This window comes from Hesperophylax consimilis, chromosome 20, assembly GCF_061612785.1.
Source record: "Hesperophylax consimilis isolate HC1 chromosome 20, BYU_Hcon_1.0, whole genome shotgun sequence".
Taxonomy (NCBI): Eukaryota; Metazoa; Arthropoda; class Insecta; order Trichoptera; family Limnephilidae; genus Hesperophylax; species Hesperophylax consimilis.
The window spans coordinates 9,870,032-10,002,500 of record NC_142855.1 but is presented as its reverse complement, the minus strand read 5'-3'; the positions used below and the strand labels follow the sequence as shown (position 1 = coordinate 10,002,500).

At 33.7% G+C, this 132,469-nt stretch overlaps 4 protein-coding genes and 1 long non-coding RNA gene across 16 annotated transcripts; 1 reads left to right on the top strand and 4 right to left on the bottom strand.

Annotated features, from left to right (window-relative positions):
- Positions 1 to 8,493: 8,493 nt before the first annotated feature.
- LOC149414047 (uncharacterized) lies at positions 8,494 to 16,546 on the bottom strand. The gene is made up of 4 exons (XM_089643991.1): positions 16,205 to 16,546; positions 15,017 to 15,154; positions 13,407 to 13,559; positions 8,494 to 9,928 (listed from the first exon to the last, which is right to left on the bottom strand). The coding sequence occupies exons 1-4, from the start codon at positions 16,338 to 16,340 to the stop codon at positions 8,883 to 8,885; spliced, it is 1,473 nt and encodes a 490-aa protein (XP_089500117.1). The 5' UTR covers positions 16,341 to 16,546; the 3' UTR covers positions 8,494 to 8,882.
- A 3,301-nt stretch (positions 16,547 to 19,847) lies between these two features.
- LOC149414046 (uncharacterized) lies at positions 19,848 to 24,060 on the bottom strand. 2 transcript variants are annotated; one of them, XR_016304049.1, is made up of 4 exons: positions 24,004 to 24,060; positions 23,509 to 23,661; positions 21,164 to 21,316; positions 19,848 to 21,060 (listed from the first exon to the last, which is right to left on the bottom strand). It is a non-coding gene; the product is annotated as an uncharacterized LOC149414046 (long non-coding RNA). The 2 variants fall into 2 exon arrangements; XR_016304048.1 differs by having other exon boundaries at positions 23,963 to 24,031.
- Positions 24,061 to 58,576: 34,516 nt separating this feature from the next.
- Positions 58,577 to 63,161, bottom strand: LOC149414045 (uncharacterized). Of its 3 annotated transcripts, XM_089644253.1 has the most exons (4): positions 63,103 to 63,161; positions 62,650 to 62,802; positions 60,148 to 60,300; positions 58,577 to 60,044 (listed from the first exon to the last, which is right to left on the bottom strand). In XM_089644253.1, exons 2-4 carry the CDS (start codon positions 62,753 to 62,755, stop codon positions 58,750 to 58,752), a joined length of 1,554 nt encoding a protein of 517 aa, XP_089500379.1. In that variant the 5' UTR covers positions 62,756 to 62,802; positions 63,103 to 63,161; the 3' UTR covers positions 58,577 to 58,749. The 3 variants fall into 3 exon arrangements, with proteins under 3 accessions (XP_089500379.1, XP_089500378.1, XP_089500380.1); XM_089644252.1 differs by lacking the exon at positions 63,103 to 63,161 and having other exon boundaries at positions 62,650 to 63,011; XM_089644254.1 differs by lacking the exon at positions 63,103 to 63,161 and having other exon boundaries at positions 62,689 to 63,011.
- A 3,423-nt stretch (positions 63,162 to 66,584) lies between these two features.
- On the bottom strand, positions 66,585 to 68,920 carry LOC149414044 (uncharacterized). Its single transcript, XM_089644100.1, has 3 exons — positions 68,720 to 68,920; positions 67,009 to 67,435; positions 66,585 to 66,762 (listed from the first exon to the last, which is right to left on the bottom strand). Exons 1-3 carry the CDS (start codon positions 68,859 to 68,861, stop codon positions 66,585 to 66,587), a joined length of 747 nt encoding a protein of 248 aa, XP_089500226.1. The 5' UTR covers positions 68,862 to 68,920.
- Positions 68,921 to 90,155: 21,235 nt separating this feature from the next.
- LOC149414043 (uncharacterized) lies at positions 90,156 to 128,742 on the top strand. Of its 9 annotated transcripts, none has more exons than XM_089644357.1 (5): positions 90,156 to 90,253; positions 93,816 to 94,005; positions 101,042 to 102,760; positions 103,561 to 103,779; positions 104,215 to 106,175. In XM_089644357.1, the coding sequence occupies exons 2-5, from the start codon at positions 93,918 to 93,920 to the stop codon at positions 104,760 to 104,762; spliced, it is 2,574 nt and encodes an 857-aa protein (XP_089500483.1). In that variant the 5' UTR covers positions 90,156 to 90,253; positions 93,816 to 93,917; the 3' UTR covers positions 104,763 to 106,175. The 9 variants fall into 9 exon arrangements, with proteins under 9 accessions (XP_089500483.1, XP_089500486.1, XP_089500488.1 ...); XM_089644360.1 differs by having other exon boundaries at positions 90,158 to 90,253; positions 93,884 to 94,005; XM_089644362.1 differs by lacking the exons at positions 101,042 to 102,760; positions 103,561 to 103,779; positions 104,215 to 106,175 and adding exons at positions 118,903 to 120,643; positions 122,427 to 122,876; positions 127,309 to 128,742 and having other exon boundaries at positions 90,161 to 90,253; positions 93,732 to 94,005.
- The last annotated feature ends 3,727 nt before the right edge of the window (positions 128,743 to 132,469 follow it).

Genomic DNA, 132,469 nt, shown 5'->3' with positions numbered 1-132,469 from the left:
TTCTCCTTCTCCGTAACGTCCCTCACAGCGCCAGTATTTTGTAGCTAAAAATAAAAAAAACATATTTTTGTATTATTTTTACAGTTGCCGTCAACAGAAGAACATTGGAATAATGTTGCAGACAGATTCGCACAAAAATGGCACTTCCCTCATTGTATCGGAGCACTGGACGGAAAACATGTAGTCATTAAATGTCCAGAAAACAGTGGGAGCATGTACTTTAATTATAAAGGAACATATAGTATCGTTCTAATGATTGTCGTGGACGCAGAATATAAAATTATTTACATGAATTGTGGCTGCATTGGCCGTGTTTCTGATGGGGGTGTGTTCCGTAATACAGCATTATTTAATGGTTTAGAGCAAGGATCACTCAGACTTCCTCCTCCCATACCTCTAGCGGGGAGGCAGAAACCGATGCCTTATGTATTGGTGGCCGATGATGCCTTTGCGTTATCAAATTATTTAATGAAACCATACCCATACAAAAGCCAACCCATTGCTAAAAGAGTCTTCAATTATCGTCTTTCAAGGACCAGGGCTATGGTTGAGAGTATATTTGGTGTAATGGCTAGCAGGCAGAATTTTACGAAACCGCATTGAATTACCCCCTAAAAAGGTAGAACTAATAGTTTCTACGATCTGTGTGCTACACAATTTTATGATGTCTGGCAATAGTGCTCCACGTTATACTGATAGAGGAAGAGAGGAGGAAATGCCTCGTGAAAACCCTTTTCCTTTAGAACAAAGGCATGGAAATAATAATCCACTGCAAGTGGACAATTAATTCGAGATGAATTTAGCGAATATTTCGTTTCTCTTGAGGGAGAATTGGCATGGCAATATCAACGTGTCTAACCTTCGCTACATAACTAACAGTTGCTAATCACACCGTTTCCCCGCATTCTACTTTCATCATTAATGATTAATAATTAACCGTCAACATGAATATGTATACTACACTTTATAAATAAAAATGTCCATACAATGTGTTAGTTGTTTCTGTACCGATATCCCTGTCCAAGAACTTTAACATATCATAATTATTATACCATCTACCCACAAGTGGACGACGAATTCAGAGAATATTTCCCAATGTAGAGTTCTGGGGCTTTACTATAAGTGCCTGTGTCAACTTTCTTAATCGCCCAGGGATGAAGATTATTTATCGATATTTGGCGTAAAAACAGAGCACCTGACATATTCATAGCATTCAAATTAAGGGAGGTTTATATTAGACTACTTTCTGGTACCTAAATCCAAAACTGACATGGGCACTTCTAGTATTAACCCCCAGAATTAAACATGAACATAAATATGTATACACTTTTAAATAAAAATGTTCTTACCAATGTGTCTGTTGCCTGTGTACCGGAGCTTATGTCCAGGAACTTCAACATTTCGAAGTAAATCCAAGGGGAAGTGTACAGATCATCTAACCGGCTGCCACTCTTCTTACATTTTATCTTCTTCAGTTCCTGCAGAAATTGTCCCTTTAAATTATGTAATTTTCTATTTACTTCTTTTCGGCGTTGTTGAAAACACTTCTGCAACTGACGCAAAAGAATTGCTTCGTGCATTCCTATCTTTATAGTCTGCCCTTTGGTAATCCCATAACAGAGGAAGACTTTCAAAAATGTCTATCAGCTGCTTTGTTTCGTCCTTACTCCAATTCTTCGCGTCGGCTCGTTTATTGGGCATTTTTACCAATTACCAACTATGATACGTGAACTGAATTAGAAATGGGTGAAACAGCGAAATACCAAATGACAACAAGTAAACAAGTCCCGAGGAGCAACGGGATCTTACTGTCGATGTTGCAGATTTACAGGAAAAAACTTCCAAGTGCAAAGGCAGCCTAAAAAGTGAACCAATGACGGTACCTACCTTCAAAATAATAAAAAACAAAAAATCAACAAAATTATTATTAATATATTATTATTATTATTAAAATAGTTATTCGCCAATGTTATGTTCATGATTAAAAATGTTTTATGTAACAATTTTTTTAAATTATTTCGATTACTTAAAAAAAAATTTTCAATCCTTCGAGAATTTTTTTTTTCTTTTTCGTATTCGATTTTTCTCCACTTAACAACCCAGGTGCAATCATCTTGTTCACACCTGATTTTTACTTTGTGTATTTTGCGTTTAGTACCCACCCTGCAACTATTTACCTTCGTTCCTAGACTAAATTATAGCGACAGTATTGTCATTTCTGAAAAAGTGATCGGAAGCATGCAATTTTTTAATTAAAAATTCGCATTAAATAGGAAATTTAAAAAAAAACGTGGGTGTGAAGTTAGTAGCACGCACAACAAGTACCACGTCACCACTAGAGGTGGGTCTAAGCTGTACTCACATAAATTCTACCCAAAGATTCTCCACAAATTTTCTACGTAAGCTTGATTCCCCCAATAATTATTCTAAATCCATGGGGGAGGGGTGTTGTTAGAGAATTTCTGTGAAACATAATTCCCCACAAAAATTTCAAATATATATTAAAAAATAAATGTAGGTATGTATAACTTCTGTGAAAGGTTACTCCCCACACAAAAAGGGTGGCTACGAAATTCCCTGTCGAAAACTTCCCCAAATTTTTCCGATCAAAAATAAATACCTATTGATAATACATAAAAGTAACCATCAAAAATACTCATCAAAAATACCCATCAAAAAATACACATCAAAAATACCCATAAAAATACCCATCAAAAATACCTATCGAAACCTAAATACTTCGTAGAAGTACCTTTTAAATATAACCATCAAAAGTACCTTGTTAAAGTACCTATTAAAAATATCCATCAAAAATACGTATTAAAAATACCCATCTAAAATACCTATCAAATAAACACATAAATATACCCATCAAAAATACCCATAAAAATACCCTTCAAAATTACCTATCGAAACCAAAATACTTCGTAAATGTACCTATTTAAAATATCCATCAAAAATAGCTATTAAAAATACCCATCAAAAATACGTATTAAAAATACCCATCTAAAATACCTATCAAATAAACACATAAATATACCCATCAAAAATACCCATAAAAATACCCATCAAAAATACCTATCGAAACCTAAATACTTCGTAAATGTACCTATTTAAAATATCCATCAAAAATAGCTATTAAAAATACCCATCAAAAATACCTATCAAATAAACACATAAATATACCCATCAAAAATACCCATAAAAATACCCATCAAAAATACCTATCGAAACCTAAATACTTCGTAAATGTACCTATTTAAAATATCCATCAAAAATAGCTATTAAAAATACCCATCAAAAATACCTATCAAAAATACACATAAAATACCCATAAAAATACCCATCAAAAATACCTATCGAAACCTAAATACTTCGTAGAAGTAACTAATAAAAATAACCATCAAAATTACCTTGTAAAAGTACCTATTAAAAATAACCATCAAAAATACCCAGTAAAAGTACCTTTAAAATTATTTGGGAATTTTTTCAGAAGTACAAAATATCGCATAAAAATACCCTGTACTTTTACTGGGTACGGTAAATACACCTCACCTCTAGCCACCACGTGTCATCCATAAAATGTGAAACGTATCTCGATGGTTTTTTTTTGTTTTTGTTTTTATGTGACACCTCACAAGAGTGTCCCTACCTGTGCAGTGTACAGACAGGGGAACTATGTCACCACCCGGTTGGGCGGCGTTGTGAGGCGGAATAAGGTACCTAGGGGATAATATAGTTTGTTTGACATGTGAGCATCCTATTTGTGTAGAAGGCATTCTATGTAAGATCTGCATGTAAAACGTATCACGTTGGTTTGTTTGGCATGTGAGCAGCCTATTTGTGTAGAAGGCATTCTATGTAAGAGCTGCATGTAAAACGTATCACGTTGGTTTGTTTTAAATGTGAGCATCCTGCTTGTGTAGAAGGCATTCTATGTAAGAGCTGCATGTAAAACGTATCACGTTGGTTTGTTTGACATGTGAGCAGTCTATTTGTGTAGAAGGCATTCTATGTAAGAGCTGCATGTAAAACGTATCACGTTGGTTTGTTTGACATGTGAGCAGCCTATTTGTGTAGAAGGCATTCTATGTAAGAGCTGCATGTAAAACGTATCACGTTGGTTTGTTTGACATGTGAGCAGCCTATTTGTGTAGAAGGCATTCTATGTAAGAGCTGCATGTAAAACGTATCACGTTGGTTTGTTTGACATGTGAGCAGCCTATTTGTGTAGAAGGCATTCTATGTAAGAGCTGCATGTAAAACGTATCACGTTGGTTTGTTTGACATGTGAGCAGCCTATTTGTGTAAAAGGCATTCTATGTAAGTGCTGTATGGAAAAATTCAAATTAAAGAAGGTCTGAAATTTATTTTTGTCACAATTTAAGGTTTTTCAATTTTTGCAAATTAGATCTGTTTGATTGATAATTTCGCAAATTTCGTACTTTCTTTTTTGTTTTAGGCTAAGAAAAAGATTTAAAGTGAAAAAAACATCAACATACAAGGTGTAATTATATTATTAGGAATGAAAAATGAATATTCTTTTTTTTGTTTTGGTGACTTTTTTATGTTTTTTCTTTCAAAAACATTATTGAAGTGAAACTTCTTTACGCGCGTCATGCATTTTCGAGGACCGGAGTAAAACCGACTCATGACCGTCACGAAAAACCGTGATCATTTGGTTGTGGGGGTAGGGGACCCCCACCACCGCTCACCGTTCACTGTCGCTCTCTCACCGTAGTCGCTTACTGAGGTGAGGGAGCCACTGACGAACGTTCTCTCTCTCTCTTCTCTCTTTTCTTCTCTCTCTAGCCAACGACGCCACGCCAGGCATCAGCTGCTTGCTTTGTGTACTGCGCGGTGAGTGTAATACGAGTGAAATACGTAATTGATTGCGGTTTAGAAATGAAAAGAGAGAGAGAGAGAGAAGAATACTAAAAGTTTCACTTCCGTCGTGCGTAGGCTTGCCACACACTGTATTTTTTTTTAAATGCTTCCATATGACGTCACTAGTCACTCAGCCGAGTAACTCATAACGTTTACTTAAGTAGAAAGTACGTATTTTTGTATTAATTGGGGAAACATACAGGTGTACATATTTTATTGAAATAATTACATGAGTTAAGTTAAAAAGTAAAGTTTCCTTAAAAAAATCATGTTATAAACAGAAAAACATAAATAAATAAAGAAAAATATAAATCTTAAGCGAAGTTGACCAAAAAAAGATGATTAATAGATACATAAAATTAAGTACTTTTTTAAAAATACTACAAACTAACATCATAAAATAATGCTAATAAAAAATACAAAATAAAGAGAAAAAAAACAAAAAATGATTAAAAAAAACTCAAATGTCTAACACATAGCAGAGGTGGTGGGTTTCTAATCAACAATTTGATTTTAATGTTTCCAATATACATTTTCTAACTGAAAACTTTACTCGACATAAATACATTTTTCCATGTCCAAAATGAAACACTTCCTTTGCATAAAATTACTTTACATACCAAGAAGAACCTTTTTCTATCAACTTCCTGAAGAAATTAGAATTATAAACGACAAAAGTTAAGCTTTGAGCATTTTGAAAACATGTTTAAAAATAATATTATCAAAAAAAACTCACGAGAGATCAAATGAATTATTTTCCCATTTGATCTCTGGTGAGTTGACGTGTTGTTCTTGTGTTGTTTTGTATTTATTTTGCTTATATAATGCACTTACATAGTGTTGATTGACTAGATGATCATTTGTGGAAAAGTGTGTGGAAGGGTTTAGTTTTTCCTCTGGGGAAGATTTAACCCGGACAACAAAATCGGAAGTTTAAAAAAAAATATATATATTCTACTAAAGAAGCAACTTCTTCTCCAAATATAGTATACATATTAATAAAAATAATAATAATAGTTGACGTGTTGTTCTTGTATTGTTTTGTATTTATTTTGCTTATATAATGCACTTGCATAATGTTGATTGACTAGATACTAGATGATCATTTGTGGAAAGGTGTGTGGAAGGGTTTAGTTTTTCCTATGGGGAATATTTAACCCGGACATAAAATAGGAAAAATTAATAATCGTCTGTATTCCAGAAACTAATTACATTGTTTTTATATATATATTATAGCTACTAGTAGTACATTTTACTTACAATATATATTTTTCCTACTTCTCTTGATTCTATATGTATATCTACAATAGTATGATGTACACTCCTCTTCCAACCACAAGCGAATGCTTCTCTGGAAGAGTAGTATTAAATATTGTCATTGTAAATTGTAAACCTTATTACTTATATCTACTTTTCCTTTAATAAATAAAAAAATGGAAAATATCAGCGATAGAAAAGATGTTAGTGTGTTTTGTGCACGTCCTTCTGAAAAATGAATGTTGTATGTAGTTACTTTTAGAATATGGGATGTGGAATATCTGATTTGTGTATGAGGATAGGTAAACACATTTTTCTTAATGTTAATTAATACTTCCTTAATTGAAATAAAACACTTAATATACAAAATAAGGTTTAAATTCCCGCTTAACACCATCCGCCTCTTTTGATTTATGCAAGCAAAAAACATGGCCAAAAAGTGCCTTTAATTTTATTTTGTTTTACTCTTGACATGACCTGACTCGAGTATTCGATTCACTTGATCGTGCCATGTCTTCCTCGGGAGTCCCCGACTTCTGCTACCAATCGCATTTCCATTATATATTTCTCCTTACACTCCTATCTTCGCTCATTCGCTCTACATGCCCAAACCACCTAAGCGTCCCTTTCTTAATCTTACTCATTACGCTTACATCAGCCTTGCACTCTTTGCGGATCTCCACATTCCTCACACGATCAACATGGTTTTACCACACATACGCCTCAGGGTTCTCATTTCAACAGCATTTAATCTACTTTCATCCTTTCTTTGCCAGTTCCATGCCTCACTTCCATACATCAGGGTAGGTACCAGCACTCCATTGTGAACTGCTAACTTCGCTTCTTTGGACAATTTTTTGTTAGCGCCAACAGCGTCCAGTCCTCCATGAATGGAGTTACCTGCATTTACCCTTCTTTCAATATCTCTGTCAGCCTTCCCATCTCTCTAGAACATACTTCCTAAATACACAAACTCATCCACCTGCTCCAAGTATTCCTCATTCACAATTATATTGCACACTGTTTTCATTCTCTCTCTTTCAAACACCATTACTTTAGACTTACTTACATTCATCATTAACTCATTATTCATGCATACTTCGTTCATCCTAGACACGAGAGATTATAATATTATAATATAATTTATATATATAATATGTATAACTATATGGGACATGTGAAAATTGCACTCACCTCCACAAATACTGGAATAAAAATATATTAGTATTATAATAAAGTCAAATTTCTTTTCTAAGCAAAAATCAGAACAAAGTAAGCATATGAATATATTTATTGGTGTTAATTTATGCCTCCCTAATTGTAATGTAATTGCCTAATTAACAATTAGTTATATATACGAAATACTACCATGAACATACATGTACAATAAAACAGATACATTAAAGGCAAAAAAAAATAAGATTAAAAAATTTAAATACATTGGTGCGTACATAATATATTCATATATTTTACAATATATAAAATCATAAATTCAATAATTGACAGCCCTGAACTATTATACTTGATTTCTTTACATATACCTCGCAAACCAACATCGAGGCATTATCTACCGTTCTATTGTGATAACTCCAACACAGAATCTCAATTCTATACCCCCGTTCGTCACATACTAAATTTGGGTAATGACTATAAAGATGTTGTTGATATATTCAACACATCATTCACCAAATATAAACAAGTCATTACCCAATTTATTTCAGAAAGAAGAATATCAATTATAATATAATTTAACTATAGCAACTACGTAGCTCTGTTTATCTTACCAAAGTTTTGTAATTTTCCTAGTATTATATTGTTCCATCTTTCATGATGGAGTGTCTAGATTCCACTCTATTTGCATGCAAATTTAGTAATATGTTTTATACTAAACACTCATAAATTAATGTCAAGTAACGTGAATTCTAAGTTTATTATAAAGAATTTGAGAGGCGGGTTTGGGACCGCCACCCCGGGATACGTTTATTGGATAACCAACACCTCTGCCATAGGTCGGTTATAGTTATCATAAGTGGTTCATCGGGTAAGGTACCTTCAGGATGCTACTTACCAGCTGCGTGGCACGCTGCATCGGGAGAGGATGGTTAGCTCTCTCAACCTATCGCTTGCAGAGAGATAAATCATTCGTCTCACTCCTGGACTCGCTGATCCCTATCCATCCCTTATACCCTTTGCCTTCCCAGAAATTCCTCTACTTTCTTTCCTAAAAACGACCATCCACACGGCATCCCCAAAGATGACAGGCTCTGAGGGAAAGTATTTTCCTCAGGACCTGCTGAGTGCGTTTAATATAAAAAAATACGAATAATATAATTTTTTTTTCAGCTGGCATTTCTAACGGCAGATAATCTATAACATTTGAACACAGTTGATAATATTTATCACATGACAACGGATCGTTTCTACGACTCTTCATGAGTTCAAGAGCTCGGCTGTGGAATGGTTAGCCGTTCTCTGTGTTTCCTCCTTTCTACAATGTCATGGGTCACTAAAACATTGACGGCATTAGACGAAAATAACAGAATTTTCCAATACTTTTATGCTGAAATAACATTAAAAAGGTTTCGCTCCACTTCGAAATCACGTGTTTCTTCAAATTTCCCTTAACAGAACATGAATAATTGCAGTCGCAATATGAAGTTTTTCATCAAATGAACTTTTATATAACAAATTATAAATTTCCCTTTTAAAACCATTAGTAGTTGCAGTCGGGAAAAGGGTTATTCTACATTGTGAATCCGCCGCATGTGTTTTTGTAGAGCTCCCTTTTGGGAACATGAATAGTTACAGTTGGGACATGAAAAGGGTTTTTCTCCACTGTGAATCATCATGTGTGTCTTTAAATTTCCCTTTTGAGAACATGAATAGTTGCAGTCGGGACATGAAAAAGGCTTTTCTCTACTGTGAGTCCGCATGTGTACCTTCAAATCTCCCTTTTGAGAACATGAAAATTTGCAGTCGGGACATGAAAAAGGTTTTTCTCGACTGTGAGTCAGCATGTGTCTAGTTAATTTTCCCTTTGTAATACATGAAATTTTGCAGTCGGGACATGAAAAAGGTTTTTCTCCACTGTGAGTCAGCATGTGAATCTTTAAAACTCCCCTTTGAGAACATGAATAATTGCACTCGAGACATGAAAAAGGTTTTTCAATACTGTGAGTCCACATGTGTCTCTTTAAATCTCCCTTTTGGGAACATGAATAGTTGCAGACGGGACATGAAAATGGTTTTTCTCCACTGTGAGTCAGCATGTGTCTCGTCAAATATCTCTTTGTAATACATGAAAAGTTGCAGTCGGGGCACGAAAAAGGTTTTTCTCCACTGTGAGTCAGCATGTGTCCCTTCAAATCTCCCTTTTGGGAACATGAAAAATTGCAGTCGGGACATGAAAAAGGTTTTTCTCCACTGTGAATCCGCTTGTGTATCTTTAAATATCCCTTGTGAGAACATGAGTAGTTGCAATCAGGACATGAAAAGGGTTTTTCTCCACTGTGAGTCCGCATGTGTATCTTTAAATCGCTCTTTTGGGAACATGAATAGTTGCAGTCGGGACATGAAAAAGGTTTTTCTCCACTGTGGGTCCGCATGTGCGTCTTCAAATTTCCCTTTGTTGTAGATGAATAGTTGCAGACAAAACATGAAAAAGGTTTTTCACCAGTATGGGTGCGCAAGTGGACTTTTAAGGTGGACTTGCCTGAGCAGAAGTTACAATGGGGACAAGAAAATCGTTCTCCCCCCGGATGCGTCTTCAGAGCAGTCGATAAGTCTGAAAACAATTATGGATAAGAGTTTAATAATTCATAAAAAACGTTAAAATTAAGATTCCTCGAAATGAGTTTGTTTGTTTTTGAATCTTTATTTAGATGTACGCAAATTTTTTCATAGATCTAGTAGGAAAATATAAAAAATACAGAAAATAACAATTACATTTTAAGAGATAAAGATAAATACACAAAATTACATTATATAAGATATCTAGGTGACTAAAATAATAATTGTGAGTATGTTCAACAATCAAAAATTATTTTTTACATATAAAGCACATGTCCTACGAAAAGTGCTAAGGCTTGGGGCTTCCTTTATAACATTTAGTAGGTTATTATAAAGTTTTTGCCCTTTATAAAACGCGCTGTTTTGTGTGCATGAAAGTTTAGTTTTGGGAAGCCTAAAATCTCTGCGTCTTCTCGTAGGATAATTGTGAACATTTTCATGGTAAATAATATTTTTTTTGGGAGCATATTATTTTGAAGCTTATACATCATTGTTAACGTATTATATATTATATGTTGTTTGGTTGTCATCATATTTAAATTTTGTAACATAATTTTAACTCTAGTAAAAATGATGGATTTTAAAATCATCCTCATCCCCCTATATTGTCTAACCTGTAGTTTATTATTTTGGGCTTCGTTACATAAGAATAAAACACTAGAACAATAATTTAAATGCGGTGTAACAATAGAATTGTAAACAAGGCGCGTTGTCTTTAGATCCAAGTTATTTCTGATCCTTTTTAGGAATCCAACTTTTTTAACAATTTTCTTTGTTATGTATTCTGTTCAGTAAGTTATTAAGTGTTCATCAAATTTTAATTTTTCATCTAATATTACACCCAGATATTTAGTACTACTCACCCTTTCTATGTTTAAGTTATCAATTTTTAGTATTGCCTGCTCGTTTCCTCCTATACTATCCACAATTAAAAACTTTGTTTTCATAACGTTCAATTTTAGTTTGTTTTGGTTTAACCAAAGTGTTACACAATTTAAGTCAATTTTTATTTTTTCAATGGCGTCCTGTACATTTTTACTGGCTATGTATAACAATGTATCATCAGCAAAGAGTTTAATTGCACAATGCTTCAACACTTTGATAATATCATTAATATATATAATGAACAACAGTGGACCTAATACAGAACCCTGCGGAACGCCTTTATTAGTGTGATGTGGTTCAGATGTTATACCACCATATTTTGTTACTTGCGTTCTTTCTGATAGGTAATCAACGAACCACTTATTTTCTTTACCATTAATTCCAATATAACTTAATTTCTTGATTAATCTATCTCTGTCGATTGTTTCAAAGTAGGTTAAAATAATAATGGACCAAGACTATATTCTATGGGAAGATAAATAATAAGATGGATAATGAATGAAGATCATTTTGCAAAATCAAAATTATTTCATCATTAGCTTATTTTGTAAAGTGTTCAAAAATATGAGTTAATTGAGATAATTGGTAACATTATTGTAAGTATAAAAGTTATTTGTAACACATAAAAAACTTTTGAAGTAGGTAAAAAAAGGTTAGGCTTGGGTGAGTTCACTGATTATTGCACGATCGTTGATACGAATTTGAACGATTGATAAAACTATCGAAGAAAGGTGAGGTGTTCACGAAACATATAACATTACCCACCACAGTGTCACCTACTCAAACCTACCTCACACCCAGCATAAAACACCAAATTAACAACAGTTCTAAATTTATGTATTATATACAAATGTAAATATTTGGTAGACACTGTAATGTATGTATAGAAATAAATAAAAATTTAAAAAAATTTTAAAAAAAGCAAACACTTTGTGGCTTGACATTATACAAAATGAAACAAACACTTAGTTTTAAACCACTTTATTTCGAGTTATATTTGTCGACCGGTTTCGATTGGACTCAATCTTCATCAGGACAATAAAATATAATACTTAATTATAATACAGAGTAAGGTATAAGGTAAACATAAAAGAAAGAGAAAGTATGTAGTAGAGGGAGAGAACATCAGAGACTGATTGGTGCAGGGGGTGGGGAAGGGGTAGGGGTTGGGGGAGGACCAAAGGAAGGGTGGGGGTTAAGGGTTAGGTTGGAGCAAGGAAACAACTTTAAAATCGGGCTGTTGGTTATTTCTATCTGTTTATTTAAAATTTGGGAATTATTTTTCGTTGATTTAGAAATTTTTTAAACTTCCTTCAGAAATAAGGCCGGCCTTCTATACTAACAATAACTTAGCAAAATTTTTAATTAATTCTAAAGACAAAGAGGATCAATTAAGCCACTCTGGCATCTATAGACTAAATTGCAACGATTGCCCAGCAACCTATATAGGAAAAACCGCGCGAAATATAAATATTAGAGTTAAAGAACATATCAGGTGCTTAACAAACACAGGCTTCTCAGAATTTGCCGAACATTTAATCAATACTAACCACACATTTAATAAAAACACGGGAGTCCAAATAATTCATAAAAATAAAATAGGAATACGCCTGAATAACTTAGAAGCTTTGGAAATTTCTAAATCAACGAAAAATAATTCCCAAATTTTAAATAAACAGATAGAACTAACCAACAGCCCGATTTTAAAGTTGTTTCCTTGCTCCAACCTAACCCTTAACCCCCACCCTTCCTTTGGTCCTCCCCCAACCCCTCCCCCTACCCCTTCCCCACCCCCTACACCAATCAGTCTCTGATGTTCTCTCCCTCTACTACATACTTTCTCTTTCTTTTATGTTTACCTTATACCTTACTCTGTATTATAATTTAGTATTATATTTTATTGTCCTGATGAAGATTGAGTCCAATCGAAACCGGTCGACAAATATAACTCGAAATAAAGTGGTTTAAAACTAAGTGTTTGTTTCATTTTGATTGATAAAACGTTGTTCAGAGGCGAATTTAAATTTACTCAATGTCTTGATTGGTCAGGTAAGTTATTGTTTAATTAAGCTGGACATTACTTGAAATGTTTTTGTCCAAATGTCGTTAATTTGTTTTTAAAGAGGTGAGTTAAATAAAAACGTAAAATTTGTTAAATACATCTTCAGTGCTTGTTGTTAAAGGGACTTTAAAGAAAACTAATGATTATTTTTTGTACTTTCTGTAGAATTATGACCGGAAATATTAGAAAAATTTCAATCACGCAAATTACTCGCATACCTGTTAGGTGTATAGTAGCATGGAGTGAATTTTTTTCCCGAATTTAGAAATCGGTATAGTTGGGAAAGATGATCCATTTATTAACAATTGGTATTTATGGCAAAATCTAAGTGCGGTGATACTATAACCCTAGAAATGGCCCCTTACTGCGAAAAGGTTCCCCGCCTCTGCCATATACAGTGCAAGCATCCATGCATTTCACAAAAGATTTAAAGTTGAGGTCTAAAGGTCTCAGGATCCATTTTTATGGACTTTATTACGCATTATTTAAAAAATAAAAATTATTTATTATACGAAGTCAGTTTTACCTGCTTTCGGGGTAATACTTTGAGAGCGCTCTAAGCAATCCTTTTTAACATCCTGGAGGTCCATATCAATTTTTATATAAGGATTTTCTCCTCCTTCTTCTTCTCGGGGTCCTGGTTCGGCCTTGATGGTAACAGTCTCCATATGCATGCTACCTGGGAAAACAAAACGACAATGCGTACATTAATTTGCCAAGACGAACTGTGTTAAATTTCAAATTACGGCCCCCCTACAGTATTCAAAGCACAACGCGTTTTCAATACTAAAAACTAATTGTATTCGGTCAGTGGCTGGGTTGGCATCGCGTTTGGTTCCACCCAGGCGTCGTGTGTTCAATTCCTCGGCTGGCTAAGTCCTCTGTCACTCCGCAAGCAACATTTTCAGCTTACTGTGGTAACCACAGTCGAAATATGTTCATGTGCCAAAGAAGAAGTGATGATATGAGGAAATGGAACATTTTAGTTTATTTAAAAGTTACCGCACAAGTACCATTTACATACATGATTGTTATTGAAGGTCATAGTACATACAGAAAGAGATTATATAAATAAACTAGAAAAAATATATAGATACGTACAAAATTAAACATAGAAATGAATTAGAAACGAAAATAAGAACCTGTTATGCTCTGCAAAAATGTTAGCACAGTAGCAATGTTAGTAAAGTTAGCATAGCTTTATTTTTCAACTGAGGCATATTAAAAAACATTAGCTAACACAGCATAAGATAAGAGTTACTAATTGGTGTATGATCTATTTAAAAGAGAACTAGCAGTACCACACGTTGCTGTATCTCAACCTCTCTGTGCAGACAGAGAAACAATAGCGCGTGTTACTTTTAGCAAGTTTATCCAACAGATGGCGATGTTTTTACCTGTCACAGGTGAAATCTATATAATATAGGTATATAAAAACAAACGCGTATTCGAATACAACGTTGTATAAAAAATCAAGGAAATCGGTGAAAAACTTTCACTTTTTGAAAAGAACACTTTTGTTTATATATATAGATAGAAGATTGTAGCCAGAAGCGTGATATAACTGTTACAATAATACATGCTAGGGAACCTTGATCTAATGATAGGAACATGGAAGTGAATCAACATTAATACATAAGGCTATCCAGCTATTGAACGTTATACTAAAATACATAAAGGTAACATGAAATAAAACATGATATAATATAATACATTGATGAGTGTAACCTTCGATAGTTAGAGTGAAAGAAAAACAGGTGTTCATATAAATAAAAATGAGATATGTTTATCCAAGACAATATAAATTACAAACAAAGTATTATAAACTTGTAATCATTCAAAACGATAGCAGCCAAAATATAGGAAATATTAGTTCACGATAGTATTTTTTATACTGAATTTGAAATATGAGATCGACAAAAATGACATGCTAGCTCAATTGGAAGGCAGCGATAACGACGCGACTAATATTGCTCGTGTGTGTCTGGCCATACAAGTATGTAGTTCCAGTGCGGTAACATCCTGTCCCCCTACTATGAAATTCATTTGAGTCTGTTTGAAAATCATTTTATTGAAGTGTATACCTAATATTGGATATACGAGTTAATAAAATATTATCAAGGGAATTAGGCTTACCCGCCGCTAGGTGAATTCTTTCCGAGGACTCAAAGTATTCCTTTTTAATACCAGGAACCTCGATATCAATTGCAGTATTAGACATTTCACTTGCTTCGATGATGACTCCGTCTACATTTGAAGGCTCCGTTATTTCATCTGTCAAGAGAAAATACCTTGTGAACAAATGGATGATACAGGCGCAAAAAAATATCTAAAAAGATAAGAAAAGTTATTTTGTGACCTTTTGTAACTTGCTTAACCGTTAGTAGTTTGTCAACTTCATTAGAACAGGTCATATCACAGAATCGTTTTGGGAAAAAAAGGGTCTTGGGTGAAACGCTAGCTTTAAAGTCCGAATTGCAAAGGTCCCTACGAATACCTTCTTCAGACCCCCTCCCTCACAACTGAACTTGAAATAATACGGTTCCATGATAACTCAACACAGTGACAATTCAAAACACCTTTAAAAAGTAGTATAAAGTCATTAGAAACGATGAAAAAAAATTAAACCTAACCTACTTAACCCAGTTAATAATTTTTTTGTTTCGAAACTTTCCATGACTTTATATAACTTTTTAAGGATGTGATGAATTATCATTTTGATGATTTATCCGGTCACCAAATAATACATAATATGTAAATATTTTTTTATGCTATTTTTTCTAATATATGTTTTAAGAACAAAAACCAATTTTGGAGGCGTAGGTTAATATTTTGGTTTATTAAGAGAAGCCTAAAACTTTTACATCAATAGCAATGGCCACCAAGTAACAATCGGTTTTAATTAAAAAAAAATAAAACTACTATTAAAATGCATTGTTATATATGAGTGTTATCATCTAATTACTACAGAGTATTTTTAACATAAAATGCGCGTAAAAAGCGTGTCCAAATTTTCTGTATATTATAACTATATATAACTATTTTTTTAACATGTCGCTAGAGATCCTCACATTATTTATGGCGTCAAGTATTGTTTCTCCCTCTTGCAACTCTTTTGATGACTTCCGTTAAAATAAAAAAAGGCTCAAATCATCGTAGAAACACAAATCAAAACGCGAAAGACAAAATCAATCCCGAGTAACGATTTTTTGACGCCACAAACTACTTCACTTAAAAAATGCCCGACACAAAGAAAAGATTTGTCATTTCGATTGTATTTTACGTCTGTATAGCAATTATGTGCCAAAAAAGAAATCAAATTACCTGAATTATCTTCGGAAATGGATTCCGGACATTCTTTTTTGATAAAAGGAAAGTCTATTTCGATGTCCGTTAGTATCACAGGAACAATCTCTTCCGCACTTGTTCCTGGTTCTATCTTGATGGCGGTGGAATCCATTATTTTATCGTATTCGGAATCTGGTGGTTCAGTTTAACTTTAACGTTAAAACGAGGTTGCAGAATTTATTGAGAGAAGGACTGATTATTTTCTTGCAAGATCTGCCAATTGCCGAAAAAGCAAAACCAAATGACATAACCAACAAAAAGTGACAGGAAACTTTGTGGGGAAGTTTATCCATAGATACTGCGGAAAAGAAAATCATTTCTTAATTTACGATGAAATCCAAGTGTTGCCATTTTAAATATTCTTATACTCTTAACAATGTTAAAATTAAATGAAAATACTTCATTTTATATCACTGTTTAAATAATTTGGAAAGTGTGTAAAACAACATGGCTGCTAGGCCATTTTGGCTTTAATATCATTCTTCCAAAATCGCACAAATGATCTGTCCACGGCTTTTTAGGTTCATGAAAATAATTACCTACAATTGACTCTTTGTTCCTAGTACCTACATAGAAATAAATGTGTATGTTGCCATTACTGTCTCTGTATAACCTCACTACTATACGTTTAAGTCCGGTCTAGTCTTGAAACCCATTAGAAACCGATCTGAAAGCTCAGATCTCATTGGCTTAGAATTTGACATCTCATGACAGTTGTCAAACATCATAAATATGATCGTAAACCAATGCGTAATTTAATATCTTTCTCTAGTGAGAAAGGTACTTATACAAATTACATTATTATACAAATAAAATTATTAAGAAACATTTTCAAACATTGAAATATCCCCAATGAAATACGAGTAGTATCTACCTGTAAATTATAAACTGTTTTAGCACATTCAAAAGCTGCCGCCCCTGAGTTTAGTTCGCTGATTTGCCGCCGGAGGCGCTACTCTCATTTCTGTCGGCCAAGCAGGGATCTACGCTTCACCAGTGGTTTGCGCAGGTTCGCGGTATCCCGGCAATTTACATAATATTATTCTACGCAAGTAATATTTTATAATCCAAAATCTCTTGATAAACACGAAGAAAGAAAACATTGCTTGTATTTTTTATATCTCGTTAGGTATGTTATATGATTTTTGAAGCACGAATGTATCACAAATATTAATAAAGCATTATTCCAACATTACGTCAATTTGTGATTGAATCATTAATAAACAGTTATATACAGAATAACAGACTATTATTTCACATTCTTCTGCATAATACGATACCAAATGTTACAAGAACATACAAAATTTCGCCTTGCAGAATCTTATTTGTCCCCCTAACATGGACTATCTATATCCATCCCCTTGAAGGACATATTATGTGATTTTTACGTAAAAGTACTAGAAACTACTCACAGTTTTACAAGTAATTTACCCAAAGGATAAAATGATATTTACTATGCCAAGTGGGTCAAAACCTCAACAATGATTTACGAATGTAAATGAAATAAATGACGTAAACATTAAAATTCTTTCATACTTCTCCGCCTACACCGAAACCTACCCTTCCAAAGGAATTAGTTTCCAGTAGTAATTATAAGATCTTTGATACCGCAAACTTTTAGGAAAAATTCGTCAATTTTACGCAAAATACCGGTGAATTTTGTCGTATTCACGCGAAATTCATAATTTTCGCATTTTTCACGGTATATTCTGGTATTTTAAGAAACCAGACATATGCTAAATATTTATTGTGTATGCTTTTGAAAAGTTTGAATAGCTATAAAACTGAAGGCAAGTTTTGGCGCTTGTCTTTTCAGACAAGGCGATTTTAGTTGATCAACTCTCTGTCGAATGACACTTGATAGAATCGACAAGTGTGAACAACCAATCTACAGAGTTGATCAAGTTATTAGTTTAACGGCTAAATTTTAAGGCGATCCACTACGTCGTGTATTATTTTAAATTGAGCCGCTATCAATAACAACCCTTACGTAGATGGCGATAAGGTTTAAATTCCCGCTTAAAACCATCCGCCTGTTTTGATTTATGCAAGAAAAAAACATGGCCAAAAAGTGCATTTTATTTTGAGGATGTTTAGGAATAAATATTTATTTTTTTCCGATCATTTTATAAATAAATTTTTAAATTCTCCACATTATACAATAAAATCATAACCGAAAATGGGTTCGTAAGTAGGAGATTTTGAACTTTAAAGCAGTTTTCATAGGCCTTTACATTATTTTTTTCTGGGCTTATAAAAAGACTTATCCAAAAATACTCGATTATTTCAAAGGCCAAGATGTATTCTACTCGCACTATTTAATAAAAACATCTGAAACATTTCTAGGCGACCAAATTTTCAAACCGAAAACAAATGATTTTGCATAACTACGTATGGCATTGCCTTAAAGCCCGTCTACTTTTGCTGTTCGAGTGTGAGTCATCGTACTAGTTTTACATCGAATTGACACGTCCGAACACATGTTTCAACTCGTTTGCGATTTTTAGTTCCCTGCGTCCTCTGGCCAAAGAAGACGTTTATATTTAGGTCGGATGACATAATGTTCAGGTGTATTTATCACTACCAAAGCGATGCCTGTCTTTGGGATAAAAATTTTAAAAATATAAATGCGAATAATATTATATTATTTTTGAAATGGGACATAGAAAAAAGATTTTGATGAGGATAAAGTTGTCGAGTTTCGCTGCAAGCATAATACGCATTTATGTATTAATAAAATTATTTAATTTCAACTTTATTACTACTGGAAACGTCAATTTAAGTCGGTGGAGATGGAAATCTCTCTCAAAACAGTATAGGCACCTACTTCAATTCTTCTTAGAATCCATTTTCTAACCCAAATATGACGTTTATGTGTTTTTTCCCTGACAAGTTCTCAAGTTCATTCTGCAAAATGTCAGAAATTATAGAGACGCACGCACGAATTATTTCAGTTGACGCTATCTTAATTATCAACATCAGTTCGAGTTAAACTAAAACGTCTGCACTAATTATTGTTCAACAAAAGTCGGTCAACTAAAATCGCACCCTCTGAAACGCCATATCGTGTAATGGAAATGTACTTTTCTGAATCTGTGCTATGATGTGTTATAACGATGATGAATTGTCATGTGATGAATAAATTTGTTCTGAAAATTCATTTGATGAATTCTCATTTTATCAGTTATCTAGAAACCGATAATTGAAACAATATTCCTTTGTTTGAACCACTATATTTTTATATATGCCGACCGGTTTCGGAACAATAACGGGTGAATTTTTTTTTTAAGATGAAGTTCGTGAGCTTATGATTTCTTATTTCCATCATTTCTCCACACACTTTCTCCCTTTTGTTATCATTTACTTACACGTACATTTATTAGCTAAGAAGCATTCAATGGCCAGAAAAAATAACTCATATATTAAATGGACATTCAAATAGGTACCATTTAAATCTTAATATACATATCATTTGTAAAAATATGAAGGATATGTCTAAATAAAACAAAAATTAAATAAAATAATTCTTGAATATCCACCAGAAATTACTCGAGGAAATGAAACTAATGAATAAAATACATTATCTCTCAGAATTAATAAAATAAATAATTAACTCATACAATGTCAAAATAGGTATATTAATGTCACGAATACATAAACACTTTGCATGAGAACATAATTTATTTAAGCATACACAATATGTCAAGACATCCATTGATTACGTTTTTCCTCCAAATGAAGTTTTAAAGTTCCTTTTGACGAACATAAATAGCTACAGTTTAGACATGAAAGTTTTTATCCAGTATGGATAAGCATGTGACGTTTTAAATTTCCATTATCAGAACACGAATGGCTGCAGTAGGAACATGAGTAAGGTTTTTCTCCAGTATGGGTAAGAATATGACGTTTCAAATTTCCCTTTTCAGAACATGAAAATTTGCAGTAGGAACATAAATAAGGTTTTTCACCAGTGTGAGTAAGCGTGTGACGTTTTAAAGATCCCTTATTAGAACTTGAATAGTTACAGTAGGAACATAAATAAGGTTTTTCTCTGGTGTGGGTAAGCATGTGACGTTTTATAGTGCCCTTCTGTGAACATAAATACCCGCAATTGGGACATGAAAAGGGTTTTTCTCCAGTGTGGGTAAATATGTGAAATTTTAATTGTGCCTTTTCAGAACACGAATAATTGCAATACGAACATGAAAAGGGTTTTTCTCCAGTATGGATAAACATGTGACGTTTCAAATTTCTCTTTTCAGAACAAGAATAACTGCAGTAGGAGCATGCATAAGGTTTTTCTCCGGTATGGGTGTTCATGTGACGTTTCAAATTTCCCATTTTAGAACATGAATAGCTGCAGTAGGAACATGAATAAGGGGTTTCTCCAGTATGGATAAGCATGTGACGTTTTAAAGAGCTCTCTTGTGTGCATGTATACCTGCAGTCGGAACATGAAAAGGGTTTTTCTCCAGTGTGGGTAAGAATGTGAACTTTCAACTGTCCCTTTTTAGAACACGAATAGTTGCAGTAGGAACACAAACAAGGTTTTTCTGCAGTATGGGTAAGCATGTGACGTTTTAAAGATCCCATTTGAGAACATGTGTAGCTGCAGTCGGAACATGAAAAAGGTTTTTCTCCAGTATGGATGAACATGTGGCGTTTCAAATTTCCCTTTTCAGAACATGAATAGCTGCATTCGGAACATGAAAAGGGGTTTTCTCTAGTGTGGGTGAGCGTGTGACGTTTTAAATATCTCTTCTGTGAGCATGAATAGCTGCATTTGGAACATGAATACGGTTTTTCCCTGGGATGTGTCTTCGGGTCCAAATCTGAAAAAGATGACGTGGCGTATAAACCTTAATAAATATAGATTTATAGAATGAAAATAGAAAATTTTTAAAACGAAATCAGACAAACAAAAATCTATTTTACCTGCAGTCTCGATAATAATTTCAGAGTGGTCTAAGCATTCCTTTTTAACATCCAGCAGGTCTACGTCAATTTCCGTAAAATGAATTCCAACTCCGTCTTCTTCTCGGGGTCCTGGTTCTGCCTTGATGGGAATAGTTTCCACTTGAATGCTTCCTGGAATAACAAAACAATAATACATTGAAATGCAAAGACATGCCGAGGGTTAAGTTTAGAGTTACGGTCGTCGGTGCAATTATATGATTATTCGTAGATTTTGTCGGATTATAGAATATTGTTTAACTCTCTTGCTCCTTGCACAAGCTCTGTCACAGAGAGTACAAAATTTCAACTGCATAAAAATGTTTTACCCAAAAACTATAATTTTTATTCCAGGATGTGGGGAGGATAGTGCAATCCCACACGTCTCATATAGATATACTCATTTTTTTTACAATAGATATGTGAAAAATGCAAAAGTGGATGAAGAAAAATAAATAAGGCGTGGTCTTGAGAAGTTGCGCTTGGTGCTGGTAAGCTGCGGTCACCACCGTGTTGGCGGAGGACATTAGCCGCATCCTGCTTCCAGTGACCCGGTGTATTATCAGGCCGGCAAATCCATTTTGTCATAATTACGTGAACATTGTCGATGCACTGCTATATCTTCTGTATCCAAATATGATTCTACAGGCGTCAATATATTGGATTCGGAGTCGTTCTACCGAGCAAGTTCGGTAGTGACACCATGTCTCACACGTATACAAGTCGGTACAGAAAGCGTTGAACAGTATTTAACAGTATTTCTGCATTTACAAAATCTGCGGGCAATCATATTAGACACGATAGGTCTTGATTAATAATGTGCCCCAAGTGTTTTACGTTAGTAATCTTTATACCTCGATCGACGGAGCTAGGAGGATCATGTCGTCCGTGTAGCTTATGTTGTTTATGCATACATTGCTAATACGACAGCCCGCTTTGATATCCAGGCGAATTGACAACTCGTCCATATATACATTAAACAGGATGGGGGACATACATCCTCCTTGCGTTACTCCTGACCGCAAGTATATTGGCTGGGAGTATGTAATTGCACAACGTACAACATTTTCTTACTGGTAGTGCCATCGAAATAGTGTATTTATATATATGGTAGGTATATCCCCAGCTTTCAATTTCTCCCATAATGTTGTACGACAGATCCTGTCGAAGATTTTACTTAGATCTAAGAAGCACCCGTATACGGTAGTTTTTCGTTTCTTGTTGAATTATCTTATTTGCTTTACAGTGTATATTGCTATATTAGTGGATAGTCTACATTTAATCTTTAGACATTAATTTATCGTGTCATTTAGTATTATTTTCAAATAATCTTGGAGTTATAGTTGCTAAGGATATTGGCCGATAATTGCTGGAGTTGGTCATGTCAGGCTGTCTGATTTCAGGATTGGAGTTATAATTGTTTTCATCATTGCATCCGATGATGATTGTGTTTAAGGATTGCGTTGAACATTCATGAAGCATTCTGTTCTTTAGGATTTTCAGACGGAATGTATAGTTTTTTCAAATCAATGCAATAATTAATCACGGAATCCTTGTAATTCATATTCACGAGAGCATAAAAATACATGTCATATGCGTTATCTAATAAATATCTGAGTATTTTTGAGTGATTTTTGAGGGAAGTAAATCTTGAGGAACTGGCAACGGTTTACCGGGCATAATCAGTAAAATTGTCGGATTAACAATCCCTTGTTGACAGGCCGATTACCATTTATAATGCGCAGTAGGAATATAGGCATGCTGATTCTGCTCTACGGGTATTTTAATGAAGCCTTCTCAAAGGAGCTAGCAGCATTGATCTCCGGTGCAACGGTGCATGTGCGCGAAGCTCAACGGACTCGAGCGGAACACCCGGTCTCAGTTGTTGTTGGCTTCATGAGAACGATTTGTTTCTTCGATTCGTTTTTGTTTAAGACGGCTCGTATGTGGAACGAGTTACCGGCGTCTGTTTTTCCTCCATTATATAATGTGGGCCTCTTTAACACCAGCATTAATAAATCCTTCCTTACAGCCCTTTAATCCACAACGCTGTCTAACCGGTGACGAAAACAATTATAACTCCAATCCTGAAATCGGGACAGCCTGACATGACCAACTACAGCAATTATCGTCTTCACACTCTACAAACAGGGGTGCTCTTTTGCTCTGGCTCAAAAAAATATAACGTTTTCTTAGTTCCGACAAATGCCTGTAAATATTGGGTAAAATCAAAAGGATGAACAACAAGAGGGAAAGTCGAAAACAAGCAGCTGTCCTGTCTGCGCTAATTTTAAACACCTTTGTGATATATACCCAATTCAACCTACTAATTGGCTCGATCTTTATACCAAGAAGGTCGATTTCACCTGCGCCTTCTTCCTCGGACCCAAGTTCCGTCTTGATAGAAACACTCTCTGGGTTGGGATGATCCATGGTACTGCTGTGGTAGCGTCCTGTTATGTGATAGTAATTGATCTTAGCTGAAAATGAAAAATAACTGTGTTAAAACATTGAACCAAGTAACTTTTTCACGAAATTATCAATCCACCAATACCACCTTGCAATAAACGGCCGCTTTTAATAATGACATGACGGACGAACGACCGCTTAAAAACTTTACAGAAACAAACGTAAAGTTTAAAACTTGATAAAAATGTGACTTGATTATTATCGGTCGCTTGGAAAGTGTTAAAGATACGTCACTAGAAAATAAGGAGAGCTCGAATTTTAAGAACTTAGATATAAAAACGTGATGGTTGTTGAAATAATCTCAAATCTTACAAATGTAACTTCATTATGTTAAAGTTTATACAAAATATTACTTCGAAAGGCGAAGCAACAATTTACTACGCGCAAGGTTGGAAAGCAAAGAAGGCGACCGGGCTGAAGCCAAATGTCAGTGTGTATTATATCCATAGACAGCGAAAAATTAAAGAAAATAATCACGAAAGTAAGCACCGGACAATTGTTTATCCAAATTGACGCTTATGGAACTTTTAAATTATATGAAACTTTCTTACGTGTACCCGGGGTTGCCTGACTTTTCTCTACTTTCTATAAATATAATATGCATGTATTATATATGTATAAACCTTCCGGAAGAAATTCTCTAAATGATAGTTAAAATCCGTTGCGTGGTTTAGAAGAACTAAGCGCACAAACAGACAGACGTGGGTATTGACTTTATTTTACACTATTAACTTAACCTTTCAGGCCTCTGACATAATGATTGTTATATTTCTTAACCTTTCAGGCCTCTGACATAACTTTCGTCATAATTATCAACCCTTCAGGATTCTTTTCAATAAACACTGAACCAAAATTACTGATTACGAAAAAAAACATATATTTTATTAGACAAATGTATTATAATCATTTCTTCCACCTCACTTTTTGTCGTTTCATATAATATAAATTAAAGATTTACAAAGTTTCATAAATTTTTCTCAAATTGAGATGGGAAATTTTTGTTTTGTAGTGGTGTACATTTAATTTTAATGTGGTAACTTCTGCCTATATTTGAATGTAAATGATTTTTTCTTTCTGACACCATTTGGCACATAGTTTTAACTATGAAGCTAATCCCTTACTGACGCGTCATAATATCTCCCGACAACGATTTCAATGAGACCCTTTTTTACTGTTCATCAAAGTACAATCCCATTGGAAGGGACCCACCCTTTCCCGACGGCTGTGTGAGGAATCTGATTGTTAACCTCCTTAGCCGCACACGCCAGGACTCTAGGGCTATTCCACACCGATAAAGCATAAATGAGGTCTATGGCTTGTGACAGGCGAATGCGAAAACACAATTCGTAAGGTTAATTCACAATCAACTTACCGGGTGGCGAATGAAATCTGCATCTCGAGAATCATCTGTCAGCACTAGAACGGTGATCGTTGTACGGTAGCACTCGTTATTTTTAATTGGATTGCGATAAAATGCGTTTGATGGATTATTCCGATAAATAACCGGCGATAGTATACACATTGGTTTTGACAGGACGAACGTTTTTTGTGCGATTGTGCGGCTCACGGCACTCCGTGGTTATAGCTGACTTGTGTGAATTTAAACTACACAGTTCAAATTCTGACCATACTATTGGTTAGCACACGCCCTGTCAAAAGCAAACGGCGTGACGGAACATTATTTTAAAACGATTCTAGACCCTCCAATTTCCCTGCATGCATGATTGTTAGTACGAAATAATGTATTAATAGTAACACAAAATAAGAACACATCTGAAATGTGTTCGCCTGGTGGTTTGGCATCTTAAATTGAACAATAAATAAGGAGAACAATATTTAAAAGTGGAAGTATGATTGAAACATAAAAATATACAAGCCGCGTATCGAGGGCAGTTCACCCCACTATCACTATGTAGTCCCTGCAAGAATGAGCGTTGCGAGCGGCCTGGCCACAAAGAGAAATATCTCTTTACTCTCTTTTTTTTATGTGACACCTCACAAGAGCGTCCCTGCCTGTGCAGTGTACAGACAGGGGAACTATGTCACCACCCGGTTGGGCGGCGTTGTGAGGCGGAATAAGGTAAGGGCTGTAGGAAGGGATTTGTTAATGCGGGCCTTGAATGGCTCGGATTATAGGAGGGAGGAAAAACAGATGCCGGTAGCTCGTTCCACATTCGAGCCGACTTACACAAAAACGAGTCGTAAAAACGGCCCGTTCTCATGAAGCCAACGTCAACCGTGAATGGGTGTTCAGCTCGTGTCCGTCGAGTTTCGCGCACGTGCACCGGTGCATCATGAATCAATGCTGCTAGCTCCTTGGAGCAGGCTCCATTGAAATACCTGTAGAACAGACACAGCATGCCTACATTGCGTCTATGCATTAGAGAAGGCAATCGGTCTGTTAACAACGGATTGTCAATCAGACGGATCGCTCTCCTATGCACAGATTCAAGCAGGTTTATTAAGTATTTTGGGGCACCAGCCCAAAGGTGGCTCCCAAATTCAATAGTTGGGCGGACTTGAGACTTGTACAGGGTCAGCAGCTTGTCACTGTTGAAGAATCTCCTAGCCCTGTACAAGACGCCCAACTTCTTGGAGGCCTGATTTACTCGGGCTTCTATGGACCCCCGATACTTGAGCCGGTCTGATATAGTAACTCCAAGCATTTCAATGGAGTCTTTATTGGGGAGAGTGCTCCCATCAAATTGCACCAGACAGTCATTGATCTCCCTCTTTGCCGAAATCAGACACGCTTGGTGATTATATCAAATGTATTTTTAATTGTATCATATGCAGAGATGTGCTTTATTTCAAATAAATCCATTTCAAATGGAAATGCAAAATGCAAAATTTTCCATTTTGCATTTTAAATGCTTTTCTAAAAACCATTTTGCATTTTGCATTTTAAATGCTTTTCTCAATGCATGTTCCATTTTAAATGCTTTTTTGCAACATTCTTCGTACTATCTCTACTCATCTTTTTTTCATAAGCCCCAAATATCAGTCGGTCCTCAACCTCGCTATGAGAGATAATTTACATTTGTCAAGTTGCTCCCTGGTAGGAGCCCTGGCAATTGAGTGATACCAATAATATGTTATGTACAAACATAGAAAGCAAGACCGATATTAAGTACCTAGGCATAACTATAGACCAGCGTTTAAAATGGTCCCAACATATAAATATTCTAAACGACAGAATAAGGAAACTAACATATTTATATATTTAGATGTTTAAGAGATATTTTAAACGAAAAATTACTTCGCTACATACTTTGCTTTCTGTCAATCAATTATACAATACGGCATTATAGGCTGGGGCGGTACATATAAAAATCAAACACAAAAAATTTACATATCACAAAAACTAATGATAAAAACCATATTAAAAAAACCCTATTCATATTCGTCCGAACTTTTATTCAAACAATTTAAGGTCAGAAAATTAAGTGCACTATATTTCTACCATGCAAAATTACAAATTTATAAAAACTATATTCAAAATAAAATTGCACCCTTTAAAAATAACAGAAATCTTAGACAAACGTCAATACTTCCTACTCCTAAATGTAAAAAAAACAATAGGACAGTTCAACCATGAATATCTCGGAGTTAAATTTTTAACTCATTACCAGAAAAATTAGAAACATGAATGCAAATATAAACGAATTCAAAAGCCACCTTAAAAAGTATTCCGAACAGTTGAACTGAATCATATCAAATATAAACCAATATAACAACACCCCCCATACACACAAGCCCTGCTTATTTATGGGGGTACATCAAATACTTATATTATATTATATTATGTAATTAATAACTGTACTATATTGTGTAATGTAATTCGTGTATCTTTTTTTACTAGTAAAAAAAAATAAAAATAAAAAACCATTACAAAAAATACTGATTCAAATACTGAACATGGCCATGACGCTGTATTATTAACTACTAAGTTTCTATGTTTTTACGTTGGCAACATTAGTCCCGCGCAAATTTTTTGTTGTCTCATAATCTGTAGTCGTGGTGTTTTTGGATTTACCATCATGTAATATGTTTGTTCTACATTGATATCCATTATTAAATGACAAAATTGTTTAAAAATTCTATAATTATTTTAATTGTTTGACCTCAGAAACCATTTTGCATTTTCAATGCATTTTGAAAATAGGTATTTTGCATTTGAAATGCTTTTCTAAAAACCATTTTGCATTTTGCATTTTCAAATGGAAAAGTTTTGACCCATTTCCATTTTGCATTTCAAATGGTTTTGGGTACCCATTTTGCACATCTCTGATCATATGTAAAAGCCCTAATTGGGCGTGTACAAATAAACAACAACAAATATGTATAATGAAACACCGTAAGACGGGCATGTGCCTAGCTTGGTAGTCTAAACATACCTAATAATTGTTATAACCACGTCAAAGAAAAAAAATAATGGCGTCTCGTGAAACGAAACTCATAAAAGTTAGGTTATCTTACTTTGTTTCACGGTGACAAATTTGATTTACACTGTGTTAGATGCCACTTTCAGTGTGCTAATTTTGTTCACCATAATATTTATTTTTAATTACACAGAATTTAGGTACAAGAATGCTATCTGTAATATCATGTCTTTTCAATCACTTATGAATTTAACCTAAGTCTACTTAAAAGTTTGGCATGTACTTGCATCTCTTACCTTTATATTCTTTTTTCCGTCTTACTTATCATAGATAATATGGAGGAATAAGGAGAGGTTAGTAGAAAACGTAACACATAATCACGCGCTTGCGTACTGCGTATAACGGTCGTAATACCGCAGTATTAGTGGCTGAAAAATTTTTAAACCGCGCGACCCCCAAGGATTATGGACGTATTACTGTGGTTCTAAGACAGAGTTCGGGGACGTTGGATTTGACAAATACCGATCGGTCGCGCAATGAAAACGTAAAAAAAGTAGTAATACCCATTGGCAGCACTATCAGAGAAATATTTTAAATCGAAATATCGATTTACCAAACCAAATATGGAACGCATGATCAAATTGGCCAAATTTCGAAGCAATTCAAAGCAAAACCGGGTCAATGACATCGCAAATGTCATCTGAAGAAACGTGACGTTAGCAACTAAACGCGAAATGCAAAATCGACCATGTTTATAAGGACTGGAACAAAGTGGTGCCAATTTAAAAAAATCTTGCATGAAAATTATTTAGATTAAATATTTTAAACTGGGCAGTATACGGCCCTCCTCGCCGTATAGCTATACCAGCGCTACATCAGCGTATAAGGGAATCTTTATAAGTAAAACAGCTAGAGTTTCTGTTCATTTTATACCTTCTGATTTCATTGAGTGTGATTTATTGTTAATTTTTTTTTTTTATAGTGAATACCTCACAAGAGTCCCAACTGCTTCCGTCTGGAGTCAGTGAGACTATGGCATCCCCAATTGGGGGATGTTGCGAGGCTGAAGGTAAGTGGGGAAAGGAAAGAGGAAGGTGGGGAAGTACCTGGCTATTCAGATCTAGTCACTAAACACGGCTAAAGCCATTTGGAGCAACGTTTCAATTCTGAATGGTGGTCTTACACCAGGGCGATACTGGTAGTAACTTCCACTCTGGAACGTGCCGCAAATATACTATATATTATTTTAATTAATTAATTGTGAAATAACACAAATTAATCAAATAAAATTTATTTGCGCACGCCGGGTTCGAACCCGCGACCTTCGGAATGGCAGTCCAATGCGTTACCACTGGACTATGCCGGCCGTCAAATTGTATATTATATCAAATTGTATATTTATACCGTTGATATTAAATAAATTTAAAAAATAAAAAAATCACATAATTATTTTTACTATATATTTTTAAACCTGATGTTATAACTAATTCTTAGCAATACACATGCAAAAACTAAAATAGGTGAACAGTTCAGCATAGCTTCTTCTAGTGAAATGTTGAGAGACAATTACAATTGGATGTACAGCGCGGTTTTGTGAAAAATCACCTCGAGAGAGCTGTAACAATTTATTACAAGTTAGGCTCTATCTCACTTTATTATTTACAAACAATTACACAAAACATACTTAGCTGGAAGTTCTTTTTAGATAAACAAACTTATATAGAATGTTTAAGCTTGCAAAAGATACAACTTTTCACGCAGAGGACGCTACATTAAAAACGCTGTACATTAAATGATTTTTCATTTGCTATTTTACCCTCTCCCCCCATTATTCACGCTATTACATTTGTTAGAAGATTAGTGGCAAAGGTAGAGTTGATATATATTTTAAGACTGTAGAATTTTTTATGAAATTCCTTAACCATTTACAGTACTAATCATTACTACCTACGTACACACATGTAAATACAATTTACATGTTATTTCGTAATATTTTTTCAATTATCCTTGCTTATTCTACTGCAAACTGAACAGGAAAAAATACATTAAAAAAAACTATTTGATCATTGACGAAGATACATAATATCAACAACTCTCAATGAGACCGTGAAATATACACGAGGAAAATGAAAAGGTAACGGACGTGTCTCGGACATTATAAAGTTATAATAAAAATAAAATAATTGTTTATCTGATCTCGTACGTTTCTTCGGTGACAAATGTTGATGAGATATCACCGTACACCGTCTGTCTGTCTGTCTCTCTGCCACTCTTCGATACACTGACACGTAGACTCCTACCCTTAATACATTTTTAATTCCCAGAACTTTCTCTCCTTCCTTTCCTTAAAAAGACCCCATAGCATCCCCAAAGATGACGTAGCCCCGGGGTGTTTTTTTTCCGATGCACCTCCTTGTATATAATGAATATATATTAATTATTTTGCGGTTCGCCAATCAATCCACCCCCATCTGAGATGCGGCTTTCTGCGATTTTTCATTATGTCTGCGGATATGGTTTTTGAGGCGAGACTTCTGCGAGCACATGTAGTCGCACAGCGGGCACGAGAATGGTTTCTCCCCTGTGTGTGTGAGGATGTGTCTCTTCAGGGAGATGCCGACAGAGCATGTAAAGCTGCACAGGTAACATGCAAACGGTTTCACCCCGGTGTGAGAAAGCATATGAGTCTTCAAACTACTTTTCTGCGTAAAGGCAGAACTGCACTGTGCACATCGAAATGGTTTTTCTCCGGAGTGCGAGAGGATATGTCTGTCCAACCCGGTTTTGCGAGTGAACGCAGAGCTACATTGATTACATTGGAACGGTTTCAAACCGTAATGTGATAGGATATGAGTTTTTAAGCTGATTTCGTGAGCAAACGCAGCGCTGCATTGCACACAAACGAAGGGTTTCTCTCCAGTGTGTTGGAAGATATGTGTCTTCAAAGTACTCTTTCGAGAAAATGCAGCAGGGCAGTGAGGGCAGGCAAAAGGCTTATCTCCGGAGTGCGTCAGCATGTGGGTTTTCCAGTTGCTCTTCTGATTAAATACGGAACTGCACTTCGAACATGAGAATGGTTTCTCGCCAGTGTGAACGAGTGAATGTATTTCCAGTTGGTTCTTCCAGGCAAAAACAGAGTTGCATTGATTACATGCAAATGCTTTTTCTTTGTGGCGGATTGCAGGTTGTTTATTAGAATCGTCTTGACTTTTAATTATCTTAGATTCTTTCTTGTTCTCTGATGTATCTGCAGTTTGAATGTGTTTGTGTTCATCTTCTTTAGTTTCCTCTTTAATTTGTTGAGAATCTGTAAAAAGGGTCATGTAATTTTATTATTACCAGATTTTAATTGATTTAGATGTCAATACCACTTTATTTTTGCGTGTTTGGCTGGCAAAAAGATAGGTAATATTATATATTTTGCCTGCAAGAAGGAACGGTGGTTCCGAAAACGGTCAAGTGTGATGTGGTTCTAAACCAATTGAAATTGAATAATTTGTTGTTATGGATTACCGCCTCGTGTTATCTACATATAACAATATCGAAAACATACATAAACATGCATTATCGTTATTACTGTCTGAGTATGTCAGACCTGGTTGTATTACACAAAGTCATTAACAACTTAATTGAGAGTCCTGCCATCGTCGCCACTATTAAAATTTATTTGCCGACTAGGAACACAAGACAAAATGTAACATTCTTATGCAATACATACACAACCAACTATCAGACAAACTCAATAACCAATAGGATGCATGATCTGAGCAACAAGTTTAGGGGTAAGATATTAATTGCCTCCATTTATAGAATTAAGCGTAATCTATACCAGCACTTTGTTGAATCCTACAAATTATAGTAGCGTTGGAAATGTTGTTTTAGTGATTTGTCTTATATATAGTATTGTTCTAGTTTCTATGTTATGTTATGTAATAAAATTTGGTAATTTGGTAAATCATAACAAACGCGAAGTATGCGAGAACTCGGTGTGTCAAAATGGTGTCTCGTACGGAATATTTTCTCAAACGGTAGTCGTAGGTAAATAATTACCTAATATTTTTTAGTATTTAGTTCAACAGTTTAAAGTTATGTCATGCATAAAAAGAATAACTCTCTAGGTATATTCTGTTCTTATAAACCAAAGAAAATAAAATTATTTGTTTTATATTTTAAGTCCACTCGGCTATGAACCGGTAAATACAAACAATTCCGTTTGAGAAAATATTCCGTACGAGACACCATTTTGACACACCGAGTTCTCGCATACTTCGCGTTTGTTATGATTTACCAAATTACCAAATTTTATTACATAACATAACATAGAAACTAGAACAATACTATATATAAGACAAATCACTAAAACAACATTTCCAACGCTACTATAATTTGTAGGATTCAACAAAGTGCTGGTATAGATTACGCTTAATTCTATAAATGGTGTCATTTAATATCTTACCCCTAAACTTGTTTTTTTTTTTTTTTTTACAGTAATACCGCACAAGAGTCCCAACTGCTCCCGTCTGGAGCCAGTGAGACTATGGCATCCCCAATTGGGGTATGTTGTGAGGCTGAGGGTATTGGGGAGGGGAGGGAGATGGGGAAGAGGAAGGTGGGGAAGTACCTGGCTATTCAGATCTGGTCACCAAACACGGCTAAAGCCATTTCAAGCAACGTTTCAATTCTGAATGGTGGTCTTACACCAGGGCGATACTGAGAGTATCTTCCACTCTGGAACGTGCCGCAAATATACTATATATTATTTTAAATTAATTAATTGTGAAATAACACAAATTAATCAAATAAAATTTATTTGCGCACGCCGGGTTCGAACCCGCGACCTTCGGATCTGTAGTCAAAAGCGTATACCACTAGACCACGCCGGCCGCCGATCTGTTGCTCAGATCATGCATCCTATTGGTTATTGAGTTTGTCTGATAGTTGGTTGTGTATGTATTGCATAAGAATGTTACATTTTGTCTTGTGTTCCTAGTCGGCAAATAAATTTTAATAGTGGCGACGATGGCAGGACTCTCAATTAAGTTGTTAATGACTTTGTATCAATATATTATTAGAATCAATCGAAGTGTGTGCACGCCAAAAAATTGCTCCACTAAAATCTCTTTAAATTCATAGTTTATAAATCAAAATAATCACAAAGATATCGATTAATATAAAAATGTAGAAGAGTAGTGTACTTTCTACTACTTAAATCAATCTAAAACGCCCTCGAAATACTCTTTTTAAGTGATTTTAAAATCTGTGCAGTGATCAGTGCTAGTTATTGTCGCAAAATAACTAACAGAATACCACACCTGTCAGTTTAAAAACTGTTAGCACTTAATATACGAATATTATCACGCTCGCTGATAAGTAGGCCGTAGCCTGGAGAATAACACAAATAGCGTTGCCCGTTCCGGTAGCGGTCACAGTTCTCAAGGAGCGGAGTTCGCTCCTTGGTGAAAGCAATTATTATTATATTTTTTTAAATTAAATTATAATAAGACGATCGACTCGCTAACTTTTAACCTAAAGTTTAACGCCATCTAGCAAGAAATGTGCACAATACGTCCGATCTAATTCTACAAAACCGTACAAAGAAAAATACTACGATGACGGTAGCGAACTATCTAGATGAACTTAAAAATGAAGTTTCGAAAATTCAAACGGTCAAGGATCAAAAAATCAAAAATACTATAGAACTCATAATAACGAAGTTAGAAGATGCAATTAAAACAGAAAATCTTTCATTACAAGACAAAATCATCGGATTACAAGAAAATATAATCAACAGTGACAGAAAATATATCAGTAACTTAGAAAAATATCAAAATCTCGAAAACAAAACAACTACGAGAAGTTACGCTAACATCACAAGTGGAAAATACACGACACCTAAAATTCCAGTACTCCCCGTTATAATTAAAACTAAAAACGAAAATGAAGATGTAAAAGAAACAATCTTGAAGAATGTAAAAATATCTAAACTAGGAATCGGAGTAAGTAGCATCAGAAAGACATCAAAAAATGAATTAATAATTAATTTACAAAAAGCAGATGATATGGCCAACATCAAAAATGAAATTACAAAAATAAAACTTGAAGGAATACAAATTGAAAGCATTGATAAAAAAAGACCGTGCATGATCTTTAAGGGAATCAACGAAAAATACACACATGAAGAATTTATATCGGATCTAATTCTGCAAAATGAAGATATAAAAATAATATACGAAAAGGATCCAAATAAAATAAAATATAAAGGAACCATACCAATTAAAAAATTTCTACAAAAAAATATCATCCTCGAAACCAGTGGAGATTTGAAAAATCTGCTAATTGCGAAAAAAAAAGTTAACCTTGGTTTTTACCAAATCAAAGTAGAAGATTGTAACCCCCTAATGCAGTGTTACCACTGCCAAAAATATGGGCACACAGCAATGCGTTGTCTTCAACTTCCTAACAAACCAAAATGCCTTCATTGTGCGGGTGAGCATAACATTAAAGACTGCAACAGTAAGAACGAAGCACCAAAATGCATTAATTGCACAGAACTTAATCTAAAATTCAAAACAACAAATCCAACAGACCACAAATCAAATAGCGAAAAATGCAAACACAGGATGAAAATGCTTGCTTTCGCTCAAGAAAAAATTGATTACAATTAAAAATGGCCGATTTTATAGTAAAACAAATTGACGAAAATTACAAAATAAACGAAGAAATATGTCAAAATATTACGGAAGTCAATAAATGGTGCATTACAAACAATACCCCATTTTTAATATTACATATGAACATTCGAAGCATCGCAAAAAACCTAGATGAATTTTTGATACATATTAATGATCTGCATACATCACCCACCTGCATAGTGTTAACGGAAACGCACTGTAACGACAATCAATACATTAATGCGTTACCAAACTACAAAGGCATCGCAACAACAAGACCGATTAACAAAAATAGTGGTTTAATTATATTTGTTCACGATGAGTGTGAAATTACTGACATTGAAGAAATTTATATACAATATGTAAACTGTCTAAAAATATATATAAAATTAAAAAATAAATTATACCGAATTTTAACAGTGTACAGAACACACAAATCAAACATAATCAACTTTACAAACGAACTATGTGAATATCTTAGCAAATTACCGAAAATACTTACTTTTGTTTGTGGTGATTTCATAATAAATATTTCTGCGAACCATAATTCAATAGAAAAAAATAATTTTATTAACATGATGACGCACCTCAATTTTAAATCTTTTATTAATAGCAACACTAGAGAAATTAAAAACCAAACGCCATCATGCATAGATCATATCTGGTGTAATATACATTTGAATGAAATAAAAAATATTAAATCTACTGTATGGAAAACCAATATAACTGATCATTACGCGTGTCTTATATTACATGATACAAATAGAAAACTAAACACAAAACCCAAATTAAATCTTCCATATTCCCAAATAGACTACAAATTATTAGAAAAATCATTAAAAACTGAAAAATGGGAAGAAATTTAAAAAAATAAATGCGCCAACCAAAGTGCCTTACTGTTTGAAAACACTTTAAATAAACACGTTTTAGAAGCAACAAAAACAAAACAGATCGTCCCCAACTCAAAAACAAAGGAAAATTAAACCTTGGATTACTCTAGGATTAATAAAAGCCATTAGGAAAAAAAATAAACTTTATAAAATAACACAAAGGCCACTAGTTAACAATAAAATTGTATTATACTATAAAAAGTATAAAAATATATTAACTACACTAATAAGAAAAACGAAAAACGACTATTACTCAAAAATTATAACAGAAGCTAAAGACAATAATAAAAAAATATGGTCAACAATAAATGAAATAATAAATAAAAATAAAAAATATAAGCACATATCAGAAATCTCAGATGGGGAAATAATATATAACGTACAAAACGACACAAAAAAATGTTGTAATATTTTAAATAACTATTTTAATAACGTGGGAAAAAACCTAGCAAAATCCATAAATAAGACTAATATATCTAATCCACAACAAATAACACAATGTCAAATTAATAAATTTCACCCAGTCACAGAAATCGATATTGACAGAACTATTTCGGAACTAAAAGGAGATTCTGCCCCCGGCTTTGATAACATAGATACTAAAACAATAAAATCGATGAAAGAATACTTAACTCTCCCCATAACACATATAATAAACCTAAGTCTAGCAAATGGCAAATTTCCCAATAACTATAAAAGAGCAATTATAACCCCCATTTATAAAACAGACTGTCGTAAAGATCCACAAAATTATCGCCCGATTTCACTTCTCTCGAATATATCAAAAATATATGAAAAAATTGTAAAAAAACAAATTTGGACATTCTTAGAAGAAAATAAAATAATTAATAATAACCAATTCGGATTAAAAAAAAATACAAGTACTCACGACGCGATAGCAAAAATAACCAACTATTTATATACGGCCCTAGATTCTGATAAAAAATGTCTTGGCATATTTATAGACCTTAAAAAAGCTTTCGACAGCATATCACATAAAAAATTAATAAGTAAATTAAAATCAGTAGGGATTAGTGGAAAAGTCTTAACATGGATAACTAGTTATTTACATAAAAGACCTCAACAAGTAAAATTACTCAATCAAGTCAGCGATTCAAAATATAGCGACTTTTCAATACCCCAAGGCACGGTTTTGGGACCATTGTTATTTATTATATATGTCAATGATATATTCAATATTTCCAAATATGGAGACATTGTCTCTTACGCTGACGATACAGTCTTACTACTAAAAGCAAATACCTGGTCTGAATTAAATAACATGGCAAATACAGATATTAATGAACTAAAATTATGGTTTGATGAAAACCTGTTGACTTTAAATTCTAAAAAAACTTATTATTTACCATTTTTCATTAAAAAACAAGAAACACCTAAAGAAATAAACATAATTATCCACTCTGTGAAAAATACAGAAAACCACAACTGCAATATGTTATGTACAAACATAGAAAGCAAGACCGATATTAAGTACCTAGGCATAACAATAGACCAGCGTTTAAAATGGTCCCCACATATAAATATTCTGAACAACAGAATAAGGAAACTATCATATATATTTAGATGTTTAAGAGATATTTTAAACGAAAAATTACTTAGAACCACATACTTCGCTTTCTGTCAATCAATTATACAATACGGCATTATAGGCTGGGGCGGTACATATAAAAATCAAACACAAACAATTTACGTATCACAAAAACTAATAATAAAAACCATATTAAAAAAACCCTATTCATATTCATCCGAACTTTTATTCAAACAATTTAAGGTCAGAAAATTAAGTGCATTATACTTCTACCATGCAACATTACAAATTTATAAAAACAATATTCAAAATAAAATTGCACCCTTTAAAAATAACAGAAATCTTAGACAAACGTCCATACTTCCTACTCCTAAATGTAAAAAAACAATAGGACAGTTCAACCATGAATATCTCGGAGTTAAATTTTTTAACTCATTACCAGAAAAAATTAGAAACATGAATACAAATATAAACGAATTCAAAAGCCACCTTAAAAAGTATTCAGTTGAACTGAATCATATCAAATATAAACGAATATAAAAACACCCCCATACACACAAGCCCTGCTTATTTATGGGGGTACATCAAATACATATATTATATCATGTAATTAATAACTGTACCATATTGAATATTATGTAATGTAAATCATGTATCTTTTTTTTTTACTAATAAAAAAAAAAAAAAATAAAATAAAAAAAAAAAATTACTATTGAGCATTTTTGAAAATTTGTAAATGTTTTTTTGTAAATTTGTGAGGATTTTTTTTTAAACATTGTAACAATATTATTTATTATTTTACAGAAAAAATATTATTTATTTAAAAAAAAAAAAAAAAAAAAAATATATATATATTTATATATATATATAAAATAGGTAGATATCTAAATTAAATCAGTTATACCTGCGCTTTGATCAACAGCACAGGAGTAGTCCAAGCATTCGGTTTTGATACCCGATGTATTTTTTTCCTTGTACAGTTTGCTCCCTTCCTCATCAGCAATAGACACCTCAATTGGTTCCCTCTTGATGGTGATAGTATCCATTTTACCGAAACCGTGACAAACCCTGCTATATTACACAGCTTAACTAGACATCCGGCAAATTGAAGGATAAACGTCACATGTGATCAAAAATACAAAGAAAAATGTTTCCATAGATAAAGCTTTATTGTCTTACGCGAGGCGTCTTCACGTAAATATATATTATCAGACTTACTTAAAATCGTACTGAGAATTTTATTCAATTGATAAACGACCGTGCATATGAAAACATTACTAATATAGAATCTAAAATAAGATAGTTTATAGAAAGATATATACAAACCAAAGAGGGATATTTATTTGATGTATAACTTTAAATTTCTAATCGAATTTCGGATTTTTCCAAAGATTTTAACTAACTAACCATCACGCCGTTCTCCGCGGGGGTTAGCAGAGAGGACGGACCGCCAAACAACTCGGTCTTGGCACACACTCCTTGCCTCATTCACATTCATACATCGTCTCATACATACTCTTCTATTGTTCTGACTCTTGACATGGCCCGACTCAAGTATCTGATTCACTTGGTCGTGCCATGTCTTCCTCGGGCGTCCCCGACTTCTGCTACCATTCACATTTGCATCGTATATTCTCCTTACACTCCTTTCTTCGCTCATTCGCTCTACATGCCCAAACCATCTAAGCGTCCCATTCTTGATCTTACTCATTACGCTTACATCAGCCTTGCACTCTTTGCGGATATCCACATTTCTCACACGATCATACATGGTTTTACCACACATACGCCTCAGGGATCTCATTTCAACAGCATTCAATCTACTTTCATCCTTTCTTTGCCAGTTCCATGCCTCACTTCCATACATCATGGTAGGTACCATCACTCCATTGTGGACTGCTAACTTCGCTTCTTTGGACAGTTTTTTGTTAGCGCCAACTGCGTTCAGTTCTCCATTAATGGAGTTACCTGCATTTACTCTTCTTTCAATATCTCTGTCAGCCTTCCCATCTCTCGTAAACATGCTTCCTAAATACACAAATTCATCCACCTGCTCCAAGTATTCCTCATTCACAGCTATATTGCACACTGTTTTCGTACTTTCTCTTTCAAACACCATTACTTTAGACTTACTTACATTCATCATTAACTCATTCTTCACGCATACTTCGTTCATCCTAAACACGAGAGACTGTAGATCATCCATACTATTAGCAATCAGCACCGCATCATCAGCATACAACAGGCAACACACTTTCAGATTACACAAATTTAAGATTTTGAGTGTTTAAATTTTTTTTTCTTGCTAGAACAATCTCGAAGAGTCACGAAACTCATTTTAGGACGGGAGAAACTTTCAATAGGTAGAATTTTATTTTGGTATATTGATTGAAATTATAAGTTTCACATACAAAACATTACAAAAATAGAAAAGGGGAGTTTGTAAAACAAAAAAGGAAACAGATAGGAATGTACAATTTAGCACAAAGCCAAGGTAGGAATTTACAGAAGGTACTTACCCACTAATGAATTGGTAAAAATAGATTATGCTCGATTGCAAATACAGGAGATAGAAAAGGAGAGAAACAGAAACAAGACAAAACACAACACCACAAGAATTACGTAATTCCGTTTTTATGTGTACTTAAAATATATTATTTTAAAACATTACACTATTTTAATTTGAAACATGAAAATTTTAAAAACAAAACACACATTATTTGAACTCCAATCTTCGAAAAACGGTAGAATAATTTTGCAAATCACTTTATTTATGGAATCTGCTAGAAAACTGTCACTTTTTATCTCGTTTATTGATTCCCAGAGAATAACAACAACAAAACATGCGATCTTAATTCAAAACGTTGATTTCTATGATTTATGTTTACAAAAACATTTGTGTTACTAAAAAACATCCCCTTCATGTAATTCTTATTAAATTCAGGCAGTAACAGACAATCAAAAAATAATATGTCTGAAATAAACCTCATTTTTTTCAAGACGTAAATTTCACGTGTCAGTCAGCTGAAATGCGATATTGCAAGTTCTTTTGGAGCCCAGTTAAAGATATTATTTTTATTAGTACCAACTCGAATCTAAAATTTTAAAGTCTTAATACAATTTTTTAACAAAAAATGTCGTTTAACGGTTGTGAAGTGATTTTTTTAGTAAGGCTGTGTATATATAACTTAGTCTTCGTATTGGAGTGGTGGATGTTGGAGGTCAAAGTGGGATGCTCCGGATCTTGAGGTTATACAGTCATTCTATGTCGTCGGGGGTGATCAAGAGTCACCTGCAGGCATAGAGCTATACAATTAGACTCGCCATTGCATAATAATATCATATAATCAATGTGATCCATTAGCGTTAATCGGTGCGCACTGCGCGCAGACCAAAATTTGTAATTTCCGATAGGAATGTACAATTTAGCACAAAGCCAAGGTAGGAATTTACAGAAGGTACTTACCCACTAATGAATTGGTAAAAATAGATTATGCTCGATTGCAAATACATGAGATAGAAAAGGAGAGAAACAGAAACAAGACAAAACACAACACCACAAGAATTACGTAATTCCGTTTTTATGTGTACCTACTTAAAATATATTACTTTAAAACATTACACTATTTTAATTTGAAACATGAAAATTTTAAAAACAAAACACACATTATTTGAACTCCAATCTTCGAAAAACGGTAGAATAATTTTGCAAATCACTTTATTTATGGAATCTGCTAGAAAACTGTCACTTTTTATCTCGTTTATTGATTCCCAGAGAATAACAACAACAAAACATGCGATCTGAATTCAAAACGTTGATTTCTATGATTTATGTCTACCAAAACATTTGTGTTGGTACTAAAAAACATCCCCTTCATGTAATTCTTATTAAATTCAGGCGGTAACAGACAATCCAAAAATAATATATCTGAAATGACCTCATTTTTTCAAGACGTAAATTTGACGTGTCAGTCTGCTGAAATGCGATATTGCAAGTTCTTTTGGAGCCCAGTTGAAGATATTATTGTTATTAGTACCAACTCGAATCTAAAATTTTAAAGTCTTTATACAATTTTTTAACAAAAATGTCGTCTGTGTATATATAACTTATTCTTCTTATTCGAGTGGTGGATGTTGGAGGTCAAAGTGGGATGCTCTGGATCTTGAGGTTATACAAGAGTCGATTATACATTGATCAAGAGTCATCTGCAGGCATAGAGCTATACAATTAGAGTCGCCATTGCATAATAATATCATAAAATCAATGTGATCCATTAGCGTTAATCGGTGCGCACTGCGCGTAGACCAAATTTTGTAGTTTCCGGTATTTTGTATTGATATTATGTACTTTTTCACGGATCTGAGTTAGTTGCTTACATGAGAACACTGTTAGGTAAAGTTGACTCGAACAATAATAAATTAAGCGGTCAAGAGGAACAGTCTCACCAGCTGTAACATGAAATTTCCGATTTTTGAAACAATGAAGAAGATATGATAATAATGAAGCTGTTATAGGGTATATTATGGTTTATTTTATTAGTTCCATACAATATAATACTTAGTTAACGCAGAACTGCACCGAAAGCATAGAAAATGTACCTCTAGCACGTTTGTCGTATCTTATATCCTAGATCCTTACGTATCAAGATTACATTTTTGTTTATTACAATTCTTTACTGCAACAACGACAGGTAAAAAAAAACGATGCGTTGATAGGCCAGTTGCAAAACAAAACTTAAGAGTTCATATTTTCCAAATCCAACTGTTCGTGGGAACAAGACTAATGCCATTAGTACAAGGTTTTGATCAGAATTCATCTTCCTAAATGTGATCCGTCCCTCGATATAAGACAGATTTCGAATAATATACACCCTATAAGAAAAGTGTGATTAGGATGTATTATAGGCAATACAAGAATGCTACTTTCAGGCAGTTATATTTAATTTAAGTGTATGGAAGCTTAAAAATGTAAGTTTTTAGTTTAGACCTGAATTCTGTTGAACTTGTTATGTAGTTTCGGAGGGGATTTATTTCGAGACTTCAAAAAGCGCGATCACCAAACTTGGTACTTGGCTTGCGCTTAGGTTCCATCAGTCTACCTATATCTGATGATGTTGCTAATCTTAGAGTTGAATGCCTCAGACCAGTGTTTTCCGGGACGCATAGTTCAGAGATGTAGGGTGGGGCTATTTCATTGATGGATTTAAACACCATCCAGCACAGTTTGTACTAGATTATTTCAGGGCACTTGAGCCAGTGAAGGTTACGAAGGTGTTCTGAAATGTGCGAACATTTAGAGACCTCGGCTATGAGCCGTGCTGCTGCATTAAACACTGATTGAAGTTTGTCAGTTTGATGTTTGGAAGGCTGGCAAATATGCCGTTGGAGTGATCGAGGCGTGAGACTACGTGAGAGTTGATAAGTAGTTTTGTTGCCTCTGTTAGAAGGTTTCTTCTGACAGACTTAAGTTGTCTTAGGTGAAAACGGTGTTTACAGTCCTATTCATTTGACTTTTAAACGAAAAGTCCGAATCTAAATTGACACCGAGAAGTTTGACTGTTGTTTTTGGGATGATATCGCTGCCAGAAACAGAAACAGGTGAATCGTCTATGAAATGTTGTCGCCCAGAGAAATCAGTCTTAGATGGATTCCGTTTCAGCTTGTTTGAAGACATCCAACGTTATTAGTTATTGCTTCTAAACATTAAGCTATATATTGTATATACACGTATTATATAATTTAAATTATATAATGTTATTTTAAGTATACTATATTTCATAATTTTGGTTCAGTTAGATTTTTGAGGGAGTTAATTAAATAAAATTATGCCTGAAAATGTGTAATGATGTGAGGCCGTTGTTGTATTAAATTCGGGGAAAATTATTTGTCTAGTTGTTCTTGGTCTGGTGCTGAGCATGCAGACAATATTACAACAAAAATAAGGTACATATAAACTACACATTTTACAAATTACTTGGAAAGTATTACTTAATTTTCTGTTCAAGAATATTTTTTTTAAATACACCAAAGAATAGTCAGTCGGAACGTTAAAAATGTTTTTCTACACTATGAGTCAGAGAGTGACGTTTAAGACTTCCCTTTGCAGAAAATGAATAGTTGCAGTCGGGACAAGAAAAAGGTTTTTCTCCACTATGAATCCGCATGTGTATCTTCAAATATCCTTTTTTAGAACAAGAAAACTTGCAGTCAGGACACGAAAAAGGTTTATCTCCACTGTGAATTCGCATGTGTGTCTTTAAATTTTCTTTTCGAGAACACGAAAAGTTACAGTCCAAACATGAAAAAGGTTTTTCTCCACTGTGTGTCAACAAGTGTCTATTTAAATATCCCTTTGTAATACATGAATAGTTACACTCGGAGCATAAAAATGGTTTTGTTTCACTGTGGGTTAGCATGTGATTATTCAAGCTTCCCTTTCGAGAACATGAATAGTTGCACTCGGGACATGTAAAGGGTTTTTCTCCGCTGTGAGTCCGCATGTGTATCTTCAAATATCCCTTTTGGGAACAGGAATAGTGACAGTTAAAACATGAAAAAGGTTTTTCTCCGCTGTGAGTCCGCATGTGTATCTTCAAATCTCCCTTTTGGGAACATGAATAATTGCAGTCGGGACATGAAAATGGTTTTTCTCCAGTATGGGTACGCAAGTGAACTTTTAAAGTAGACTTGCCGGAGCAGGAGTAGTTACAATGGGGACAAGAGAATCCTCCAGGATACATCTTCAGATCTGGCAATAAGTCTGAAAAAGATAACGTATAAATAAGTAAGTCAGTCAGTAAGTCGTTAATAAGTAAGTCAGAATAATATTGGGTGAAGTCCAATCAAATCAATTGACGGAATTGTATAACTTGAATAAAACCTTAAAATAATTCTTGATATTTTTACATTTTTTATAAATTAATTATTAGACACCTATAAAAATAACATATATATCCTGTGTTGAAACAGGCTAGTTTACAAACATATTTTAATTTATTTTATCATTATTCAATCAAATTTGCATGGTAATCAAAAATACAATAGAAGGCTAGGTGATCATATCAATTTGTGGAGAGAGGGAAGATGAACTTATATATTAATTTTATTTAATTGGGCAAATTTCAAAATTATGTGAAAGATCAGAGTCGAGTTCAGACTGAGAAGAGATGTAACGGAGGGGTGGCAATTTTAGATAAGGCTTGATAGAAGAGAGGATATTTGTTTAGAGAGGGACAACCAAAAAAGTTCCCACTTCTAGACCAATGAAAATACAATCCAACGAGTCAAAGATGGGAAGGAACAGAACAATTACCAATTCTCAGTCGAACGAGTGAGGAAATTTCTCGTTGGAAAACCGCAAATATAAAAATAAATTTACTATGCCCTTCTTAAGCAAATTTACAATTATGTCTTAATTTATTCTATCTTCAACATATTCAATAAAACTTGAATAGTAATCCGAAATATGAGAGTTAATTAATATTATTGTGGTATACAAGTTTTTGGTTATAATACATTGGAATATATTGGAAGTAGTTACATAAGGTAAGACTTGGGTAAGTTCATTGATGATTGCACGATGTTTAATGATAAACCACTGATTATTAAGTATTTTAGGCGCATAGTATATGAAGTTTCTTATTACAAATATTTTTTATTTTAGATTTTCTAGTGCTAAATTCAATTTTTTCAATGATTTTCGTAAATTTGGTTAATTTGTTCTTAACGAGGTGAGTTAAAATGGTTTTCAGGTAAATTTTACAAAAATCTAGTAGGGAGGCAGAAATTTGTTCAATATATCTTCAGTGCTTCTTGTTTAACGGACTTTAGCATGACTGTAATTATTGTTTTGTGGATATTCTGGATTTTTATGCCAGAATTGTCATTTAAATTCATTCGTACACTTTCATAATATGTTAGGTTTACAGAGTGTTTCAGCACGAATCCGAAAGATTTGACCAACGGATCACGTGATACGGGCTCCGTCTCATCTGTACGGTGCTGCTTTAACGAGGCGGAGTAAGTGTGATTTACTAGGTGTGATAAAGTTATTTGAAAACTATGTTACCGGACAGCAAAATGCATTTATTACTCCAAATAACATCAGGAATATATGCCTAAATCAGTCGGGCTTACAGTGAAAACATCCACAAAAGTATTTTAACTTCAAAAAGGTCTAAATTCTCAGTATCTATTTTGATCATAGACCATCAATGATTTTGATGGATTTTTTGTGAGTTTTTATTCTGAGCCACTAATTCTTTATTTGAATAAAAGTAAACCGGTTTTTATTTATTGTTATTAAGTTTAATTTGTAGAACTCCATTTTAATTTTTATTAAAATGATTATAATACATCAATGATTTTGATGGATTTTTTGTGAGTTTTTATTCTGAGCCACTAATTCTTTATTTGAATAAAAGTAAACCGGTTTTTATTTATTGTTATTAAGTTTAATTTGTAGAACTCCATTTTAATTTTTATTTTTTATATATTCAATAATATTGTTATTGGGTTTATAATAACAGTTTATTTTTAAACAAGTTCTTCTGTGTAATTATTATTACGCGTGACAGCTGTTTCGCCCTCTGAAGGCATTATCAAACTGTGGGTAGCCCACTTACAGACGATACATGTATATTATTTGTAGATAGGTATTTTAATTTCAATTACTGATTTCTTAATTGATTTCTGAGTAAAATGTTAGAAATTATTAATGGTTATTACCCCAGTAAAGTTTCCCCAATTAGTGTAATGTTTAAATTTGACTGAATGTCTTTATGTTAGTTATTCCCAAACGATGAGTCATAGGGTTATTTTAATAGCATAATTAAGTACTTCATAGTGCACTCATATTTGCACTAGGTTTGAAGATATCTAGTAGGGGTGAACGAATTATATTTGTTTGTTCATTAATTAGAATAGCTTTCGGATTATTAGAGTTTTTGTTAATTTCTAACTGCTCTAAAAGATTCAGTTTACGGCCTTTATTTTGTACGTGTAACGGAGTTGGTTTATTATTATCAATAAATGAGTGATTCCTTCAGAGGGCGAAACAGCTGTCACGCGTAATAATAATTACACAGCAGAACTTGTTTAAAAATGAACTGTTTTTATAAACCCAATAACAATATTATTGAATATATAAAAAATAAAAATTAAACCGGTTTTACCTGCTGTCGGGGTAATTCTTTCAGAGAACTCTATGCATTCCTTTTTAACATCCGGAAGGTCTAAATAAATTTCCGTATAAGGAAGTGAACCTTCATCTTCTTCTTGGGGTCCTGGTTCGGTCTTGATGGCAACCGTCTTCACATTAATGCTAGCTGGAAAAACAAAACAACAATACGTACATTGATATGCCGAGAATAACAGCGTATTATCACTACAAGATATAGAGTACCAAAACAAAGCTTATTGTATTCACACTATTAAAATATAACGGATTAAAGAAACATTTCATAAATCATCTTGGAGCAGAAATTAAGAGAAGAGACTTTAATTAAAGAAATAAAATAAATTAATAAGATGTTTGCTTCAGGCACCGAAGCTTCCAGAAAGAAACACCGTTTACTCTTTAGCACCTTTGAAACGGATTTTAATTGTTTTATGAAAAATATTAAAATACATATATTATTAATTTATAATAACACATCGACTGTTTTGATATAATACTTCAAGCCATATTTTATGGGAATGTTACTTTTCAAGGGCTTTATATACTTAATGGGTTGATTCGCAGAAATTTATTTTATTTATTTATTAATTTCAACGCCCTGATGGGCTACTAGTACTGCATAATACAGTGACAACAGAAGGTTTTTATTTTTAAAACATCAACACAAAAATAACAATTTTTTAAGTTCACAACATATCTACAAGAAAACAACAAATATAAGCAATCGCTTTATAAATATGCTACATAAAAATGTCATTCACGTATTTCTTGAAGACAGGCAAACTTATAATAAAAATGTCGATATTTGAGGTGAATTTGTTTCCAAGTGTGTGAAAGCGAGAAACAGGTGCATGTATGTGATAGTTGGTACTTAAGTTATGGTTGCAGAATAATATATTTTGCCTAGTTGCTCGAGTACTCTGAAATCTATGAATTGCAGGAGTTCACAACAGTCTAGTTTGGAGTTAAAAATATTAAATAAAAAGTTAGGTCAATTGAACTATTCATCAAATTTTAAGTTAATTTTAAAGTTCTGTGAATATTCTATTCAAGTTCTGTTGTTATTTCAGTTTTTTAAAGCAACTGGTTTATGACGATATAAAAACAGAACTTGAATAGATATTTCACAGAACTTCAATTTCTGCTTTGAAATTTGATAAATTGTTCAAATTCTGTGAAACTAAGGACGAGTTGTTTCAGTTGCTGTAATTTGAACAACCCATCCCAAGAAAAATTAGTCTTCAAACTACAATATGGTACAATAATTTGTACTGATTAAGGTTTTAAATACTATAAACTAAATAACATACATAAACCGCAAGCGGGGATGCCGTCAAGAGGCATTATAAACATTTAAAATATAAATTCAACAACTTTTTACTTGAGCAATGTAACTTACAGGCAGTCGAAGTATTCCCGGAATACTGAAAGCTTTCCTTCTTTACATCCTGGAGGTCGATATCAATACCCGCATACACCATTTCACCTCCGCCTTCTTCCTGGGACCCTGGTTCCAACTTGACAGAAGCACTTTCTAGGTCTGGACGATTCATGGCCTTCTGTAAAAACGTTAAGTTTTAACATAAAAGTCTTCTCAGGAGAAATATTTTAGTAACTTACGCTATCTTGGCATTTGTGACAGCTGCCGTAACCTACAATGATCTAACACATAGTGTTTTATTGCACTCTCGTTGCGTGTTAACCTTGTTGGTGGTGGTTACCTCATCGCTAATATTCTAGAAACTGATTTAAATGTGTGATGCAATACATTTTTAAAATAAACATGCACTAAATGAGTCTAACATGAACCTACTTACATTCAGTGCGAACCGCGGCGGTCAATTCCAATGTGTTGCAGAAACGTCACTAGAAAATTTTATGTGCCAGAATTTGAGATAAAATGTGAATACTGATGATTATTCAAATACTCTTAAGTCGACTAAAGAGAACAGTTTAGTATTGCGTAGTTTGTACAATATTGCATTAGAAAAGCGAGGGAACAGCAAACGTCAAAGAAATTTAAATGAAACGTCAAAGTTTTGTTGATTTAACCATAGATGTGAATAGAAACACAAATAATATAGAAAAGTTCCTAAAAAGTGAATAAATGACGGTACCTACCTTCAAAATAATAAAAAACAAAAAATCATCAAAATTATCAATTTATTCGCCGATGTTACGCTCATGATTAAAAATGTTTTATGTAACAATTTTTTTAAATTATTTCCATTAAAAAAATTTTTTTCAATCCTTCGAGAATTTTTTTTTCTCTCTCGTATTCGATTTTTCTCCACTTAACCCAGGTGCAATAATCCTGTTCGCACCTGATTCGTATTTTGCGTTTAATACCCACCTTGCAACGATTTACCTTCGTTCCTAGATTAACATATAGCAACAGTATTGTCAGTTCTAAAATAGTGATTGGAAGCATGCAATTTTTTAATTAAAAAATTGGCAGTAAATAGGAAATAATAAAAAAAATCGTGGATGTGAAGTTAGTAGCACGCACAACAAGTACCACGGCACCACTAGAGGTGGGTTTAAACTATACTCACATAAATTCTACCCACAGATTCTCCACAAATTTTCTACGTACGCATTTCCCCAATAATTATTCTAAATCCATGGGGGAGGGGTGATGTTAGAAAATTTCTGTGAAACATAATTCCCAAAAAAAATTTCAAATTATATTAAAAAATAAATGTATGTATGTATAACTTCTGTGAAAGGTTACTCCGCACACAAAAAAAAATCAATGAAGGGGGGGGGGGTGGCTACGAAATTACCTGTCGAAAAATTCCCCAAATTTTTCCGATCAAAAATAAATACCTATTGATAATACATAAAAGTAACCATCAAAAATACCTATTAAAAATACCCATCCAAAATACCCATCAAAAAATACAAATCAAAAATATCCATCAAAAAATACACATCAAAAATACCAATAAAAATACCCATCAAAAATACCTATAGAAACCTAAATACTTCGCCAAAGTACCTATTAAAAATAACCATCAAAAGTACCTTGTAAAAGTACCTATTAAAAATATCCATCAAACATACATATTAAAAATACCCATCAAGAATGCCTATCAAAAAAACACATAAATATACCCATCAAAAAAACCCTTAAAAATACCCATCAAAAATACCTATCGAAACCTAAATACTTCGTAAAAATACCTATTAAAAATAACCATTAAAAGTACCTTGTAAAAGTACCTATTAAAAATAACCACCAAAAATACCTATTCAAAATATCCATCAAAAATACCTATAAAAAATACCTAGTACAAGTATCTTTAAAAATATTTAGTCCCAGTATAAAATACTATTTAGGTATTTCGGAAATTTTTCACAAGTCATCCATAAAATGTAAAACGTATCACGTTGGTTTGTTTGACATGTGAGCCGCCTATTTGTGTAGAAGGCATTCTATGTAAGAGCTGCATGTAAAACGTATCACGTTGGTTTGTTTGACATGTGAGCAGCCTATTTGTGTAGAAGGCATTCTATGTAAGAGCTACATGTAAAACGTATCACGTTGGTTTGTTTGACATGTGAGCATCCTGTTTGTGTAGAAGGCATTCTATGTAAGAGCTGCATGTAAAACGTATCACGTTGGTTTGTTTGACATGTGAGCCGCCTATTTGTATAGAAGGCATTTTATGTAAGAGCTGCATGTAAAACGTATCACGTTGGTTTGTTTGACATGTGAGCAGCCTATTTGTGTAGAAGGCATTCTATGTAAGAGCTACATGTAAAACGTATCACGTTGGTTTGTTTGACATGTGAGCCGCCTATTTGTGTAGAAGGCATTCTATGTAAGAGCTGCATATAAAACGTATCACGTTGGTTTGTTTGACATGTGAGCCGCCTATTTGTGTAGAAGGCATTCTATGTAAGAGCTGCATATAAAACGTATCACGTTGGTTTGACATGTGAGCATCCTGTTTGTGTAGAAGGCATTCTATGTAAGAGCTGCATGTAAAACGTATCACGTTGGTTTGTTTGACATGTGAGCCGCCTATTTGTGTAGAAGGCATTCTATGTAAGAGCTGCATATAAAACGTATCACGTTGGTTTGTTTGACATGAGAGTATCCTGTTTGTGTGGCTTTCTATGTAAGAGCTGCATGTAAAACGTATCACGTTGGTTTGTTTGACATGAGAGTATTCTGTTTGTGTGGCTTTCTATGTAAGAGCTGCATGTAAAACGTATCACGTTGGTTTGTTTGACATGTGAGCCGCCTATTTGTGTAGATGGCATTCTATGTAAGAGCTGCATATAAAACGTATCACGTTGGTTTGTTTGACATGTGAGCCGCCTATTTGTGTAGAAGGCATTCTATGTAAGAGCTGCATATAAAACGTATCACGTTGGTTTGTTTGACATGTGAGCCGCCTATTTGTGTAGAAGGCATTCTATGTAAGAGCTGCATATAAAACGTATCACGTTGGTTTGACATGTGAGCATCCTGTTTGTGTAGAAGGCATTCTATGTAAGAGCTGCATGTAAAACGTATCACGTTGGTTTGTTTGACATGTGAGCCGCCTATTTGTGTAGAAGGCATTCTATGTAAGAGCTGCATATAAAACGTATCACGTTGGTTTGTTTGACATGAGAGTATCCTGTTTGTGTGGCTTTCTATGTAAGAGCTGCATGTAAAACGTATCACGTTGGTTTGTTTGACATGAGAGTATTCTGTTTGTGTGGCTTTCTATGTAAGAGCTGCATGTAAAACGTATCACGTTGGTTTGTTTGACATGTGAGCCGCCTATTTGTGTAGATGGCATTCTATGTAAGAGCTGCATATAAAACGTATCACGTTGGTTTGTTTGACATGTGAGCCGCCTATTTGTGTAGAAGGCATTCTATGTAAGAGCTGCATATAAAACGTATCACGTTGGTTTGTTTGACATGTGAGCCGCCTATTTGTGTAGAAGGCATTCTATGTAAGAGCTGCATATAAAACGTATCACGTTGGTTTGTTTGACATGAGAGTATTCTGTTTGTGTGGCTTTCTATGTAAGAGCTGCATGTAAAACGTATCACGTTGGTTTGTTTGACATGTGAGCCGCCTATTTGTGTAGATGGCATTCTATGTAAGAGCTGCATATAAAACGTATCACGTTGGTTTGTTTGACATGTGAGCCGCCTATTTGTGTAGAAGGCATTCTATGTAAGAGCTGCATATAAAACGTATCACGTTGGTTTGTTTGACATGTGAGCCGCCTATTTGTGTAGAAGGCATTCTATGTAAGAGCTGCATATAAAACGTATCACGTTGGTTTGACATGTGAGCATCCTGTTTGTGTAGAAGGCATTCTATGTAAGAGCTGCATGTAAAACGTATCACGTTGGTTTGTTTGACATGAGAGTATCCTGTTTGTGTGGCTTTCTATGTAAGAGCTGCATGTAAAACGTATCACGTTGGTTTGTTTGACATGTGAGCAGCCTATTTGTGTAGAAGGCATTCTTAGTAAGAGCTGTATGGAAAAATTCTAATCAAACAAGGTCTGAAATTTGTTTGTGTCATAATTTAAGATTTTTCAATTTTTGCAAATTAGATCTGTTTGATTGATAATTACGCAAATTTCGTACTTTCGTTTTTGTTTTAGGCTAAGAAAAAGATTTAAAGTGAATAAAACATCAATATACAAGGTGTAATTATATTATTTGGAATGAAAAATGAAAAATTTTGTTTTTGTTTATGGTGACTTTTTTATGTTTGTCTTCAAAAACTTTTTTTTAAATGCTTCCATATGACGTCACTAGTCACTCAGCCGAGTAATTCACAATGACTATTTAAGTAAAAAGTACTTTTTTTTATTAATTAGGGAAACATACAGGTGTAAGTACATATTTTATTGAAATAATTACATGAGTTAAGTTAACAAGTAAAGTTTCCTTAAAAAAATCATGTTATAAACAGAAAAACATAAATAATTAAAGAAAAAATTAAACCTAAAGTGGAGTTAACCAAAAATTATATAGATAATTAATAAATACTTAAAATTAAGTACAAATTTAAAAATACTACAAACTAACGTAATAAAATAATGCAAAAAAAAAACAAAATAAAGAAAAAAAAAACAAAAAATGATTTAAAAAACTCAAATGTCTAACACATAGCAGAGGTTGTGGGTTTCTAATCAACAATTTGATTTTAATGTATCCAATATACATTTTCTAACTGAAAACCTTACTCGACATAAATACATTTTTCCATGTCCAAAATTAAACACTTCCTTTGCACAAAATTACTATACATACCAAGAAGAACCTTTTTCTATCAACTTCCTGAAGAAATTAGAATTATAAACGACAAAAGTTAAGCTTTGAGCATTTTGAAAACATGTTTAAAAATAATATTATCAAAAAAAAACTCACGAGAGATCAAATGAATTATTTTCCCATTTGATCTCTGGTGAGTTGACGTGTTGTTCTTGTGTTGTTTTGTATTTATTTTGCTTATATAATGCACTTACATAGTGTTGATTGACTAGACGATCATTTGTGGAAAAGTGTGTGGAAGGGTTTAGTTTTTCCTCTGGGGAAGATTTAACCCGGACAACAAAATCGGAAGTTTAAAAAAAATATATATATATTCTACTAAAGAAGCAACTTCTTCTCCAAATATAGTATACATATTAATAAAAATAATAATAATAGTTGACGTGTTGTTCTTGTATTGTTTTGTATTTATTTTGCTTATATAATGCACTTACATAGTGTTGATTGACTAGACGATCATTTGTGGAAAAGTGTGTGGAAGGGTTTAGTTTTTCCTCTGGGGAAGATTTAACCCGGACAACAAAATCGGAAGTTTAAAAAAAAAATATATATATATTCTACTAAAGAAGCAACTTCTTCTCCAAATATAGTATACATATTAATAAAAATAATAATAATAGTTGACGTGTTGTTCTTGTATTGTTTTGTATTTATTTTGCTTATATAATGCACTTGCATAATGTTGATTGACTAGATGATCATTTGTGGAAAGGTGTGTGGAAGGGTTTAGTTTTTCCTATGGGGAAGATTTAACCCGGACATAAAATAGGAAAAATTAATAATCGTCTTTATTCCAGAAACTAATTACATTGTTTTTATTTATATATTATAGCTACTAGTAGTACATTTTACTTACAATATATTTTTTCCTACTTCTCTTGATTCTATATGTAGGTATATCTACAATAGTATGATGTACACTCCTCTTCCAACCACAAGCGAATGCTTCTCTGGAAGAGTAGTATTAAATATTGTCATTGTAAATTGTAAACCTTATTACTTATATCTACTTTTCCTTTAATAAATAAAAAAAAGGAAAATATCAGCGATAGAAAAGATGTTAGTGTGTTTTGTGCACGTCCTTCTGAAAAATGAATGTTGTATGTAGTTACTTTTAGAATATGGGATGTGGAATATCTGATTTGTGTATGAGGATAGGTAAACACATTTTTCTTAATGTTAATTAATACTTCCTTAATTGAAATAAAACACTTAATATACAAAATAAGGTTTAAATTCCCGCTTAACACCATCCGCCTCTTTTGATTTATGCAAGAAAAAAACATGGCCAAAAAGTGCCTTTAATTTTATTTTGTTTTACTCTTGACATGACCCGACTCGAGTATTTGATTCACTTGATCGTGCCATGTCTTCCTCGGGCGTCCCCGACTTCTGCTACCATTCGCATTTCCATTATATATTTCTCCTTATACTCCTATCTTCGCTCATTCGCTCTACATGCCCAAACCATCCCTTTCTTAATCTTACTCATTACGCTTACATCAGCCTTGCACTCTTTGCGGATCTCCACATTCCTCACACGATCAAACATGGTTTTATCACACACACGCCTCAGGGTTCTCATTTCAACAGCATTTAATCTACTTTCATCCTTTCTTTGCCAGTTCCATGCCTCACTTCCATACATCAGGGTACGTACCAGCACTCCATTGCGGACTGCTAACTTCGCTTCTTTGGACAATTTTTTGTTAGCGCCAACAGCGTCCAGTCCTCCATGAATGGAGTTACCTGCATTTACCCTTCTTTCAATATCTCTGTCAGCCTTCCCATCTCTCTAGAACATACTTCCTAAATACACAAACTCATCCACCTGCTCCAAGTATTCCTCATTCACAATTATATTGCACACTGTTTTCATTCTCTCTCTTTCAAACACCATTACTTTAGACTTACTTACATTCATCATTAACTCATTATTCATGCATACTTCGTTCATCCTAGACACGAGAGATTATAATATTATAATATAATTTATATGTATAATATGTATAACTATATGGGATATGTGAAATTGCACTCACCTCCACAAATACTGGAATAAAAATATATTAGTATTATAGTAAAGTCAAATTTATTTTCTATGCAAAAATCAGAACAAAGTAAGCATATGAATATATTTATTGGTGTTAATTTATACCTCCCTAATTGTAATGTAATTGCCTAGTTAAAAATTAGTTATATATACGAAATACTACCATGAACATACATTTACAATAAAACAGATACATTAAAGGCAAAAAAAAATTAAGATTAAAAAATCTAAATACATTGGTGCGTACATAATATATTCATATATTTTACAATATACAAAATCATAAATTCAATAATTGACAGCCCTGAACTATTATACTTGATTTCTTTACATATACCTCGTAAACCAACATCGAGGCATTATCTACCGTTCTATTGTGATAACTCCAACACTGAATCTCAATTCTATACCCCCGCTCGCCGTATACTAAATTTGGGTAATGACTATAAAGATGTTGTTGATATATTCAACACATCATTCACCAAATATAAATAAGTCATTACCCAATTTATTTCAGAAAGAAGAATATCAAATATAATATAATTTAACTATAGCAACTACGTAGCTCTGTTTATCTTACCAAAGTTTTGTAATTTTCCTAGTATTATATTGTTCCATCTTTCATGGTGGAGTGTCTAGATTCCACTCTATTTGCATGCAAATTTAGTAATATGTATTATACTAAACACTCATAAATTAATGTCAAGTAACGTGAATTCTAAGTTTATTATAAAGAATTTGAGAAGCGGGTTTGGGACCGCCGCCCCGGGATACGTTTATAGGATAACCAACACCTCTGCCATAGGTCGGTTATAGTTATCATAAGTGGTTCATCGGGTAAGGTACCTTCAGTATGCTACTTACCAGCTGCGTGGCATGCCGCATCGGGAGAGGATGGTTAGCTCTCTCAACCTATCGCTTGCAGAGGGATAAATCATTCGTCTGTCACTCCTGGACTGACTGATCCCTATCCATCCCTTATACCCTTTTTTTATTTTTTTTTATTAGTGTATTTAATAAGGTGTGATGAGATTTACATTATATAAAAATCTATAATATTTCATTCATATAGTTTCTTCTTAGTCCTCCTCACTAGGTAGTCCTGTGCTGAGGGGGACTGGTAGATTTTTTTGATTTTCTGTTATTTAGTTTCTGATGTTTTTAGTAAATTTTCTAGTATGTCTGCATCAATTTCTTTCACCCATGTTTTGATTTTTTCCTTAAGCTTATTTATCTTTTCTATCTTTTTCAAACTTGGAGGAAGGATATTGTAAAGTTTGGTTGCCAGATATATGTGGTTTCTTTGGCCAAAACTTGTCTTGAATTTTGGAACATCTCGTATATCCCTTTTTGAGGCTCTTGTATCATGTATCCGAGTTTCATTAGGAGATTTTTCTTGGCATATATTTGTTTTAAATTTAGAATATCAAAACACTTGAAAATATCTTTTGAGGAGGTTCTGATGGGTAATTTTAGTATGGTTTTTATAATGCTCTTTTGAGCAATATCTAAGTGGTTCATATTATTAGCTGTAGCAGATCCCCATACTAGAATTCCGTACTCAAGACGGGAATGAACTAAAGCATAAAATACTTTTTTGATGTCTTTCCTAGGTAGTATTTTTCTTAGATTTTTGAAGAAATATACAAGTCTCGTAAGCTTTTTAGTGAGTTTATTTATGTGTATGTCCCATCTAAGGTTTTCGTCTATTTCCACTCCTAGATACTTAATACTTTTTGCCTTTTTTATAATAGGGCAAGAGCAATGTGACTTATTGTTTTGACACTCGTGCAATTTTAGAGTGTATTCTTTACCCGGTTGACCTCTTGAGTTTATTGAAAAGGCTAGATAATTAGTTTTAATTATATTGAGCGTAAGAGAGTTCATCCGAAGCCAATTTTGAAGTGCAGTTAGTCCATGTTCAGCCTCTTTATAAGTGTCCATCCAGTCCTTTTCGTGGAATAACATAACAGTATCATCGGCAAAACTAATTATATTTCCTTTGATGGGAAGTTTGGTAATTTCATTTATATAGATGAGAAATAAGATTGGTCCCAAGACACTTCCTTGAGGGACGCCGTAGTTTATTGGAAGATGATTGCTTTTTTGTTGGCCTATTTGTACTTGTTGTGTTCGTCCTGTCAAGTACGTCATCAGTAAATTTAGTGGAGTGCCAGATATGCCAATTTTCTTAAGTTTTGTGAGAAGAATTTTATGATCTATTGTGTCAAAGCCTTTTTTTAGGTCTATAAAAACAGCCAGACAATTTTTTCCACCGTCTAAATTTTTTATGGCTATTCTTGTTAAATGTTCAATTGCGTCCACGGTACTCAAACTTTCCCGATATCCATATTGTGTTGGGGAAATTTTTTTATTAATTTCCAGAAAGTGGACGATTTGGCTTTTCAAAATTATTTTCCAGGATTTTTGAGAAAGTGCTTAGGATACTTATAGGGCGATAATTATTTATGTCATTTTTGCTTCCATTTTTATAAATTGGTAAAACTGTGGCATTTTTTAGACAAGAAGGAAATATCCCCTTTGATATAGAGAGGTTTATAAGGTATGTCAGGGGGAGGATCAACTCCTCTTGGAGATGTTTTATAGTTTTGATTGAGATAGGATCATTTCCTGAAGAAGTGTTGTTATCTAGTGAAGCAATCACTTTTCTTAGTTCGTTGCTAGTTATTTGGTTTAGATTTAGTGTGCTATCTTGGATTGAGACTTCACTATTTTCTATTTCCTTTTCATTAGTAATTGGTTTTGTGATTTTATTTGCCAATTTCGAGCCTATGTTAGTGAAAAAAGTATTAATATATTCCATAATTTTGTCAGAATGCTCTGCAAAGGAAGTTGGAATCATGTCAATGTTTAATTCTCCAATCATTTTCTTGTTGTAGGAGGGTTCAGAGTTAGTGATTCCTTTTATAATCTTCCATATTTTTCTGGAGTCATTGTTACATTCTTCTATTTTCCTTTTATAGTAGTTTTCTTTGGCGTTGCGAATAACATTTTTACTTATATTTCTGTACCTTTTATAGAATCTTAATTTAAATATATCGTAAGGGTCTTTTTTAACTTTTAAATGTATTTCATCTCTTTTCCTTATACAGTTGATGATGTTTTGTGTAATCCAAGGTCTGATGTGCTTATTTTTATGGGATATCTTTTTTTCTATCAATGTGGTATTCGATTGTACTGTATGTTGTATAATTTCGTTAAAATAGCTTTCCAAGCAGAATTTGTATCATCTGTTTCATAAAGGTTTGTCCATTCAGTATTTTGTAATATTTTTTTACTTCCTTCCAATTGGTTTCCGATATTTGGACTGTAATTTTATGATTTTAGATTTTTCCTGTTTTATTTTTGTTAATGGAGAGAATTGTTGAGTAATGGTCTGTAATCGTGGATGTATATATAATGGCTTGAGTTTGTTTATTGGTCTTACTGAAGATATGATCGATGCAAGTTTTGCATTCATTTGATACTCGAGTTGGTTCATTTATGAGGCTTTTGAATCCAGAATTTTCCTTCCCAGAAATTCTTCTCCTTTCTTTCCTAAAAACTACCATCCACACGGCATCCCAAAAGATGACAGGCTCTGAGGGAAAGTATTTTTCTCAGGACCTGCTGAGTGGGTTTAATATAAAAAAATAAGAATAAAATCTTTTTTTTTTCAGCTGGCGTTTCTAACGGCAGATAATCTATAACATTTGAACACAGTTGATAATATTTATAACATGACAACAGATCGTTTCTACGACTCTTCTTGAGTTCAAGAGCTCGGCTGTGGAATGGTTAGCCGTTCTCTGTGTTTCCTCTTTTCTACAATGTCACGGGTCACTAAAACATTGACGGCATTAGACGAAAATAACAGAAATTTTCCAATACTTTTATGCTGAAATAACATTAAAATGGTTTCGCTCTACTTTGAAATCGCGTGTTTCTTCAAATTTCCCCTTACAGAACATGAATAATTGCAGTCGCAACATTAAATTTTTCATCAACTATACTTTTATATAACAAATTATAAATTTCCCTTTTTAGACCATGGATAGTTGCAGTCGGGAAAAGGGTTATTCTACATTGTGAATCCGCCGCATGTGTTTTTGTAGAGCTCCCTTTTGGGAACATGAATAGTTACAGTTGGGACATGAAAAGGGTTTTTCTCCACTGTGAATCATCATGTGTGTCTTTAAATTTACCTTTTGATAACATGAATAGTTGCAGTCGGGACATGAAAAGGGCTTTTCTCTACTGTGAGTCTGCATGTGTCTCTTCAAATATCCCTTTTGAGAACATGAAATTTTGCAGTCGGGACATGAAAAAGGTTTTTCTCCACTGTGAGTCAGCATGTGAATTTTTAAAACTCCCCTTTGAGAACACGAATAATTGCACTCGAGACAAGAAAAAGGTTTTTCAGTACTGTGAGTCCACATGTGTCTCTTTAAATCTCCCTTTTGGGAACATGAATAGTTGCAGACGGGACATGAAAAGGGTTTTTCTCCACTGTGAGTCAGCATGTGTCTCGTCAAATATCCCTTTGTAATACATGAAAAGTTGCAGTCGGGGCACGAAAAAGGTTTTTCTAGACTGTGAGTCAGCATGTGTCTAGTTAAATTTCCCTTTGTAATACATGAAATTTTGCAGTCGGGACATGAGAAAGGTTTTTCTCCAGTGTGGGTAAATATGTGAAATTTTAATTGTGCCTTTTCAGAACACGAATAATTGCAATACGAACATGAAAAGGGTTTTTCTCCAGTATGGATAAACATGTGACGTTTCAAATTTCTCTTTTCAGAACAAGAATAACTGCAGTAGGAGCATGCATAAGGTTTTTCTCCGGTATGGGTGTTCATGTGACGTTTCAAATTTCCCATTTTAGAACATGAATAGCTGCAGTAGGAACATGAATAAGGGGTTTCTCCAGTATGGATAAGCATGTGACGTTTTAAAGAGCTCTCTTGTGTGCATGTATACCTGCAGTCGGAACATGAAAAGGGTTTTTCTCCAGTGTGGGTAAGAATGTGAACTTTCAACTGTCCCTTTTTAGAACACGAATAGTTGCAGTAGGAACACAAACAAGGTTTTTCTGCAGTATGGGTAAGCATGTGACGTTTTAAAGATCCCATTTGAGAACATGTGTAGCTGCAGTCGGAACATGAAAAAGGTTTTTCTCCAGTATGGATGAACATGTGGCGTTTCAAATTTCCCTTTTCAGAACATGAATAGCTGCATTTGGAACATGAAAAGGGGTTTTCTCTAGTGTGGGTGAGCGTGTGACGTTTTAAATATCTCTTCTGTGAGCATGAATAGCTGCATTCGGAACATGAATACGGTTTTTCCCTGGGATGTGTCTTCGGGTCCAAATCTGAAAAAGATGACGTGGCGTATAAACCTTAATAAATATAGATTTATAGAATGAAAATACAAAATTTTTAAAACGAAATCAGACAAACAAAAATCTATTTTACCTGCAGTCTCGATAATACTTTCAGTGTGGTCTAAGCATTCCTTTTTAACATCCAGCAGGTCTACGTCAATTTCCGTAAAATGAATTCCAACTCCGTCTTCTTCTCGGGGTCCTGGTTCTGCCTTGATGGGAATAGTTTCCACTTGAATGCTTCCTGGAATAACAAAACAATAATACATTGAAATGCAAAGACATGCCAAGGGTTAAGTTTAGAGTTACGGTCGTCGATGCAATTATATGATTATTCGTAGATTTTGTCGGATTATATAATATTGTTTAACTCTCTTGCTCCCTGCACAAGCTCTGTCACAGAGAGTACAAAATTTCAACTATATAAAAATGTTTTACACAAAAACTTTAATTTTTATTCCAGGATGTGGGGAGGATAGTGCAATCCCACACGTCCCATCTAGATATACATATTTTTTGTACAATAGATATGTGAAAAATGCAAAAGAAGATGAAGAAAAATAAATTAGCAATTAAGGACAATTATGTAGGGCATGGTCTTGAGGAGTTGCGCTTGGTGGTGGTAGGCTGCCGTCACCACCGTGTTGGCGGAGGACATTAGCCGCATCCTGCTTCCAGTGACCCGGTGTCTCGTCAGGCCGGCAAATCCATTTTGTCATAATTCCGTGAACATTGTCGATGCACTGCTGTATCTTCTGTATCCAAATATGATTCTACAGGCGTCATTATATTGGATTCGGAGTCGTTCCATCGAGCAAGTTCGGTAGTGACACCATGTTTCACACGTATACAAGTCGGTACAGAATGCGTTGAACAGTGTTTTTTTAACAGTATTTCTGCATTTACAAAATCTGCGGGCAATCATATTAGACTCGATAGGTCTTGATTAATAATGTGCCCCAAGTATTTTACGTTCGTGCATGTATTTATTCTCCTTCGTAAAAGTGTACGGAGAGCATCTTACTTGTATCTGGATTTTTTCAGTGGTGGAACGCGATCAATTCCGTCTTCTTCGGGTTGTCCATCATATTATTCTGTTTTCCATATTCTTCACAAGTAATCTTTATACCTCGATCGACGGAGCTAGGAGGATCATGTCGTCCGTGTAGCTTATGTGGTTTATGCATGCATTGTTAATACGACAGCCCGCTTTGATATACAGGCGAATTGACAACTCGTCCATATATACATTAAACAGGATGAGGGACATACATCCTCCTTGCCTTACTCCTGACCGCAAGTATATTGGCTGGGAGTATGTAATTGCATAACGTACAACATTTTCTTACTGGTAATGCCATCGCAATAGTGTATTTATATATATGGTAGGTATATTCCCAGCTTTCAATTTCTAACATAATGTTTTACGACAGATCCTGTCGAAGGCTTAACTTAGGTCTAAGAATAACCCGGATACGGTAGTTTTTCGTTTCTTGTTGAATTCTCTTATTTGCTTTACAGTGTATATTGCTATATTAGTGGATAGTCTACATTTTATCTTTAGACATTAATTTATCGTGTATTTCATTTAGTATTACTTTCAAATAATCTTGGAGTTATAGTTGCTAAGGATATTGGCCGATAATTGCTGGAGTTGGTCATGTCAGGCTGTCCCGATTTCAGGATTGGAGTTATAATTGTTTTGGTCATTGCACCCGGTTGATGGTTGTGTTTAAGGATTGCGTTGAACATTCATGAAGCATTCTGTTCTTTAGAATATTCAGACGGAATGTATAGTTTTTTTAAATCAATGCAATAATGAATCACGGAATCCTTGTAATTCATATTCACGAGAGCATAAAAATACATGTCATATGCGTTATCTAATAAATATCTGAGTATTTTTGAGTGATTGTTGGGGGAAGTAAATTTTGAGGAACTGGCAACGGTTTACCGGGCATAATCAGTTAAATTGTCGGATTAACAATCCGTTGTTGACAGGCCGATTACCATTTACAATGCGCAGTAGGAATATAGGCATGCTGATTCTGCTCTACGGGTATTTTAATGAGCTAGCAGCATTGATCTCCGGTGCAACGGTGCATGTGCGCGAAGCTCAACGGACTCGAGCGGAACACCCGTTCTCAGTTGATGTTGGCTTCATGAGAACGGTTCGTTTCTTCGATTCGTTTTTGTTTAAGACGGCTCGCATGTGGAACGAGTTACCGGCGTCTGTTTTTCCTCCATTATATAATTCGGGCCTCTTTAAGACCAGCATTAATAAATCCTTACTTACAGACCCTTAATCCATAACGCTGTCTAACCGGTGACGAAAACAATTATAACTCCAATCCTGAAATCGGGACAGCCTGACAAGACCAACTCCAGCAATTATCTTCTTTACACTCTACAAACAGGGGTGCTCTTTTGCTCTGGCTCAAAAAAATATAACGTTTTCTTAGTTCCGACAAATGCCTGTAAATATTGGGTAAAATCAAAAGGATGAACAACAAGAGGGAAAGTCGAAAACAAGCAGCTGTCCTGTCTGCGCTGATTTTAAACACCTTTGTGATATATACCCAATTCAACCTACTAATTGGCTCGATCTTTATACCAAGAAGGTCGATTTCACCTGGGCCTTCTTCCTCGGACCCAAGTTCCGTCTTGATAGAAACACTCTCTGGGTTGGGATGATCCATGGCACTGCTGTGATAGCGTCCTGTTATGTGATAGTAATTGATCTTAGCTGAAAATGAAAAATAACTGTGTTAAAACATTGTACCAAGTAACTTTTTCACGAAATTATCAATCCACCAGTACCACCTTGCAATAAACGACCGCTTTTAATAATGACATGACGTACGAGCGACCGCTTTTAAACTTTACAGAAACAATCGTAAAGTTGAAACTTGATAAAAATGTGACCTGATTGTTATCGGTCGCTTGAAGAGTGTTAAAGATACGTCATTAGAAAATTAGGAGCGCTCGAATTTTAAGAACTTAGATATAAAAACGTGATAGTTGTTGAAATAATCTCAAATCTTACAAATTTAACTTCATTACGTTAAAGTTTATACAAAATATTACTTCGAAAGGCAAAGCAACAATTTACTACGCGCAAGGTTGGAAAGCAAAGAAGGCGACCGCGCTGAAGCCAAATGTCAGTGTGTATTATATCCATAGACAGCGAAAAATTAAAGAAAATAATCACGAAAGTAAGCACCGGACAATTGTTTATCCAAATAGACGCTTATGGAACTTTTAAATTATATGAAACTTGCTGACGTGTACCCGGGGTTGCCCGACTTTTCTCTACTTTCTATAGATATAATATGCATGTATTATATATGTATAAACCTTCCGGAAGAAATTCTCTAAATGATATTTAAAATCCGTTGCGTGTTTTAGAAGAACTAAGCGCACAAACAGACAGACGTGGGTATTGACTTTATTTTACACTATTAACTTAACCCTTCAGGCCTGTGACATAATGACAGTTATATTTCTTAACCTTTCAGGCCTCTGACATAACTTTCGTCATAATTATCAACCCTTCAGGACTCTTTTCATCTAAACACTGAACCAAAATTACTGATTACGAAAAAAACATATACTTTATTAGACAAATGCATTATAATCATTACTGCTACCTCACTTTTTGTCGTTTCATATAATATTGAATAATTAAAGATTCACAAAGTTTCATAAATTTTTCTCAAATTTGATGAATAAATTAAATATTAATGCATAAATGCTTTTAGGTTTGCAGTGTAAATAAAATATTGTTAACTAGACAAAGCATACTCATATGTAAAGCATTTAAGCATTAAAATGAATCATCAACATTAAAAAGTGTTTTTTTCAACTTTGAGGATTTAAAAAAAAAAATCGCAAATTGCGCCACAATACCAAGTATGTCAAAAAATACAAATAAATAGTTGTATATCTGTGTGTAAGGATAGAATGGCCAACTTTATGATTCCAGAGATAGCCTCATTTTTAATGTCAGTGCCACACAATTTTTTCTTTAAAAAATGATAACTCTTTCATTTGTACACGCAATTGCTTCGTACGAAATTTTATAGCATAGTAATTGGAGGGGACCCACCCTTTCCCGACGGCTATGTGAGGAAACTGATTGTTTAACCTCCTTAGCCGCACACGTCAGGACTCTATTTTTTTTGTAAAAAGAACTAAATTTATTTAAAAACGATTCTAGACCCTCCAATGTCCCTGCATACATGATTGTTAGTAACATAAAAATATACAAGCCGCGTATCGAGGGCAGTTTACCCCACTATCACGGGGCAGTCCCGGCAAGAATGAGCGTGGCAAGCGGCCTGGCCACAACGATATATCTCTTTACTCTTTGATTATATCAAATGTATTATTAATTGTATCATATGTATAAGCCCTAATTGGGCGTGTACAAATAAACAACAACAAATATGTACCTATATAATTTTATTACTATTTCATTATAATGAAACACCGTAAGACGGGCATGTGCCTAGCTTGGTAGTCTAAACATACCTAATAATTGTAATAACCACGTCACTGAATAAAGAAAAAAAATAATGGCGTCTTGTGAAACGAAACTCATAAAAGTTAGGTTATCTTACTTTGTTTTACGGTGACAAATTTGATTTAAACTGTGTTAGAAAGAGAGAATACCACTTTCAGTGTGCTAATTTTTTTCACCATAATATTTATTTTTAATTACACAGAATTTAGGAACAAGAATGCCATATGTAATATCATGTCTTTTCAATCAATATGAATTTAACCTAAGTCTACTTAAAAGTTTGGCATGTACTTGTATCTCTTACCTTTATATTATTTTTTCCGTCTTCCTTATAAAAGATAATATGGAGGAATAAGGACAGGTTAGTAGAAAACGTCACACATAATCACGCGCTTGCGTACTGCATATAACGGTCGTAATACCGCAGTATTAGTGGCTGACAAATTTTTAAACCGCGCGACCCCCAAGGATTATGGACGTATTACTGTGGTTCTAAGACGGAGTTCGGGGACGTTGGATTTGACAAATACCGATCGGTCGCGCAATGAAAATGTAAAAAAAAAGCAATAATACCCATTGGCAGCACCATCAGAGAAATATTTTATATAGATTTACCAAACCAAATATGGAACGCATGATCAAATTGGCCAAATTTCGAAGCAATTCAAAGCAAAACCGGGTCCATGACATCGCAAATGTCATCTGAAGAAACGTGAAGTTAGCAACTAAACGCGAAATGCAAAATCGACCGTGTTTATAAGGACTGGAACAAAGTGGTGCCAATTTAAAAAAATCTTGCATGAAAATTATTATAATTAAATATTTTAAACTGGGCAGTATACGGCCCTCCTCGCCGTATAGCTATACCAGCGCTACATCAGCGTATATGGGAATCTTTATAAGTAAAACAGCTAGAGTTTCTGTTCATTTTATACCTTCTGATTTCATTGTATGTGATTTATTGTATATTTATACCGTTGATATTAAATAAATTTAAAAAATAAAAAATCACATAATTATTTTTATTATATATTCTTAAACCTGATGCTATAACTAATTCTTAGCAATACACATGCAAAAACAAACTAAAATAGGTGAACAGTTCAGAATAGCTTCTTCTAGTGAAATGTTCAGAGTCAATTACAATTGGATGTACATCGCGGTTTTGTTAAAAATCACCTCGAGGGAGCTGTAACAATTTATTACAAGTTAGACTCTATCTCACTTTATTATTTACAAACAATTAAACAAAACATACTTAGCTGGAAGTTCACTTTAGATTAACAAACTAATATTAGAATGTTTAAGCTTGCAAAAGATACAACTTTTCACGCAGAGGACGCTACATTAAAAACGCTGTACATTAAATGATTATACATTTGCTATTTTACCCCCTCCCCCCCTATAATTCACGTTATTACATTTTTTAGAAGATTAGTGGCAAAGGTAGAGTTGATATATATTTTGAGACTTTAGAATTTTTATGAAATTCCTTAACCATTTACAGTACTAATCTTACTACCTACGTACACACATGTAAATACAATTTAATGTTATTTCGTAATATTTTTTCAATTATCCTTGCTTAATCTACTGCAAACTGAACAGGACAACATAAATAAAAACTATTTAATCATTGATGAAGATACATAATATCAACAACTCTCAATGAGACTGTGAAATATACACGAGGAAAATGAAAAGGTAACGGACGTGTATCGGACATTATAATAAAATATAATAATTGTTTATTTGATCTCGCACGTTTCTTCGGTGACAAATGTTGATGAGATATCATCGTAAACCGTCTGTCACTCCTGGATACACTGACACGTAGAATCCTACCCTTCATACATTTTTAATTCCCAGAACTTTCTCTCCTTCCTTTCCTTAAAAGACCCCCACAGCATCCCCAAAGATGACGTAGCCCCGGCGTGTTTTTTTTCCGCGACACCTCCTTGTGTATAATAAATATATATATTAATTATTTTGCGGTTCGCCAATCAATCCACCCTAATCTGAGATGCGGCTTTCTGCGATTTTTCATTATGTCTCCGGATATGGTTTTTGAGGCGAGACTTCTGCGAGCACATGTAGTCGCACAGCGGGCACGAGAATGGTTTCTCCCCTGTGTGTGTGAGGATGTGTCTCTTCAGGGAGATGCCGACAGAGCATGTAAAGCTGCACAGGTAACATGCAAACGGTTTCACCCCGGTGTGAGAAAGCATATGAGTCTTCAAACTACTTTTCTGCGTAAAGGCAGAACTGCACTGTGCACATCGAAATGGTTTTTCTCCGGAGTGCGAGAGAATATGTCTGTCCAACCCGGTTTTGCGAGTAAACGCAGAGCTACATTGATCACATTGGAACGGTTTCAAACCATAATGTGATAGGATATGAGTTTTTAAGCTGATTTCGTGAGCAAACGCAGCGTTGCATTGCACACAAACAAAGGGTTTCTCTCCAGTGTGTTGGAAGATATGTGTCTTCAAAGTACTCTTTCGAGAAAATGCAGCAGCGCAGTGAGGGCAGGCAAAAGGCTTATCTCCGGAGTGCGTCAGCATGTGGGTTTTCCAGTTGCTCTTCTGATTAAATACGGAGCTGCACTTAGAACATGAGAATGGTTTCTCGCCAGTGTGAACGAGCGAATGTATTTCCAGTTGGTTCTTCCAGGCAAAAACAGAGCTGCATTGATTACATGCAAATGCTTTTTCTTTGTGGCGGATTGCAGGTTGTTTATTAGAATCGTCTTGGCTTTTAATTATCTTAGATTCTTTCTTTTTCTCTGATGTATCTGCAGTTTGTATGTGTTTGTGTTCATCTTCTTTAGTTTCCTCTTTAATTAGTTGAGAATCTGTAAAAAGGGTCATGTAATTTTATTTTTACCAGATTTTAATTGATTTAGAAGTCAATACCACTTTATGTTTGCGTGTTTGGCTGGCAAAAAGATAGGTAATATTATATATTTTGCCTGCAAGAAGGAAGGGTGGTTCCGAAAACGGTCAAGTGTGATGTGGTTCTAAACCAATTGAAATTGAATAATTTGTTGTTATGGATTACCGCCTCGTGTTATCTACATATAACAAAATAGAAAATATACATAAACATGCATTATGGTTATTGCTGTCTGATTATGTCAGACCTGGTTGTATTACACAAAGTCATTAACAACTTAATTGAGAGTCCTGCCATCGTCGCCACTATTAAATTTCATTTTCCGACTAGGAACACAAGACAAAATGTAACATTCTTATGCAAAACATACACAACCAACTATCAGACAAACTCACTAACCAATAGGATGCATGATCTGAGCAACAAGTTTAGGGTTAAGATATTAAATTAAACCATTTATAGAATTAAGCGTAATCTATACCAGCACTTTGTTTAATCCTACAAATTATAGTAGCGTTGGTAATGTTGTTTTAGTGATTTGTCTTATATGTAGTATTGTTCTAGTTTCTATTTTAGGTATACGCTGACTACGAGTGCCCAATAAAATTTAACACTTTCCCGACATAATTACTAATTCGTGATGATCTCAAACTGTGCCCGTGGTATTGTTCTCAGGTGCAAAGCTTTCACTTAGAACAAATTTCACTTCGTTTCATTTTTACACTCAAAATAAATATGACATATTTATCAAAATATCCCACTGGTTAGGTTAGGTTAGGTAGTGTAGTAAACTTGTAAAAATAATTACATCATTAGAAATCGACATGGCCGCTTATTATTTGTTAATAAATGTCTATCTCAAAGTATTTTCTGTTTTTTTCCATGTTTTTCCTTTATTATTTCAACTAAAATGAAGCATAATACGTTTGCCCCAAGGTAAGTTCATAATTACTTCTCATACCGTCGCGATTTGGCTTAATTTGACAATCTTAGCGCAAAAACAGTGAGGGCACTGCTAGACAGCAAGTTCCCTATTTTATGTTATGTACTAATATTTTTTCGTATTTAGTTAATCAGTTTAAAGTTATGTCATGCATAAAAAGAATAACTCTCTGGGTATATTCTGTTCTTATAAACCAAATAAAATAAAATTATATGTTTTATATTTTTGGTTCACTCGGCTATGAACTGGTTAATACAATCAATATAAAATAGGTAGATATCTAAATTAAATCAGTTATACCTGCGCTTTGATCAACAGCACAGGAGTAGTCCATGCATTCGGTTTTGATACCCGATGTATTTTTTTCCTTGTACAGTTTGCTCCCTTCCTCATCAGCAATAGACACCTCTATTGGTTCCCTCTTGATGGTTGTAGTATCCATTTTACCTAAACCGTGACAAACCCTGCTATAATATACAGCTTAACTGGACAACCCGCAAGTTGAAGGATAAACGTCACATGTGATCAAAAATACAAAGAAAAATGTTTCCATAGATAAAGCTTGAATGTCTTACGCGAGGCGTCTTCACGTAAATATATATTATCAGCCTTACTTAAAATCGTACTGAGAATTTTATTCAATTGATAAACGACCGTGTATATGAAAACATTACTAATATAGAATCTAAAATAAAATAGTTTAAGGAAAGATACGTACAAACCAAAGAGGGATATTTATTTAATGTATAACTTTAAATTTCTCATCGATTTTCGGATTTTTCCAAAGATTTTAACTAACTAACCATCACGCCGTTTCCCCGCTGGGGTAGGCAGAGAGGACGGACCGCCAAACAACTCGGTCACACCACACACTCCTTGCCTCATTCACATTCATACATAGTCTTCTATTATTCTGACTCTTGACATGGCCCGGCTCGAGTATCGGATTCACTTGATAGTGCCATGTCTTCCTCGCGCGTCTTCGACTTCTACTACCATTCGCATTCGCATCATTTATCCTCCTTACACTCCTTTCTTCGCTCATTCGCTCTACATGCCCAAACCATCTAAGCGTCCGTTTCTTAATCTTACTCATTAAGCCATTAAATAAGCCATGCACTTTTTGCGGATCTCCACATTTCTCACAAGTTCATACATGGTTTTACCACACATACGCCTCAGGGATCTCATTTCAACAGCATTCAATCTACTTTCATCCTTTCTCTGCCAGTTCCATGCCTCACTTCCATACATCAAGGTAGGTACCAGCACTCCATCGTGGACTGCAGCACATTATGCTAGCGCCAACTGCGTTCAGTCCTCCATGAATGGAGTTACCTGCATTTTCCCTTGTTTCAATATCTCTGTCAGCCTTCCCATCTCTCTAGAACATACTTCCTAAATACACAAACTCATCCACCTGCTCCAAGTATTCCTCATTCACAACTATATTGCACACTGTTTTCGTACTTTCTCTTTTAAACACCATTACATTACTTTTACCTGAATTCATGTTAGTAGACAATATGGTTTCTATATTTTACACTCATCTGAATCGTATAATTGAGAAATGCGTAACCAAAATTTTAAATTGTAACAAGCAGTATCCTCACTGGTACTCACCAGACTTAGTTAAACTTATTAAGGAAAAAAATAAATTTCGACTTCTCTATAAAAAATATAAAAATCCTCGTGATAGAAATTTTTACGAACTCTTACGCACCCGTTGTTCCAAACTCATTAGTAATTGCTACTTTAAATATATTCAACAAATCGAATCGTGTCTGGTTAATCATAATAGCGTTAAAACTTTTTGGAGATTTATCAAACAAAAGAAAAAAAATAACAATACTATCCCCCAAAATATGACGTATGGAGTAAAAAAGTCATCCAATGGCGAGGAAAGCAGTGAACTGTTTGCCCAACACTTTTCATCAGTATATGAGAAAGATAACATAAGAGGCAACGAAGAGACTCAACCTCATCCCGTTTCAATTGATCAATCAAACGGCGTTCTGCATACAGTAAATATTAGTGTGCACGATGTAAAAATAGCAATGCTTAACCTCGACCAGACAAAGGTCCGGGTCCCGACAAAATTCCACCTATCCTAATTAAAAAGTGTGCACACAGTCTCGCACTCCCTCTGACTATCATTTACAGGAAATCGTTGTCTTCATCAATCGTTTTCCCAACAAGATTTTCAAGACATTCAGATTCAATCGAAAAAATTCAACATAAATTCCTAAGACACATTAATTTTAAACTCGGTATTCCCATTGAAAATATAAATTATAATTACTTGATGAAAAATCTAAATTTATTAAACTTCTCAGATCGAAGAATTATATCCGACTTAATATTTATGTTCAAAATTGTAAATGGTAGTATAGACAGTCCTGATTTAATTAACCTCATTGAATTTCATATACCCACGAGAGCTACTCGTTCTAAAATTTTGTTTAAATGCAACAATATCAGGACTGAGTATTCCAAACACTCGCTTGTACCTAGGTTGCATGAAGTTAGTAATAGATACGCAGATGTGGCAGATCTATTTAACTGCACGCAAGGTAGGTACAAGAGGGCTATGCTATCAAATATTTTCAATCAATATTAATTAAATCTAATTCTACCTTATTTGCACTATAGAAACTTATGTACTTGTATCTCTTGTTTACTTACTCTCTAATGTCATTTCACATTCAAATGCCACATATATTTGTAATTCTTTTTTAAAAATATTTCTACGATTTTAACTGTGACATGTTATCATTGTTTATGGTATATTTATACCGTTGATATTAAATAAATAAAGATGGAAACAAGCAAATATTGTACCTATACCTAAAAGTGGCGACCTTCACGACGTCACAAACTATAGACCCATCTCCATTCTCTGTTCATTTGCTAAAATTTTCGAAAAAATAATTTGTCCAAGTCTGAATTATCATCTCAAAAATCTTATTACTCCAAAACAGCATGGATTTCTCTCCCAGAAATCTACATCCTCTAATTTACTTTGCTATGTCACTACCTTAACCGAAGCTGTCGATAAAGGTCAACAGATAGACAGCATCTACATTGACTTTAGCAAGGCCTTTGATAAGGTAAATCACAGATTATTAATACATAAACTAAAACGCATGGGTGTTCATGGTCTATATCTATATCTATATCTAACTGACCGTGAACAAAGAGTAGTATTTGATGGTTACGAGTCAAGAGGATTAGATGTGCCGTCTGGAGTACCTCAAGGGTCCCATTTGGGCCCGATCTTGTTCCTTGTTTTTATAAATGACTTGTGCGATTGCTTGAAGATTTTTAAAATCATCCACACATTACTTGATTCAATACTTCTTCAAAATGATATCAACAGAGTTTCTAAGTGGTGCATTGACAATAGAATGTTTCTGAATTCTTCAAAATGTGTCCACATAACTTTTACACGTAAACGCAACTCTATCTCAACTCAATATTTTATCGACAGTACTAAACTCCAGGAAGTCACAACCATTCGGGACCTAGGCGTAATATTTGATAAAAAACTAACTTTCACACCTCATATCGACAGCATTATTTCTAGATCCCTGAAAATGCTAGGATTTATCAAACGAAATAGTAAAATTTTCAGAATCCCAAATCAAAAATAACGCTGTACAACTCCTTCACCCGCAACGTGTTGGAGTACGCAAGTTCTATATGGAGTCCAACCTACAAAGTTCATATTCAGCGAATAGAGCGGGTTCAAAAACATTTTATGTACCACCTAGCGTATTGTGATAAGCGAGCTCGATCACTTCCTCATTACACCGATAGACTAAATTTCTACAATGTACGCACCCTTGAACAGAGAAGACTAAATATTGATTTAAATTTTCTTTTCAAAATTGTTAATGCTCTAATAAACTGCCCTTTTTTACTCTATCAAATTATGTTCAACGTTCCTAGAATTGGTTGCCGACTTATACATTATATTCCGTTACATATTAAAAAATATAAAACTAAGCTGGGGTATGACTCACCTTTACCGAGAATGTGCCGTTATTTTAACGAGACATATAAAAGTCATCCCATTGATTTTTCAATGTCATCATTGGCCACCTTCAAATCAAACGTAAACAAGACAAAGCTACCTATCGTGTTGATCTAAAAAATAATTACTGTTGCTGTTATGAAATGTATATGTAAGTGTATGTATGTGTGTATACATTAGGGTTGCCAGACGTCCTTTATTTTAAAGGACGTCCTCTATTTCAGACCCAAAAATTGATCTTGTCCTCTAATTTAAAATCTTCAATAGAGGACAGTACTTAGTCGTTTAATTTGAAAAAAATAAATGAATCAGCGTGATTTCGCGCGATGTGCTGCGAGGCGGCGGGCGGCGGTGCGCGCGGGCGGCTGAGTCGAAATGCGGAACACGGTCGGGCAGCCGCTGCCACTGACGAAAGAAATTAAGTTCCAGGATTTGTTCATCATGGTATCAAAACTACAGATACCTTATATTAACTTTGATGCATTGTATGAAGAGTTCTGTATATTAAAGCCTCTCCTGACGAAAATTATAGACGATAAGAAGTGTGAAAATGTTCTTGAAATTTGGATTCAGATTCTCAAATCTACGGATGAAAACAAGAATCTGCTAAAAATAATAAAATACGTATTTTCCATCCCCGTTTCTAATGCCCAATCCGAAAGGATTTTTTCCTTGTGTACGAATACGTGGACCAAAAACCGAAATAAGTTAAATATTGATACTGTCAAAGCAGAACTACAAATAAAGCCGAACTTCAACATGAAATGCAAACAATTTTATAATTTCATTATAGAAAACGAAGAATATTTTAGAGCAGCCCAAAGTAATACCAAGTATTAACTTTATTTATTACTTTAAATGCAAAATGACTAATTAAGGTCGTACTACTTACTTGACTTCGACAAACATTGTCTATTAACATTGTTTTTTATTAATAAATATAACCACTGATACCATAACAGCATTTTATTAAAAAAATATTGATGTCCTTTATTTTCATCATATGTCCTTTATTTAATCGTATCAAATCCTCTAATTCATAAAACGGGAGCTGGCAACCCTAGTATACATGTATGCATGTAGGTGCATACATGTACATTAGTCTTTACTTACAGTGTTGTGTTCATCAATGTTGTGTTTGTCTGTAATTAGTCATAGTATCAACCAAGTTTAATTAATGTAATTGTATTTCGAGAGCTTTGATATGAATCACTGTTGACAAACCTAAGAAAAAAAAAATATATATATATATATTTGAGACTTACTTACATTCATCATTAACTCATTCTTCATGCATAATTCGTTCATCCTAGACACAAGAGACTGTAGATCATCCATACTATTAGCAATCAGCACCGCATCATCAGCATACAGCAGGCAACATACTTTCAGATTACTCAAATTTAAGATTTTAAGTGTTTAAATTTTTATTTTTTTATTTCTTGCTAGAACAATCTCTATGAGTCACGAAACTCATTTTAGGACGGAAGGAACTTTCAATACATAGGTTCAATTTTATGTTGATATATTGATTGAAATTATAAGCTTCACATACAAAACATTACAAAAATAGAAAAAGGGAGTTTGTAAAACAAAAAAGGAAACAGATAGGAATGTACAATTTAGCACAAAGCCAAGGTAGGAATTTACAAAAAGGTTACTTACCCACTAATGAATTGGTAAAAATAGATTATGCTCGATTACAAATACAGGGGATAGAAAAAGATAGAAACAGAAACAAGACAAAACACAACACCACAAGAATTACGTATTTCCGTTTTTATGTGTACTTAAAATATATTATTTTAAAACATTACACTATTTTAATTTGAAACCTGAAAATGTTGAAAACAAAACACAAATATTATTTGAAATCCAATCTTCGAAAAACGGTAGAGAGTGCGAAATTTTGAAAATCACTTTATTTATGGAATCTGCTAGAAAACTGTAACCTCACTTTTTATCTTGTTTATTGATTCCCAGAGAATAACAACAACAAAACATGCGATCTGAATTCAAAACGTTGATTTCTATGATTTATGTTTACCAAAACATTTGTGTTGGTACTAAAAAACATCCCCTTCATATAATTCTTATTAAATTCAGGCGGTAGTCGGTATCGATGGTCTATTGTCACTGGCTGAATTAGTCAGTGATCAGTATAGCGAGTATAGCATTAGTAGCCGTCAAAACACGCCAAAATGTCTTGTCGTTGGAGCGAAAACGCTACTGTCAAATTCGTGACGTTGTATTTACAACACGAATGCTTGTGGAATATAAAGTCGCCCCGATATAAGATCAAACAAATCAGGGAATCAGCATACGCTGAATTAGAAAAAGGGATGAATATTCCTGGATTTGGTGATAGGGAGATAAGAGCGAAAATTAAAAGCATCAGGTTAGTGAAGTTTTTTTTATTTATATGGTATATTACAAGTGCCTGTATTATTATAAATTTATGTTAAAGTAGTAGCAGAGTCATTAATCATTAATAATTTCTTTTCAGATCTACCTACTCACAGGAGTTAAAAAAAATAAAGGAGTCAAAACCCTCCGGTGCCGGAACTGACGCAGTATATTCACCATCAGTCAAATGGTTCAATCTATTAGATGGATCCCTCAGAAACATTAATACAATGTTAACAGAAAGTGAAAGCAACTTGGCAAGTACATTTCAATTCTATTCTATCGTTTATACATCAGTTTTTAATGTACCATTCTTGTCTGCCAAGGTACCGATCCATCGTTCACAAAGTAATCTGCATATCTTTCTCGAAGATCTGTAGACCTTCGGGATGAACGATTGGACAGACAACTTGGTAGTGGTTCCAATCCTTGAGGCTCTGGCTCCACCCTCCAATTACCAGGGATAACAGTTCCTGAATCAAAATTGTCTTTGTCTACTGTATATTCCAACTGCTTGTTCTGTAATTTTGTCTCTCTGAGCCAATTATGTAAAGCGCAACACGCCTTTACAATGCAAACAACCTTCTCAGGACTGTAGGGCATCGGTTTCTCAAACACTCTGAATCTGGCAGCTAGTATACTGAAAGCATTTTCAACTATTCTTCTGGCCCGAGACAATCGATAATTAAAAATTTTTTGCTTTGATGTTAATCGATTTCCTGGGAAAGGTTTTAAAAGGTATTCTTTCAAGGGAAATGCATTATCTCCAACTAGTACATGCCCTTCTGGCAGAATACCGTTTTCTAATGCTTGATACAAACTACAGTTTCGAAATACGCCTCCATCAGAAACCCGCCCATTACATCCAATGTCTATATAACTGAAGCAATATTTATGATCTACAACTGCCATTAAGACAATGCTGTTTGTCTCTTTATAATTGTAGTATAAACTTCCTGATTCAGGAGGTGCTTTAATGACGACATGTTTGCCGTCGATTGCTCCACAGCATCCAGGAAAGTTCCATTCTTTTCGAAATCCGTTCTCAATGATATTCCAGTCTGTGGTGGCGGGAACCTGAAAAAAGATTTATAATAATGTATACATTCGATATAAACAACATTCTACTTTATTTTCAGGAAGACATTATACACACGGATACAGATACTGATACTGTATCTAAACCCCCTACAAAAAAAAAGCGGCTTTCCCAACTTTCGAGTATGGTGAGTCAACTAAAGGAGATAACTGAGGTTGCCAACTCTACAGAAGAAGACGAGTTTGAGGTCTTCGGCAGACACGTCGGCTTACAACTGAAATCTTTGCCCTTGCTATTGGCACTTGAAACCCAGGAATATATTCAACTGTACATGAACAGAATTCGACGCCAACACCTTCAAAATTCAACTGAGCAAAATAGATTCACCAGGATAGTCACACCAGTATCAAATGATTCGCAAGACTCTCCATGTAGTAATACTTCGTATTATGATGATGTAATTTATTTAGATGAGCCCCCAGAAGACACATATGAAATTGAAACACATGAAAACCATGAAATCGAATAACTTTAATGTAAATTTTAATATTTAAACCATGTGAAAATTAATAAATGTTTCTCAAATTATATTTATAATTTATTTAGAACCGTTTTAGATACAGCTATAATTATAGCGGGATGGCCTATTTTAGTGGCTATTTCAGTGGTCGTTCCATTGGGAATTTATGGCGAATGATGTGCTGAAATAAGCCATCTACTATATTTGTAGCTGTGTGAAACAGCTCTTAATCTTACCTTGATAAATTCCTTTAATGATTCATAGATAGCTTCACAAACTTCTATAATGAATTCCGAAACAGTTGATTTTCCAAGTCGAAAGAGATGTGTGATTGTCCTTAAACTACATCCTGTAGCAAAAAAGTAGAGAACTGCCTGTAATTTGGTTTTTGCGGGAATTGCACTTCTGAAAAGGGTATCCGTGCGTTGAATTTGTGACTGCACTTTCATTAGAAGGAAATTAAAACAGCTTTCAGTCATTCTCAAAGTCACGAAGTATTCTTTCGGATCTTCAAATGCCATTTCCTTCAGAAGAGAATTTGTAGCTCCTAATGCATCTCTTCTATTAATCCATTTTCGTATCCATAGTTTTTTCACTTTCGTCTCACTAATTTCTTCCTCCACCTCTTCTAAAATATCCATTACAATCAGCTTAATTAGCCTATTTACATTGTTGCGTTGCAGCCCGTTCATCTTACAATTTGACACTTCACTCGTGAAATCTACTCGACCAATGCGAACGCTTTTTGGTCAGTCAAATGGCGAGTAGCGAGCTACTTGACTAAACTACTCGACCAATGCGAACGAGCCTTTACAGACAATCCAAAAATAATATATCTGAAATGACCTCATTTTTTCAAGACGTAAATTTGACGTGTCAGTCTGCTGAAATGCGATATTGCAAGTTCTTTTGGAGCCCAGTTGAAGATATTATTTTTATTAGTACCAACTCGAATCTAAAATTTTAAAGTCTTTATACAATTTTTTAACAAAAATGTCGTCTGTGTATATATAACTTATTCTTCTTATTCGAGTGGTGGATGTTGGAGGTCAAAGTGGGATGCTCTGGATCTTGAGGTTATACAGTCATTCTATGTCGTCGGGGGTGATCAAGAGTCACCTGCAGGCATAGAACTATACAATTAGAGTCGCCATTGCATAATAATATCTGAAATGTGATCCTACAGCGTTAATCGGTGCGCACTGCGCGTAGACCAAAATTTGTAGTTTCCGGTATTCTGTATTGATATTATGTACTTTTTCACGGATCTGAGTTAGTTGCTCACATGAGAACACTTTTAGGTAAAGTTAACTCGCACAATAATAAATTTAGCGGTCACGAGCGACAGTCTCACCAGCTGAAACATGAAATTTCCGATGTGTGAAACAATGAAGAAGATATGATAATAATGAAGCTGTTATTGGGTATAATATGGTTTATTTAATTAGTTCCATACAATATAATACTTAGTTAACGCAGAACTGCACCGAAAGCATAGAAAATGTACCTCTCGCACGTCTCTCGTATCCTATATCCTAGATCCTTACGTATCAAGATTACATTTTTGTTTATTACAATTCTTTACTGCAACGACAGGTAAAAAAAACGATGCGTTGATAGGCCAGTTGCAAAACAAAACTTAAGAGTTCATATTTTCCAAATCCAACGGTTCGTGGGAACACTGGAGGTTATCCACCGCTTACCCGCCCTGGTATAAGTAACAGATGGTTACTCCTTCAGGGTTCGTGGGAACAAGACTAATACCATTTCAAGCAGTGTATCGATTTTTAATAGCGGTATTCTACCAGGGCGATACTGAATGTATACACCACTCTGGTAGCCTCATAAGCCAATATATTATTGAATCCCCTTGAAATAGATTATTTGAATCCCTTGGAAAAAATATTCTAATGCTTTTAAATATGTGAATATATTAAGAACGTTGTTATTTTTACACATACAAATTTACGTTCTTCTTTGCAGTCTAGTTCATAACTTATTTTGTCCAAAAAGTGGAGATACAATGTATTTGATTTAGTCAATCGTTGAGTGTGATGAACTATCGATGTGCGTTAGGCTATGTCTGTCTAAATGACTCTTCTGAGTAAACACTGAACCACATTGTACACACGAAAACGGTTTCTCTTTAGTGTGTGTGAGGATATGCCTTGCGAGATTGCATTTCATAGTAAACACAGAGCTGCAATGTACGCACGAAAATGGTTTTTCTCCAGTATGAATCAGAACATGCCTGTCCAGGTGGCACTTCCGGAGAAAAGCGGTACCGCAGATATCGCACGAGAATGGTTTAACTCCGGTGTGCGTAAGAAAATGCGTCTTCATGTTGTTTTTCTGGGTAAATGCGGAACTGCAGAGAGGGCAGGCGTAAGGTTTTTCACCGCTGTGTGTGAGAAAATGTCTGTCGAGATGAAACTTTGAAGTAAAGACAGAGCTGCAGTGTGTACACGGGAATGGCCTCTCTCCGGTATGGATTAGCATGTGCCTGTCCAGATTAAGTCTCTGGTAAAACGCAGCACTGCATTGTGTACAAGCGTGGGCTTTATGCCCCGTATGCGTGATGATATGTCTGTTTAAGTGACTCTTCCGAATGAATGTAGAGCTACAAAGTGTACAAGCAAACGGTTTGGTTGCAATGATGAATGCGCGATGCTCAGAAGTCGTTTTTGTCTTGAATTGTTTCATGTACTTCGCTTCAGAAGCATCGATCAGTTTGTTTTCAATGTCTTCGGTCACCTTCATCGGATGGTCTGCAAAATATACATGAAGTTAAAATACAACGGTGCTACTTTACGGAATAACCTGACAACATATGGGAAATTCCTACTTATTGATGAAAATATCACTCAAGAGTCGCAACTGCTCCCGAACAGTGAGACTATACTGTGTGGCTGACGGAAATGGGGAGAGGAAACCTTATTATTCAGAACTGGTCACCAAACGCGGCTAAAGCCATTTCGAGCGACGTTACAATTCTGAATGGCGATCTTTCTCCAAGGCGACACTGAGGGTATCTTCCATATTGGAATGTGCAGCATTTTTAATAAATTAATTATTGTGAAATAACACATTCATCAAATCAGATTTATTTGCGCACGCCGGGATTTGATCCCGGGACCTCTGGAATCGTAGTCAAGCATAGTAAATCACTCAACCACGGAGGTCATCAAATTTTTCTACCTTAAGCCCCCGCATTCCCAATTTCTACCGATTTCTAACATATTTATTTTTAACTCTTTAAATTTTTAAGTTCTAAAAAATATATATTATTTTTTAAGATAATATCTACACATTTGTTATGCCGAAAAGATAATTATATGAAATTTTCTCTATAGAAAAAAAAACGCAAATTTATTAAAAAAACGTCTTGTTCTGTTATATAATATGTTATAGGTATGAAAAAATTCGGAGAGTATTTTTAAATGCTACCAAAGAATTTGTCGAGAGATTTTTTCTCTATTTGGAACGAGTCGTGTTTTATTTAATATTTTCACCATTATCGTTTTGTAATTTTAGAACATTTCCCTTAACATTCGAATTTACGTTTCTCCCTTTCAATCTTCGAACTCTTATTACGGGGTCTTAAATATTATATTAACCTGATATAAATTAAATAAATATATAAGTGTTAGCATAAATATACCTGCACTTTGTTCAACCGGGTTGGAATATTCCAGAATTTCAGCCTTTATCTCTTGGAATGATATATTATCTTCATTCGTGTACAGTTCGCCGTTTTCTTCTTCATCGCTGGCCACAGCTTCTGGTTCACACTTTATCACAGTAGCATCCATGCCTGTGTCGATAGCCCTCTACCTAACCTAGAAAGTTTAATAGAAAAATATTAACAAACTAATAATAGGTATGCATAGATAACAATGAAATTATCTCCTATAATGCAATTTCGTATCTTTTTAAAAGTGTATAGTATTAATTAGGGCATGCTGAGGACAGAAATAACTTTTACATCTTTGGAGAGTACCAAAGATATTAGCCAAAAAAGGGTATGTTGGATAACCTTGATTTTGATTCGCTTTCATGTTCCCACCATTAGATCAAGGTTTCCCAACAATCATACTACGGTTTCAGGCTACAATTCTGTTATAAATAGATACACTGGCAACTCGTATGCAATGTTAGCTGATGTTTTTAATAGGCCTCTACCGAAATATAAATATGTACTGATTAAACACTTTAACAGTGCTTATATTAATGAAATCATTGAATAACAGTTTTTTTTTGTTTCTTTTAATAACTTTATACAAATGATGTATTCATTTTTCTTGTTAACTTATGTAATCTTATAGTTTTTCCTTGCTTTCCATATAATACTAAGATTGATTGTCTTCAATGAAAACAATATATTTTGCACTTTGTCAATCCATAATAGAATATGGAATCATTGTTTGGAGAGGAGCAACAAACTCAGCTATTGTTCATATGGAGCATGACGCACAAAAAACCATCTTAAAAATAATACTTGAAGACTGACTGACACAGATAAAATGTTCAATACAATTTTACCAAAACTAATTTCAACAAACACAAGGGAACCATTAATAGACCACTCGCATTTTGTATTGTTGTTAAAGGGAATGAAATAATTTAATAACAATTCTTCACAATACAAACAACGGTAAACTTCTACCAACAACTACCGTTATTAATACACAAAAACAAACCGAATGAAAATAACTATTTTTAATATTAAATTACTGATGTGTACCCGGAATCGCTCGGAGACTTATAAATAGTTTGAGGTAACGTTTTTAGGCTGTGATACCTTTTCAAGGTATACAATTCCGTAGTACACACAGACATAGGAATTAATAGACGAGAAGATAATGGCGAGGGGTAAAATCAACTGTTGAAGAACGAAGGGAGTGAAGCTGACTGTGATTCGTCAATAAATCAATCTGACAGTAAATAGGCATCTCGCATTATAATATCACCATTTACTTCTTAAAAGTAAAATCTGCTTTTGAATGAATAGACATTTTTACATGGGAGCGCAAATTACTCGCCACGTTATGAACAAATTTGCGAAGTCCAAATTCGGCAAAAAAATTCGGTTCTATTTTCAGAGTCGAATATTTCGTTTAAGTATTTAGTTAAGACACTTTTATAAATGTTCATAATTTACTTCCCAGCAACCAACCAGCTTTGTGTTTCGCGTCCAGACGTTTCTCGATGTGATAGTAACAACTGATTCATATTATACGATGTGAATATGCTTAAAATAAAGTAAAATAATGCTTATATATGGAATGTAATACGACAATTGGGTTTATTCTCTTTTTCACATCTATTTTTACAAGTTTTCATAGTACAAGTCAACATTTTGCCGTGTTATTTCGTAAAATGAACCGATGATGCCTCGACCATAGTTCGCACAAGAATGATGACGTCACGTTTTCAAATTTCACTTGAGGCCATACGCGAGCACAGCCGGCTCCAATGGAACCGGTATGGGGAGTGGGGATAATACGCTTTTAATCACTTAGGGCAGGTCTACTAATATTCATATGTCTATGGTAGTACATTATTTTGATGTATCTCATAAGGTTTAGCCAGCGTTAGCAATGTAAGCGCCTGAAACTATCTTTTTTACGACTTGATTACAAAACATCGACTTTTCTCTACTTTCTATAAATATAATATGCATGTTTTATATAAACAGGGTTTTCCAATAAGAGGTTTTATTTTGATATTCAATCGTAAAAGATCAATGGTTTCGTTGCTTGTGTTTCACGTAGCGCCGTCTTGTTGAAAGTAAACGTTGTCCAGATCAATACCATCCAATTCCGGCCATAAAAAATCATTAATCATCTCTCGATAGCGCAATCCATTCACCGTAACTGTTGCCCCAGCCTCATTTTCGAAAAAGTAAGGTCCAATGACTCCGCCGGACCATAAACCGCACCAAACAGTCACACGTTGAAGATAGATAGGCTTTTCAACAATAACTCTTGGGTTTTCCAAGCCCAAGATGCGATAATTTTGCTTGTTGACGAAGCCACCGAGGTGGCAATGGGCCTCATCACGCAAGATGATTTGCATTTGATTCACTCAAGTGAATTTTAATAATTTCAATGCGTTGTTGAAGCGTGTATCGTTCCATTTTTATTAATGGCGTAGTTCCTACTTGTCAAATGTCAAAAAATGACAGCTTTAAAAGTAACATCTACCGAAATAGCGGGATATTCAAAATAACACCTCTTATTGGAAAACCCTGTATAAACTTTCCGGAAGAAATTCTCGAAATGATGGTGAAAACCCTTTCTAAATCCGTGGTGTAGTTTAGAAGAACTAAGCGCACAAACAGACAGACGCGGATAGCGACTTTATTTTAGTATAATAGAGATTTCGTGAATATTAATATTCGCATAAAATAACAACATAATCACATAACCAGGGTCTATAAACGCAGAGACCCTAGTACGAAATTATATACGAACATTTAAAAATAATAGATTGTTAAATTAGCAAAAAAAACTAATTACTCTCAAATTATGTAAATAGATTGTCGCACCTAATTTTAATCTACGGTATCCGCGTTTATATCCCGTGAGGGTTTAACACAGTGAAATAGAGAAGTTAACAATATTCGATCAATAGGTGTAACTATCGACGATTTTATACCGATTTCCTGAGCAGGGTAAAATACTAATAAATTGAAATAATAACTTTAATATACATTGGCAGTTCGAATATACTTTTTTACACTAAAAATGGAGATAATTGGTTCATTAGGTCTTTGGTTATGATTGACAACTAATGTGTCTCAAAGTTGGAATGGAATCAAAGTCCATGGAACGTGCATTTTTGTTAAATTCTAAGAGCTTAGTTAGTTCACCTTCATTCATTAATAAGCCAGTTATTTAGCATAACGAACGACATTATCGGTAATTATTCGGAATCACTGGCATTATCCAAAAAGTTTTGCAAATTAACAGCTTATCGGATACCTTGGATGCCGCGCTAAAAGCAGCGGGTTTTTCCTAAAAAGGCATATTCTGACCGTGCTCACAGATATCATTAACTGACCATAGATAACGGAATTTGTCAATATCGTATTGACATCGGTCGATAATGCTGTGGCGTCGAAAAGAATCCATTGAATAATTAATAATAAACCGCTCGACCTACTTAGGTGCGTACTCGCAGTCGAAATCAAAACAGAGCAACCTACGTACTACAAGCACCTACTTGTCTATCAACGACAATAATATTGCAAGTCTGTCTTTCACATTACGAGAACTCGCCAGAAGGTTCGAGTCTACCGCCTAGGCATAATTGCCGTGCCGCCGAAACTTCGGGAAAGGGCTTATTAGTCCTGGTTATGTGAATGTTATATTATTCTTTTTTTAGGTTGGCAGTACCTACCTACGGCCAACCGGGCCAATCTCACTTCTAGAATGTCATATCCAGTATAGAGAATTTTACCCGTGTATTGATATTTACGTAATTAATATTTAACAATACTAATTTTCCCTCTCGGACAACTGAAATAAACGGTTCTTATTGTATATTTGTAATAAACATTTACTTTGTGGTTCGTCATAATTTACAATAAAAGATATAAATTTGTTTTAGGCCACTTTAATTTTAATTGTACTCTACCGGTTTCGGAAGCACCCTTCCTTCGTCAGGAGAATATTACGTAATATTAACATCATTCTACATAGGTAAGACAACCAGAAATATAAAAATTAGAATCACGGAATATTTAAGATGTTTAAATAACAATAATTTTTCAGAGTTTGCTAATCATCTTATTTCCACCAATCATACTTTTAATAAGGACACAGGGGTTAAAATTCTTCACCGTAATAATAAAAGTAAAAGATTGGATAACTTAGAAGCTCTTGAAATCAAAAAATCCCTAAATAATAACGCTAGATAATAATAATAATGCCAACATTTTTATAAATCCCAACCAGGAATTATTAGATTCCTGGTCAAATAAAATTTTACACGCAAAACACTTCAATTATCTCAACCAAACGTATGTTGACAAAATTAAGTCAAACAAATGGTTGAGTATTGGAGAGTTGAGCGCAGAAATAGAAGGATTTATGCTTGCAATTCAGGATAGAGTCATTAATACTAAAAATTATAGAAAGCATATAATCAAAGATACAAATCAAATTGATGATTTGTGTAGAAAATGTTTGGCTTTTCCGGAAACTATAGAACATATTATATCGGGATGTTCTATATTAGCACCGTCCGAGTATACATTTAGGCACAATCAAGTTTTAAAAATAATTCACCAAAATTTGGTAATTAAACATAACTTGATTGACTGCCGTAATGTAGTACCATATTATGAATACGAACCAAATTCATTTTTAGAAAACGAATTTTATAAAATATATTATGATAAAACTATACTAACAGACCGAGCGATTAGTCATAATAGACCCGATATAGTTTTACATGACAAAATTAAAAAAATAACTTATATCATTGATGTTGCTATTCCAAATTCCTGTAATATTCAAAAATCTGTTAGTGAAAAAATAAGAAAATACACAGATTTAGGAAATGAAATAAAAAGAATTTGGCATTCTCAGACTATAAAAATATTACCATTCGTTATTTCGGCTACTGGCATTATACCTAGCTCTCTAATTAAAAATTTAGGCGTATTAGATCTATCAAAAAATTTATATATAAAGATGCAAAAGTCGGTCATTTTGAATACATGTAGGATAACAAAAGATTTTTTAAGTATTTATGTTGAGGGATCAGTAGGATTTATAGGCCCTGTTAGAAGTTCTACCGAGCCGAACCCTCTGATATGAAAATATCTGGAGACGGTGAATTTTTTTCCCATTTGATATCTGGTGATTTGACGTGTTGTTGTTCTTGTATTGTTTTGTATTTATTTTACTTATATAATGCACTTACATAGTGTTGATTGACTAGCTGATCATTTGTGGAAAAGTGAGTGGAAGGGTTAAGTTTTTCCTTTGGGGAAGACTTAACCCGGACAACTAAATCGGAAGTTTAGAAATATTTAATAGAATAACTAAATTAATGTATCGTTTAGTCCCATTCTAGATGTATTACCAGTAAACCGCTCTGTTATTGCCGGAATTCCCGCAATTACCCGTCACCCTTTGTTAACCTCCCACTCAAACACCTTAATTTATATTTTTTGTGTATATATCTGACAATATTTTGTATCATAGGTTAGTTTTAATATTCTCCTGACGAAGGAAGGGTGCTTCCGAAACCGGTAGAGTACAATTAAAATTAAAGTGGTCTAAAACAAATTTATATCTTTTATTGGTTCTTATTGTCATTGAATCAAATGTTTGTTTTTTTATTGTGTATTAATAACGGTAGATGTAGGTAAAGCTTACCAAAGAAACCTATGTTATACAGCTCGTAATTGCATTAATTTTGTCTTAATTTATATAACGTAAGTATTAGAGCAGTACGGGAAGCATTGAGAACAGTACATCAAAATCATTTGTAGTGAAGACCAAATCCTACCTTCAGACGTACATAATCTCATAATGATGGAAAACATAATAGAGTATTTGGGGTCAAATCGAAATACAGCTTGCCTACCTTGACTTGAACTAAAAAGCAACGTCAGACGAACCTCCTTTCAGTTGAGCTATAGTTTTACGTATTAAATGGTGTAGAAATGTATTGAACAACTGTTACAATACGCATTATACAATATATTATAACATACGACGGCAGAATTAACAAGTTAAACACGAACTAAACAGAGGATAAACTAAATAAATGCACAGCAAATGAATGACAGATGGCTGTCAGATGTCAACTTGACAAATGGTTTCCATAGAAAAAGTTTATAAAGTCTACGCGCTTACAAGAAGCTAGATGACATTACGATTCGTCGGTTCTGTCAGTGGGTTTGGATAGAGTACCTGTTCGGAATATCCATATGGAATCTTCGAACAAATGATTTTTTTTTAATTATAAAGTTTATTGACTTTTTTGAAATTGCTTCTAATTCGTAAAAATATTAAATTTTTGAATATTAACCCCAGGCTAATTTGATCGCTTTTGTGTCTTCCGTACTTTCATTGTGAGAAATATGAACGTAATGGTATTATAAAAAGAAAACACCGCGCTTTATATTCAAATCTAAAAGTAAATCATTTAATAATTAAAACGTACAACTGTATTTAAAAAAGGTCCGAACATAATTTGAAAAAGAATTAATAAATTTTGAAAAAAGTGAGGTGAAAATTACGTTTGTAATATACAGGGTTTTCTAATAAGAGGTGTTATTTTGATATTCAATCGTAAAAAATCAATGGTTTCGTTGCTTGTGTGGCACGTAGCGTCGTTTTGTTGAAAGTAAACGCTGTCCAGATCAATACCATCCAATTCCGGCCATAAAAAAACATTAATCATCTCTCGATAGCGCAATCCATTCACCGTAACTGTTGCTCTAGCCTCATTTTTGAAAAATTAAAGTCGAACGACTCCGCCGGACCATAAACCGCACCAAACAGTCACACGTTGAGGATAAAGAGGCTTTTCAATAATAACTCTTGGGTTTTCGGAGCCCCAGATGCGACAATTTAGCTTGTTGCCTGAAGCCACCAAGGTGGAAATGGGCCTCATCACTCAAGATGATTTGCATTTGATTCACTCAAGTGAATTTTAATAATTTCAATGCGTTGTTGAAGCGTGTATCGTTCCATTTTTATTAATGGCGTAGTTTCTACTAGTCAAATGTCAAAAAATGACAGCTTCAAAAGTAACATCTACCGAAATAGCGGGCTATTCAAAATAACACCTCTTATTGGAAAACCCTGTATTTATCTAATAAATGTGTGTTTTTTTTTCGTTATCAGTAATTTTAGTTACAAAATATAAAGTGAACCATTTTTTTAGATAAAAATAATGTTTATAAGCAAATTTAAAAAAAATAATTATATGAAACTACAATATGTCAAAAATGATATCTGTAAAAATCATCCATTCATCTTTTTCAAACTCTATGACAATGTTTTCCAACTGGGATATGTTATGAGACGGAAAGTAGTGATGAAAGAAAGATGATGCCGAAGAGAAAGGTTGGGAAGTACCTGTCTATTCAAATCTGATCACATAACGGCGAAAGCCATTTCTGAATTATGGTCTGTCACCGCGGTGAAAATATGTAAGACGGGACATGTCGCAAATAAACTATACATTATTTGGAAATAACCCAAATTTATCAAATAATATTTACTTGCGCAGGCCGGGATTGAAAAAATATCACCAATAAATGACACCTACTTACATATTTTCGGTTTGTACAGGGTGTTAAGCTACGTAATTGACTTATTTATATAAACCCTGTATCTATATATAAGACAACATTCATTTATATATATATAAATGTGTATATATATAAATGAATGATGATAATAATGATTTATTGTCTTCTTTTCTTAGTAACATATTTATTTATTTATTTGAGGAACATAAACAGTCTTAGTAATACAATATACATAGGAGGATAACAAAAAAACAGACCAATTATTAATGTTCACAGATATATATTCAGAAACAAAAAACTAACCTGACGGGAAAGGGGAGGAGAAAAACGGGAAAGGGGAGGAGAGGGATAAGGAAAAATTGCCACGCAAGTAATATTAAAATATTAGGTACAATCAATTTAACAGTCGTTAATATGAGTTAGAATGTGATTCAATGAAATTCTGTAGTGATAGTAACTAGCAGTGAATATGTCAGCACGAGTGTCTATATTTGCAAATTTATTATTATAGTAGTTACATGTCCTTTGCATAAATTCATTTTGATTGGAATATGTATTGCATCTATCAATGTATAAAAGGGTATTTTGTCTGCTGTATCGAATTGGTGCATGGAAATTTATTTTGTTCAGCAACTCCGGGCAGTCAACTTTAGAGTTAATAATTTTATACAAGAGCATCTGATCAGCGACAATCCTCCTGTCGAGTAGTTTCGTGATTCTAAAATGTTTCTCGATTTCGTCGTAAGACTTGTATATGTTATTAAATGATTTAAAATTGAGGAATTTGAGAAATCGTTCCTAAACTCTTTCTAACCTGTTAACATAAACAATATAGCGAGGGTTCCAAACATATAGAGATAATGATATCCTCACTAGTATCTCCCGTGCTGAGGATTTCATTTACATATTATAATTGAATTATAAGAAATTAATATTACAACAAAGTAACATATGAATTTAATTATAAACCTATATCATGTAGTATAATTTTTATTTTTTTTAAATAATAGATAGGTAGTGTTTTTTTATAGTTCAGTTTTTTAGTAGATTCGGTTTTAGTCTGTGTTTGATATCAGTATATTTTCTATTTCAGATCTCCCTATATTAAGTATCCAGCTTTTTTTGAGATTTAAATGTTATAATGTTGAGGTTTTAGAGTGAGAGTGGTATTTTATTGTAGAGTTTAATACTATGATATAAGAAACTTTTTTGCACAAAAGTTGTATTAGTAGTTATTTGTTGGATAAGTTTTTGACAATGAGATCTAGTGTTTCTATTGTACGTGTTTGTTGTTATTTCTTGGGTTTTGTACTTATGAATGTAAATGAGTATAGTTTTAGAATATAGTTGTTTAATTGACATGATGTTAAGATTGGTGAAGATTTCGTCAGTGCTAGTTCTTACAGGAACTTTCAGTATAATTTTCATTATGGTTTTTTATGAATGTTTGTTTGTACCCCATAAATTTAAAAACTACCGGACCGATATCGCTGGAAATTTCAACGTTTGTTCTTATTAGTGTCAGGAGTGTTTAGTGTAGTTGTTTTGATTGGTAGAAATAATCGGGGACGCCAGAGAAAGACTAAACGCATTATAGCCGAATAAGTTGATATTATGTAGTTTTTTTTTTCAATAGTAATAATAATTTTTTAACATAATATATTGATAACAATATCCTGGTAGGAGACAAATGTCTTGGCTGCGAAATATACGAGAGTGGACCGGCATTAGAAGTGTGGAGGAGCTATTCCGGGCAGCGCAAGACAAAGAGACATTTTCAAGAGTGATCGCCAACGTCGGGGGGACCTGATACGGCACATAAAGAAGAAGTAACAATATGGTATACAAAAACATTTTAAATTCCTTAGAATATTATTATTTTCAACTTCAAAATGGTTTTCAGTTGCACTAGAATTCACTACCTAAAAATTATTCATAGCCCCGAGCAACGATGGGTATATAAATATAATTAAATATTGTTTTAATATAACATTAAAAATACTTCTATACATAAATAAAAATGTAAATGTTTGTTTGTTCAAAAATATTAAATCTCCGAAAATTCATCACCGATTGCTTTAAAAATGTTGACACAAATATCAAATACGCATATGCTTTTATATACCAATATTATATAGATATCACCTGTGACAAGGTAAAAACATGCTTTTTTGTAAAAAAAATGGCGCCATCTGTTGCACGTAAAAGCAACACGCGCTCTTGTTTATCTATCTGCACAGACAGACAGAGCAACAGTAACGCATGGCGGGGTACAGCTAGTAAGCAATTATCATCAGTTACGTAAATTATAAAATATCATTCGAACCCTGATTTTTGAGGCGCGTTTTTAATTAGGAGTAAAAAAACCACTACCGGCTCTGTAGTTACAAATCCAACGCGATAAAGAGGTCAAGATATCATGATATATAAAGAGCAAATTCAATGTATTGATAAGTCGTCCACGCTCTTGATGTCAGTCGTGCACGCGATCACATTATACCAACTGGTTTCGTTCGTTTTGTGAAAAAGTGTTTAACATCGACGTTTTCAATGTTTGTTGTTTTCATATTTTTACATTCACCCAATTAGAGTTGGCCAAAACAACTTTTTATCCTTAGTACTGTGAGTTTTGGTGCAAATGTGAAGTGTATACGTGTCCCATAGTGGAGTTTCATTTGTCAAACGTCACTAAGAATCATCTTTTTGCTCTGCTTGCATTTGCACATACACGGTGTCTGGTAACTCGTTGCACAAATTGTGATTCTAAAGATTAAAAAACATATTTTTCTGATTTTTTTAAATCTGTTTAGCATGATTAACTCGATTAACCGTCAGTAAACACAAATAATATAACATCCCCAATTTGTTGGGGTACACATAAAACCGGTCACAAAGCATCACTAAATATCCAAAATAATAAAAAATGCATATACACCAGTTTTCCGTTTGTATCAAATTTAAATATTGAGAAAAAAAATTCAGTTTGTTATTTTTATTGCATAAAATGTGGGAGTTTTTTTCAATGAAATTATTTTTTTTGAAGTTTTTTTTTATTTTTTTATGTGACACCTCACAAGAGTATCCCTGCCTGTGCAGTGTACAGACAGGGAAACTATGTCACCACCCGGTTGGGCGGCGTTGTGAGGCGGAATAAGGTAGGGGCTGTAGGAAGGGATTTGTTAATGCGGGCCTTGAAGAGGCTCGGATTATAGGAGGGAGGAAAAACAGATGCCGGTAGCTCGTTCCACATACGAGCCGACTTACACAAAAACGAGTCGTAAAAACGGCCCGTTCTCATGAAGCCAACGTCAACCGTGAACGGGTGTTCAGTTCGTGTCCGTCGAGTTTCGCGCACGTGCACCGGTGCATCAGGAATCAATGCTGCTAGCTCCTTGGAGCAGGCTCCATTGAAATACCTGTAGAACAGACACAGCATGCCTACATTGCGTCTATGCATTAGAGAAGGCAATCGGTCTGTTAACAACGGATTGTCAATCAGACGGATCGCTCTCCTTTGCACAGATTCAAGCAGGTTTATTAAGTATTTTGGGGCACCAGCCCAAAGGTGGCTCCCAAATTCAATAGTTGGGCGGACTTGAGACTTGTACAGGGTCAGCAGCTGGTCACTGTTGAAGAATCTCCTAGCCCTGTACAAGACCCCCAACTTTTTGGAGGCCTGATTTACTCGGGCTTCTATGGATCCCCGATACTTCTGATATAGTAACTGGTCTGATATAGTAACTCCAAGCATTTCAATGGAGTCTTTATTGGGATAAATCAATTAATAAGTTTGAAACATGCTGAGTACTAGTTAGTAATGGGGTCATTCTATTTGCGTCAAATATAAATATAGTCTGTAGGTAGTGTTTTGTCCTCACACGAGCCTGTAAATATCCAGATAATCTGGACATCTTATCCATTAGTCCTTGATTGTTATAATTATATATCTTAAAGGCGGTGTCAGAAAGATATATATTTAAATACATATATGAATATTTCTGATCGTATCCGATAACTAAAAACTGTTTTTGAATGATGATTAAATACGCTTTTAAATGTGACTAAACTGAAATTTTTAAAACAAACTGATATCAAAAATATCACATTCTAGAAAGATGTATTAATATTGATTCAATTTCATGTACCTACCATTAGATCAAGGTCCTCTAGTATGTATCATTGTGACAAGTATACCACAATCTCAGGATATAACTCAGTTATAAATAGATTGCACACACTTGGGAACTTTTATGCTAAAATCGCAGATACTTTTAATATTCCCCTTGTGAAGTATAAAGCTGCACTAATAACACATTTTTAACGCCACTTATTTTTAATGAGGTCACTACATAACAGGCTATTGTCATTGCTTCTTTCTTTACTGTTATCTTATTTGTTATGTTTTAACTAAATTTAATTCTTTAATTTTTCTCATCAAAATTTAATACTGCACTATGTATATGCAAAAAAATAAAATAAAAAGTATGTAAATGGCACTTGTGCCGTAAATTCTAAATAAATGAATTATAGCCATCTCAAGTTTTTGTAGTTTCATAATAAAAATTCGCATAATTTTTTTCTCAATTTGAAGTGCTTGGAACCTTTGGTTTCATAGAAGTGTACATTTTTTCGTGATTATCTTCTGTATCTAAATGAAAGGTTTTTTTATTTTTTTTCTAACACCGTTTAGTTCATATTTCTAGCTATAACGGTTAGCGAGATACCAAGAGCTATTCCCAAAGCGAAAAAATTGGCTTGAGGGGTTAATACGCAAAAAATTGTTTTAAAAAAGGTCGAATCATTTTAATTATAATGAGGATAATCTATTGCTTAAAAATTTAATTAAAATCAAATTTAATAATATATTTATTAAGTTCTGCAAGTATTTTTTGGTTGTTGTTATTGTTACAGCTGTTTCGGCTTTCAAGGCCATTTTCAAACTGTGGTTTGAAAATGGCCTTGTATGGATATCGGACAGACGGGAAGGGCTTTCTCAACTAGATTCAAAGAACATATAAGATGTTATAATAATAAGAGCACCTTTTCAAAATTCGCAGAACATCTCTTAGTAAATAATCACGTCCCGCTTTACAACAATGAACTTAAACCCTTACACATAGAAAGAAAGGGCCTTAGATTAAATTTACTTGAACAATTAGACATCAATAAAAGAACCAATTACCCTAATATAGCATTAATTAATAAAGTAAGGAAAATTATTTATTCCCCGCTTCTAAGTGTGTTCACAAAACCTAAACAATATAACACATTTAAATTAATTAATAACTACTACATCATTATTGAACAATTAAGATAACATTAATGTGGAGAAAACAAATTTCAAAATACCCCCACAGAATATATGAAATCTATTGTCACAATTATTTTTATCAGTAAATTGGTTTAACCGGTACTAAATCATTTTAAATTTGGGAGGGGATAAAATAGAATCATATTAATAAGTCGTCTAAACGTGGCTAAACCACAGTTTGAAAATGGCCTTGAAAGCCGAAACAGCTGTAACAATAACAAAAACCAAAAAATACTTGCAGAACTTAATTATTATATTATTCAATTTGATTTTAATTAAATTTAAAAAAAATAAACGGAGTTCTACGAATTAAACACAAAAACAATAAATAACATCTATTGCAGTCACAGGAGAAGGAATTTATGAACTCGTAGAACAAGTAGAAAAAAAATGGATTCACATCACGGAGAAACCAAAAAAAAAAAAACTTTTTTTAGGCAACTATAAAAAATTTTCGAGTCGGGGCTACGCTTCAACGTTTTTTAAAAGACAAAACTTAATAAAAATAAAATTATACCACAACATCGACCAGAAACTTGATTTTGTTTTAGTTTTCCGTTTGTACTTCGAGTTTTCGTACACCGTGTAAAGACAATACAGTCAGTAATTCGTATTGTTGGCCCTTTAGTTAGGCTCTTGTAAAGAGTTTTTGGTTATTTGTTTTTAGGGTGTTGTTGCGCTAACTCTTTATTTAGCCAACTTTTCGGACAACGTTACAGTGTCCATCATCAGTGGCATAACACCCCAAAAACAAATAACAAAAATACGTTTGGCCGTGAAAAGCTTAAATCATTCTTGTAAAGTGTCTCGTTTGCAAGAGCAACCAAACCGATGTGTCATTGAATAATAATCATATTTAGTGTAATAATAGTGATCTAGTGGAGTAAGGAGCTACCAGTCTCAACATGACTGGTTTTGGTTTACTGCTTTTGGTGGTTTTGGTGGCGGGAATGACGTCAGCGCGACCTCACTGGCCGAGACACGAACATTCGGGTGAGTAGCAAATTAAAGTACTACTAATTAATTGCCAGATTTATAATATGTGTTTATTATGTTTAAAAGGTATCATCCCACTTCTTTTAACTATCCAGAGGAAAATTTTTAAATAAAAAATCATTAAACTAAAAATTACACACGTATAAAGTACGTAAGACAAAGTAGGAACATGGAAAAATCATGTAAAGATTAAATTACAGAAAGATTTGAGTATTAATCTAAAATGACTCTTAAAAATTACATAAGACAATGTAGGAACATGGAAAAATCATGTGAAGATTAAATTACAGAAATATTTGAGTATTAATCTAAAATGACTCTTAAAAATTACATTAGACAATGTAGGAACATGGAAAAATCATGTAAAGATTAAATTACAGAAAGATTTGAGTATTAATCTGTAGATAAGATTTCATTTTAATGACTCTTTAAAATTACATAAGACAATGTAGGAACAGGGACAATTATGTAGAGATTAAATAACAGAAAGATTTTATTTTTAACTTAAAATAACACTTAAAAATTACATAAGACAAAGTAGGAACATGGAAAAATCATGTAAAGATTAAATTACAGAAAGATTTGAGTATTAATCTAAAATGACTCTTAAAAATTACATAAGACAATGTAGGAACAGGGAAAATTATGTAGAGATTAAATTAAGATTTTATTGTTAACTTAAAATAACACTTAAAAATTACATTAGATAAAGTAGGAACATGGAAAAATCATGTTATTATATGTAGGTTTTTGGTTTACCTTTTATTTTAGGTAATAAGCATTAAAATCGCTTGACAAACGGAGTCTAGAAACGTTCGATTTCAAGAAAAAACTGGTTTTTATTTATTTTGTAAATAATTTTATAAGAAAGCAAAAAAGTTAATCAAGTGAAACTGTCACAGATAATCTTAGCTATAATAGTGTATTTTTTAAAGTTGTTTCCTTTACGCGTTCATACATTTCTATTGAAGAAATATTTTTTTAGTAGTTTACATTTATATTTTTTATTGAGTAATTTTTTTTATTTGTATTCTTCTCAAGCGAAACGATCGAAAAACCTTTAATTTATTTAAAGCATATTTTTTGGTATTCATAATGTACACCAATTCGTTATAAAGATTAATAAAAATAGTGATTTAGTATTAAGCTTCGCCTTAAGATTAAATTAGAGAAAGATTTTATTATTTATCCAAAAATGACACTTAAAAATTACATATGACGAAGTAGTAACAGGGAAAAATTATGTAAATATTAAATTACAGAAAGATTTTATTATTTCTCTAAAATGACACTTAAAAAAATACATAAGATAAAGTAGGACCATTGAAAAATTATCTAAATATTAAATTACAGAAAGATTTTATTATTAATTTAATTTACACTTAAAAATTACATAAGACAATGTAGGAACGGGGTAAATTATCTAAAGATTGAATTACAGAAAGATTTTACAATAGTAAAGTAGTAATAAACCTAAATGATACTTACGCAAAAAATTACTTAAGAAAAAGTAGGACCAGGTAAAAAATAAATTAAAAAACTAAATTACACAAAAATGTACAAGAAACATATATTATAGGAACAGGGATAATTTGTGTAAAAAATATACAAAAAAAATTCAGAAGGAAATATTACAGAAAGATTTACACAAGGAGAAATTACACTAGAAAAAGTGTAAACGGGGATATTTGCATTGTATAAGGAAAAATAATTAATACAAAAGAAAAATTTCATAAGGAAAAATACTGTTTTTTATACGAACCGTTTAACCGTTCGTATAAAAAAAATTTACCGTTGGTTTTGAAACATATCGATGTTTTTTTAATTAGATAGGGTTATAAACAAAGAATGAATTTGTGTTATTTTTCAATTTATTAATTTTAAATAATGCCATGGTCTCACTGGCTCCAGACGATTGAGAGCAGTTGGGACTCTTGTGTATACACAATAAAAAAGAAGGCACATTAAGGAAAAATTGTATAAGCATAAATGAATAATAATAACACAAGGAAAAAGATAAGTAATTAGACAAGGAAAATAACAAAATTAATATATTGTTGACTATTTTTTTCAACACTTTTTCCCGGCAATTACGCGATGTGTGATAATAATTATTGGCATACGGACAAAACTAACTGAAATAAAATATTGCCAATTTATTCAGAATCTCTTCAAATCGCAATCCGGTTAAAAAGGGGACTGCAGGCTTGATAGGGTTCCTAATAAACTTTCAGTTAAATTATCGCGATCTCGTAACACGAGTTCATAAAAATTCTAATATTTTCGCATCACGTCCATTCTATATAATGAGGACAAATGTATGAGCGTGAAAACGTGTTGCAATATATTAGGAATGTACTAAAAGGTTAATAGGAAACGGCCTGCGATCCCGTTTTTAACCGGATTTTTCTCCGTGTAATCACACTGATTATTTGACATGAAAGCACAACAATATTCTAACCCCGTTCAAAGTGGTCCAGAAGCTAATCATCAAAGTAATTTTAAACAAAACCTCCACATATCCAACAGAAACACTATTCGCAGATTTCGGGGTGCCTCGAGTAGAAAATACCTTCAAGAAAAATGCAATTATCCAAATTTACAAAATTATATCATCAAAAACTTTGAAACCCACCTATTAAAAAGATATCAATACAACATAAAAATACCAAACTAATGCAAAAAAACTATAGGAATAAAGTACAGGGTTTTCCAATAAGAGGTGTTATTTTCAATAGCCCGCTATTTCGGCAGATGTTACTTTTGAAGCTGTCATTTTTTGACATTTGACAATTAGAAACTACGCCATTAATAAAAATGGAACGATACACGCTTCAACAACGCATTTAAATTATTAAAATTCACTTGAGTGAATCAAATGCAAATCATCTTGAGTGATGAGGCCTATTTCCACCTCGGTGGCTTCGTCAACAAGCAAAATTATCGCATCTAGGGCTCGGAAAACCTAAGAGTTATTGTTGAAAAGCCTGTTTATCCTCAACGTGTGACTTTTTGGTGCGGTTTATGGTCTGGCGGAGTCATTGGACCTTACTTTTTTTTAAATGAGGCTGGAGCAACAGTTACGGTGAATGGATTGCGCGATCGAGATATGATTAATGATTTTTTATGGCCGGAATTGGATGGTATTTATCTGTACAACGTTTACTTTCAACAAGACGGCGATACGTGCCACACAAGCAACGAAACCATTTATCTTTTACGGTTGAATATCAACATATCACCTCTTATTGGAAAACCCTGTATTTCAACAACCTTACAATTGAAATAGGGAAATTAAAAGAAATCAACAAACTGAAGTTTTACTTATCATGAATAATTAACTAAATAATTGCCTGTTTTTCCCTTTTCTTATATTTATTATCAGTCTATTTTCATCTCTACTTTATTTAGATGTTTCTAATTACTCTCTTAATTTCTCAATATTTAATATGCAACAGACAATGTGTATGTAACAACAATAGTAACAACAATATGTACCAATTATTTTACAAGCAATAATTATTCGCCTGAAACACTCATCCACATTGAAAAATCTCCTGATAAAAGATACATGACGCCAACGGGACTCGAACCCGTGTCCCTTCGATTTTTCAATGTGGATGAGTGTTTCAGGCGAATAATTATTGCTTGTAAAATAATTGTTACCCTTTATGCTATGCATAAAAAATCTTGTCTTGATGATGTTACTTTTGAAGCTGTCATTTTTTGACATTTGACAATTAGAAACTACGCCATTAATAAAAATGGAATGATACACGCTTCAACAACGCATTTAAATTATTAAAATTCACTTGAGTGAATCAAATGCAAATCATCTTGAGTGATGAGGCCCATTTCCACCTCGGTGGCTTCGTCAACAAGCAAAATTATCGCATCTAGGGCTCGGAAAACCTAAGAGTTATTGTTGAAAAGCCTGTTTATCCTCAACGTGTGACTTTTTGGTGCGGTTTATGGTCTGGCGGAGTCATTGGACCTTACTTTTTTTTAAATGAGGCTGGAGCAACAGTTACGGTGAATGGATTGCGCGATCGAGATATGATTAATGATTTTTTATGGCCGGAATTGGATGGTATTTATCTGTACAACGTTTACTTTCAACAAGACGGCGATACGTGCCACACAAGCAACGAAACCATTTATCTTTTACGGTTGAATATCAACATAACACCTCTTATTGGAAAACCCTGTATTTCAACAACCTTACAATTGAAATAGGGAAATTAAAAGAAATCAACAAACTGAAGTTTTACTTATCATGAATAATTAACTAAATAATTGCCTGTTTTTCCCTTTTCTTATATTTATTATCAGTCTATTTTCATCTCTACTTTATTTAGATGTTTCTAATTACTCTCTTAATTCTCAATATTTAATATGCAACAGACAATGTGTATGTAACAACAATATGTACCAATTATTTTACAAGCAATAATTATTCGCCTGAAACACTCATCCACATTGAAAAATCTCCTGATAAAAGATACATGACGCCAACGGGACTCGAACCCGTGTCCCTTCGATTTCCGGTCGACAGCTCTGACCACTGAGCTATGGCGGCTTATCTCTTATCCGCGAAATAATTCAATATATACTAGTGTTTCATTCAACAATTACTGCTTGTTACATTTTTTCAACTGAAAACAACCAATTTTATTTTATATGAGAAAGGCATTGTAAGTGCTAACTCTCTCACTAGATGGCGTCGAGACAAATTGTCTACATTTTTAGGTGAAATACTAGAACTTGTCAAATATTAATTATTATTTTTTTGGTAAACTAATGTTTAAGACAAGATTTTTTATGCATAGCATAAAGGGTAACAATTATTTTACAAGCAATAATTATTCGCCTGAAACACTCATCCACATTGAAAAATCGAAGGGACACGGGTTCGAGTCCCGTTGGCGTCATGTATCTTTTATCAGGAGATTTTTCAATGTGGATGAGTGTTTCAGGCGAATAATTATTGCTTGTAAAATAATTGTTACCCTTTGTGCTATGCATAAAAAATCTTGTCTTAAACATTAGTTTACCAAAAGAATAATAATTAACAATATGTACACCTACACATATATGTAATCCAGAAGTTTCAATTGCTCCTATTATATACATACTAACCTATTGCATAATGTTATTCTATTTTCCTTATAATTAGTGTAACTTGCTCACCAATCACAAGAACCAGTTTCTTCTTTGGTGAGATTCCGATTATAAATATATTTTGTACTGATATGTAATTTATATAACACCACTGTACCCACTTATAACTATATTAAATTAAAAAAATATATAAAAAAGATAACTCCAATATATAGATACCCTTTGAGATAGCCATTGAGGTGTTTTTGCACAAAAAACGGCGCTATACAAGTCATCCAAGTATTATTATTATTTTGTTATTATTATACTTTGACAATAATTTACGTAAAATATTTCGACTGTTAGACCATCAATGAAAATTAAATGGATTATTATACGTTGAAGAAATAATTCTTATACGTGAATATTTTTGATAAACTACTTCAGATTCAATAAGCAATTGTCTATTGATTTATATCTTCAGTGATCGTTCTGGTAAATTATGACGACGGATACACAACACTAGTAAGTCTCTTTATTATTTATATATTTGTTTATGTGGCGTCCTATCTATCCAGTATTTCTAAAATATAAATATTGTATTGTGTAGAGTCGATGGACGCAGAAAATAGTGTAATACACATGTATGACACTCGAGGGTGTGTACACAGGTCGGGAACCATTAAACAATTAAAGAGACCATTATATTAGTCCACCGGAGTCCCACAAGAATCAGTATTGGGTCCTGCGTTGTCTGACTAACTAACCATCATGCTATTTCTCTGCAGTGTAGGCAAACTTAATTGACTACCACATAATACACTATCTTGCAACATTCTCTGTGCTTCATTCATACATCGTATCATACATACTTAATCTTCTGTTGTTCTGATTCTTGTCTTCTACCATTTGCAACATCATAATGTTCTCCTTGCACTCTTTTCTTCGTTGATTCGTCCCACATGTTCAACATTACGCGTACGTCTGTATTGCGTTCTTCTCGCATCTCCATATTTACTTAGTAATATACCTCCCTTGCCATCTACTTGCCTTCCAATTCTTAGTGAATCTGTGAAAAATGACAATTTATTTTGAAAAACCTTTAATATTTCGGAACGAGCAGAAAAAAAGTTTGACGTTTTAACGTAATGTATTCTTACTTGGATACTTATAACAAATTTAATACATTTTGGAAAAAGAAGCTTTAACTGTAATATGTACAACAAACCACCACCCAACATAAAATAAATCAAATCAATAAATAACCACATTCAGTCCACCAAATCTTGGGTTAAGGAATGATCAGAAAAAGAACTGACAGGTATTGGAAAACATCGACGTAGAAGTTTCTGAAAATAGCCCACCAAAACCTTGAGGCTGAACTATTAGATGTCGCTGAAAACTCTCTATTAAAAACTTAGTTCGTCTCAACACCTGTCACATTTGACAATAACATGAAATCGGCCTTTTTCTTCTCCAGTGACTGGATATTTCACAGACATTCAAATGTAACACTGTCATAAAAATTGAGCGCCACTTTAATTTTTATTTTTATTTTAAAGGTCCCGTCAAACACTGATTCTACCTTTTAATCACATTGTAATAAGCCGACAAGCTCAACAAAATCAGAGTTGTCCTCTTCTACTAATCATGATTTGTTCAAAAGCTGAAACGGACTTAGAATAGGCATTGAACGGTACCTTTGAACTGTAAAAAAACAAAATGGCTCTGAAAAAAAACTTAGTCACACGTGAATTTTTGCGAAACAACTGTGCCTAAATATTCAATTCAAAATTATCATCTTCGTTAACCGCTGATTTTAGCATTTGGTAGAATTTTACCTTGCATGACAGCTTTCATTGAAACAACCAAACTTCCAAATCGATACAACTATGAAGTCAGGTTAAAAATCATATTTTTTAACGTTTTTCAGGTTCTCAGCCTTGGTGGAGGCAGAATCACCCGCAAGGTCAGCGTGAACACCACGGTCACTGGCCTCACACGAATCAAGGTCAGCATAAACACCACGGTCACTGGCCTCACACGAATCACGGTCAGCATGAACACCACGGTCACTGGCCTCACACGAATCACGGTCAGCATGAACACCACGCTCAGTGGCCTCACACGAATCATGGTCAGCATGAACACCACTTTCAGCATTCGGCAACTTGGCACAACATGCACCCAGGTGTTAAAAGTCCACTCGGTGTTCCAATTCCAGCTGTCGTAATTACTGTTGTTGACACAGGCGATACATATCCAAGTTTTGATACAACTACTAATCAGTATAATAAGAATCCTGACGTTGACACAAATCAAGAGATTGATAACACTTTTGATGACACGAACCAAGGGATTGACAAAACTCCCTTTGATGACACGAACCAAGGGATTGACAAAACTCCATTTGATGACACGAACCAAGGGATTGACAAAACTCCATTTGATGACACGAACCAAGGGATTGACAAAACTCCATTTGATGACACGAACCAAGGGATTGACAAAACTCCATTTGACGACACGAACCAAGGGATTGACAACACTCCATTTGATGACACGAGCCAAGGGATTGACAAAATTCCCTTCGATGACACGAACCAAGGGATTGACAAAACTCCATTTGATGACACGAACCAAGGGATTGACAAACCTCCATTTGATGACACGAACCAAGGGATTGACAAAACTCCCTTTGATGACACGAACCAAGGGATTGACAAAACTCCATTTGATGACACGATCCAAGGGATTGACAAAACTCCATTTGATGACACGAACCAAGGGATTGACAAAACTCCATTTGATGACACTAACCAAGGGATTGACAAAACTCCCTTTGATGACACGAACCAAGGGATTGACAAAATTCCCTTTGATGACACGGATCAAGAATTTGTAAAAAATCCTTTTGGCAACACAAACCAAGGTATTGACCTAAATCCTCTTAATAACACAAACCGAGAGATTGACCTAACTCCTATTGATAATACAAACCAAGATATTGATAAAAATCTTAATGTTCTCACAAATCAAAATCTTGATAAATGGATGGATTACCTAGATGAAATTGAAAATAATGAAACACTAAATAATCCGAGTTCTGACGCACATCAAAAGATTAACCTAACTCCTTTTAATAATACTATTAAAGAGGTTGAAAAAAATCCTCATGGTAACACCCATCAACAGATTGGAAAAATTCCTGAAGTTGACACAAATCAAAACACTGACCTGGGCAAATGGACGGATTATTTAGATGAAATTGAAAAAAACGAAACAGTGAATAGTCCTGATTTTGAAGATACAAAACAAAGCGTTGTCCCAGATGTGGAGCAAAGCACGACTGGAAGCAATAAACAGCTTGACGTCAAAACAAACAACACAGATCCAAGAACAGAAAGAACTCAGGAAATTGACATAAATCATGAATTTAACACAAGTGATATTGACACAAGTCAAGAAGATGACACTGATCAAAAACCCGCAACCATACATGGATTTAACACAGATCAAACAAAAGACGAAGACGATGATGACTTTCACAACGTTTTTGGCAGTCCAAAGGAAAATAAAACTGTTGAAATCAATCCCAATAATATTCACGGAGAATTCAAGTTGGTAAATGGATTTTGGGTGTGGTTAACAGGTAAACACTACTAAATAAATATATGTTGGCGTAGGAAAAGAGGATGGTACTACCAGCTTCATTCACATTCATGCATAATCTCTCTTCTGAGCATGTCAATAATATCTTTCTAAAAAAAAATCGCCGAGTTGGCATCGCGTTTGGGTCCCACCCAGGCGTAGTTTGTTAATTCCTCGGCTGGCTAAGTCCTTCATCACAACACAAGCAACATTTTAGGCTCACTGTGGTGGTAGTAGGAGATAGGGAAATTAACGATCTACGAAAACGGTCAGCGATATTTTTAAAATGTAATTTTGAAATTTGTTCAGGAATGTCCATTTGAACTTCGGATTTACGAGCAGATGCAAGAATCCAAATCATTTTAATCAACGATTTAAAATTTCCGAGCAGATGAAAGAATCCAAATCATTTTAAGAAACGATTTAATATTTACGAGCAGATGAAAGAATCCAAATCATTTTAAGAAACGATTTAAAATTTACGAGCTGATGAAAGAATCCAAATCATTTTTAGCAACGATTTAAAATTTCCGAACAGATGAAAGAATCCAAATCATTTTTAGCAATTATTTAAAATATGTTTTTGCTGAATGGTCTTCAAAATGTGTTAAGGGTGACGCGTGCGACATAAATTATAGCTATTTTGGCCAATCTGGAAAATCTATGGCCGTTTTACACTTTACTGACATGGTTGAGTGCTAAACACTTCTTAATATGTTTTTCGAATTAATCTAATTTATAAATATAGTACAATTCTCCTTTACAAACATATTTTGGTTGTTGATTGAAATCTATTTTCAGGTTTTCCTGCTACTGAAGAAAAAAATATTACATCTGATGACGATTGGAGTCAATACATAAAAGAAGCAAATAAAAATAATATTTTTAAAGAAAGTAATATTACAGGAATTAGTGAAACAGAAAGACCAACAAATCCCTGCCAGGAAATGTTTAAATATCCAGAACGATTGTACATGCCCGATCAAATTAAAAATTGTACTGAAAATTACACATTTTACGGTGAGTACAACTTTTGTTTTAACCTATTTTTTACAGAAAAATAAAAAAAATAACGGTCACAATTAGGAATTGAACCCAGGTTCTCTTGTCTTAAAGCACTCAACCACTGGGACCTATTTATTAAACGTCACATTTGTCGATTTCATATTTTAAATTCAGAATTAACAATATCGTCTTGCAAATAATTTGTCCCATGGTTTTTAGCATTTACCATTTTAAATTGTAACAAAGTTTGTATTGAAATCGTTTTGTAACCTACATAGTGTCTCGAATATAAAAAAAATATCGTAAATATTATCTTTCTAGATCATCAGGCTATCTCGTCTGTGGGCGAACTCTTTCTCGTTTCTCAATCGTGAATATATTTGTCCAGTTTGATTATTTTAGAATTGTGCTCTATGTTGATAATTTTTTTAAGACTTATACATTTTTCAGATCCTGTACAAGTGGTCAACGCAACTGAAGAAACCACCAACACCAAGACCACTGACTCAGATGGGAATCTGGCCGCTATTCAAGATTTCAACACATATCAAGAGATTGGCCCTAATCAAAAAGTTGCAGATCAAGATATCAACACGAATCAAGAGAAATATTCTGATGTTGGAAATTTGAAAACTAATGAAGATTGGATGGTTCATGTTTTTAACAACGGTGAAACTGAGAAAAATACAAATCAAGAGGTTGATTCTTTTCAAGAAGTTGCAGAAGTTCAAGACTTAAACCAGGATCAAGAGGTAGAGGATTTTGGCAATTTGAAAACTAATGAAGATTGGATGAGTCATATATTTGACAATGGTGAAACGAATCAGAAAGAGGACACAGTAAACATGCAGAACTTCAATCCTTATCAAGAACCTGCGAAATATCAACATATCAACACCAATCAAGAGACTGACGCAGATGAAGAATATGCGAATATTCAAAATTTTAGCAGAATGAAAGAGGTTGATTCTGATGACAATGATTTTGTATTTATTTAAGAAACCAAAGACATTATGTTTGTAACGTCTGAAGCATGCAAGCAGAAAAAGATTTTACCAAAGTTAAAACCATAGATAAACCAACGCGTGTCACCAGCATTATTCAACCATACTACTCGCCTCCGTTTCTACCTACACAATAAATTCATAACCAAAAGAAATCTACAGTGTTCACGACAAACTGAAACAATTCAATTTTGCCTTTATGTAATGCATAAAAAGTCAACACATAATAAACTATGTTTTATTTTACTATAATATATCTATTATAAATGTCTTAAAATAAAAATATAAAAAATGGGTTGGCTCAGCATTGGACCTTCCTACCATCCTCGCCAAATGCCGATCGGGTATGATCGACGTTTATTTCCTATATTAAATGACTGCTTTAATGTCATACGATTTCAGAAAAATGAGTGTGTGTGCGCGTGTGCGTGGTGATTGCCACCAAATTTTGACAGAATGCATTGTTATTGTCACCGAGTCTATTTGCCGAGTTTTAGCTCGATCGAATGGCGGAAAGTTGTTTAATTTCCGCTTCCAAGATTTGCGTTCATTACCAAATTATAAATGACTTCGTATTTATGCAAAGTATAGTTTTTCCATAATGACAACGTTTGTGAAATCATTTGTATTTTTTTTTACGAAACCAAGAATTTTAACTGCTTTTTTGTGATTTTATTAATGACATTTATACTGTAACTAACTATCGGGAATCACGCGTATTGTGAACTAATAAGTGTTTAATTTAAAAAAATGTTAATAAAAAAAAATAAAAAAATTATATAATATTTAAATTTATATTTGCGAATCTTTTGCTCGGTTTTATTTCGATAACTGTATAATAATTACTAGCCATTTAATAAATAGAGATTTGAAATTTTAAAATTGGAAATTCATATGTCATACGGCATATATTCTGGTCTAGTAATGTGAAATTTATATAAGAAAATCACATAAGAAATTCTAAAAATATAGTACTATAGGATTCATATGTCTTATACTGATTTATAAATGTGGAAATTCTAACTATACAATTGTAAATGTTCTCCAAAATGCCCTGGAGAATCTCAGACTTGTGATGTCCCGAAAGAAACCATTCATCTGTTCTGAATGCAATTACTAATGTTATTTAAATTGAGCCTGGTAATAAATTACATCGTTTCTTTATCCTCTTTCAAGGATAAAGAAACCATCCTGTCACTTCGAATGCAATCAACAATGTTCTCAAAATTTGTTTTGACAGCATCGCCATTACATTGTAAGAATATTATGTACTAAATACACAATTTGGCTGTCCTGAAACGGGAATCCTTCCCAGTTGGACAGACAAACGTTCATTTTTTTAGTCGATATACATATATGTATTAATTGTGTTCACATTTATGAAATAAACGAAAAAATTTAATGTTTTTTTTTTATTTATTTAAACTGGATTTTTACAGACGATTTCACTTACGTGACAAAAATTCAGTTATAAAAAACCCAGTTTATCTACTCGGACATAGGATACATTATTTTTCATACATCTAAATATGAAAATTCACTCAAATAAACTCCCTCCAGAACTAAGATCCATAACAAGTCCAACAGAATTCAGGTCTAAACTAAAAACTTACCTTTTTAAGTTGTCATACCCTTAAATTAAATATACAACTCCTGAGAAAAAGTCCAGTTATATCCAATTATGTCCTAAATCCTGTATCCAAATTTCGCTAATAAACAATTAGTTAATGTTAATCTCAAGTGACCTACCAGGTAAGTATGGTAATGTATATTATCTCCATATATAGTTAGTAATAATATAGATCATTGTAGAAATGTATTATATACTTGTATAGGTGATTTTGCACAAAAACGGCGCTATAAAAAATCATCCGAATATTATTGTTATTATTATTTAATGTCAAATAATACAAAAAGTAAGAGACATTAAAAGATATACAAGAGACGCAAGTAATACATAATATAATCAGTGCAACATATAATTTAGCAATAGCAAAATATTTTTTCTGAATTCATATAAATTTTCGACTAAAATGTCTACTTCAGCACACTTTATCTTATTACATAGTCGACACATTTGGGCCAGAGGGGCAGACATAGGCGAGACATGCTACGACGTCTTAAACAATGGGAATTTGGAACGTTTAAAAATTGAATGTAAATCAAATTTAATAATGTAATTATTATGTTCTCCAAGTATTTTGAAGTCGGTTTTCCCCACATTAATGTTATCTTAATTGTTTAGTAATGATGCGGCTGCTATTAATTTATTATAACATCTTATATGTTCTTTGAATCTAGTTGAGAAAGTCAAAGAATATATAAGATGTTATAATTATAATAAATTTAAAAAATAACTTATATCATTGATGTCGCTATTCCAAATTCCTGTAATATTCAAAAATCAGTTAAGGTGATGCACTACGACGTGTAATATTTTAAATTAAGCCGCTATCAATAACAACCCTTACGTAGATGGCGATAAGGTTTAAATTCCCGCTTAACACCATCCGCCTGTTTTGATTTATGCAGGAAAAAAACACGGCCAAAAAGTGCCTTTTATTTTATTTTGTGGATGTTCAGGCATTAATATTTAAATTTTTTTCGATCATTTTATAGATAACTTAATTTTCCATAATATACAATAAAATCAAAGCCGAAAATGGGTTCGTAAGTAGGAGATTTTTCACTTTAAAGCAGTTTTCATAGGCCTTATACATTATTTTTTTCTGGGCTTATAAAAAGACTTATCTAAAAAATACTCGATTATGTCAAAGGCCAAGATGTATTCTATTCGCAGTATTTAATTAAAGCATCTGAAACATTTCTAGGCGACCAAATTTTCAAACCAAAATCACATGATTTTGCATTACTACGTATGGCATCGCCTTAATGAAAAAATAAGAAAATACACAGATTTAGGAAATGAGATAAAAAGAATTTGGCATTATCAGACTATAAAAATATTAATAATACCGCACAACAGTCCCAACTGCTCCCAACAGTATGGAGCCACTGAGACTGTGGCATCCCCAATTGGGGTATGTTGCGAGGCTGAAGGAGAAGAGGAAGATGGGGGAGTACCTGGCTATTCAGATCTGGTCACCAAACACGGTTAAAGCCATTTCAAGCATCGTTTTAATTCTGAGTGGTGGTCTTACACCGGGGCGATACTGAGAGTATCTCCCACTCTGGAACGTGCCGCAAATATACTACATATTATTTAAAATGAAAAAATTGTGAAATAACATAAATTAATCAAATAAAATTTACTTGCGCACGCCGGGATTAGAACCCGCGACCTCCGGCTTGCTAGTCGAGAGCCTTACCCTTCGACCACGGAGGCGGTCAGCAACGTCAACTTGCTCAAGAAATTTAAGAGGGAAAAAACCTCCGCAAATTGCGTGAAACTAGAGCTCACCGTTAGAGAGATTTTGCTGCCTCACATACAATCACAGACACTGAAAATAATCCTAGAAATCTTATCTAATTAAATTGATTTGAAATAAAACTTATTTACTGAATACATTTCGACCCGAAAAACTATTTCATCAATTTAACAACTAGTAAGGACGGGTTGTTTCGGAGAATTTGAACAATTCATCAAATTTCAACGTTCATTTTCGGGTTCTGTGAAAGACTTATTCAAGTTCTGTTTTTATATCATTGTAGGCTAGTTGCTTGACAAAACTGAAATAAAAACAGAACTTGAAAAAATCTTTCACAGAACTTGAAAATGAACGTTGAAATTTGATGAATTGTTCAGATTCTCCGAAACAACCCGTCCTAAGATAAAATTCACCTAACTTTTATTTGTTCATTTCTTCAGTGGTTTTATTGCTCGGGGTAATATTAATAAATCATACATAAAATATTAATAATAATACCATATTATGAATACGAACCAAATTCATTTTTAGAAAACGAATTTTTAAAAATATATTATGATAAAACTATATTAACAGACCGAACGATTAGTCATAATAGACCCGATATAGTTTTACATGACAGCATTAAAAAAATAACTTATATCATTGATGTCGCTATTCCAAATTCCTGTAATATTCAAAAATCTGTTAATGAAAAATAAGAAAATACACTGATTTAGGAAATGAGATAAAAAGAATTTGGCATTCTTAGACTATAAAAATATTACCATTTGTTATTTCGGCTACTGGCATTATACCTAGCTCTCTCATTCAAAATTTAGGCGTATTAGATCTACCAAAGAATTTATACATAAAAATGCAATAATCAGTCATTTTGAATACATGTTGGATAACGAAAGATTTTTTAAATATTTATGTTGAGGGATCAGTAGGATTTATAGGCCCTGTTAGAAGTTCTACCGAGCCGAACCCTCTGATATGAAAAAATCTGGAGTCGGTGAATTATTTTCCCATTTGATCTCTGGTGAGTTGACGTGTTGTTCTTATATTGTTTTGTATTTATTTTGCTTATATAATGCACTTGCATAATGTTGATTGACTAGATGATAATTTGTGGAAAAGTGTGTAGAAGGGTTTAGTTTTTCCAATGGGTAAGATTTAACCCGGACATAAAATCAGAAAAATAATAAAAGCACTTTTTTAAAATTCGCAGTACATCTCTTAGTGAATAATCACGTCCCGCTTGACAACAATGAACTTAAACCCTTACATATAGAAAGAAAGGGCCTTAGATTAAATTTACTTGAACAATTAGATCAATCAATAAAAGAACCGATGACCCTAATATTACATTAATTAATAAAGTAAGGAAAAGTATTTATTCCCCGCTTCTAAGTATGTTCACAAAACCTAAACAATAAAACACATTTAAATAAATTAATAGCAGCCACATCATTATTAAACAATTAAGATAACATTAATGGGGGAAAACAGACTTCAAAATACCTCCACAGAATATGAAACCTATTGTCACAATTATTTTATCAGTTTAACCGGTAATAAATCATTTTCAATTGGGAGGGGATAAAATAAAAATATATAAATAAGTCGACCAGTGCTTACGTACGCAGCCGAGACGTGGGTTCTAACTAAGAAGAATGAGCAAGCACTGGCGTTTTTGAAAGGAAAATTTTGAGGCGCATCTTCGGACCGGTTCTAGAAAATGGATTTTGGCGTAGACGTTATAACAATGAGCTCCATACTCTGTTTAAGGAGCTAAACGTCACAAAGTTCATAAAACTGGGAAGACTTCGGTGGCTAGATCATGTGGAAAGAATGACCGAGCATCAAGAACCACAGTCCCTGCTGAGCTCAAGACCGATAGGGAGAAGGAGCCTGGGAAAGCCAAGGTTAAGATGGAGCGACAACGTCCTCAAAGATTTGTCTGCCTTGGAGCTTCGAAACTGGAGAGAGCTGGCGCGGGACCGAGATGAGTGGAGGAAGACTCTTGAGGAGGCCAAGACCCACCAGGGGTTGTAGAGACAAAAGTGATGATGATGATGATAAATAAGTCGTCTAAACGTGGTTATAACCACAGTTTTAAAATGGTCTTGAGAACCAAAACAGCTGTAACAATAACAAAAACCAAAAAATACATGTAGAACTTAATAATTATGTTATTAAATTTGATTTACATATTTTTTTGTATTCTACAAATTAAACACAAAAACAATAAATAAAAAATTGGAACATTTATTTCAATATTGCTAGGACATAATGAAGCATAAAGATGTTGCCTCCTAATTTGAAGTGTTTCAATCCTGAAATATTCAAGAAGTACATCGTATGACCGGACATGGTTATAAAGACCACATTCAAAAGATAACAGTCTTGCATTTTTATTTGATCCGATTCCACAATGTTTTCATATTTACATTAATGTGAATTTAATCTGTCTGCGCACATTAAACCCGCGTTCCATGCTGATAACAACTTGGGAAAATTACATAAAAATACTGATCATAAATTTAGCCATTCAGATATTTACCAAGTATGTTGCAATGATTGTCCATCGTTCTACATAGGCAAGACAACTAGAAATATAAATATTAGAATCACGGGACATTTAAGATCTTTAAATAACAATAATTAAAGGACACAGGGGTTAAATTTCATTTTATTATTATAAAAGCAAAAATTTGATAATTTAGAAGCACTCGAAATCAGAAAATTCCTAAATTATAAATCTAGTATAATGAATAACCAAATGAATCTATCGTTTGGTTCGATTCTGGACATATTTCCAGTTAACCGCTCTGTTCTTCTTGGAAATCTCGTAATAACCTCTTCCATTTTGTCCAGCTCTCTCTCATACACCTAAGGTTTTTTGTATATTTATGTCAATATTTTATATCAAATATGATTTAAGATTTTCACGGCCAAAAGTATTTTTGCTATTTGTTTTTGGGGTGTTATGCCGTGTTGCGCTAACTCAATTGAACGTTTTCCTATCGCTTCGCTTGAGTAGAATACAAATAAAATTTAAAAAAAATAACTCAATAAAAATATAAATGCAAACTATTAAAAAAAAAAAAATTTCAATAGAAATGTATGAACGCGTAAAGGAAACAACTTATAAAAAATACAGTATTATAGCTAAGATTATCTGTGACAGTTTCACTTGATTAACTTTTTTGCTTTCTTATAAAATTATTCACAAAATAAATAAAAACCAGTTTTCTTCTTGAAATCGAACGTTTCTAGACTCCGTTTGTCAAACGATTTTAATGCCTATTACCTACGATATAAGGTATACCAAAAATATACACATTTTTGGCTTGTAGCTTCCCCTTAATAAAAAAAAAGTTAAAACAAGGTCTTATATAATAATATGTTCATTTCTATTCAGTACGTAATTGAATTGATACAAATTACAAATTGATGAATGACTGACAAGACGGTGTGTTTTCTGGCTTTCTGGTTATAATTATAAGAGGAGATTTACATTATTTTTAATGGACACTCAGATAAACATTTAACTCCTGGCAAATTTAAATCAGCAATAACAATAAACCGCGAATTGGAATTTGAGTAACAAATTATTATAAGCAATAACTAGTCGCCTGAAATATTAATACAAATTGAAAATGATGTCCGATCAAGTGCTCTGGACCACTGAGCTACGTTGGATTATTTCCAACACGTCAAATAATTCAATATGTACTAGTACTTCGATCAACAATTATTTCTTATCATTTTTTTTCACCTGTAAACAACCAACTTTATTTTTGTAGGAAAGGCTTTGTAAGTGCTAAATTTCCCACTAGATGGCGTCGATAAATATTATATCTACAATTTTCGGTGAAATATTGCTGACAATAATTTGGGCTATGCATAAAAAACCTTGTCTTATAAACATTAGTTGATCATTAAAAAATAATAATTGAATTTGAATGCTTTAAAAACCGTCCCAGTAATTTATCAATCTGATTGTAATCATTTTCAACAGTTACAATAGGGTAGAGTAAAATAACAACAAAATAAAAATGAGAGAGATGGATTGAGAATTTGTCTTGATTTCTTTAGAACTGGGCCACCTTTTTTTAGACACAGATTTGGTGGACTCGCGAACTCTTCTAAATAATACGTACTCGTAGATGACATCAAACAGTTGTTTAGTTCAACCCTGTTTCCGAAAACAAATTATGTCATTTTTTTTTTAATTTCCGACTTTATGTCCGGGTTAAATCTTCCCCATAGGAAAAACTAAACCCTTCCACACACTTTTCCACAAATGATCATCTAGTCAATCAACATTATGCAAGTGCATTACCTATATAAGCAAAATAAATACAAAACAATACAAGAACAACACGTCAACTCACCAGAGATCAAATGGGAAAATAATTCACCGACTCCAGATATTTTCATATCAGAGGGTTCGGCTCGGTAGAACTTCTAACAGGGCCTATAAATCCTACTGATCCCTCAACATAAATATTTAAAAAATCTTTCGTAATCCTACATTTATTTAAAATGACCGATTTTTGCATTTTAATATATAAATTTTTTGATGGATCTAATATGCCTAAATTTAGAATGAGAGAGCTAGGTATAATGCCAGTAGCCGAAATAACAAATGGTAATATTTTTATGGTCTGAGAATGCCAAATTCTTTTTATCTCATTTCGTAAATCTGTGTATTTTCTTATTTTTTCAAACAGATTTTGAATATTAATTTTAATTAATTGAAATTATATTCTTTTTAATTTCCTATTATTAATACAACCCCGAGCAATAAAACCACTGAAGAAATGAACAAATAAAATTTAGGTGAATTTTATCTTACTAGTTGTTAAATAAATAATTGATGAAATAGTTTTTCGGGTCGAAATGTATTACGTAAATAAGTTTTATTTCAAATCAATTTAATTAGATAAGATTTCTAGGATTTTTTTCAGTGTCTGTGATTGTATGTGAGGCAGCAAAATCTCTCTAACGGTGAGCTCTAGTGTCACGCAATTTGCGCAGGTTTTTTCTTTCTTAAATTTCTTGAACAAGTTGACGTTACTGACCGCCTCCAAGTAAGGCTCTCGACTAGCAAGCCGAAGGTCGCGGGTTTAAATCCCGGCGTGCGCAAGTAAATTTTATTTGATGAAGTTGTGTTATTTCACAATTTATTCATTTAAGATAATACATAGTATATTTGCTCTAAGATACTCTCAGTATCGCCCCGGTGTAAGACCACGATGCTTGAAATGGCTTTAACCGTGTTTGGTGACCAGATCTGAATAGCCAGGTACTCCTCCATCTTCCTCTTCTCCTTCAGCCTCGCAACATACCCCAATTGGGGATGCCACAGTCTCAGAGTGGCTCCATACGGTTGGTAGCAGTTGGGACTGTTGTGCGGTATTATTAAAAGGTTTCTAAATATTATTTAAAAGGAAACTAATGACGTCACTGAAACCTTTTGGTTTTCACTTCACTTCACGCTTGCACTGCTCGACAAGCGAAATAAATATGTTTAATTAATAAATAGATTTTTGTAAGTATTTTGTAGATACTTCATTTGCACGTATGGGGCCTAGGAGTTGAAATATCTTGTGTAAATTGGTGACGCCAGTTTTCTTTTAAATCAGTATGAGTAAACTAGTCGAATTCCGCTGCATGTAAATGCTCTTTAAAAAAACACTTGATTTCAACTCAAATATCTAATGGAGACAATTAATTGAGTCATAAAATGCACAAAATGGTTTTTAGGTTGTTTGTTTGTGTTATTTTAATAATGGATGCGTATTTCTCAATCTTCAAACTAAACTTTAATTGAGAAATAATGTAAATTTAATGAATCTTTTACCATCTCCCACCATATAAATAATTATTTATTTTAGTAATTAAGTTGAAATCAAGTGCTGTTGCGTTCAGCGTAATTCGACAAGTTCATCTCAATATGGATTCCAATTTCAACGCTATTACGTCAAGAAAAAAATAATCTACTTATTTGACGGTCAAAGTCTAAACAATGCAAGACCCAATGTTCATCCTTGAGGGACTCCGGCAACAGTGGTACTTTGGTATGCTGTGAGGCTGAAGGTAGAGGTGAAAGGAAGGAGATGAGTAGGAAGGTTGGGAAGTGCCTTGCTATTCAGATCTGTCAATAAAAATGGATAACGGACATTAAAACAAAATTAATATTATTTGTTAGATTCGTAGAATTTATAAATATCACTTGAACTTTCACCTCAAAACAGAGCTGTTATCTCGTTAATTTGTTGATTCGAGAAATATGTGTTTTCTCATTTGAACTTGAGGAAAACCAAATGATTTATTGTGTATCTAATGACTAATAGTATATATTTTATTTTATTTTAATTGATGACGGTCTTCGTGGCCGAGGTAATGCTCACAACAATGAATCCGGCGGTCGGTCAAATTAATTAAATTTCTGAAAACAAAACAAATTATTGATTTTTTTTTAAATTCATTTGATTTATTTCACAAATGATTTTGTAAAATTATTTAAAGTACTAACTGACGTGTACCGGGGTTGCTCGGGGACTTATGAATGGTTCGTGGTAATGTTTTGAAGTTGTGAACTGAAGATTGGGTGCATATTAAAGGTGGATATAATATTATTGTATTGTAGTAAGTATTTGTTTAGCTTGATCGTGACATTCTCGTGCGTACTGGACTTATTCAACCATTCGCTGAGTCGTACATTCTCTTCACATCTCTTTCTTCGTTGATCACGTACGCTACAATTTTACCACAAATCATTATTTTCATTCATGTCTTTCTCGGGTGAAATGAAATCCACATTGTTAATGTTAAAAACTACATTATGTCGAATTCGACTCCGTATCTCATTTCAGTGCAGAGATAATGCGTTGAGTCTTCCTCTTTTTCTATCATTAAAACCACTCTCTAAACACTATTAACACTAATAAGCAAAAAAACTTTGAGATTTTCCGCGAAATGGGTCCAGTAGTTTTTGAGTCAATAAGGGGACTAACGAACAAACAAACAAACATAAAATGATATATACAGGGTGTATCGGCACGTACCCGACAAACTTTAACCAGCTTTTCCTTAGCACATTTGGAGTAAAAAATGTTATGTGCACTTTGCTGTCCGGTAACATTTTTTTTTCAATTAAAAACAAAAAATTATTAAAAAATCCACACTCCGTCACTGTCATTGGCATTGTTTCTCGTGTTCAACAGCTGTTATTAGCAAGTGTGTAAAAAAGCATCTTCGCTCTTTCATACACACTAAATAATAATAGTTAAAAATGAGACGAATGGTGCCATACCATTTCGTTGTGATTGTAAAAGCGGCACGCACGTACATTATTCAACGAAACTCGAATAAAATATTGCCAGATGGGTTTTCAAACTTTGACAAAGGATAAAACAGTGGTGTCATGTGGTGAAAATATGAATGAAAATTTTTTTATTAAAAAAAAATGTTACCGGACAGCAAAGTGCCCATAACATTTTTTACTCCAAATGTGCTAAGAAATAGCTGGTTAAAGTTTGTCGGGTACGTGCCGATACACCCTGTATATTTGCGGCACGTTTGAGAGTGGAAGATACTCTCAGTATCACCCTGGTAGACGAGCACCATTTAGAATGTATTTATTTATTCATATTTATTTGTTAAGACATACACAGTACAAAAAGATACAGTAAATATGTTTCATTATTACATAGTTTTAGTACCTATTACGTGTGTCCCTAAAATATCATTACGTAATTTCGCCTGAGATTGTTATAAAAGGAAGGAAGTGTGTGGATAGATAATAATAAATGAATTGAAAACAAGAATTATAATAAGCTCACGAATTGTAATTGACTGTTAATACACAGAAGTTTTGAAAAATGATGTGGAAATATTTTTGAAATATGTCATGCTAAGAAATTTAATAAGTTAGTTTTGTATGTTAGAAAGGAATCATTAAACATGTCTAAATGTAGTAATTTTTCGTAATGGGTGTATGTTGTGATTGCGCGAGTAATTACTGAGTTGTTTGCTGCATTGGTATTGTTGGCTTCAATATCAAAAAGGGTAGTGTGCCTGGTACGCCTCGTTGGAACATTTAAACCAATGACGGATAGCAATTCGGGACTATCTATTTTATTATTTAGCAGATTATGTAGAACCAACAGATCTGACAATGTGCGTCTTCTATTGTAAAGTTAACATATTATTTGTAATTTTGTTGTATTTCTTGAGTAAATGTTTCGAAAATTTATTCTGTATACTTTCTACTAAATCTATGTATACCTTTTATTGAGGATTCCATATTGTGGAAGCATATTCCAGTGGACTTCTGACCAATGAACAAAACAACATATCTAGAGTCTTAGCACTTTTGAAAACTTTGCATATTCTTAATAAGAAATTTAGCATTCTTTAGGATTTTGAAATAATGTGTTCAATGTGCTTGTCAACAATTAATTTGCTATCTATATACACATCTTATACGCCCATCTGGGTTTGTACAAGCATGTGATAATATGTACATAATAACTCAGAGGATCAGTAATTGTATCCTTCTTGTAACTATATTCCGAAGAGTTGAACATATCTACAAAGTGTTGCCAACTGAATCAATATCTAGGCACAAGCGAGTGTTTAATTTTTTTTTTTCATTCAGTAACTCCATTAATGGAGGACTGAACGCAGTTGGCGCTAACAAAAAATTGTCCAAAGAAGCGAAGTTAGCAGTCCACAATGGAGTGCTAGTACCTACCCTGATGTATGGAAGTGAGGCATGGAACTAGCAAAGAAAGGATGAAAGTAGATTAAATGCTGTTGAAATGAGATCCCTGAGGCGTATGTGTGGTAAAACCATGTTCGTGTGAGTAATGTGGAGATCCGCAAAGAGTGCAAGGCTGATGTAAGCGTAATGAGTAAGATTAAGAAAGGGACGCTTAGATTGTTTGGGCATGTAGAGCGAATGAGCGAAGAAAGGAGTGTAAGGAGAATATACGATGCAAATGTGAATGGACGCCCGAGGAAGACATGGCACGACCAAGAGAATCAGATACTCGAGTCGGGCCATGTCAAGAGTCAGAATAATAGAAGAGTATGTATGAGACGATGTATGAATGTGAATGAGGCAAGAAGTGTGTGGTGTGACCGAGTTGTTTGGCGGTCCGTCCTCTCTGCCTACCCCTGCGGGGAAACGGCGTGATGCTTAGTTATTTAGTTAGGTTTACTTAACGTATTTAGCGAAAAAGTAATCGCTAATTTTGTCTTCAATAATTAAATATTACAATTATAGATTTTACTCATTAGGTTATTCCCAAAAATAAAATATTCATCCTAGACTTGCAGAAAAGGCAATAGATGTCGCACATTAAAATTAAAATAAGATATGTTTATCTAAAGACACTGTCTAAATTGCATTTAGTTCAGTTTACATAAAGAGATGGCTGCAAAAAAATGAAGACAATGTTGGTAGTTCTTATTCGAAGTATGATACAGTTAAATATGACCGAAGGAGATAGGGTCCCATTAGCTCAGTGGTAGAGCGGTGCCCCGGTAAGGCAAGGGTCCAGGGTTCGAGTCCTAGATGTGACCGTATCTTTTTCAGATTTTTGTTTAGGAATAGCTAATATTGTCTTCAATAATTGAACGTAACCTAACCTAACAGTATTTGTTTCTCTGTCATTCAGGGAGTTTAACAGGAGATTAAAAAGATATCGGTATATTCTAAATCTTGTATCAATCAATGTGTATTTATTTGTCTTTACTATTTATTGGGCAAACGCAAAAGAATATAACAAAATAAAACGTTTTCCAATTTCCCTGGAATTTTCTTTTCTGAAGTAAAATAATAAGTTTGAAAAGTGCTGTATGCAAGAACACGTCTCTGTTCGCATCGACTCTCGTTACGGTACCTACCTACAGACAAGCAGTTCTTTTGGTCGTCTGTATTGCTTATATTAATTTATTATCCTTTGTGCTATGCATAAAAACCTTGTCTTATAAATTATTGAAGACAATATTAGCGATTTCTAAACGAAAATCTGAAACAGAAAAATCAGAAAAGGATACGGTCACATCTAGGACTCGAACCCAGGACCCTTGTCTTGCCGGGACACCGCTCTACCAACTGAGCTAATGGGACCCTATCCCCCTCGGTCACTTTTAACTGTATCATACTTCGAATAAGAACTACCAACATTGTCTTCATTTTTTTCCACCACACATTTTTATTGGCAACTATCTTTATGTATGATCGCAAGATTCAACCTGAACTAAATGCAATCTAGACAGCGTCTTTTTAGGTAAACCTATCTTATTTTTTTATTTTTTATGTGCGACATCTATTGACTTTACTTGTTTATCATTAAAAAAATAATAATCAAAATATTTCACCAAAAAATGTAGATATAATATGTCTCGACTCCATCTAGTAGGAAATTTGGCACTATCAAAGCCTTTCCTTCAAAAATAAAGTTGGCTGTTTACAGGTGTAATTGTTGATTGAAGTACTAGTACATATTGAATTATTTGAGTCCAGAGCGTCTGACCGGACATCAAATTCCCGTCAGCGGCTTTTATTTTTACTCGGGAGATAATTTCAATTTGTATTGATATTACAGGCGACTAATTATTGCTTATAATAATTTATTATCCTTTGTGCTATGCATAAAAACCTTGTCTTATAAACATTAGTTTATCATTAAAAAATAAGTCCATTTTAATGCTAATTTTGTTTTATTTTTCAACAGGTTATCCTGTATTACATATACCGCTTGTAATACCATCTTTGGCCCAGAGAGAACCACATGCCGGTTTTCCCTTTCAGCGTCAGTACACCGTTATCCCCCATCAGTCGTCCGAAGAAAGACAATCTCAAGAAAACAGACGGGTGCCTCAGCCTCCTCCAGGGATGAGATGGGTCAACGTGAGACCAGGATACAACCACCATCAAATGCATCATCAAGTCCAAAGTCCGAGTTATCATCCCGTACAAGTCTACAGCGTTCATTTGAAAAAACCGGGTTTCTATCAAGGACAAGAACCAAACGTCCATCAAACGCAATCTCAAGCCTTTTTTTCTCATATTCCTGGTTTCCATCAAATACAAGAACCAAACGTTCATCAAACGCGAAATATGGGAGTCCAATCTCAAAGTCGGGGTTTCCATAAAGGACAAGAACCAAACGTCCATCAAACGCAATCTCAAGCCGTTTTTTCTCATATGCCTGGTTTCCATCAAATACAAGAACCAAACGTTCATCAAACGCGAATTATGGGAGTACAATCTCAAAGTCGGGGTTTCCATCAAGAACAAGAACAAAACGTTCATCAAACGAAAGTCCAATCAAAAAGACCCAGTTTATATCAAGGACAAGATTCAAACGTTCATCAAACGCACATTATAGGCGTCCAATCTCAAAGTCCAAATTACTACAAGCAGCAAGAACCAACCTCATATCAAGTGCCCATTCAAAGTGTTGGGCCAACATATCCACGGATACCTCAAGAGGAGAAGAAAGTGGTTTTTAAGACAACTGGAGACATCCACAGGCCTTCTTGGCAACAAACCCTCTCGGAAATAATCCAGAACGGTTCGTCAGGTCATAACCACGGTTATAGTTCCAGTGACAAATCAATTTTGCAAACTGTGATCGATTCTCTTCAATTGGGTAGTCTGCGTGGATTTGATGTGCATATTTCTGGTAAAGAATTAGATAGGCCTGAATGCTGTAACTCAAAAACTAATGATGACACAAGGGCAGTTCTGGTAAAGACCATAGAAATAGCTGCTGATTTGGGAAAAAAGATAGCTGACGCACTTTCGCCAGTTCTTTATAATCCACCTACAGAAGTGTACAACGTGCCTAGCGAACATCCACAGGTCTACAACAAACCTACTGAAGCTAGACCTACAGTTGAAGAGATTGCACCTACATTTACGACAACTGAAAAGATTGCAGAACCACAAAAGCAAGATTTTCCTGGAGAGAAATTTCCGAATCACAACGTGGGCGGAGAATCTACATCATTCGATACGAGTATAAAAAATCCCGTTGAAGTTGAAACAGACGAAGCAAATCACAACAAAGAAACAGTTAATGAACACAAAGAAGAAACCACAGATGAAAAAATTGAAATTACCAGTGAAGCAATTGATAATATCGATGATGGTATGGACCAAAAGCAGATTGAGCAAACTATAAAGGAAATACAAGAATTATTAAAGAATGACGCTGCAAAGGAAAGAGATGAAAACAAAACAGAATCTGCTGAAAAGCCAATTGTTGAAGAAGTCGATAATAATCACAACAATTTCGACAATGCAGACTACCCGGATTACATTGAAGAAGATGAAGAAATAAAAAGTTTCAAAGAGTTTATAAGGAATGAAAACAAGGCGAAAGCTGACGAAACCAAATGTACTTGCGTACCAACACATCTCTGCCAAGACCAGGAGAACATATACGGAGTTGGGAATCTGGACATGAGGTAAATATATATTGTAACTAACTAATCCAGTACTATGTGGGTACCGTCATTCTTGACGCAATTAGTGCATTGATGTATTATACATTAGTCCAGGGCTTCCCTAAGTGTGAGTCGCGACGCCCCGGGGCGCCGCGGGATCATCCCAGGGGCGTCGTGAGGCAATCTTTATAGCGTCTTCCACACGCACACTTCGGAGCGACTGAGTCCCGCGCCACTTCAGGCCACGCCGCGCAGAAAAGTCTCACAGTGAACTGCGATGTACTCCAATCGGTCTTTACTTTTCTCGACATCATACTTATGTGAGACAGGTTTCTCTTCAGTTGCAGTAATTAAGAATAAGTACAGATCAAAAATAAATTTAGAGGCAGAGACGAGAGTGGCGATTTCGAAACTTCAACCACGTTTAGAGAAACTATGCTCAGAAAAGCAAACACATCCTTCTAATTAATACCAAAGAAAAAAACTGCCTTTTTATCTTTTTGTTTGCTTCCATTTTTGTTTTTTTATGTTGTGTTCTTTATTTTCTAATAAAAAATTTAGATACTATTTGGAGTATTTCTGACAAATTGTTATTAGGTAACGTACCCATACTATGTGACCCGTTCAGGGGGGGGCTTCAAAATACTACGCTTGGTACAAATGAGCGGCGGGGGGCTTAGATTTTTAGTCACCGGGAGGGGGGGGGGGCGTTGCAAAAATATGGCAACTTCCCAAGGGCGCACAGTGGGCTGAAAATCGCCTTTCGTTGACATAGAGACTTGAATTTGATTGAACGTGCGATTTTTTTTTTTTAAATCCTCAAAGTTGAAAAAAACACTTTTTAATGTTGATGATTCATTTTAATGCTTAAATGCTTTACATATGAGTAGACTTGTAGTGTTAAAATATTGTTAACTAGACAAAGCATACAAGATGCATTTAAGCATTAAAATGAATCATCAACATTAAAAAGTTTTTTTTTCAACTTTGAGGATTTAAAAAAAAAAAATCTCAAGTTGCGCCACAATACGAAGTATGTCAAAAAAATACAAATAAATAGTAGTATATCTGTGTGTAAGGATAGAATGGCCAACCTTATGATTCCAGAGATAGCCTCATTTTTAATGTCAGTGCCATACAAATTTTTCTTAAAAAAATGATGACTCCTTCATTTGTACACGCAATTGCTTCATATGAAATTTTATAGCATAGTAATGATTAGCAGAATCCATTTCTAGCCAAAAAAAAATACCCTCGAAAATTCAAGTCTCTATGTCTATGAAAGGCGATTTTCAGCCCACTGTGGGGCGTCACAGTTGAAAAAAGTTTGGGAAGCCCTGCATTAGTCAATGAATTAGTTTCTTTGAATTGAATATTTTTTGGGTTGGGTGGAGACAACTTGTACTTGCGGCACGTTCCAGAGTGGAAGATACCTTCAAGTATTGGCGTGGTGTACGACCACCATTCAGAATTTAAACGTTGCTTGAAATGGCTGATGAACTGTTTTTGGTGACAGATCTCAATAGGCAGGGACTCCCCCACCTTCCTGTTCTCGATCTCATTGCACTCCCCACCACCTTCAGGCTCACAACATACCCCAATTACGGTTGGGAGCAGTTGGGACTCTTGTTCGAAAATTTATTAATTTTACAACAAATGGTAAAAATGAAAAATCATCACAAATCAATGCATTGCTTGCTTCCTGTTAAAAATATACATCAATTTCCATTTTTCACATCTGCCAAGCATTGGTCCTTTTCCGATTTGTTGTTCTCTTTAAAATTTACTTAAATTATTTTTACAGGTATGGTGAAGATACGGCAGAAGGATTGAGTTGCACCAACCCTGACGAAGTTTGCTGCGACACCCTTAAAGCATTTAGTGCGGAGAAACCAGAGGATGGAGACAAAGCAACAGATGAAGCCAAAGCAGAGGATGAAGACAAAACAACGGACATAAACAAAATAACAGATGAAACCAAAGCAGAAGATGAAAACAAAGCAACAGATGAAGCCAAAGCAGAGTATGAAGACAAAACAACGGACAAAAACAAAGCAACAGATGAAACCAAAGCAAAAGATGCAACGGATGAAGAAAAAGCAGAGGATGAAGCCGAAGTTGAAAAACAGGATGAATTTTTCGATTTTTTAGCAAAATACAATCGTGGAAAAGATGATGAAGATTGCACGTCTCTTGTTGTATCGGAGTCGTGTATTGAGAAAGGAAAGTTTGGTGTTGGTAACATTGACATGAGGTAAGCATCTTTGTGGACAAAATGTATTATTGATAGAAAGTGTTTTTTTAAATACCACTCTTCGCATTTATATCGCATTTCCCGACATCCAATCGAGCTGAAACTCGGCAGATAGACTCGTTATCGATGACAATACATTCTATCAACTTTTAGTGATTACTCAGACGGACTCCAGGGACGTATACGCATTTCTCTTAGATCGGATGGCATTATAGCAGTTAATATACGAAATAAATGTCAGTCGTACCCAAATCAGTTGTTAGCGCAGTTGACTCCAGTCCCTGGGAGGAGGGTTCAATCCTCAGTCACACACAAAAAGTTTATTATTTAAATATTTTTAAATACATCTATTCACGAAGAGATGAGTGTTTTGTAATACCTTTGATGTGTAGGTCCCATCTAAGATTTTCTGTAATACTTTTGATGTGGAGGTCTCATTTAAGATTTTCCTATACCTTTGATGTGTAGGTCCCACCTAAGATTTTTTGTAATACTTTTGATGTGTAGGTCCCATTTAAGATTTTTGTAATACCTTTGATATGTAGGTCCCAACTAAGATTTTCTGTAATACCTTTGATTTGTAGGTCTCATCTAAGATTTTGTGTAATACCTTTGATGTGTGGGTCCCATCTAAGATTTTCTGTAATATCTTTAATGTGTAGGTCCCATTTAAGATTTTGTGTCATACCTTAGATGTGTAGGTCTCATCTAAAATTTTGTGTAATACCTTTGATGTGTTTGTTCCATCTAAAATTTTGTGTAATACCTTTGATGTGTGGGTTCCATCTGAGATTTTGTGTAATACCTTTGATGTGTGGGTCTCATCTAAGATTTTCTGTAATACCTTTGATATGTGGGTTCCATTTAAGATTTTCTGTAATACCTTTGGTGTGTATGTCCCATCTAAGATTTTCTGTTATACCTTTGATGTGTAGGTCCCATTTTTATTTTTAGATTTTCATCTCCGTGATGTTTTATGCTTTGTGACTTTTCTATAATTTCAATTCTGGTAATTTGAATGTCTCCTTGGGTTCATTACAAATGTAACACATTTAGTTTTATGCAGATTTTACAGCTTCATAGTTAGGGCATCTATTTTATTGGGATAGTAATTATTGCTGATAAAGAGTTATTCTTTGTGCTTTTATTTTAAACATTAGTTTATCACATATATCTATATAAAACAATCTTTTTTTAATTTAACAATCTTAACGCTTACCCTCGCGAAGAATTGGTCTGCAATGCTGAATGTATCTGGGTAACTATTCACCCTTCTAACTATACCTCCAAACGTACTATCCATGTAGCCTGTGTTTATCTCCCACAGGGACAAGGGTATGAAACTGCACTCAATTCATTCCTTTGCTTACTTGCTAACGTAAAAGATCAACATCCCGATGACATTTTACTTGTAATTGGAGATTTTAATATGCCCACCGTAACATGGAATATACATAACAATGATTTACACTTGACACCTGAAAACTTGAACACAATTAGTTCCTCACTTGCTGACACAATCCATTATTCTGAATTAAAACAATATAATTACATAAAAAATGCAAATAACAGAATCCTGGATTTAGTTATCTGTAATGAGGAATGCCAAGTATATCGTGCATGCGATCCTCTTGTCAACGAAGACTCGCACCACCCATCACTCAAAATTATGCTAAAAATCGATATACTTCCTATTATTCACGCCCCACCTAAAGAAATTTATCAGTTTACAAAAGCCAATTACGAGTTAATCAACCAACATCTGTCAATGACAGACTGGTCATTTACTCAGGAAAATTCGGATATTGACGTAGTAGTCGATTCTTTCTACAACATTTTAAACAGTACCATCAACCAGTTTGTTCCTAAACGTATCATCAAAAAGAGAAAATTTCCAAACTGGTATTCAGCTTCTCTAATTAAAATCATTAAAGATAAACAAAAACTCCATCAAAAATGGAAATCCAATAATAATCCAGTAGACTACATAGAGTTTTCAATCAAACGTACCCAACAAAAAAACTTACAGAAGCATTGCTTTATTCAGTACATAAATTCAGTTGAATCTAATATTCTTATAAATAATAAACAACTTTGGAACTATGCTAAAAGCAAAAGTAAAACAAATGGCATCCCACAAATCATGCACCTTAAAGATGAGTCAGGCACCGGTGCTCAACAAGTGTGTCAACTTTTCTCTAAACACTTTCAGTCCACCTACGTTAATGATAAGGACACGAATGATCCCAGTATAGTCGATAGTTTTACCTATATGAATAATCATAACCCGATTGGGAACGTACAAATAAACAATTTTTTGATCAATAAATACCTGAAGAATTTAGAAATTAGTAAGGGTGCTGGCAGTGATGGTATATCGCCATACTTTATCTCAAAATGTGCAAAAAATCTTTCATACCCCCTAACTAATATATTTAGAATGTTACTAAAAGCAGGAAAATTTCCTATAAAGTTTAAAGAAGCAACTATAATCCCTATTCATAAAACAGGTTCTAAAAGCAACATTGTAAACTACCGCCCAATCTCAATTCTAACTGTATTTAGTAAACTCTTTGAAAAAATTGTCTACGATCAAATTTATACAACAATTGTTCGCAACATACAAAACCAACAACACGGATTTCTACAAAAAAGATCGGTACTAACAAATTTGGTAAATTTCACGGAATATTTAACGAGCAATATGGACAATAGAAACCAAGTAGATGTAATCTACACTGATTACTCTAAGGCCTTCGATAAAGTAAACCATTTCATTTTAATTAAAAAATTAAGTCAAATAGGCATCCATGGTGATTTACTTCGGTGGCTCACTTCATACCTTCGGTGCAGACTTCAATGTGTATCAGTTGCGGGAACTAAGTCCAGTTTCTTTTCCGTGCCCTCCGGTGTACCTCAAGGTTCTCATTTAGGGCCATTATTATTTAATGTGTATATTTATGATATTCACAAATGTTTTTTACATTCCAATTACCTAGCATATGCAGACGATAAAAAAATCTACCTAGTTATCAAATCAATCGAAGATTGCATTAAACTTCAAGAGGATCTCAATCGTCTTTTTAACTACTGTGAATCAAATAAACTTGTAGTAAATACCTCAAAGTGCAATAAATTATCATTTACACGTAACAAAAATAAAATTTCCTTTCATCATACATTAAACGGGACACAAATCAAAGAAGTAGATTCTATCAGAGACCTTGGGGTAATACTGGATGTGAAATTAAACTTCATTCTACACACTGATGCAATCATCAACAAAGCCAACAAAATGCTAGGATTTATAATACGTTTAACGAAACCTTTCCGCAACCTTAAGACTCTATATTCCCTTTACACAGCGTTCATCCGTCCCCACCTAGAACACTGCACACCGATCTGGACTCCTTTTTACCAAGCCCACATTGAGAGAATCGAAACAATTCAAAAAAAAAAATTTAAATACATTAATTATAAACAAAACTTACATTTCTCAAATTACGCCGATTCTATTAATTACCACAAATTCAACTCACTTCATACACGACGTTTGGTTTTTGACCAAATTTTATTATTTAAAATTCTTAACAATGGCCTCGACTCACCAGAGCTAATGAATTTAATAAATATTCATATTCCAACAAGATCAACACGGCAATCCAATTTGTTTCATTTACCTACATGTAGAACTAACTTTAGAAAAAATTCACCAATTCCACGTATATGTGCCCAATATAATACTAAATTTCAAAACATAGATATTTTTAGCAATACACTTCACAAATATCGAATAGAAGTAACTCGTACGATCGAAAATTAATACTATAGTATGGAATGTATCCAGAGCATCTCCTATCCTCATCCTAAATTCCTATTCCTCCCCTCCTCACCTAAAATATATATATATATATATATTTTTATTTTTTTTTATGCAATAAAACTCCATCTCCAATCAATATTAATATAGGAGACTTTTTTAGCTTGACTGTTTTTAACATGTATATATTTATATTTGTATTTTATGTATAAGCTGTTTGTCTCTTAACTTTACCAATAAATAAATAAAACTGTTAATGTTCCTTTGTTCAAAAACTTAAATCTCCGAAAATTCTTCACCGATTGCCTTGAAATTTTGACACCTATATTACGTATAATATTACCTGTGACAGGTAAAAACATGTTTTTTTAAACAGCGCCATCTGTTGGACATACAAATGCTTTTCATGAAAAACAGCGCCATCTGGTGTCCGTAAAAGCACAACGCGCTATTGATTCTCTATCGTATCTAATACCCATTCATGTTTACAGATCTCCCTTTCAAACCATCTTCTTCTTCTTTTTATAATTCTATATTCTTCACTGCATCCTTTTAATATCTTTGTTCTCACCAAGAAATGCAAAATTGTAATTAAATATTTTAAATTTTCAGATTTGGTGCCGACAGCGAAGATACTACCGCAGAAAACGGACCGACCGAAGAGGCCACGCTTGAGGAAGCCAATGAACAATCTTTGGATAAGGTCAGCAAAGAAGGAACAAAAACTTCTCTCAAATTGAATGAAGCAAGAGCTCGACGAACCACTTTTTAAAATCTCACATTTTGTGTTTTTAACTTTTTTTTCTATTTTTATCGATTATTTTGAGTTATTCTCTATTTTCATTTCACATTTTGCGTCAGGTATCGTAACCTGTTTTCGTTGCATTATTAGCTACTTTCATTATGTAGTTATCTGATTTAGTTCAACAGTATAATTAATATATACGATATAAGGTATTTTCATTGCATAGTTTTTGTTACTATCTGAATTCGTTAGGCAACTTCATGCCAAAAACATACCAGCATACCTTTTCAAACACAAAACTGCTTTTGACAATGTCCAAACTGATCGTTATACTAGAACGAAAGGACTTAATCTCTTACTAATCCCTTTTTTGCCAGAGAAATTTAAGATATTTTGCAACAAGACTATACAATACTCTCCCACTAGCCATTAAACTGAACACAATTTTTCCAATACGTCTGTCTCGACACAGGTATATATATATCTTAGTTAGACAGATATCGAAAAACACCCGTAAAACAAATTTATATTGATAATAAAAACTATCTGATTTCGTTGCACAATATAATATTTGATATTACCTGTTTTAATTGCATTACTATCTAATTTCGTTGCATAGCATAATATTTTTCATTAGCTGTTTTCATTAACTAGTTTGATTTCGCTGCGCAGTATAGTGTTTTCATTGCATAGTTTATGTTACTATCTGATTTCCTTGCATACTTTGTGTTACTATGCTGTTAGCTGATTTCATTAGATGGCGTAATGCTATAAGTTGTTTTCATTGCATAGTTTATGTTACTATCTGATTTCGTTGCATACTTTGTGTTACTATGCTGTTAGCTGATTTCATTAGATGGCGTAATGCTTTAAGTTGTTTTCATTGCATAGTTTATGTTACTATCTGATTTCGTTGCATACTTTGTGTTACTATGCTGTTAGCTGATTTCATTAGATCGCGTAATGCTATAAGTTGTTTTCATTGCATAGTTTATGTTACTATCTGATTTCGTTGCATACTTTGTGTTACTATGCTGTTGATTTCGTTAGATAGTGTAATGCTATAAGTTGTTTTCATTGCATAGTTTGTGTTACTCTTTACTTTGCTTACTTTATATAATTAGCTGTTTTCGTTGCATATTTTTTTTATTTAAATATTATCTTTTCAATTTAAAACTTTACTACTTTATTAATGCATGTTAAATAATTTTTTAACTGAGTCGAAAACTGGAACTCTAAACAAAATGACATAATTTATTTTCTTATTATTAATCCTGAAATATTTTTTTTATTTTTCCTAGCTTTATAAAATATTTGTTTAATAAATGTTATTCATGCAATTTAATTTCTTTTTTTACCATCTACCTGAAACCAGTGGGACTATGGCATCCCCAATCGGTGTATGTTGTAAGGATGAAGAGAGGAGGAGGGTGGTTATGTTTGTCAGATAGCTATTCAATTCAATTTAATTCAATTTTGTTTATTCATTTCAAAAACATTACAAAATTGTTAATTTCAATGCGTTTTTAAAATATGTTTGTAATAAGAATTCTTAGATTAATGTTAATAGTGTGTATATCAACTATACCAGTGATAATAGAGCTTGCCTTTTAAAGGAAGCTTCATTGATGCAAAACATGTCGATATCCGAATTGATTCTGTTCAACAGCAAGATTGCTCTCCCCACAGGCATGACCATTGGCAAGTTAGTTCTGCAGGCCGGGAGATAGCATAGTGTATGTTGTCGGTGACTTAGATAACCATCGGGAACATAGAAATGAATGCTCTCCATGATGAGCGAGTTTTCAAACCATCCACGAATCAGTCTAAAGAAATGTGTAGCAATGCGCACATCTCTCCTGACCCGTAGATAGTTCATTCCGAGCATACCCAGAGCCACGGGTAGTAGCCATACTCCCTCATGTAGAGAAATCTCAAGAATTTCTTCTGAACTCTTTCCAAGACGAGAGAATACTTTACTTGGTGTGGACTCCACATCACCGACCCACTTTCAAGTCTACTCCTTACTGAGGAATTAAATATAACTATAAGCACCCGGTTATCTCTAGAATCCCTTGCAGTGCGTAGAACAAAGCCCAGGGCCCTGAAGAGAATGTTTCTAACCGTTCTTACTTTGATTTTTATTAAATTATTATAAGCAATAATTAGTCGCCTGAAATATTAATACAAATTGAAAATCAATAAATGCCGCCGACGGGAATTGAACCCGCGCCTTTTGATGTCCGGTCAGACGCTCTGGACCACTGAGCCACGTCGGCTTATTTCCAACACGCCAAATAAATCAATATGTATTAGAGTACTACAATCAAAAATTACTGCTTATTATATTTTTACTCGGGAGATATATATATATATATGAGATTATAATAGATTATAATAATTTGTTATCCTTTGTGCTATGCATAAGACCTTGTCTTATATATAAATATGTTTATATGCATTCGACACTACTCGTGCGCTATGTCCACCTCATCAGGAATATATATAGACCTAAGGATGTAGTGTGAGAAGGAGTGGGGGGTTATAATCTTGGAGGAATGAAAAAAAAAATTCATAGGATCATTCATAAAAGATATTCTAATTGCTGAAAATATTTACAATCTTATTACTTTCTAATTTATACTTTTCTAAAGCAATTTCAGAAAACTTCATGAAATATCTGAATATTTAACTAAGCGAACTTATTACCATAAACATATTGATAAACATGGGATGCGGTGTAATCTACCCACAGTTCTGACGAATGTTTAAATATTAGTACGTTGGTAATAGTATATTATTATGGTACTTTTTATAGCAAAATTATACTTATCATTAAAGTATCCAACTGACTCTTACGTGCAATGCTGTATATTGGTTTTTTTCCACTTTATGTCCGGGTTAAATCTTCCCCATAGGAAAAACTAAACCCTTCCACACACTTTTCCACAAATGATCATCTGGTTATTCAACATTATGCAAGTGCATTATATAAGCAAAATAAATACAAAACAATACAAGAACAATACGTCAACTCACCAGAGATCAAATGGGAAAATAATTCACCGACTCCAGATATCTTCATATCAGAGGGTTCGGTTCGGTAGAACTTCTAACAGGGCCTATAAATCCTATTGATCCCTCAACATCAATATTTAAAAAATCTTTCGTTATCCTACATGTATTTAAAATGACTGATTTTTGCATTTTTATTTATAATTTTTTTGATAGATCTAATACGCCTGAATTTTGAATGAGGGAGCTAGGTATAATGCCAGTAGCCGAAATAACAAATGGTAATATTTTTATAGTCTGAGAATGCCAAATTCTTTTTATCTCATTTCCTAAATCTGTGTATTTTCTTATTTTTTTCATTAACAGATTTTTTAATATTACAGGACTTTGGAATAGCGACATCAATGATATAAGTTATTTTTTTTTAATTTTGTCATGTAAAACTATATCGGGTCTATTATGATTAATCGTTCGGTCTGTTAGTATAGTTTTATCATAATATATTTTATAAAATTCGTTTTCTAAAAATGAATTAGTTTCGTATTCATAATATGGTATTATATTACGGCAGTCAATCAAGTTATGTTTAATTACCAAACTTTGGTGAATTATTTTTAAAACTTGATTGTGCCTAAATGTATACTCGGACGGTGCTAATATAGAACATCCCGATATAATATGTTCTATAGTTTCCGGAAAAGCCAAACATTTTCTGCATAAATCATCAATTTGATTTGTACCTTTGATTATATGCTTCCTATAATTTTTAGTATTAATGACTCTATCTTGAATGGCAAGCTTATGCTTAATGGATTTATATCCATCTATTTCTGCGCTCAACTCTCCAATACTCAACCATTTGTTTGAAGAAAATTTTTCAACATACGTTTGGTTGAGATAATTGAAGTGTTTTGCGTGTAAAATTTTATTTGACCAGAAATCTAATATTTCCTGGTTGGGATTTATAAAAATGTTGGCATTCTCATCGTATAAATTTAAAGATGTAATATTTCTATCTGCCTTGCAAATTATTTTGTGCATTTCTGAGCTATGAGCTTTCCTATGGAACAAAGTTCTTAGCATTTCTATATCTGATTATGTTTCAAAGAAGTTATTTTGACTATACCTCTACCTCCTAAATTTATAATTTAATTGTATCATTATTATTACAGTGTAGAATCTCTACACCATTATTAAAATGGAAAGTATGTTTTTTTTTCAATATATATTTAGTCCGAGAAATTATTACTGATTAAGAGGAAGCTACTAGCCAAAAATGTGTATATTCATGGTATACCTTACATTTTAGGTAATAAGCATTCAAATCGCTTGACAAACGGAGTTTAGAAATGTTCGATTTCAAGCAATTTTATAAGAAAGCAAAAAAATTAATCAAATGAAACTGTCACAGATAATTTTAGCTATAATACTATATTTTTTAAAGTTGTTTCCTTTACGCGTTCAAACATTTCTACTGAAAAAATATATTTTTTTAGTAGTTTGCATTTATATATCTCAAGCGAAGCGATAGGAAAACCTTCAATTTATCTAAAGCATATTTTTTGGTATTCATAATGTACACTAATTCGTTATAAAGATTAATCAAAATAGTGATTTGGCTTCGCCTTAAATACCTTGGATGTTCTGAAATTTTTATTATAAAATCCTAAGGGTTTTTAAAATATGTTTACCTACAAGTCCCAACAACACGTTGAAATTTATTGATAATTCTGAATGTTCCCGAGGTATCTTAAATGTGCTAAATACTTTTTAATTTTTAAATTTGTCTTAAAGAGAAATACCGTTTTCGAAACTAGATAAAATTATCTTTGAAATGTTTATATTTGAAATAAACATTGATATTTGTAGAAAGTCAAATTTTAATATCAAACATGAAAATGTCGACAAAAAAACTTACCGGGACATTTTGACTCAAAACTTACATAATTTTTAAAGAATTCGATATTTAAGGCGATGCCATACGTAGTAATGCAAAATCATGTGTTTTTGGTT

Coding starts and splice junctions, on each gene's coding strand:
- LOC149414047 (XM_089643991.1), bottom strand. CDS start 16,340: ATGGATTCCACCGCCATCAAGATAGAACCAGGAACAAGTGCGGAAGAG. Junction 13,560..15,016: donor AAGAATTCACCTAGCGGCGG/GTAAGCCTAATT, acceptor TTGTTTTCCCAG/GTAGCATGCATATGGAGACT. Junction 9,929..13,406: donor AAGTATTACCCCGAAAGCAG/GTAAAACTGACT, acceptor AATTGTTTTCAG/ACTTATCGACTGCTCTGAAG.
- LOC149414045 (XM_089644253.1), bottom strand. CDS start 62,755: ATGGATCATCCCAACCCAGAGAGTGTTTCTATCAAGACGGAACTTGGG. Junction 60,301..62,649: donor TATAAAGATCGAGCCAATTA/GTAGGTTGAATT, acceptor TTGTTATTCCAG/GAAGCATTCAAGTGGAAACT. Junction 60,045..60,147: donor AAGTATTATCGAGACTGCAG/GTAAAATAGATT, acceptor CATCTTTTTCAG/ATTTGGACCCGAAGACACAT.
- LOC149414044 (XM_089644100.1), bottom strand. CDS start 68,861: ATGGATACTACAACCATCAAGAGGGAACCAATAGAGGTGTCTATTGCT. Junction 67,436..68,719: donor TGCTGTTGATCAAAGCGCAG/GTATAACTGATT, acceptor CCCTTTTTACAG/ATTCTCAACTAATTAAAGAG. Junction 66,763..67,008: donor TGTGTGCAATGCAACGCTGC/GTTTGCTCACGA, acceptor TTACCTGTGCAG/CTTTACATGCTCTGTCGGCA.
- LOC149414043 (XM_089644357.1), top strand. CDS start 93,918: ATGACTGGTTTTGGTTTACTGCTTTTGGTGGTTTTGGTGGCGGGAATG. Junction 94,006..101,041: donor GCCGAGACACGAACATTCGG/GTGAGTAGCAAA, acceptor AACGTTTTTCAG/GTTCTCAGCCTTGGTGGAGG. Junction 103,780..104,214: donor TGAAAATTACACATTTTACG/GTGAGTACAACT, acceptor TACATTTTTCAG/ATCCTGTACAAGTGGTCAAC.